The sequence below is a fragment of the Stylophora pistillata genome, chromosome 3, assembly GCF_964205215.1.
Source record: "Stylophora pistillata chromosome 3, jaStyPist1.2, whole genome shotgun sequence".
NCBI lineage: Eukaryota > Metazoa > Cnidaria > Anthozoa > Scleractinia > Pocilloporidae > Stylophora > Stylophora pistillata.
In genome coordinates, this window is record NC_142521.1 from 25,798,802 (window position 1) to 25,940,529 (window position 141,728).

Below are 141,728 nucleotides of genomic sequence, written 5' to 3' on the forward strand. Positions count from 1 at the left end.
TTTTGCGGATCGGTTTGATCTGTTTAAATCGTTGCGTTTGAAAGGTGTGAATTAGCAATAAGCTGAAGAGAGTGCTGTGAATTAGTCGCAGGCATGAAAAAGAGTGAACTGAATTGTTGCTGAATACTATCTGATTTGATACAATAGTCCGTGTAAACAAAAAAGGTAGTAGTAACAGTGACTCATCTGCTTGAATAAAGCCGTGATTTTTCTTAGGAAAAATGATATCAGAGAAATTATCTAAAGACCCTTTGATGTTACAAATTGCCTTATGCAAAAATCAGAATGTTAATCAGAATCACAACTTCCTTAGTAGTGGGTTATTGATGAAAGTGCTGCTTGGGCAGTTATACTGTGTAAGTATATAACTTTTTAATAAACTATTCGTTCCATTACTACTGAAATTGCGGCAACTCTTGGGTCATTTCCATGCACTGCCTTCTCGGATGTCTGTTTTATCTTTACGTCATGATGCGATCAGTTAATCCTACGGTTGGCTTTATCAGGAGATATTTTGGTATATCTTACAAGGATCTTGATTTCAGTCATCGTGTGGAACGGCTGGTTTGGTGGAGTTTAGTGAAGGTGGATTGTTCATAAATAATGCTCTCCAAAATCTGCGGTCTTACCAGATTCAATGATTTCGAAAGATTTCAAGGCTCGTTCCCAGACAGTCAAAGAGGGGCTTTGGTGTAATTACCCCACTGAAGTTCAGCAAATCTGAAATATAAGGTATAAATAAAACGTAAAAATTGCTGCCACGTGATTTTTGTGAAGAAACAGCGCTCAAAAAGTGCAATTCAAGTTCCATATTAGAACAGTTTTCAATTGAGCGTCGAATAAGTTAAAATCAAAGTAATCACATCGGCCAAGCGAACCTTTAGAAGAGCAGGAAAAGGCAGGTAAACAAGTCATGGTTGGTTTATTTTTCCGTTTCATGTGATAGGAGGGTAGTGCGAGTTTTCTAGACCAATCAAAACACAGTGTGAAGCAAAAGTAGTCCTGTATTACTTCTGAAACTCAATCGAAAGTTTTCTTGAAAGTTTCTTTTTTTTTTTTTGAGGGATTCTTGTCAGTTGAAATTTATCATAGCTCTCTGATAAAAAAAGTCAGAACTTTATCCGTCCGACAGCTGATTTCGATCTGGTTTTCTGAGTGATAGAAATATAGCGGCGAACAGAGTGGAGATTAGTTCAATGATAAAGACGACTTTAATTCGACAAAGAACGTCAATGATATCTCCTGAATGAGAATTCGCAGTGAAAACGTCCGTCTTTAGCAACACTGAGATGTCTCTTTGTGCCCACTGATTTCATCAGTCCTCGATATCTTAAAATCTAGTATTCATTAGCTTCCCATGAAAACGAGTGATAATACGAGCCGTCAAGTATTTTATCTCTTTAAAACTAGCTAGCAGTTTGATAGCTAAGAAGCCTTACAGACGACGCGATCTGTTTGATAAATCCTGATCCGTGCTAATCACAATCCATTAAGCTGCGCGCAAGGATAACAAAAGTTTTTGGTTTATGGCAAATTGAAGGTTATTTTGCGAGAAAAACTTCAAAATTTTTTTACACGGCAAAATTGCTAATTTTACATAGAAATTAATTTTCTCTACGAAATGGATTTTTTTTCCAGCAACTGGTGTGCTCAGAGCATAAAATATTAAAAGGGTCTTGGCTTCCAAGGAAGACAGGCATATTCTAATGAATGATGATAGATGATGAATTTTTCTCAACTTTTCTTGGCTCACACGCCGAGCACGGCACTTCTCGCAGCAGGACCTTTTCAATTAGAATCATGCAACTAATTTAAGCAAAAACGCTTAGCAAGCTTCAAAAATATGTCACAGAATAAGGGTGTAGAGACATTAGACAGAACACGAAACTTTTATCACCATTTCCATTTGACAGATTGCCTCGTACAGGAGCAGTTTTCATTCATCAGTTAAAGAGACAACTAACGTCAGATATATCACGCAGGGATTTCTTGTTTTGAATAGTTTTCCTTATGCTTAAAAAAGGTCGCGTGTGGCGTGTGTAGAACTTAAGCAGGTCGCTTTGGAACTCAGTCATCCGTTACTTGAAAACAACTCGCAAAAGTTTTCAAAATATCACTTAAAGGCTCCGAATCATACACTTCCTAATCGAAATATTGAAGGCAACCTTAGGGTCGCCCTTCATGCGAGCCAAGTTTGATTTTTCTTCACTTTCTAAGATTTCGTGAGGGTACAACAATTTTGCACCGCAAGTGTTAACAATGGTCTATTCTTCTCTCAACCAGCGTGTATGAATGAAACTCACTGTCAAGTTGAATTTTAAATTGTTGTTGGTTAATCTCGAAGAATGTCATAGAAAATTAGAAACTCCGACTAACAACCTCTTAGTGGGTTCCCGTTATTCAATTGAAAAATTCCGATCGCTGTGATCTCAACTTTGTAATCAAAATCGCAAATGTTTCTTCCTCGTTCCAGCTAACACTTGATGTTTGCCCGTAAGGATTATTCATAGATGTTTTTATTATCTTGTCGACAAAAACAAAAGCTAATTTTTATATTTCAAAACTTGATTTTCTAAAAGTCACACTATCCAACTTTTGGTCGTTCGATTGCATCTCATAGAAGTATTTTGAACTTGTAAAACTTTCCCAGTTTTTGGCGACATATTCGGTAAATTTAGTATTTTGATAAGGAAGGAGGAGATACGAAATCGTCCCACAAACCTTATTAGTTGAACCAGATTTCATCTGCATAAATATTTTAGCTGTTTCGCTCAAAGTAAAGATAAGTTTCTTGCTGTTATTTAATTTTCGCAAAGCTCATCGACATATTCAATTACTGTGTCTGTAGTTACTGTCCTTGATTTTGCTTTGAAATAAAAAAAAAAAAAGGTTATATTCGTGTGGGTTTGATAACAAATTTCACATTTCGGTAATAAAATTTGCAAATTTATCATTCTGTGTGGTGTAAACCTCCTCCCAAACACAGCTGTATCTGGGAAGTGTGTGTCAACACTGAATACGGATAGAAAGTGTGAAATCACGTCAACTACAAGCTTGCTTACCATAGATTCTGTCATCTTTCCCTTGCGTGAGGTTAGTAAGTGCTAGTTGGCGCATCTGCCCGTGTGGGCCAATGCGTGAAATTAGCAGGATAAGAAAGCTTGCGGCGAACGTGAATGTAGCATGTGTGGAAAGAACCGACTTCACCTGTTGTATTCCGTATAAACAGGACGAGGTAGTATCCTGTTATTTCATTGGCTAACTCTTGTCCCGCTCTTGATACCTGGGATTGTTTCGAGTCAGCGGCGTTCACATTGTGTAAGTATTGATTACAAACAGCAAGTGAAATATTGATGAGGCTTACAAAACAAACTTGTCGGGAAACTTTGCGTTGTCTTATTGCATTTCTTTTCAGTTCCAAACTTTTTTGAGGAGAAATCATGTCTATATACAGAACGAAGCATTTGATTAATTCTAGCATTTAGATTATTGAGCCTTAATGACAAGTGTGCATGTTAGGTATATCAGAAGATAAGATCTTAAGATAAAACTCATCTGATAAGGGTGTGATACTCTATAACATGTAACCAAACAGAGAATGAACACGGACTTTGGCACGAGTTAACGGCGAATTACGACGAAATCGTCGTCATTTGTAATTCAAAGAAGTTTCAGTTTCCACAGGAAATAATACTATGAATCTCCATCTCTCTTGTTGTTATGAGTGGAAGCAAATACATGTTGCAAAACACAGGTAGCATACGGCGGCAAAGGAGGATTAGGGCACGAACAATCAAAGTTAATTCACTTTACCACTTTCTATTCAGGAACAAGTATCTGTTATACAGATTGGTGAACACCTGCCGTTTTTGCCTCCAATTAAAGAAATCTTTGTGAAAAGCAGGAATGCAAAATTAGTCGTGCTATGTATTCGATGGTTTTCATTCAAAGGCGTTGACTTCGCAATACCGATAGCAAACGTATATCAAGCACAACGAATATATCGTCAAGTGTAAAATGCAACTTGTGTATGATTCTGTGGATACATGCTAGGCATTTACCAACATCAGAGTTGCAAATTTTGCAAGTCTTAGTTAGCGTGATGTTTTCCGTTTGTGGCTAATTCCAAATTATCTCTACGACATTGTGTTTACTAGAAGACATAAAAATGGAAGTGATGGTTAGAAAACTTTGTCTGAAGTACACTCGAAATAATCTGATAAAGCCCGAAGATAAGGAATTTTTTAGTCGAGTGTCTAAAATATCTCGGGGTTGGATACTTTTGATGTAGTGAAAAGCTCGTCTTGATTTATCTTCGAAAAAAAAAAAAAAACATTACCAGCAACCTACTCATCCAATTAGAACGGAGAGTGATATCACACTTGCGACTTGTTTGTCGGCATTTTTTTCCCGACATGGCGGTAAACATGTATTTATTTTGATTCATCATTGGCTCTACTGTTTGTTATAAGCTGCCCATGTTGATGCCTGCGTTTCTTAAAAGCGCGGTAAAGTTGCCAGATACAGTTCTTCAACCACGTGCGCTGAAATTTAATTTAATAACCTCCATTGACTGGAATTCTCCATAGTTTGGATCTTCAGCTCTCGAAAAGAATATTCCTATAATTCAACCTTCGATAACTTTAGCTAGATGAGAAGTCGGTCGAAATGAACACTGTGGTTCCTGAAAACATTGAATTTATTTTGAAGCAGCCGCGCATTTTTCGTTTGTGCTTCCTTGGATAACAGAACCGTGTCAAGTGCGTTAATTGACCCTCATGTTGCATTAAAACTCGGGTAGGGTACAGTACTTTGTTTCTCTTTTTTTACATAAAGCTTTCAATCCTTTTCTTGATTCAAAACTGTTACATTCTCAGCTGGACCTCTCTGTATTCTGATTGAATTTAACAAGAATGTATTTAGTATGAATGAAAATACAGTGACTACCTTTCTCCCTTATTTCCGATAATTTTCCCTCTTTCTCTGAATCGAACGTCGGATCACATATTTTTTAAAATTTTCCTTATTTATATTTATAGCGGAAATTCGCTCGTAAGAAGTCTGGAGCAAGACAGCTATTCATAGCCTCGACATCATGCACGTGTAGAATTTGGTGACCTCGTTGTCATGCAGAAAGATGGCCGCCGCGTGAAGGAATAGCGTTCTGAGTTGTTGCAGTAATCTTCTACTCACAGGATGCCGGCCATCGGAGTTATTTACCCTCCACCGGAGGTGAGAAGTATCTTTCCTTGTGTAGACAACGTTTTGTGGTCACTTGGTGGCGAGAATACGGTGAGGCATTTCCAACTTCGTCTTTCACTAATTAGACGTCACGTTGTAGGAAGACTGATCATATTGTCTCGTTGCTTTCATTTTGGAAAGATCAAACGAAATGAAAATTATGTCCTTTCAAAAAAAATCCTGTGACAGATGATAGTTTCAATGCTGCTATATAGTGTGGTGCAGAACTTCAAGTTGACGTGCATGACTACATGTAAATATATTTCAGAACGAAGCAAAGCTATTTCGTAACTGGTCGGTAATGAGAGCATTTTATTCAAAGTAGTTATATAAAATACACGTAAACCTTAACTTAAGGTTCAGATATCGTTGACAAGACTGCGAGCTTTGTTGCCAGGAACGGTGAGTAGCAACACATATGTAAAATAACAAGTATTGATCAGTATATCGACACTACGGTAACAGTAGACGTGAGAATTAAAATTATTATACTTGCATATGTGGATCATACACGTGTGTATACTGTAGTTGTAAATGTGTGACAGATAAGAGTGGAGTCTTGTTTGGTCCATAAGTATTTGATTAGCTAGATGACCATAAATAACTTTGTTATTACAAGTTTGACAAAAAAACTCCCTAAATAGAGCAACTTTTGATTTGGTGTCATATGACACTAAAGGAAAGAATCTCAAGGAGAGAAGAGAAGAGAAGAACTCCAAGTAAGAACCATACAGTCACCACACTGACCTGCTCTACTTCAAGGAAATGTGGTGATCAGCTGGCATTTGGTTTTAGTTTTGGACTAGATCAGTCGGGAGGGAGAACAAGTTTTCTTGAGTAGTCACAGAACAAAGTAAAGTAAAAAACAATGTAATACCAAATTATTTTTGACACTCAATGGAACAGCATTTGTCTCTGTGTGATTTAAATGCATCCCAACAAAGAGATATTTTACAGCACAGAGCTCTGTCTGTTCAGCAACAGTGTTCAGGGAAAAACATCATTCTAAAATGAAACTGGTATCCTTTGTGGTGATCAGAGATTGTAGATGGTAGAATTCCACGGTGGTCATGCAGAATTCTCTGTTTAACAGATCAATTCTGTGTTGGCATGTATCTGTTTAGTAGTAGATCATTGATGATTTTGAAATGTGGCCAGAACAAGAAAGTGGTTCTTACCACAGTTGCTTGTGGTGTCATCATTGATCCATTGCTGAACAGATACACGCACATGGAAACATGGAATCCATTTGTTTTATTTAAAAAAGTAAAATTTTGTCGATGGTGACATCATCTATGCAGTAGTTCAGCAACATATCATAGATAAGAACCAATTAAAATGCATGTATTCTTTAGCTTATTATATAGCTAAATTTTGATGCACTGAGTTATTTTGTTCTGCAATATGGAGAACATCCTCCAGTCACTTTTCACCATTCTAAAACCACTACATTTGATGATTTTACTGCTTTGAGAAAAGTGGATTGTGTAAGTAATTATTGTGTCACTGTTATCTATTTGTTGCAGGACCTGAATTTGAATCGCAAATCAGACAGAATGAAATAAACAATCCAAAGTTTAATTTCCTGAATCCTGGAGACCCCTACCATGCATACTTCCAACCAAAAGTTACAGAAATTAAAGAGCAGGATGACAAAGGTGAGAGATAGGAACATGATACATCAGGTCCACTTTTATAGTTTGAAAAGAAAAAGAGGATCCTAAGGATGAACAGTATGTGTTACAGGTATATTATGATATGCAGTAATGCAGAAGTAGCCATTTACAGTCTGAACTTTTCTTTGGAAGAGGGCTTGGATGATGTAGTAAGAAGAGCTGTAACATTCCATTGACATGACCCAGGTCTGATCCAGGTCTGATTTTTGGAGCAAGGGTCTCACATTGATTGAGTTTTTTTGGTCCCTGCATGTATCTTTGTTGCCAAGGGTTTTTCTGTGGATCCTTTAGTTTTTTCCTTCCAGAAGAGCCAACTCTGCCTACACTTATTTTTACCTGGAATTATTGGGACCATTTTTTTTCTACACATTGGTCCCACTGTCTTTACATTTTCTTTCTTTCTTTTTTTTTGTACAGTGTATCTATGTCTTGTGTTTATCTGTACTTCAAACTAGTTTATAAGGTTTTATCTTCTGATTGCTGCTGTAGTGTGTAGTTATCTTCTTCCCTCATTTCAAACCACACTAAGTGGAATTTCCTTTATTGGGTATTGGATATTCTATATCCATTTAATAACAAATATTTGTTTTTGCATTTTTAAACACGCAATCCGTGAAAAATAATTATTACCCCCCCAGTGATACAGTGTAGATCGATATAACAGTAATTATATTTTAACAACAGCAAAGCAAACTAGATTTGGACCTGTAATTGCTTTGGAACTTAATTTGTCATACATGTATATGTAGTTTGGTCTGCTATAATATAATTAATAAATTTTGTGATACTTTAATGCATTAAATTGATCATAAACTATTTATCAGAACTGGAGGTCATCCCAGCAGCTCCTGTTCCACAAAAGGTAGGAACATTTTTAAAGGATCTTTATGACCCTTATTGACTCTTTCACTTCTGAGATCTGAGAACAAATTCTCCAAATGAAAGCTACATAGTGTAGATCTGTTGTGGATTAATCTTGAGAATTCGTTGTTACAGCCTACTGTGTTAGTCACTTGTACAGTAAGTGGACAGTCTTGGAGTGAAACTCAATACTCAATTCTCCAAAGTTTCAATTACAAAGTTTTGAGGCTCAAGTTGGTGATTTGTAGAGCAAGTTGTGTCAACTAAATCTTTCCAGCCTCCAGATGACCAAAATGGTTGCAGCTTGGTAAAACTTGAGATGGTTATATCCATTGTCAATTTTGAAGCATGCTCAAGGAATGCATTACTGTTCACATTGACCTCATTTTAACTCTGTTTGTGTTTGGTTTCAGCCAAAACCATTGATGCAGATGCCAGTGGCAATTTCAGAGCCACCTGTACCCAAAGAACCTCCCCCTGATTTTGAATTTATGGCTGATCCACCTTCCATATCTGCATTAGATCTGTGAGTAATAAAATACCTTCATATATGCTTTTCTTTTATTTTCAGAATTCTCTGGGGTAAAATCAGTAACCTTGGATATATTTTACCTTAAATTGTTATTTACATGTATTAGTAAAGTTGAATTCAACTATAATCTGTTTATACTGAAAACCTGATGGCATGTTAAATATTTCTGTTCAGTTTGTATTGATGCAAGATACATATGCTTGTAGCCTAGCCTTCTGAAATGTTCTCCTTAAGGTACTGTTACAGTATTGGAAATTATTGAATTCTATGATAATATTAACCTGGGAATACTTTTTGATTCAACACCATATTCTATAAGCAAAAATAAGGAAAAACAGAGGAAGACAGTGTAGAGAATTGATATAGAATGATGTAGGTCTTTCATGGTAATTTCAAGTCATCATTTTTTATCCCTTTTAAACACACAGGAATATTGTAAAACTAACTGCACAGTTTGTGGCAAGGAATGGGCATCAGTCTCATGAACCGAGAGCAAGTATGTTTGCCATAATGGGCACCAATCTCATGAACCGACTTCTTGATTACTTCAATCAAAAGTTAACCTGCCTTTTTATACCCTCTTGCAAAGTTGGTAAAAACGCTTAAAAAATGTCATTTCTTTTCTCTTTCCTCTTTGCTGGTAATCTGGTTTGTGATTTTTTGCGAACTATTTATTTGTGGGCGTTGCGTATCTTACCAGTATTGTAATTTATTTCATATCATTGGCTCACTGGTCTTTTTACTTTTTGTTAATGTAGGACGACCACACCCCTTCTTATTTTACAATTAAGTTGCTGCTGTTATCTTTTTTTGACTGACGTTAAGCTTCTCGCAGAATCTCTAACTGGTGTATTTGGAATTTATGGTCCACTCCTACTGCGTAACTAAAAAGTAATTAGAAACAAACAAACGTGCAGAACGACTGTATTTCTGCAGTTAATATGATCTTTCACGCGATTTAACTTTACAAAGTAGGAGGAAGATGATAGGAATAGACTATATCTTAAGATCTTTTCTTTGTTTTATTAAAAGTTTTCACTATGCTGTTTTGTTTTCAGATTAAGGAGGTTAGCATCACAAACTTTCTCGGCATTTCACGAGAGCTTTCTGCTTCGATAGGGCGTTTTCAAAACAACAGAGTTTTTTTTTAGATCTACAACAATCTCGTCCAAGCCGTAAAAACGTTATTAACACCCATCACTTCGAAGAACGCTAATATCACGATTATCTTCTGTCAGGTACAGAAACCTCTCTTTTACACAACGGTTGAATCTTAAAAAGTCAACTCCAATTAAATGGCATTGGAGGTAGATTTTGAGCTTGGCAATGGAATAACACTCTCTAATGAATTAAGCCTTAACTAGGTCCCTATGTGACACTCTCCATAACGTTTCGGACTCTCTGTGTGTCCCACGCTCCTGATAAGGCGAGTCATTCATCAGAAAACGGAAACTAAGGGTTCTTTCCGACTGATGTTGTGACAATTTAGTCAAACTTACCTATATGATAATATTCTTTGGCCGAAATGTTAACTTTTACATGCCCTTCTCACATATATTTACCCTAAACACACCGTCAGTTTTTTTTTTTTTTTTTTTTTGTGGGGGGGGGGGGTGTTTTCCCCTTCAGTCATTTTAATTTCCTTTCTTTCAATGCAGGATATTCTCGTGGCTGACGAGCACGCGCCTCCCACATCCACTTCAGACTTCTGTAAGACTAAAAGGTCCTTTAATTTTGTGAGCCAACTGCGTGAAGATGATGTCACTGTACTAATTTTTCATTTCAATCAAGGCCAATTACTGATTTCATACATTTTTCTTACACAGGAAGAGCGAATAGATTTGATAACTGCAGTGTGCCATCTCTTTAGGGAAACTGCGTCACTCGCAGGCTCTAAGAACACATGTCATGAACCTCTCAAGTAAGTTAGTAAATAGGATGGAAGTGTGATGGAGAGCCATTGAAAGGTTGAGTAAACACTTAAGCACTTAAGGTAATTGTGGGGTCGAAATATTTTATTCGGATCTATGTAAGTGAAAAACTCTTCAAACAAGTCTTTGTCGTTTGTACCCCTCCTATTGCAAGTAATAGTGCACCATTTGCTGAACTCCATGCAAAATAATATGTATCAAACAGGGGCTGACTCAGCAGGAGTACCACATCGGACAGAATTACCAAGAAAACTCTTACGAACAGCATTGAGGTTCCGCTGAGTGAAGCTCCCATCACCTCTAATAACTGTTTTCTTTTTCATATATTTCCTTTTTCTTTTCATTAACTTAGAGTGGCTGGGGTTTCTGTGTTCTCTGGGTTATTTTCCCAACCTCCCTCCAGAAAAATGATGTTCACGACTGGAGGATTCAACCGATTCATGCAGCATCCGCAACGGCAAGACACAAAACACCAGTTAGATATCAGGTTAAACGTCAAATCACTTCGATGGCTACCAGCTTTTTCATCGAAAGAAGTTCTTCTCAACCTAACATCTGTCGTAAACACCACAAATAGTCCTAATATTTTAGACAAAGTACGTCTTGCACTACCAAGTAAACGTTACATTAGCGTATCTGAAGGCAAACTGGTGGCAAAAGATTTGGGCTGTAGAATCATTACTGAGAAGCAATAGAAAACGCTCGGTTTCGTTTATAAATCTTAAATTTATCATTTATTTGATTTTTCTGAATGCAAACTAAGGAACGAGAATAAACTATGCCGTGAAGGACAAGTGTGGAGCGAGAGAGAACACCAAGAATGAGAGTCTTGAGGGAGTAGCTTCGCTTTGACTTGTTTTGATAGAGTGAACCATTGCTTTAGTGTAAACTACTGATAATGCAATCAAGTTATAATGTTTACAATCAATCCCGCAGAAATCCAGTTGGGAAGTCAAGCTTTTTCAACCCCTTAAAAACAAAGCCAAATCTTAAGAATCTTCCCTAACTGAATTGTCTTAGTCTGAACTGTCTAAAACTGAACATTATTGAAAGAGCAAAGTCAATAATTAGAATTACATTCTGTTGTTGTTTAGGTTAAGGTCCCGTCCAGCCACAAAGAAAAAAAAATAATGAAAGCAAATGGCTGTAAACTGATTACAATTGATGGGGTGAACTTTATCATAATCTTGTTAATCAATAATAATGAAGCAATAGTAATGTCTCGTTCTTCAGTAAATAGGACGGTTCTAAGATCCTTGTCGCCGGTTTCGCGTTCGACTTGAGTAATGACGACGTTGTATTAAAAATCTGATCAGTACAATGAATACTTCAGGTGGTTTTAATGACTATTAGACTCTGTTTGACGGACTTTAGGATAAACGACTGGTGATTAAAAGTTGCATTTGAAAAACAAGCCTGTGAATCAGCTGGAGTACTTATGTGTACTCATGCATTTACACCGTTACTTTTTCTAGTTCCCCACTAAATCAGTGTGCATTCTAATAAATATCAGCTACACCCTCAACGGAAGTCCTTAAGTTCATCATGAGTTCTTCCGTTTAAGCTTTTTTCGGCACATATTATTAAACCAAATTCCCACCTTCCATGTGTGTTTTTTTTATCCAGCATCTCTGGTAATCCTTTTATAGAAACGCGCTTTCGTCAAAATCGTTACCCTGAAAAAATAGAAGCAGACGATTTCTCTGTTGCCGTCAAAAGCTTGAGGTCAGTGAAAAGGAAATACGTCATTATAGTATTGCTTTCTTTGTGTGGTAGTAAAGCGGAGATCAAGTGATCCTTAACCCTGAACTCACGCCCGAGTCAATCAAGCAAAGAGAAATCCAGGACAACTTGGAGCTGGTTCTAATGTGTATTTCAGTAGCAGCAGTGTTCGTGTCACTTGTACTCCTTACAATCATAAGGTAAAGTCTCTACAAGTGGGAGCGGTATGTTATGTCCCAATTAAACTGTGATATCTGACAAAAGAGATCGCAGATATACTTATATTCATTGATATTCATGTGATAATATTAGTACATGCACATCCGAGTTGTTGTTTTAAAGCGTAAAATCTTTCGTTCGCTTCAATTGTACCACACTAATTTACATTTTATATCTTAGGATAAAGAGTGAAAAGTTGTTTGTGCATAAAAATCTGCTGTCCATGGGCCTCGGTAACCTTGTAGGTGTTCTAGATGTGACATTCTTCAAAACTAGAGAGAAATATCTTGTAAGTTGCGGAGACACTATTTGCGCACATACAAGTTCCTATCAACCGGCTTGTTCTTACAGTTAATAAGAAAATTTTGGATGTCGCACCACTATTTTCCAACTGTTTGAAACATTTTCGGAAATCTGTGTCCGTTTTCAGCCGGCGGAAATGGTTGAACGAGTACCATGTCATCAAGGTACATCTGTGTGAGGCGAGCTTTTCAGGACCTCTGGACGTGGTTTATCTTCAACGCCTTCACTGCCAATAGCAAAATGCTGCATCTATCTCTGCGAAACCATGGTGCAAGTTCCCCATTAACTTTCACGAGCTTTTCAAGGACAGACCCTCCTGGAAAACTAATATATGACGAGTGTAGATAAAAACGTGTATGCTCCTTGAAAAGGGTCCATACCACAACCACTTCAGCATCTTAATTAGAAGGGCTGGAAAATTCCACGGCCACTTTATAAGAGCACTCAATTTTCATACAATCAGCTAACCCTGTGGTCTTAAGATTAACATAAGAAAATAAAAACATTTTTGCTGGAGAGGCTAAAGCTATCTTTTGTGACAGACCCTCTTGATCCGCCCTCACAATGCACCATCTCTGTTTTGACTTGGTGAATATATGTATGTCTTGCAGGAATCCCTCTGGTGATTGTGAGTTTGGTGGCAGCTATTGAACCGTTAAGCTATGATATGGGGAAAGTCACATTTACCGACATCACTTGTGGCTCCTTGGTTATACGAATGGGAATAAAGCGGGACAGGTTTGTCATCATTTCGCCAGCACTCAACACTGGACATCACAATTTGAAATGGTTAAAGTCATATTGTCTTGATACTTCTTAATTGAGACAGCTGGTTATTTTGTGTGCATCACCATTCCCTCCATAAAATTTACTGATCATCAATTACAGAAGAAAAATCTTTTGAAATTTGCGTTCTGATTGACGATAATTAATCGAACGACAATATTCAATATTGGTCATTTCAGACCATTTAGCATGACGTTGCTCCAGTGTCCAGTTGTCATGGAAGTTGTTTAGGGTACATGCGCAGGGTGTTTTTGTGTGACAGGGATCGTAGTTGCGATTTATCTTAGGCGACATTGAATTTTAGTCAGGTCTCGTCAGCCTGATAGAAACGGTTTTTGGACCAGTATGGGTTACGTCAGGCAGGAATAGTTAAAATAGAAGGAAGAATGAGTGCACCTCTCATGTCTCAAAAATGAGACAAATTGTATGTCTATTTGCTAACTCTCTCTCATCATAAAACACCTGATTAGATGCTGGCTCAACGGAAACCAGTGGATTTTCAAAGGGCCAGTTTTGGCCATTCTGCTGGTATTTTTTACGTTTTTTTGTGTGTCTATTCTCGGGAAATACCATTAATCCCTCAAATAACACCGCTTTTGCATTCGCTCCTTTCCCAGAGTGAGTATTTCTTTCCCTTCTCTTGTTGTTAGAGATCTGCGATCTATTCGCCGATGTCTTTGCAAGTTGAAAATCTTTTTTCACGTTTGCAACTTTTTTTTTTTTTCAGTTTGTGAGCATGTTATAGTAGAATTAGCTTTGCGCATTGATACACCTAGACGCAACGTCCCAGAATTTTTGTGGTAAGTAGTGAGAGAGTGGTTTTGACTTTTTCTTCGCAATTAATTGTCATTAACTACCAGATGTGTGGAATCAAATCTATATCCCTGACACTTGCTGTGAGCTTAAAAGCCTTGGGAAAATATTTTAGTCCCATGCCAACGATATCGTAGCCAATTTAACCCTTTACGAAAATTTCACACAAATGACTGGTAAATTAGTAATTTGTAGTAATTTGTTCTTACTACTTGATCAGTTAGTACAACATAATCTGAAAAATAGATTGGAAACAGGGATGTAATGCTTCGTTGTTGATCAATGTCCATCTTTTAAAGTCCGATTTTAGTCTTTCTGAAGTAACTTCTAAATGTCGTTAGAACATCTTAGGCATTCTCGGAAGTGTCACTTGAGCCTCTTTTTATTTTAGAGACTTTAATCAAATTAAGTGTTTTTTGTTTTGCCTCTTTTATGTTCCTAGTATTCTTTTTCCCTAGGCAAATGTTGTCATTTTTTGCAATTCTTCAGCGAGTTGTCTTTGGGAAGCTGGCCTCCAAATATACTAAAAGCAGCTTGGAAGCTTTAAACTGAGAAACATTTTTAGTTAACAGAAAATGATGATTTTTGCGCGTCGTACCTCATCTCTCTACAAAGCTTTGTGATATACGCCAGATAATAGCACAATAAAGATTCGCTTTAAATACGCTTACTGTTTCGTCGATATCGCTTTTAAAATGTTTTTTCGCTTTTTCCGTTTTCTTTATTTACTAACTAATGCATGTTGATCTACTTATCTCAGGAAAGGCCTAAAGAGTATTCTTGCTTTACTTCCTTTACTTGGTGTCACGTATTTGTTTGGATTCATACAGTTCAATGAAGCTTTGCGTTATCTCTTCATTGTGCTCAACTCAACTCAGGTTAGCTATGGAGATCCTGATTATGAATGGGTGTCTGTTTCTTAACTTATTAATCCTATCATGGAAAATTGTGATCGATTTATTAAGAATTAAATCATGTTTGATATTAAGTGGGGAAAATGTACAGAGAAAAATTGCTTTCTAATCGATATTCCTTTGAATCTTTCTTTAGGGAGTCGTGTTTTGTGTCTTTCACTGCATACTTAATGATCAGGTACATTGAGATTATTGACAAAAAACTGCTTGATAAAGGCTTGAATGCGCAAAACGCAGTGCTAGTCCATAGATCATTTGATTTAGTGTTAAATGATGCATAATGATGTTGTTTGGTATTTCCACATTTTTTTCCATAATACTCTTTGTTCGTCCCCCCCCCCACCCATCCCTAAACTGTACGTGACCACATTTTTTTTATTTTACCTCGGAGAAAGTTATCATTCAAAGCTTTAAAGGGAGTATGTCTGCTCCAGTAAAGTAGATGAATAGTGATAGTTAAGTATATCGCTAATGTTTCGATGCATTTCAAGAGGGGCCTAGGGACCTCTGTTGTAGAGGCTGACGTTTAATTAAGTGAAGACACCAGGCACCTTTTAGGAGAATACATTTATGTCATGAAACAGAAAACAGCAAGTGCAATTTTGCATTGTAAGAGGGAAGGAGGAAAAGGAGAGGAAAGAGGAGAAAGGGGAAAAGGGTCTTGCAGAAGGTAGCATGGTCGAGTGGTCAGCGTGTCGGACTTGCAATCCGCCGCTCCCGGGTTCAAGCCCCGCCCTGGCCACTACTTGGATTTGTTTCACGGTGGCCCCGAGTTACAAATCCTCGGCCATGCTTCTAATATAGCCAACTGGTTTGCCTTCGGCCAGTTGGGATTCTCAACAACGTTATTTTCAATTTGAATTATTTGTTTAAGTTGTTTCGTGGAAAACCTGTAAACTAGCTTCTAGCTAAGTGTTTCTCCACGTTAAACTGTTTATTATTGTTATTATTATGCAGTATACACGTTTGGATGCTAGTGAGCTAAGCAAGATAGGGCGAAATTTCGTAACCTATCTGCATGACAAGACTGACATATTATTATTATTATTATTATTATTATTATTATTATAATTATTATTATTGTTGCAGATGTACCATATATGATTGTTTAAGATCACAAATTGTTTAAAAAAATGAACCATAAGATTAATCGTCAGGTTACAGTTTCAAGTTCTCATTGCAAACAATAATTGAAATGCAATATAGCCCTATTCTTGCTGAAGTGAGGCCCAGGGGGTCTTGCAGCTGCAGCGCAACCTTTCTCTTCATGGAGCAGCTTCTTTTAGTTATAATTCATCATTCCTAACTCAGTCATAAAATGTCAAATTTAGAGACTCGTCAGATCCTTTCATGTTCTTAGTCACTGGTATCTTACTGTGTGAGGAGCTAATTGCATTTTACAACTGTTTTTCACAAGGTGCGAGAAGCCATTCGCAAGCTTTCTAAGAAACAGTCACTGGGTTCGAAAACGGAAACATCGATAGCTATGACTTCTGATGGCAGAATGAGAACGGGCAGGAAGTCGCAGGGCGACGAAAAGAAGGGCTGCGGTAACAAAATTTTGATTTTTGTAAAATTTGCCTAAATGCGTTGACAGAAGTAAAATAAGTCAATAGGCTTATTAACTTGGGCCTTTTGCTTTCTTTCAATGATCTGACTCTGTATTGTTCAGTTCAAAAAACGATTAAATGCCCGCCTACACCGACCGAATAAATACTCAAGAACAACATCTCTTAAAAGAAGAACATCTATTTTGTGAATTTCAGACAAGCTGATTGTACACACCCTTTACAGAGATCCTACATGACAATGACCATTTTTAATTCGTCAACAGAGGTCGTCCTAGATGAGCGGGTGGAAGAAGAGGCAATTTAACAAGTACAATGACTTATTGATCAACCTTGAGAGTGAAGGGTGTAAACTGCATAACAACTTGAATACTAACACCCATCCGTGCCGTCATGCTGCGGATAAAGCTGTGTTGCTTTGTTTATGATTTACCAGGAGGGTCTCAATGGGGTTAAGCGTTAGCCGTGAAACTGCAAAACAGTTTAGCTCTCAGGCGTAAAAACCGGCATATTTTAACCAATAGTCATAAATAAAGTTGATCGTAAAATGTTTTCCTATCTACGATGCGTCGTTTAGAAATTGTCCAAAACTTAGATCGTTACAAGTCTTGTCTTGTGGCCGACAGAAATGACTTAATATCAGCCGAAGAACAGCACGATCTCAAATCGTCCTGGTTGCCTGAGTCTTGTGGTAAAAGCAAGCGGATAACTGTGTTTTAAAACAACGAAAAATAGTCATTAAGTTTTCTTAATGATTTAAACTAATTTGTAACATCTCTGTTAACTGTTATAGGAAGAAATTAACCGTTAGTCGTAAAATGCATCACCCCACTGAGACCCTCCACTAAGGGCTAGAATAATCAAACAATGAAAGTGACAAGTAGTATCGCTTTGTAACTTTGCAATGCTTTCATAGGTATCTAGGAATGAAGATTAAATGAAGCTTTCTCGTTTTGCTAATGATTTTATTAACTTTAATGGTGGCTCAAGAAGTATCGACCTGTCATCTTTAGGAATTTAGGTCAAATTGATAATCTACCTTGAAGCCTGCGTAAATAAGACCAGCGATATGTAGTTTACTGGTGGCGAATCGGAATTCAGTTGAATCGTTATCATATTTAGCCATGTTCGGGGTTAGATAAAGGAAGCATGGAAAGTATGGGTTATTTAAACCGGTAGGAAATGCTTAACATATTCAGTGCATGTACTAACAATGCTACGCCGATTGTAAGAGATAAAAGCTCAACTATAATAGTCTTAAATTCCAGTTGTTAAAGTTGATGATCATTGGATTAGTAAAATCTGTCTTAAATGCTGAGCAACAACAGTGAACTGTTCTCTACATTTAAATATATATCTCTTTATAGCTTCACTTTGAAATCACACGTGTTCCTTGCAATCTCATTGGCTCTTATTGGTGGGATTTGTCGACGAATCTCACCATTTTTTTGCCATAAATCGCGTCTCTTTCCTAGCCAATACCATATCTTTACTTAAACGCATTAACCAATCAGATTGAAAGGTTTGTTTAAAGTAACCAATCAAATGGCAGGAAATGAAAGACAACTCTTGCAACTGTTTACCGACCAGCTCATTATTAGATCAATAAATTCTTTCTACCGACTTAATAATCCTGTATTTGAGTGATTAAATTTTGTGATTTCAAAATGAATGCGAAAAAGTGGTAATTTAACTTATGCAATTTTGGTGTGAAATCATACCTGTGATTTGAAATCAAAGTTAAGCTGTACTTTCGATTGATTTTGAAATGACGCGTACGATTTTAGATCAAATTGCACTCCAATCAGATCAGTTGCCTTTATACCTCCCGTTATTGCGGTGTGGCCTTGTCGTTGTTTCTACACGCCTCCATTTAAACCAGTTTCGAGCTGAACTGAGCCAGCCCGTCTGAATATCGCAAATACGTACATGCATGCATACATACAAACATACATGGATACATACATTTAATAGAGTTACATGTATTCGCGACTAGCCGATTCCCGCCAGGTTACATGAACTCTTTAAGTTCTAGAGAAGATCATATTTCCTTGAGTATCGTTAAGTGTACGATTTTCGTGTCTGTAAGAAAATCATTCTTAACGAGAATCTTTTGCGATTACATTCAATATATATATATGCATTAGCACACACGTGAGATGGCTTCTCCACCACTCTTTTCAGTGAAATTGGAATTTAGCAGCTTTGTGCTTCTGCTAGAAAGAAAACCGGAGGACCTGAGATTTCTTTTATCGCCCAAAATATCATTTATATCCAGAAACACAGATCCGTGTCATTGAGCAGTTCTCCATGACAAGCCAGTACGTCTAGTAAAATACCTAGCGTACGAAGATAGCCCTCGTGTCTCCAGAAGAAAGAGAAGCTACGTCGCTTTTATAGTTATCACAGTCTCTCCTGGTGGGACTTGAAGTAAATTTATGAGAATTTAAACGTCTCAGTGCATTTTTTTATTGATACGATACTTTTGGACATTCCAAAAACCGGTCCATTTCCCTTCTGGATGAATGTTATTCCAGCCTAGCTTGCTGCAATCCTTAGACAACGTAGAGTTGTCATCGAGAAGAACTGTGTACGAGCCACAAGTGAAGGCCCGGATTGATATTAAGTGTTCCTCGGTGAAAAACTTTACCACGGCCTCACCCAGGGGATTATCACTAGTCATGACGTGGAAAACCATTCCAAATTTCTTCTCGTGACAGTAAAAGCGCAGTTGTTTAAAGCTCATGTCATTTCGTAGCTGTAGTAAATTAGGTAAACTTAAAGTCTGACTATGGTCATTATAGTTTTGAAGACCCTTAAATTCGCCCCATGAACTTTCCAATCGAAGGTTTGATTCTGAGAATGAGATCATTTGAACAGCCGTCCACTCAGTAAAATAAAACAAATTATTTTAATGATTGGTTTTTGCAGTTTACAAATTGCAACAACTAAGAAATTGTTACGATGCCACAGTTCAGATTTTCTTGAAAACAATATGAAAATTAGCATTGAATATGACGATTTTGAACATCCAATTATCAAGTAATTGCTAATTGGATAATAGTAATTTCGCTGCGGATGCATATGTGCTTTGTGACAACACTTGACCACCAAAGGAATTTCAATTGTTTAATTTCTTCCATTTTTTGGAGCAAATCTGTTTTATTTGAAGATACAGTGCTTTTTGATGGAACAAAAGCTCTATTGGCTTATTAGGAAGTCGTTTACTTGGAGTTCTGCTACTCGAAATATGATCGCAGGCGTAGGACCAAAGTTGGCATTTGAACATGTGTCTTGAACTGGGCATAGTTCTTTTGCTATTGAACAGCACAGATTGAGTCAATGATCATTTGAGCTTACCTCCACTGGTTGTCATGTCACAATAAGCGATCGATGTGTTTCCTGTCATTTTGGGGTCAATAGAATATTCGCCATCACCTTTTGATGGATGGATGTGCCTGCACGAACGGTAAACAGCTCTATTTGCTATGGAAGGGAAAAATCAATTAAAAACAAGCAAAATGAAAGAAATCTCCTCAGCCGCTCATAAATTCATAGTTAGGTTATTCACAAAAAGATTGTTTGGTTACAACACTTTTAGCAATATTAAAGTTAAAACGTGAAGACGGCAATTTCTATGCCAATTGCCATGTTATATTAGATCTGTTTCGTAGAAATGACGAATTGTCTAGTAATATCGCATTTTTTAAATATCTTTAAAGGATCTCAACACTCTGATACAATGTCTGTTACTTCAAAATTCAGAGAAATAACTCTTTCTCTCATCAAACCCATGTAAGTTGAAGATGAATCTAGGATAAAAACCTAGCCTCAGTTGAAAACTTTGTCTTATTGTTCAAGTCACACTGTGAGCTCTATCAACAGTAGTTCAAACTCATACACTGTGGGTCATGGATGCAAGCCATGGGGCAGCTGGAATACTTTTCAGTATACAAAGATTTGTGAGTGTAGTTCAACGGCGCCATTCCTCTTTGAGAATTTTTTCGTTCACACAGCATACAGATGCTCTGATTATCTTCCGAAAGCAGTAGGTCCTAAATAGGATGATTTATTCAACCACTGCCATCCGTATCGCTTTAGGCGAGGAAGAAAGAGGGAACTTCGTGGACTTGGACTTGTGTATCGGCTATTTGGTAAAAGCAGGAAGAATGAGGAAAAAATCCATCAAAGGTCCAAAGGGATCGTGTGTCGCCCCTGTAAGGTTTTGGAGACACGTGCTTTCGAATACTTCTGAAATGAGGACATTTCAGGCTGTTTTTGTACAGTGTATGTTAGAAAATGTAGCAACCTAGGCTAAAGGCACAAGTACCTACACACTGAGCGGTAATGCATCATTAATTATGCGTCACGTTTTCGGAAGTGCTCGTTGTGAAGTCCGATTTCAGTAGAGAGTAAACAATGCGTCCTCAGGAGTTTAAAATTATGTTTTTTTTTTTTTAAAGATAGGTCGATCGCACGCACAGTATGATAATGTTGCGTTATCCTCAAATATCAGCTTAATACTGCTAAGCTGGAGTAAAATGACTTATTTCCATCATTTCAGGGTAAACAGGGGTTATATCTATTACACCTTTTGCTGTTTATTACGAGAAAATACGCATTCATATGGGTTAAAAGGCGAATAATTGTCTGAAAATATAATCATTAAAGACAAAAAACCGTCATTTGCGTGTAAACAAGATTCAATAACAATTTTTGCATTTTAATCAGCATTCAATAACAATTTTGGGCATTGTTATGTATTATTCGTCAAACAAAAGAGAAAAATACACTGTCATTTGCGGTAACCTTCAAGTCATTTACGCCATCTTGAAAGTCAATAGAGAAATTAAACAAACAATGTAGTGCATATAGCATTCATTTACATTTTTATCTCACTGTTTGCAATTCAATAGCATTCCTAGACAAAATTAGTATGTATAAGACAATCATTTATGCGCTTGTACAAACAATTGAGCGTTTTTTATTTTCAATATTCCCACACCGAATTTCAATTGAAAAATACCTATTCCGAAATCATTTTCCTTTGAATTTCAGTTTACCCTTCAATAATCTCTCTATTCAAACATTTTGGCCGATAGGTCTGCTTAAAGCGGTACCACTGCGCACTTTTAGCCGCAGTCACAGTGTCGATGTTTCTTTGCAGAGCTTCGAGCAGTTGCTGTGTTCGAAACTCCCCCACTGGGATTCTCCTGGCTCTGGGCTCATCTCCGTTATCCATGCGTCTTTGACTTTCCGGATACGAGATGTCAGCTTGACGCCGCTTTCAAACAGCTTATTGCCTGCTCCACGATGTTTAGGAAACGACTGTAGGGAGGAAGCATTTTAAGTTCCGCGTTTGGGGCGGGGATGACCGGGTTTTGGTGGGCCGGTGCCATGTCATACACAAAGGTCACCTCCTCATCGGGATCTAGATTTGTCCTCGCCTGTGCCAAGAAGTTATCGAAACACGCAGCATTTATTCCGCCAACAGCTGCTGAAGAAAACACAAGTCCATTGATAAGCGGAATTGCCATGGTCACGGTCAAGTTTCGTCCGCGCCGGCCGCACACTTGACGGTACGCCCTCTCTCCCTTTCGCGCTGTACCTTGGCTTCTGGCCGTCCAGATGTTGTAGCCGCATTCGTCGACAAACACACAGGTTTCTAAACCAAGTAGCGTAGTCGACTCCTTGTTCAGCACATCAAGTCTGTTTCTATCCGCAAGAAGGGGCCTCGCAAGTTTCGCTCAGAAGAGCATCCCGTCTAATGTTCTTGCCACGGTGCCGTCATGGATCTCGGATTTGAGTGGTAGTTTATCCGAGAAAGTGTAAGTAAACAGTTTTCGTTGATGATTTCCTCTAGGCAATCTCTCATCTTATCATCCACGCGCACCTTGTATCTACTTCCTCGTGATCTCTCCTGGATCCTGCCTTCTCTGATGTAGCGCGCCACAATGCCTCTTGCCTTTGATCGGTTCACTCCGAGCTAGTCCGCGACCACAAGATTACCTTCCTCCTCGTCCTCAAATCCTCTCATGATTCTCTCTCTGTGTTAGAGTAGTATTCGGTTTCTTCGAAGCGAATTAACCGGACGAACTCTACTGAATGTAAATTCAGGAAAAATCGGTGTTCATTTGAAACTCGCTTTATGCATATTGAATAGAAAAAACACTGAATTGTTTGTACAAGTGCATTAATAATTGTCTTATTCATGCTAATGCCGTCTAGTAATGCTATTGAATTGTAAACAGTGTGATAAAAATGTGAATGAATGGTTCATGCACTATATTGTTTGTGTATTGTCTCTATTGACTTTCAAGATGCTGTAAATGACTCGAATATTCGCGCAAAATGGAAGTATCTTTTTCTCTTTTGTTTGACGAATGACGCATAAGAATGCCCAAAATTGTTATTGAATGCTGATTAAATGCAAAAATCATTATTGATTCTTGTTTAACGCGTAAATGACGGTTTTTTATCTCTAATGATTGTATATTCACACGATTGTTCACCTTTTAACGCAAATGAATGCGTATTTCCTCGTAATGAACAGCAAAAGGTGTAGTTTAGAGTTTCAGGAAAAAGTTTGTTAGGACATGATTGAAACTACTATGCAAATCTAGTTTAACGGGCCTATGCCTAAATTGACCTGAATAATTGATAAAAACGCCATGGGTTGTCTCGGCACATAAAATCTCCCCAAAACTAATTTCACATTTTTTTTAGATTTCGCCTAGTCGTTAAACTATCTCGGAAATCAGTTGACGCAAACTTTGAATCACTTTTTGAAAGTAAAATATTACAAAATACAAAAAACTAGAAAACTTTTACTCAGTAACTTACAGAGACGGAAAGTTATTATTTGGTACCTTGTTTTTTATGTTACGTAACATGGAAAAATTATTCTGTCTACATGGTCAAGTCATTTAGTTTAAAGAATAAGAAAGTGTAGATCAATTCCATCATTGAGTATTAAACTGGAGACACTCAAAATTTTATTTCTAATCGTTACTTAGAATTTTGAAATTTACATAGATTCATAAGGTTGAAGATCGTAAAATGCCATAGCAGTAACAAAAAAGCCATTTTTATTTTCAACTTTCTCCCGAAAAAAAATTAAATAAAAGTCGATTCTTGCAAACAATGATTAATGAATGTTAAAGTAATCCTTCTTCTTAATATCCTGCTCTTGACGATGTTGCAGTCCTCATAGGAGTCTAAACGTCAAACCTGTGGAAGGGATTTGGCATGCAACATTGATAAATGAGACAAGAAATATAAGAGATAGAAACCAACGTTTCGGTGTATCTTGCGCCGCTATCAAGGTTACGCAATCAATGGTAAAATGCGGTTTGTGAAGAGGCTAAGTTGAAGCGAATTTGCATAAAAGAGTGCCAAGCTGATAACATGAATATTTATAACGAAGAGAATCCGACTGTAGGTATATTCAATGCTGGTTTAAGATCTTGAATACACTGCATTTCATTAACAAGGCAGTCAAAAATGTTCGTGCATTTCATGATTACATTGAAGCGTGCTAAGAAATTGTTCGGAACAGCAGTGTTATATTCTTTGGAATAATGCCTGTAAATAGATGACGCCTTTTGACGGTGTCCCTCAACGCGCGTGTGAAGGTGGCCCTTTGTGTACCCGACATAACCTGCATCGCACAGGTCACACTTGAATAGATAAGCAACGCGTTGCTGGGTTACGATGTTAGGCTTGGGCTCACGCAGGCTTAGATCTTGATTAAGCTAGCGGCTAATAAACATGGGTTGAATGGTCTTTTGCACCTTGCTGGTAAGATCTCTCAGCTGTCGGTTGATAGACACTGCAGCATCCTGATTTTTATAGAGGATTACTATCCGGATGGCGTCATCGGTATGCTGTTTAGGCTGGTCCACTGCGACTCTCGAGGTGATAAACCTGTTGATGACAACAAGAAAAACAATCACTTTCCCTTCTTTAACTACATGGATAATATATTTCAGTGCATACACATTTTTTTTTCCGGGGTGACTTAACAAAACACGAGTGGCATTTTGCTGTTTGTTAATGTTTTTTTCAACTCAAGAAGATTTTGTATTCAGACTAGCTACCTTTGAATCAGCGTACGAAGATAGCCCAAAACTCTCCTGGAGTGAGGGACACTTGTTTCTGTTAAATCACTTGGGTTAATTGCCGGCGAAATAAAAATTATTCTGCAATGGGAAACCGAACTCAATTTTTACCGCTTTTTTCCGCGTCAAATCCATGGTTTGGATAGCGTGCTTCATATTTCCGTCACATAGCCTAATTTTAACTAATTAAAACGCTTATCGATATGCTCACAATTATCTACATGGCTGACAAGTCAAGAGCTGAAATTTAGAAAGATGGTCGATCTTCGGTGGCGTTTGGCTTATTAGGGACTTTAAGAAACCACGACAGCGACGCCAAGGAAGACTTCGATTAAAAAATGAATTTCTACTCTTAGTTAGAATTTCAAAAATGGCTGCAGGAGCTTACTGTCTCATACAGCGCCACAGCTCAACTTCAGCATGACGTATAAAGTATCCCTTGAGTTCCAAATGGAAATTAAAATAATTTCGGTTTCGGTTCGCAGACGACGCAAATTTTGGCGATTTCACGTTGTTGTTTTGTATAGGACGGCTAAGAAATGTACAAAGTTTCAAAACGCACCGACTGAGCTATTGTTCTGCCAATTAGATCTCTTGTTTTTCCACGTCCTCGTTGCCGTCGCCGTCGTGGTTTCTTAAGGTCCCTATTAGGGAACTTAAGAAACGACGACGAAGGGACAACGACGACGCTTTACATCCGAGAAAGACTGGACCGAGGATTTGGTTTTCAGAGGGAAAATTTGAAGGTTAAGCGGACGGTCTTGCGGGAAGACGACGGCATCTTAAGTCATTATGAATTTTTTTTGGCTATGGCGTGCAAAGACTTACGTAATTTGTTTATAATATGCTACGACGATGGTTTCATTGATGACGGACGAAGAATTTGTTCTTCTTTACGACTTTTATTCTTCGAAAGACCTTGATTTTCCTTACGATGTTTACGCACCGTTTGACCTCGACGAGGCTGAATGTCAAAGAATCAAACAAATAATAAAAGAAATAGGTGCTAATTTAGTGCAAACGTTTCTCAGAAAAGTTTCTCGAAGTACACGGCTGTCAGTACCCTACGTTTTCTCGGATTCTTCTGCGAGGCACTAAGTAGCCACGTAAACACTACTCGCCAAATGCGCCCCTGTAAAATGAGCAAAAACTTCGAAATTCAATCTAAAACGATCTATTCGACATAAAAACGATCTATTCGACATATAAGACTCTTAGAGGCACACAGCTTCGAAAAATCAGTTGAAATCCCCTAAAAAGAGCTACAAGGACACAAGTTTTACTTACGTTTTCCCCAGAACCGCTTTCTTCTACAAATTTCGTCGTCGACGAACCGTGGACGACGAAATGACAAACAGAGACAAGCGTAGCACGTGCATTTGTTCAAATCCAACCTCCGGTCGTCGTCGTCGTCTTATTTCGTCATCGTATCTTAAGTTCCCTATAGGCGGATTCATGCTGACGTCATTGTTTACATTTTTGCTCATTTGCATACGGCTTTGCGTAAAGAAGGATGCATGTTAGGTACAAATTGACTTCAAGCAGCTAAAGAGCTAGAAAACCTTAGTACATAGTGAAATTTTTAGCTCTTTGGGTGTAATATTCAAGGAGAAATAGTCCATCAAAAACTGCAAAATTTCTGGGTGGCAAAAGCGCTAATGAGCTCATACATTCTATGTAAAATTTTGAGTTTTTAAACCCGTGTTGCACAAAAAGTATTCAATGCTTCAGGCTCGTATTCATTGACCGAATTAATCGTACTTTGACCTTTCGATATTCAGAGCCGATTTATTTTTAGCTCCATCAGAAACTGAATTGCTTATGCTGATGAGGCAAATATTGTAAACAAGGATTCCCCTATTAACAAGAGTTTTTCTGAAAATACGTTTTGAAACGCCGGTATTTAAGACTTCCACTCTATCCCAGTACTGACCGGTGCCTTCTTCTATTTACAACATATTCAGTAGATACGCACGACAGCTTTGAAAACAGCTTGACAAATTCGAAATTTTTGAATCGGATCATTAATAAAACTAGGTTTGCGAACGAAATCCAAGATCTGAAAGTTATCTGTGGATAATTGGCTTTTATTCTCAAAGCGGCGTTATAATGCAGTTTTCCACCATGTCTTTTCATGACGAAACTACCAAATCTACGTTACTTCATAGTCTGACGAATGAACTTGTTGATAAATGATAAATGCAAAATTTGTCGGGCCATACACACTGTTTACGTAACGGTGTCAAAATGAAATTAATAATTCGAGTAGCAGCCTTAATGGGCGGATGTCCTGCTTGCATAACGAGAACGTTTACAGCGGTGTAATTATTTAAATATGTACAAAACTTTGAGTTCATCCATCGTGGCAGCTTGAAGACAACGATGGCAAAGTTTCTGTTACTTTTCATTGCACTCCAGGTATGTTCCTCGCTAGTGCTTCACAGAAATGTCTTTAACAATGTAGAATTTTTACAGCAAATATGGATGATGGCCACAAGATAATCTTTTAAACTCTCTAACAGGTTAACCGAGATATTTTTAAGTCTCTCTTAATTCACTTTTAACAGGAATTCGTCTTTGTTGCTGAAAGCTTCGAAAATCGTAAGTACTTATATGTTTCCGTTTTCATTTGTGATTAGTTTTTGCGCGTGCGTTATCTTATTGAGCTCTACTGATACAATGGGATGGGAAACCTGTTAGAAGGGGTGCTACTTCGCCAATTTTAATCTGGGCTCGGACGTTGTCGTATCGGTGTAACACATTTGTGAAGCAACTTGTAAGATTAATCATGCTGTTATGAAACTCAAAACAAAGTTTTCCCTAAAACGTTGTATCATCGGTGGAAAAAATTCCGAAGAAAGGCGGATTATAATAATATGTGTTAATAGACGGCCAATGCTCCAACAGAAATGGTTTTCCCGTCTATTTTTTTCGATTCCTTGTTTGTGGATGATTGTGGTCTGTCTTGACAAGAGGAATGGTTTTCCCATCTGAATTTGTTGATTCCATGTTTACCAAACTCTTGCTTTAACGCCGATAACTACGAATTCGCGTTCAAGAACACTTTTTATTTTACAAAACAAGTCATCAGTAAAACAACTAATTGCCTTTCTGCTAGACTAGCATTTAACCATATTGCTAATTCTACCCACTATGACATCTCGTCTGATGAAAACTCGTTTCGACTACCTTGTTCACAAAACTGCAGGTTACCTGTCCATAATTATCTGTCAAGAATGCGGTATATTTTTGATCATCATTTGCCCTCGATGTCATAGGCACCTCAATAGTGACAGCCCAGACCACTCAACACGTTTTTAATTTGACAAGTTTTCCCGTTTTTGTGATAGTGCCCAAGAAGTTAACGCTTAAATTTGAGGGATAATCTCCGGAAACAGTGTCCGGTGTCAAAAAATCCAGCAGTCTCAAAGTAAAGTCAGGCTAATTCGTATTTCCTGCTATGTCTTATTTGAGGCCGATTCTCCAGGCTTTTACCACTTCATCTTTTTTAGCCCCAAATACAATGATGACTCACAAAAGTTCCCTGATATATATTTCTTGCAATCATGTTCTAAATATCTTGGATAAGCAACAAAGATAGGAGATCAGAAGTTGTTTTGCACGAGGCTCGTAAATTTCGATTAGTTTCTAATTTGATGCCGATTATGTTCCAATGTTTAGATGGCACATATGCATTTAAAATGCAAGTTTGAATTTAAAGTGTCCTTGAGTAGATTATTCCTTTTTATCCTAAGGCTACCCACCCAACGGAGTAGACGAAACAAATTATTGTTTGTGGCCCTCTCTTACTTTGTAGCTATTCAACAAAGATAGTTCTCGGTTAGTAAACAATTTTTCACGGTAGCGGTTTTTTTTCAGGATCGGAGCCGCAAAACACTGCAAGTACTTGCGTTTAAACATACCGAGAACAAAGAAAACAATTTTTCGCAAATCTAGTCAGCAATTCTCCGAAATCATCGCTTAGCCATGACAAAAGATCTTTACCTGATTTAGCTTGTTCGAACAAGATATCATTCTATTGTTTTTTGCGTCCGTCCCCTCGCTCCAAAAAAGAGATTGAGACAGAAAACTTCAGTCAACATCCAGCGTTGTAGTACGTTACTGACCTGCTGGTGTGTTTAATACTGTACCTTAACAGGAGGAGAAGTCAGCTTGAGTTCAACTTCGACTGAGAAAGCCGAAAATGTAGAAGTTCTGTGAAAATTGATTATTGTTTTAAGAAAAAACCAGAATTTCCGATACTAGAGAGTTTAATTAATTCAGAGTGGATTTTCTATTTTGATTCGAAGGTGCTTAAGAGTTATGTACTGACTGCAAATGAAATACTAATGTTCATCTTCAAACAAGCGTTGATGAAGAAAAAAAAAAGAGAAACTCTTCCAGGCATGTGTAATTTAAGGAAATACATGTAACTCCTGTGTCTTTGTTTGATGATTTTTTTCCTTTTTTTGCCACCAGTCTTGTTTGAGAGAAAACTGTGAGTGTTTGTCTTGAGAAATAAAGACTAGTGATGATGTCACTTAAGAACTGTTGGTACCATTCCTGCTTACTAGAGGTTTCCTGTCCAGTCAGAGATTTGATGCCTTGCCACCATTTCTTGGGGTTAGTTTCAGCCAGATAGTTTACTTTGGGGTTATAATAAGAGCGCTTCGCTGTTTTAATAGCGCCAGGGACTCTATTCCGTCACAGCCTATAGACTGGCGAATCTTTCCCGTATGTAATAAATGCTTCTTGTCAATTGTTAATCAAAGATTTCAATATTCATCCAAGGTTTATCATATACCTAGGTTTTTACTGTTTTCCATGGAAAAAAGTTTCAATAGCTGAACGAAGTTCCTGAGAGAATACCTCAAACTTAGAAACACATGAGGTAGCATTGTAAACTTGGGTCCAATCCCTAGTTGTAATCCAGGATACAAACTCTCTCCATTTGCTTGCGCGGTACTGCCTTCTGTGAACTTTTTGTACAGAATCATGTCAAGGTGGAAGTTTAACAGTTGAGCACACTAGGACGGTGTAGTGTTCCGATGAGCCAAGCTTTGGTATCCTCTGAGGATCGAAGGTGTGGGGTCTATCAGTGAAAAATCATTCAAGTATCCCAGAGTCTCTTGTGTTGAATTGAACTAGCTACTTCAGGTGATTAGGTCAAGAAATAGAGTCAGAGCGCAAGCCGGTTGAAGCCGGTTTTCCTCTTTATGTTTCGACAGATACGTATCCATTGTATTTTGCATATAATCCCAAAGAGTAACATTTTCCTCTTCACCATTAGCGGTTGAATGATAAACAACTGCCAGAATAAGTATGCAAATTCTTTGCGGGAGTGATTGCGATGTTAATTGTACCCAGATAGATTCCAATTTCTCTTGTTCCATTTCTACTGATCGCTTACTCGGAATTTCCTCCTTGCTGTATACGCAGCAGCCACCGGATTAGTATTTCTCAATGATAACAAGAATCTAGGTAGCGAGACAGCCGAATCCGGTATCAGCTGCGAAAGCCACGTCTCAGTTATGCAAATGACATATGTTTTGTTGCGAATGGCGACTTGATGCAATTTGTCTACCTTGTTCGATAAATTGCGAATGTTTGTAGCTAACATAGAAGGGACTCTGTAAGACTTTGCGTGCAGGACTCTCTTCATGTAGGACTGATCTCTGCCACGCGAGACTGTCGCAGAGAGGACTCGGTTGGTGATTCTCATTTTAATTTGTTCCTTCGAGGAGATGGTAACTCAATAAACTCAACAGGATATATCCACGCCGGTTAACATACAGATAAAGGCAAAAAGGTTGTCCCATTCGCAAACTGTAAACAACAGCTGTTATAGTCCAACCTCGTGGTTACCAACTTGTGACTCCGTTTCAATATATACACGAACACAGCTCGGGCGTTTCTTATAAATTACGATGACTGTGAAATACAGATGAATAAAGGGGGTAAGTTTCAAAAGAAAGTGTGGCGCGTGGGTAGGGGTAGCAAGGTAATTTGGTTTTATTAACTGGGTTGATACTGTGAATTGACCTCCGTAAAGGATTTCGAAGCTGACGTTTCGAGCGTTAGCCCTTCGTCAGCGGAGCGTTTGGCGAAGGCTAACGGCCGAAATGTCAGCTTTGAAACCCTTTACGGTGGCCAATTCACATTATCAACTCAGTTGATAAAACCAAATTATCAATCACAGACTGATTCTCCACGTTCCAGTGTTAGTAGAAGAATAAACGTGTCATAAGCATGTTCATGAAAACTCGAAGCTAACTCGAGCATCGAATTATCTTACTAGAGATTTTGGGCGAGGAGAAAATCGCACCATGTTTTGTAAGGCATATCATTTCCTGCAGTTCGAATTGAGTAGAAAGCTTGAAGACATAGGATGACGACCAAACAATGCTGTTCGCAGTGGAAATAAGTCCATGAAACCAGGGAGTTTGTTTGTAACACATTTTTGACGGGTTCTTACATGACAATATTGTCAAAATAAATTACCGCGACAAACTCACTTGTAAACATGAACCTCGCTGACTCAACCTCAATAGAGGTTTTGCACAGCAGCCATGTTGGATGGCAGGAACACCAGATTATTTTACCCATGGGAAAAAAAATTCTTTCTTATGCAAAATATTTTCATTGTTCTTGCCATCCAACATGGCTGCTGTGCAAAACCTCTATTTCATCTTAATCTTCGGAAAGGCCACGAATTCAAATCCTATGGTAAAACCATTCACGCATCTTCGACATAGGAGCGGATCTAAGAGTGAATGATGGAAGCTTGCTTGTAATTTCGCCGCTGGGTATTATCTAAAAACTTTCTAGGCAAAATGCTTCTTTTCCTTTTACCCACGACTGAAATAAACAACGAAACGAAAGTATCAAAAGAGATTTCCCAAGACATAAAACTGTAAAAACGAACGATAAAATCCGACGTTTAATTTCGGAGTAGTCGTGACTCCATTATCAAGGAAAATATGAACGATCATGCAAATTGCAACATATAAAGCATTTTAGGCGCGAAGAATTAACATAAGAGGGTGCGAAGATCATAAAAATATTATAGAAATAGTTTCGCACGAATGGAAACGAAAGAAAAAAAAATTTGGCGAATACAAACACTCTGAGTGTTGTTTGAGCGATGAACCGGCGCGAAGGTTTTTACTGAAAGGACGAATGCCAGATAATTTTTCTGCAACGTCATTTAATTTTTTGTCTGCATCAAAACTATGAGTTATAAACAGAAAATCGTATCAAATGAAAGAAAATTGAATTTTCTGGGGCATCAGCTTGGAAAAAACTCAGATAAGACTCAACTTACCTCTCCACCTTTTCACGTCCTTCCTCGGCTTTTTCGTAGTTCACTTTCTCCGTGTTGTTAATTTTTTTCAGTCCATTTCCTTAGGGTCTTTATCTTTTCTTCTCCCGGTACTCTCCGTTAGAATTTCGCCTTTTTACTCAATTTCTTTTTTTTTTTTCTTTGGCTTTCTTCTTCCCCGTGTTTCTGTCTACTTGGACGAGTCCTTTTTCACCCTCGTTCGCGTCGCTGACGACTCGCTCTGCGCTTTGGCTTCTTTCCTCTATTTCCCGTCTCGGTTGACTTAAACCCTGTTTCCAGAACTTTGATTTGGGATAAATTCCTCAGTTGACATAGCTTTTTCTACCGATATCGTTGCTTTGTAAGGTGATATAAAAACGCAAATTACCGGAAAATAATGCTTTAAATCGACTCAATCAGCATGATTTGGCTCTGAAAAAAAGCGCCCACGCGGGCTTCACGTCAGCCAGCCCACATGAAGCCCTTGTGTTATGCCAAACTTTTTTGCGCCTTGAGACCGCACCTGGCGACCGCACACGAGTATACGCACTTCATCAGGCTTCTTAGATGTACGCTAGTGCAAGCGCACCCGATTTCTCAGTCGCACAAATAACCTTACCCCTTTTTTTTACCTGGGGGTTCCCCTCTGAATAATTATGCCAAGATTAGTGCCCTCAATTGAACAGTTCGTATTTGCTATAAGTAGCACCTTGTACAAACGGTCGGTCGTACGGTCACGTGGAAACCAAAATTCTTCAGGCTTGATAGGTTACCATTGTATTTTTTTAGAAAATTACCCTCTTCTTCCTTATGAAATTTGAATAGAAAACCGCCTCCGGTTTACAAAGCACTTACTTGACATCCTTAGAAACCAAAAGGAAAAGTTGTCTTGAAGTTTCGATAATCATCGGCATATCCACTCGATGTCTCCCTTGATCTAAGAATGGCATTTTATACTGTGGACCATAACATATGGTTTTTCTTCTTGTTTGAGTAACAATAAGCTAACCTGTAAATTCGGTTGCAGTAAATCAGCCGAGAGGTTTCTTAACTTTGTTGTTCCACAGGGAACTATTTAAGGCCCCCTTCATTCTCGTTATATCATAAAAATGATTTACTCGTTTGTCTACATCACTCACAACTATCTAGAATCAGCTAAATTCGTTCGAAATGCTGCTAAATCAATTTACAATAAATTGTTTTATTGATAGTCTACTGTGTAGTTGTGAGGTTGACCACTGATGGAGGCAATAACTGGACAAGAATCTAACCATTATCTTGCAGATCCAATTTCGTTGAAAGCCTCGACCAGTCGTCTGTCTTTTTGAAAAAAAAAAATTAAATAAGAAGGGGAATTATCTAAAAATCAACTGACTTTAATATCTATCCATCTACACGCCTGAGGCATAGATGGGGGGAATTAAGAAAATTGTCTGAAACCACATCAACCATACCTAATGTAATGTTCGCTCTGAGGAGGGCACAAAACATAATCATACCTAACAACATAAAACGTATTATTGCTATTATAATCACTTCTCGTGACTTTTGGGAGACAGGAACTAAATCAAATAACAAAACAGCCCGAACAATTAGGTGAGCGTGCGAGCGGCTAAAAATACATTTTTGCCCGCAAATACCCAATAAATTGAAAGTAATGTAAATCAACTGAATTTTTGTGAAAATTCTCACCGTCATTTGATTGAGGGTCTCAATGGGGTTAAGCGTCAACCGTCAAATGGCCAAAATATTAACCATTAACCGTCATAAACGCAATATTTTTACCGTCAACTGTCAAAACAAGCAAGCAAAATGTTAGCTGTCAAATGTCTTAGATATCTTTAATTAAGAACTAAACGATTGCCTTAATTGGGGTCAAGTTCTGTTGTGTATAAATAAAAGTTTAATATATCACAAAAATACATTTATGTCTTTATTTTCTATCCGCGAGTAAAACTGGTTAGCGACAGAACTGACCTCCGGTGTAGAAACACTTCCGGTGTCGTAAAACGTAAGTCATTTATTTATAAAAGGTGTTAAAAATTAGCGGTCCTTCACAAACGCATCATTATGAAAAATTACAGCCAAATTCGGGCGGTTAATTCGTTTTATAAACGACATTCCAAAAAATTAACCGTCAATTGACCTAACATTTAGCCGTCAAGCGTCAGTAGGGCTCATTTTTAACCGTCAACATTACCCCCCTTCCACAGCCTTGTAACAGCTTGACAATTTTGAATGCTTTTTGCCTCGGGTCATGGATGGTTTTTCATTTTACGGATTACTGATCCATCCAGGTTTGCGAGAGAGATCCAATATCTGAGAAAAATTTGGTTGAGTAATTTGTATTTAACATTAAAGCAGCTTTGCAATAAATTTTGCAATGTATCTTCCCAACTGTCAAAAGTATTTTACTTGATCTCTGATCTGGCAGCTGAAATTTTGAATGATTGACATATGCAAAACGATATCAAACTGAAATTAGTCGCTGAAGTACCAGCCCTCACGGGACCACTTTTTGTCTGCATAATGAAAAAAGCCGACAGAAGTGTAATCGTTTAAATATGTACAAAACTTTGGGTTCATCTGAAGTGGCACCTTGAAGAAAACGATGACAAAGTTTTTGTTACTCTTCATCGCACTTAAGGTATGTTCTTCGCGGGCTCTTAAAAGGAAACGTCTCCAACAAAGTAGAGTTGTTAAAATTAAGGCAAACATGGATGATGGTCAGTGAATAATCTTTAAACATTCTAAGAGGTTAGTCGATGCATTATTAAGTCTCAATTCATTTTTAACAGGAATTCATCCTTGTTGCTTAAGTCTCGTAAATCGTAAGTGCTCATTTGTTTCGCTTTTAATTTGTGAAAATTTTTATGTGTGTGCATTATCATATTGAGCTTATAACCAAAAGCATTTCTAAGATATGAAACCTGTTTGGGGAAGAATTTCCTCGCCAATTTTAATCAATGCATGGACGTTGTCGTATCTATATAACACAATAATAAAAATAACTCGTAAGATTCATCATGCTGTTATTAATCGGAAAAGAGAGATCATTCTAAAACGTTCTATCACAGCTAAAAACAGGCCTAAAAAGTGAAAAACGAGTTTTGAAAAATTTCCTCCATTTCAGTTTTTGACTTTGCGTTCAGTTATCATCCCTTCGCAGAAAATATATTTCATTTAAGCGGAAAATAAAGAACAAAGATGGGTAGATTACGGAACCGTTTGACGAAGTCAGTAACGATCGTGAACTTAATTCTTAGAATAAGGGAAGTCTTTAATTGTCTTAATCACTTGTTTCGTAATATCAACGCAGACTCTATACGTTAAACAGGAACGCGGCAAAATTTTGTAATTCTGTCCACCAGAAACTACTTTTTTTTTCTTTGTACTACGTAATAAAAATGAGGCCGGAGGAAAGCGGATTTTTTAATTTGCGGTAAAAGATGACCAGTGCTCCGTCTGTTCACAAGAAATATGGTTTTCTTAAATGAATTTGTGGACACATATTAATCAAACTCTTCTCTTAGAGCTGATAAATTCACGTACAAGGACACTTTTAATTTTACTAAAAATAAGTCATCAGTAATTACCACTTGGGACATCTCATCTCATCTCATCTCATATATAAAGACTCATTTTTTTAGGGCTCGACAAGTTAGCAAGTTAGCAATTCGAATTTACCCCCCGCCCCCCTCCCCCACCATGCAATGATTACTTTAACTGCCATGGAATCATGTATCCCTGACATTAGTCAGTGGATGCAAACGGACAAGTTAAAACTGAGTGCAGATAAGACAGAATGTCTTTTGATTGGAACGCTAGAACAACTTCAGAAAGTCAGTAACATCAGCATCTTATCCGTTGGCGACTCCAAAATTGCTCCATCATTTGAAGTTCGAAACTTAGGAATCTGGTTTGATTCGAAGATGAGTATGCTTAGTCATATAAACAGAACTTGCTCATCCGCATTCTATCATCTTTACAACATACGTAGAATTAGGAAATATCTAAGTCGTTCAGTTACCGAAACATTGGTTCATGCTTTTATAACCAGTAGAATAGATTATTGTAACAGTCTACTATATGGCCTCCCGAATTCACATATCATGAAACTCCAACGGATACAGAATGCCGCAGCTCGGTTGGTCACTGGATCACCAAAATACTTCCATGTTACGCCATTACTTTTCCACCTTCATTGGCTCCCGATTAGTTACCGTATAAAGTTTAATATTCTCCTTTTGACATTTAGCTGTTTATATGGTCTAGCCCCCTAACTATTTGACTGATTTGATTAGCATCAAAAGCGATCCAGGTACTCTCTTAGGTCGAACGAGTCTTTTACTCGAATTATCCAGCACCAGGACCCGTCCAACCCTTGGTGATCTTGCCTTCCAATCAGCTGTACCTCATCTTTGGAATGCATTACCTTCGACAATTCGTAACATAAAGACATTGGACACTTTCAAGACTGCTATCAAAACTAATTTTTTTAATCTAGCTTTCAAATAGATTTTTATTTTTACTCATGTTTCTTATTCACTTAGCTAGGTTATTGTTCTCTTTGAGTGCAGAGACTCGAAGGTTCCAATAGGTTCTTATATCTTAGTTACTTTTGCCATAATTTTATCTTATTGTGAAGCGCGACTGAATATATTCATATAGAGGTCTGCGCTATATAAATGTAAATTATTATTATTATAATTAAAGTTCTTAAGCAATCATGCCTAGATCATCTTGGACAGGCCACAACGATAAGAGACTAGAGGTTGTTTCATAGATGTCGACCACAACTAGATCAGTTTCTAATTTGAGAACACCGATTATGTTTAAATCTTTTGATGCCATATTTAAAATTCAAGTTTGATTTTAAAGTGTCCTCCAGTAGGTTATTCCTTTTGCGCTGTACACGCGAGCGGAATAGAAGAAGGAAATCGTTGTTTGTGACCGGCTTTTTTACTTTGTAACTATTCAACAAACATAGTTTTAGTGGACGACTTATCCAGCAGTAGTGAAAAGTGTTTTTTTCCAGAACCGGAGCCGCAAAACATTGGAAAGCACGGTCTTTCGTAAATTTATTCAGCAATTTTCCGAAATCATGACTTGGCCATGATAGTAAAAGATCTTCACCTGATTTAGCTTGTTCGAGCAGAATACCATTCGAAGGTAGCTTGACTCCAACTTCGACTGAGAAAGCCGAATGTCGAAGTTCTATGAATAGTAAATACTGTTTAAGAAAAAAAGCTGAATGTGCGTTACTATGTGAAAACAGGATTTTGCCTTCACAAACAAACGGATGGACGGCGAAATTTTAATAAACTTCCTCTGGGAAAAGGTTTCCCTGAGGCCGGGATCTATTACGGCTGTTGACTATCCTTGAGACAATGACTAACAACAGTAAGGTTGGTTCCAACGTAGATTTATTCTGCAAACGCTACTGAACTGACGTGGTCCTAATTTGGCCTGACCTGGCTTGACCAGAACTGGCTACCTGGCTGAGTTTCTCCTAGTCAGAACTGGCTCGAACAAAGAAAGCTTTTCAAAACAGCTCTATTTAAGCCCAATATACAAAGGATTAGGTAATGCTGTGAATTATCTAAAGAATCACGCAATCTACCAAAACGATTGGCTAGGCAGGAATTAGCCCCTTTCGAAAAGCTCTGGTGGATAACAACTACACAACATGACAGGTGACGGTTACAGTTTAACACTAATTACAGTTATGATCTAATAACAACTTTTTACGGTTGACTGAATAGGAACTGGTAGCATTTGCGTTTTGCTGAGCTTAGCAAGATCTCACAGTTTCTACGTTGAATTTTATATATTTTTAGCGCTATTTCGGGTCAAAGGTGCTTCCATCGAAATAGGTTTTAAGTCATGTACTAACTGCAAAAGGTAATTAATGGTCATGTTCAGACAAATGTTGTTGGAGAAGGAAAGAGAAACTCATTCACACATGTGTGATTTGAGGAAATGAATGTAAGCCTTATGACTTGGTTTGATGATTTGTTACCAGTCTTGTTTAAGAGAAAACTACAAGAATTTGTCTTTACAAATAGACCATATTGCTGTTTAACTGAACAAATGTACAACCGCTCTACTTATACGGCTTAAATTGGACATCCGTATCAAGGGAAACCAGTTGAATAGTTTTCAGTCATAGCAAAATACCACTTTTCTTTTTCAGCTGGTTCCTTTATAATAAAGAGAGGCGAATTTCTTGAAATTAACACAACTGCTCCGTCCATTAACTGCAGTTCGGGTGCTAATTACAACTCAACACTTCAGGAAAGAAGCTCTCCGGCACATGGCAGCCATCTTGTTGCTCACATAGAGTTCAGTGGTAACATTGAGTTCTGGAGCGGGTCAACAGTTCAAGTGTTTGGGAAGTATGCTCTGAGTTTAAAGAGTCAGAGTGGAAACATCTCGATACACACTGATGTGAGCATGATTTGTGGGGAGAGAGTGTTTGATACAACATGTCTTGGTGGATTTATACAGAATTCTACTGGAGAGACGGTCAGAGGGTCAAAAATATACCTAGGTGAGACGCGCTTTGAATGCCTTATTGTTTTTGCTCTGAGAATAGACAAAGCCGGAAAAGTCTAGTTCTCTGTCGAAATTATTAAGTCGACCTTTGTTTGCATTTAAACCTTTTGATACAGATGCCCAAAGAACTTTATCTAATGACAAATCTAAATTTGAAAATCATCAATTTTGAAGGCTGTCAACAACTCGATTTGAGCACTAATGGGACAGTTTATGCGTCATCTACTCGCCAATTGGACTAATTGGACAACGCGCTTTGTTATATACCTAAACTTTCACTCAACAAAACGAGCACTGTTAAGGGACAAAACCTGTCGGGACAATTTGTTCGTAGGCACAAAACTGTTTCACTTCTCTAAATTTTTCTATCTGATTGAAAAAATTCCTCCCCTTTCTTTCCAATGTTTTTCCATCTATCTCACTTAACAATTCCAAGATGTGTTTTCCGAGGAAAAGTAATGTATGAAACAGCACGGAAAGGATGAAAAGAAGAGCACATTAAGTATAGTTTTCGAAAGTAGATATCTCTTATAATTTCAAACGTCACCTGAGAAACTTCACCACGGATATATTCATTAAATCACTCCGCACACTTTCAAATTCACTTTAGCTCAAGCATTTGCGCTAGATGCTCTTCCTCCGCCAAGCAGAGAAAATTTCAATTTGATCTCTATCTCTTAAACTGAGTAAAACATTAAGTAGTGGATCCAAAGTGGAAAAAGGACACACATCCAATCAAGGGACGAAACCAAAAAGCTTTTGTTATTCAAGCAACATTGACAACGTCATTATTTAAAAGTTGATAGATGACAAAGGGCGGTGTAAATTTCAAACTAAAAAACTCTGCATCTTTCTAAGCGAACTTTGAAAAATCTGTGGATATATCCACATAGTGCCTTCCATACATTTGTATCTCGGGTATTTTTCGGGTATGATTGGAACAATTACCACATACTAGGAAAAATTGCTGAATTCTGATTGGCTGAGACAAAGTACATCCTCTCTTAATCGCGTGGGCAACCTTGATAATCAATAATTGATAGTTCCTCTGCAACGAAAGACTTTTTACAACAGGAGATTTTTGCTGGAAAGGTTTTTGTGATAACGGCTGCTTGATCAAGTTGAAGGCAACGAATAATTCATCGGGAAACTTATACGTGGCAGCGGATATAAAAGCGCTTAAGAGCAAATGTGGCCAAAAATCGAACATTTTCAAAATATTGTGGCGGCAGCCAAAAAATCGATTCGGCTCATATTCTCAAGCTAGGTAGGCCTCATGGTGAAACAAAACACTGCATACTTCGTTTGGCTGAATATCGATTTATTTTGGAGAAAATCGATAACAACTGAATTTCGCCAAATTGCCGCTTTTGAAGCTCAAAATTTCAGACGAATCTCGGAGCGTTGCGCCACGAATTGACAACACTTGGACCGATAAAAAGTACCAAATCTTGAAGAGCAACATCAATACATGTGTTACGGCAATTTGAGCAATTCTTGATCATTTATTTACACAATCTAATTAAATTTATCCGACCCTCCTCTAACAAGATTAAAAATAGGTCAAAAGCAACCTGTTATTTAGCTATGTGGTAAATAAAATAATCGACTGAAAATCTAACTTTTGGAAGGCGAAGTGTGGTTCTTTTCGATCTCCAAAGGATTTTTTTGGGGTAATGATTCTGTGCGATTTAATCAAATTTTAAAGTTGGAGAAAATGAGCTGATTTGACGGTGCAGTCAGTTATTCGAAAATGTACACATTCACACGCAAACTCAATTGTTTCGCTTTTTACATCCAGTCTACAGCTTATTTAACATATCATCTTACCGTTCATATTGCTGTATCCCAAAAGGTTATTGCAGTCCTGAAATTGTTGCATCGCTCCCATAATAGCGATATATATATATATATATATATATATACTGCAGACAGTGCACACTGTTTCGACCTATGTGGGTCTCATCAGTGCAGTGCATACACTGGGCCAAGCTCTGGAATAAACCATTGCCTGGGCGCTACACTTGTGGGACCAAGTGCAGACACGTTGCCATGCGCGAGTGCTCAAATCACAACAAGGTGATGAGCTTCGCCCGAAGGCTAAGTGCATGGCAACCCCAGTGTAGAGTGCTCAATCGCAAGGTAGCCAAAAGGCAAAGCCAAGCGAGAGCTATCTAACTGCAGACAGTGCACACTGTTTCGACCTATGTGGGTCTCATCAGTTTTTTTTATGTTTAAGGCGGACGGCCAGGCTCCCGTGAGGGCGGTGCAATGCCTGCCGACCTAAATGTCTAATCCAAACCCGCCGCCAGAGTGCAAGGGCTTGAGGGTTGGGACCGCCATAAACGGAGGGCCCACCAGGACGCCAAACTCGCTGGGGGATCGAACCCCACCTCCCAGGTTAATCACACACTTTCAAAGATTAAACTCCCATGCTCAGATTAGTGATAATGGTTAGTCAAAGCACCAAAATACCACACTCACGCATACCCGCTGACACACTTACCTACCACAGTAGGGACAAAAGCAAACAAAAACATGGACAAAACATGAATAGAACAGAACCACTGTGCAGTACACCAATGAAGGAGACCCAGCACAAGTGGCTACATGACAGACACAACAGGACTGAAACGGAACAAAACCCCTGTGCAGTACACCAATGAAGGAGACCCAGCACAAAAGGCAACATGACGGACACAGGAACACACGGGGGAGAAGGGGGAGAACTAAAGATTGAAGACCAGAGAGTTGCCTGAGACAGAAGCAATAACGCCACGAGCGCACCACTGTCTGTGGAAGAAGCGACGACGTCTGCTAGATTTGCACCGCCTGAAGGCTAGAGGTAGGTAAAACTTCAAGCGGGCTTTAATGGACGCAATCACCGCAACGGCACCAGGACGAACATTACGGAACCGGTAATCGTTCCTACACAACCAAATACAGTACTTAGAAACATTAAGAAGGTAGACGAAACCCCAAGGGACAGAAATCAATTCACTCGTCTTAAACCCGAAAAGAACATGACGTAAAAGAATGACAGGACTCATAGGGGAGAAAACGAACAACAAAGACTGGACCCAGGAGAGAACACTCTGAGCAAGCGGACAATAGTAAAACAGATGCTCAAGTGACTCAACCTGGGGACCACAAAAACAGAACGGAGAAACCGACAAACCAAAAAGAGAGAGGCGCCGAGCGGTGTACAGAACGCCATGCGCAATCTTCCAGTTAAGGTCGGTGACACGACGATCCAGGTCGAACATAGACAGGGTACGCCACGTGGCAGGCCAATCAAGATTAGGGAATTGAAGTTCATACTTGTACACACAACGGGGCTGGACCATGTTCTCAGAAAGGAGATACAAATAGCATGACTTAGAAGACATGCTGACAACAGGGGAACAGACCAAAGGAGACGAAGAAGCATAAACAAGGCAATCTCTGGACGTGGCAAAAGACCCATCAAGTTTCCGCCACGCTAGGATCAGAGACTGGTAGAATGGTGGCAAGGCTCTAGAGTCAACAGAAAAAGGGCGGGAAAACGCAACGAGAGGAGAGACACCAAGGACAAACTGAAACCAAAACGACATCAGTGAGACCCAACTGGAGGGAGAGGAGGCAAACCTCCTCACCCATTGACCCAGAAGAGCCCACACCTTGAAGCGAACACTGACCACTGAAAAACCACCAAAAAGAGCTGGCTGCACTACTGCAGCGCGGGCGACGAGCTCCCGCTTGCCAGACCAAAAGAATGAAAACACAAGTCGAGTAAGCTCCGTCTCCACCCAAGCCGGCATGTGGATGAGTGACGCCACATACCAGACCCGGGAGAGGGCGAGAGCATTAATAACGAGAGCCTTGCCGCGAAAGGTCAGAACACGTGAACGCCAGGATTTGAGAACATGGTCCACCGCAGAAATGCGCGGGCGCCAATTATCCTCTTCCAGGTTACCAGGACCGATAAACACTCCAAGGACCTTGAGTTTCGAAGGTGTCCAATCGAAAGGGACGGGGGAGTCCGTACGGCCCCGCCAGCCGCCCAACCAAAGGCCCTTGGACTTTCCGAAATTGATCTTTGACCCGGACGCCCGCTCATACTGATGATAAACTTCCAGAGCAGCTTTGATCCCATCGTCGGATGTTAAAATTAACGACGTGTCGTCAGCATACTGAGATATGGGGGATAGTGGGGGACACCCCGGGAGGGAAAGGCCAACGATACGGGGGTTGGAGCGAATACTACAGGCAAGGACCTCCGAAACCAAAACGTACAACAGAGGAGACAGGGGACACCCCTGCCGGACACCTCGTGAGAGACCGAAAAACGGTGTCAGATGACCATTTACATTAATGGCACTTTGGACCTGCCTGTAGAACAAGTCTACCCAAGCAATGAATTGGGGGCCGAAACCCATGGTGACAAGGGTAGATCGCAGAAAGCCCCAATCCACCCGGTCGAAGGCCTTTTCTTGGTCGAGGGATAAGATTGCAACCGCGGTGCCCGTAGACTCCGCATAACTCACAACATCACGGAGAAAGGTGACATTCTCCCCTATGAACCGACCCGGCACTCCACACGTCTGGTCCCGGTGCACGACCAGGTGAATGACACGGAGGAGCCGGCCAGCAATGGTTCGTGATGCCAGTTTATAGTCGACATTCAACAGCGAAATGGGACGCCAATTCTTTGGATCAAGACGATCCCCCTTTTTAAAAGACAACGAGATCACACCTCTACGCTGAGAGAGAGACAAAGAACCGGAGGAAAAACAGTCGTTAAGAACAGCTACGAGATCAGCACCGACTACGTCCCAGAAACGAAGATAGAACTCCGCTGGAAGGCCATCCAGTCCAGGAGCCTTGTTCCGCTTCATGCCCTTGAGAGCCTCATAGACCTCGAGGGGGGTGAGGAGGCCCTCACAACTATCAGCCCGATCTCGCGGAAGGACAGAAGACAGATTACCCAAAAGAGAAGATTGGATCAAAGTGTCAGTAGGAGAAGCCGTATATAAGTCGGAATAGAAAGAGCCGAGAGTGGCACACAAAGCAACAGAAGAAGAAACAATAGAGCCACCGGGCTCTCTCAGCGCAGAGATGCGGCGGTCGGCAGACCGCTTCTTTTCCAGGCGGAAGAAATAGGCCGAGGAGGACTCACCCTCCTCAACCCACTTAACTCTTGATCGCACTTGAGCACCCTTCGCAACGTAGGTGTCCATAGCTGCTAGATCCGCCAGCGCAGATCGGTAAGGGCCCGCGCAGGAGGTCATGCCAGCATCCAGCTTGGCCCGAAGATGATCGATCAAGCGAACGAGGGCAGCCCTCGATGCAGTTGTTTGAGATGACTTTTTGCGACAGTACCTGATGGTAAGGCCTTTTATCCGTCCTTTCCCGCGGTCCCACCATTTGGCGAGAGAGGGGAAGCCAGGAAGGGTACGACGCCACGAAATCCACTCTTCCCTAACGAGCTGGCAATATTCCGGGTCATCTAACGTGGATATGTTCAGTTTCCAGTAGCCTGGCCCAGGTGGGACGACGTCGGGAACAGAGACAGACAGCACTACTGCACTGTGGTCCGAAAAGGGGCAGCAGTACATAGCGCAAGAGGACACCGATGGGAGCCAGGCAAAGGGCACCCCAAACAGATCAATGCGCGACGCCAAACTGCCATCCCACCTGGTCCAGGTGAAACCCGAGGAGGAGGGATGGAGGTAACGCCACACATCCATAACACAACATGCCTCGAAAAGCTGGGCCAGCGAAGAGGAACTGTCTCTGTATGAACTTGCAGGTTCAGAACCACGCCGGTCAAGGGCTCGGTCAAAGACGGCGTTGAAATCTCCAGTAAGCACAGTAGGGACAGATGGATCGACTTTTGAATGGAGGTCATCAAGGAATTTATTCCGCGCAGGGTTGCAGTTAGGGGCATAGACACAGACCACACGGAAGACTTTGCCAAAGAGAGAGAATTCACATTGCAGATAACGACCATCGGCAGACCAGGAGTTTAGAAGAGATAAAGAAGAACGATAGAGAATAACACAACCACACGAGTGAACAGAACCAGGAGCCAAAACAGACGAAAAGCCGGACGATGAAAACCACAAAGAACACTCAGCCAGAGTGACACAATGAGTTTCTTGCAGGCAGACAACATCAACCTTCGCGGGGAGGGAACGCAACCACTGCGGAAAGCCAAACCTTTTAGACTGGTCCCGCAGACCATTACAGTTTAAGGTAAGGATGGAAAGAGCCATCACTGCGCACAAAAGGGAAGCCATCATGCTTAGGTCTTCTTCTTACCGCCCGAGGACCTCTTGCCAGCCTTACCCAATGCTGCTGCAGATGGTTTTGCAAGCTTCTTACGCCGGGACAAAGCCGACGTAGCCGGAGGTTCTGGATCCGGGTCTTGGGGGGTTGACTCAGAACCAGCGTCCGATGCAGGCCTCTTACGAGTAGCCATGGCCGGAGCTGTATCCATTTCGGAAAGCTCGTCAGCCAGGGCCAAAGAGCTAACATTATTCTTACTGGTACCTTTACCACTAGTAGAGCCTTTTTTGGCATTCTTATCCTCTTTACTATTTACTTTAGCAGGGACCACACTTGCAGTTTCCCCTTTACTAGATAAATTATCAGTAGCGCTACCGTGATTAACGTTAACTACACTAATTGAATTAGGGGCACTGTCAGTACCACCATTTACTTCATTACTAGACACTAGTTCACTATCATTATTTTCAGTTGACCCAGAAGGGGTCCTACCCGAGGCGTCTGCCCCTCTAGTTTGCTCATCATTCGGAGCCTCACTATTTCCTTTACAAATACTGACATTACTCTCTGACCCAGTCCGAGGAGAAAGATCAGTATTAGCGCTGGCATTGGTTAGATACTCAGCGAACTCAGCCTCTTGTGGGGCACTATCAGCAAGTTGTCTAACAAAACTATTAGCTGCAACAGACAGCATTTGGACTGCCTGGGTAGCATAAGCCTCATCCTCAAAGAGAGGAGCACCCGACACCGAGGCCTGGGTACTAGCCGCTATCCCATCGGCCACAGGGTCACCACTGGCCGGGGGGACGACAGGAATCTGTGCCTGTACCAGTTGGCCGCTGGAGTCCAAAACAGGGGTGCCCAATTCCATGCCTGACACCTGGGAGGCCGCTTCACCCACCAAGGGTTCGGCTTCACTATCACCATCGACAGCGTCTTCGCACTCGATATCACCAGCCGCCTCAGCAGCATCGCCCTCATCAATGTCACCCCCATCATCGCCAGCCTCTTCCTCCCCACCAGCGCTACCAACCGGGGCCCCAGGGGCCACCGGGGGGGGGCCTGGGGAAGGATCCATGCAGATGTACACTCCCTAGCAAAATGCCCCGCCTTGTGGCAGCGGCGGCACTTACCCTTATCAGGGCACTGTTTTGCCGCGTGTCCAACTTGTCTACAAATATCGCATCGCAAAGGCTGGTCACGGTACCACACCTTGCAGCGAATACCCCCGATGGAAATGAAACGAGGGATTTCCTTTTTGACAACCATTTTGACAAGACGGCAGCCAGTAGAGACTGACGGCTTGCCAGGCCACATTTGATGGCGGACAGACTTGATCTCACCATAGCTTGAAAGCGCGTTCTTAACTGATTCCACTGGGCCCTCATAAGGAAACCAGTGGACGACGACCATACTAACTTGAGGGGGTGGTGGGGGGGGGAGAAATGACCTCACATTCGACCCCATTAAGAACCACCGACCCACATTCCTGATAGTGGAACATAGCTAACGCACCCTTTTCATCATCAAAAGTCACCCTGGCAATAAAACCGGGGCACTGCTGGATAGACACAACTTTAGCAACATGCCCAGTTTTCTCTTGGAAGTGGGCATCTATATAACTAATTATTTGTGTGGAACTTGTCCCATTAGGGAACAAATTACAACGTATGTCAATGGTTCTTTGGAAACCAACCATAATTAAGATTTTGTAGTGTCCAAGACTCAACAAGAAACGTGAGTTCGGCCCCACGCAACACAGCCCAAAACTGGATGGGCGACCGAAAAATTTTGTTTCGCCGAAAACACACCGGAAAAATCGGAAAACGCCGAACACCCGGAAACCACGGTCGAAAAAGGCCGAAGAAAGGACCGAAAAAACCCTCCGAAATCGGCACGAAGCCGGAAATCGGCAGGGTTGCCGAAGAAGTCCGAAAAACGCCGAAAGATAAAAAGGCGAAAGAGGACTAAAATCGACCAAAAGACAAATACTCACAAGAGTCCGTGCCCCAAGAGTGATCCTGCGCAGAATCCCAAAGCAGAGTAAATACTGTGGAGGTGAAGGAGTAAATCCTGGGTCTCATCAGTTTTTTTATGTTTAAGGTGGACGGCCGGGCCCCCGATGAAGGGCGTGTGCAATGCCCGCCGACCAACAGGACTAATCCCACCCATGGCTTGCGTGCAATGCCTTAGGGTTGGGGTCCACCAGAAACGAGGGTCACCAGACACCAAACTCGCTGGGGAATCGAACCCCACCTCAACAAAAATTAACACACTCACACCAAAAATTGAACACACACACTCGATAACTTAAATAACTTAAACTACTTTTTAGTTTTCCTTTTTAGGTTTTAAATTTTTAAACTAATATTAAACTATTTCTTCGGAGTGTACTTTAGCACATGTCTAGGAGGACCATTTTGCGGGTTGAGAACAAAGGCAATTGAACCAGGAGGAACTTGAAGGTGTGATGTTAACCGTAGGAGGTCTACTCTATCACCTGAAAGGCCAGGAGGTGTGGATAGCAATTCGAGAATCTCACTTCTGGACTTGGAAGAAATGACCGACGTAACGGAGGGTGGCGCGGTTATCTTATTAGCGACTGGTACGGAAATCGACTGGGTTGTATCCGTTGTAGCAGGCTTCTTTACAGTTCCTTTTGAAACCGGAGAAGTATGGGGAGCAGCGCGTTTACGGGAGACATTGTCTGATGGTACTTGGTCAACCGATGTGCAGGTTGGAAAACGGTCCTCGCTGGCCTCAAGGTTATAATCGCACTCTTCAGACTCAGCAACAACGTCATTAGGGACGGGAGCAATTGTCTCAGCTGTCACATCGTTTTCTTGAGCTACAGACGAGGGTATGTCCATCTCTACTGATGTGTCTACAGCAGGTTGAGCACCCACGGTCGCCTGACAGTTCCTAGCTAGATGTCCACCTTGACGGCATCGGAAGCATTTGCCCCTAAGGGGACACTCCGCCGACTTATGACCAACTTTATGACAAGTAGTACACTGGAGGGGTTGCCCCCTATACCAAATTTTACAGCGGACGCCACGGATAGAAATAAACGGTGAAATGACATTCCTAATAACCATTTGGACAATGCGTGACCCGGTGGACACTGAAGGCCTTCCGGGCCAAACCTGATTGCGAACAGATTTGACCGTACCATATGCGGACAAAGCTGTGCTGATGGCGTCGTTTGATCCCTCAAAGGGAAACCAAGAGACTAAAACAGTAGTAAGCTGGGGAGGAGGAGGAGGGGGTTTAACCACCCTACACTCTACATCGCCCAACTTGATGACACCTAGCTCCTCAAAAAATAACTTAGCAGCATCGCCGTTCTCAGCAAAAGTGACTCTCGCAACACGGCCAGGACATGCCTGCACCGCAGCCACCCGATGGTCAGACTCACGGTCAAAAAAACCCAGCAACAAACCAACCGCTTCCGAGAAAAGTACCTCCTCAGGGAGCCCCTGACAGTCAACGTCGATGGTCCTATTAAAGGACACGACCATGCTGAAACTCGGACCCAACCCAAAGACAAGTCAGAGGGATGGGTGACCGAAACAGAGAAAAAGCAAAAAGGAAAGCAAGTTCGGATCGACCGAGAAATCCAAAAAAAAGGGATGGGCGACCAAAACGGAACCAAAGAAAACAACCACTGCCAGGGAGGAAAAAGTCGCAAGTTTTCCCTCCCGGCAGGTACTCACTTATCCAACTCAGACCTCGAAAAACACCAGAACCAACTTCAAACTACAAGAGTATGAAGCAACACTTACCATGCGAGACCTGGGCCTCATCAGTTTTTTTTATGTTTAAGGTGGACGGCCGGGCCCCCGATGAAGGGCGTGTGCAATGCCCGCCGACCAACAGGACTAATCCCACCCATGGCTTGCGTGCAATGCCTTAGGGTTGGGGTCCACCAGAAACGAGGGTCACCAGACACCAAACTCGCTGGGGAATCGAACCCCACCTCAACAAAAATTAACACACTCACACCAAAAATTGAACACACACACTCGATAACTTAAATAACTTAAACTACTTTTTAGTTTTCCTTTTTAGGTTTTAAATTTTTAAACTAATATTAAACTATTTCTTCGGAGTGTACTTTAGCACATGTCTAGGAGGACCATTTTGCGGGTTGAGAACAAAGGCAATTGAACCAGGAGGAACTTGAAGGTGTGATGTTAACCGTAGGAGGTCTACTCTATCACCTGAAAGGCCAGGAGGTGTGGATAGCAATTCGAGAATTTCACTTCTGGACTTGGAAGAAATGACCGACGTAACGGAGGGTGGCGCGGTTATCTTATTAGCGACTGGTACGGAAATCGACTGGGTTGTATCCGTTGTAGCAGGCTTCTTTACTGTTCCTTTTGAAACCGGAGAAGTCTGGGGAGCAGCGCGTTTACGGGAGACATTGTCTGATTGTACTTGGTCAACCGATGTGCAGGTTGGAAAACGGTCCTTCCTGGCCTCAAGGTTATAATCGCACTCTTCAGACTCAGCAACAACGTCCTTAGGGACGGGAGCAATTGTCTCAGCTGTCACATCATTTTCTTGAGCTACAGACGAGGGTATGTCCATCTCTACTGATGTGTCTACAGCAGGTTGAGCACCCACGGTCGCCTGACAGTTCCTAGCTAGATATCCACCTTGACGGCATCGGAAGCATTTGCCCCTAAGGGGACACTCCGCCGACTTATGACCAACTTTATGACAAGTAGTACACTGGAGGGGTTGCCCCCTATACCAAATTTTACAGCGGACGTCACGGATAGAAATAAACGGTGAAATGACATTCCTAATAACCATTTGGACAATGCGTGACCCGGTGGACACTGAAGGCCTTCCGGGCCAAACCTGATTGCGAACAGATTTGACCGTACCATATGCGGACAAAGCTGTGCTGATGGCGTCGTTTGATCCCTCAAAGGGAAACCAAGAGACTACAACAGTAGTAAGCTGGGGAGGAGGAGGAGGGGGTTTAACCACCCTACACTCTACATCGCCCAACTTGATGACACCTAGCTCCTCAAAAAATAACTTAGCAGCATCGCCGTTCTCAGCAAAAGTGACTCTCGCAACACGGCCAGGACATGCCTGCACCGCAGCCACCCGATGGTCAGACTCACGGTCAAAAAAACCCAGCAACAAACCAACCGCTTCCGAGAAAAGTACCTCCTCAGGGAGCCCCTGACAGTCAACGTCGATGGTCCTATTAAAGGACACGACCATGCTGAAACTCGGACCCAACCCAAAGACAAGTCAGAGGGATGGGTGACCGAAACAGAGAAAAAGCAAAAAGGAAAGCAAGTTCGGATCGACCGAGAAATCCCAAAAAAGGGATGGGCGACCAAAACGGAACCAAAGAAAACAACCACTGCCAGGGAGGAAAAAGTCGCAAGTTTTCCCTCCCGGCAGGTACTCACTTATCCAACTCAGACCTCGAAAAACACCAGAACCAACTTCAAACTACAAGAGTATGAAGCAACACTGACCATGCGAGACCTGGGCCTCATCAGTGCAGTGCTCACACTGGGCCAAGCTCTGGAATAAACCATTGCCTGGGCGCTACACTTGTGGGACCAAGTGCAGACACGTTGCCATGCGCGAGTGCTCAAATCACAACTTGGCAGGATAGTCAACACCCATTGATAATGAGTTTACAAAGCGTATCAAGGGGTTTCTCCATTTCCATTTCGTTGAAAAAGAGGCTTTAATTACTTCACGTAAGAGATCTTTGGTTAAATATAGTCTTCAACCAAACCGCGAACCAAACGTTCGCGGAATTAATGTTGCTCGTTCAGAAACATGTTACTCGTGTGCGGAATAACGCTAATTAATTCAAAACGAGGTCCACTGAAATCGACAACTCCGCAAAAATATTGGACTGTGAAGTACGTGGCTACAGGAACTATGGTCGAGTGTTACATATAGGAAACAGGAGCAAACAACTATTTAACTCTGATCCTTATTGAGTTAAATTTTTATTTAGTGAATTATTGTTTCGTTTGATAAAGTTCATTTTAGGAGAAAAATAACGAAAGGTAAACCTAGTTCGGTGATTAAAACCACTGCGTGCTACAATATTACTGTATTTTACTGTTGATAAGATTTCAACTTCCCTGCACTCTTACTTAATTTTCTTCGGTTGACGGTATGTTGTTTTAAAAATGAGTTATAGTCAAACCTATTTAATGAAATTCAGAGGGGTGTTTTGGTCGTTAATCGCTGATACTACACTGAGTATCTATAAACACTTAGGGCTTTGTGTGAGAAGGAACCGGTCGAGATGAAAATTGCCTTGAATAGAGGTCAAGATTTAAAATGACTTATAAGTATTTTTTAAGACGCTGAAAGATCGAATCGTACTTGTTTTCTCTTCCTTACTATTTTAATCGCTATAGATTGTTTGATTAACCACAGAAATTACCTTGAAACTGGCATAAAACGAATTGCATGCAGAGAAAAGATGTGAACTCTGCAAAAGCAGTGCGTGTCGTTCTTCTTATAAGGATATCTACTGCTCGTTCAAAACTACAGTAAGAGTGCACTGTGACTTCGACAAACGATCCAGAAAACGGGAAACAGTAGTTATACCTCTTCTTACTTGTTTAAGGTGGATTGAGAGCCATTCCACTTGTCTCGACTTTCCGGGCCGACGACGACGTTGACCTAATTCTTAGCCAAACAACCATATTCTCTCCTCCTGTTAACATACATACCACGACAATTTGTCCCTCGCCTAGTGCAAAGCTTCGTTTGGGGTTGACGAGAGGCTCTAAGTTCGAGGCGCCGAGTTCCTTTTGATATATCAAACCACGCTCAATAATATATCGCCATATAAAGCATTGGTTGGCTTTGGACTTCGATAAGAAGTAGTCATTCACTTCTTAAATTTATCATCTTGGAAGGAAATATTAAGGAGATAGGCAAAACATGGGTTTGTTTACTTGTTTAATCTAGATGTCAGTCTTTTTCCAACGGGCGTGAACATTCTGGTCTGACCAGACAACAGGCTTATGTTAAATTTGTCATTACGCATCAGCTACGCTCTATGATATTTCGCCATATAATGCATTGATGGCTTTGGACCCGACAATATTTGAGGGGGATAGATCACTGCTTACTCGGCTAACTTCTTGGGAAAGAATTCTAAATAACTAACTAGTTGAGTGAATTTTTCAAAGCCACTGTTTCCAAAATGTAAGTACCGTATTTGACTGATGTAGGTATACCGACTCGCACTCGAGCCTGCTGTATCAGCTGGTGCAATGATTACTCGAAGCGTTTCTTGAGTTCAAGAGATACGCAGAAATGGTTTCATTTCCAGGCGTGAGTTTTTTTCTCTTTTTTTGGACCACTGCCGGGAAAAGATGAGTGTGAATAATGTGAACGTGTGCTACCTGGGTCGTGGTCTTACTACCAGCACGAGTAACTTAACAAGGCACAGTAGCCTTTGGGGAAGAAACAGTACGGTTATAAAGCTGTTGAACGTTGGCTAGTTCAAACATTTCAGCGAAATTCGTGGTTTTCCAGGTTTGACCCTTATAAAACTTCTTTTAAGTAAACAAATATTTAAACACTACACTTATCTCTGTTGAACATCTGCAGTGATACATGATGGGCTATTCCCTTTGCAGATCTTTCGCTCTTTTTTGTCCTAAAAAAGGCTTCATCCATCGAAGGACCATGAAACATTTAAGAATTGTTTCATGCTTAGCGTACGTCTATCGAGTTATGGATGCACGCGGGGAGTTTCGGGGAACCGGGAAATTTCGTGATAACCATTGGAAGGTCTAAGAATAGGCGTGGAATTAATCCCTAGCAGCCCTCGGATAATTATTTTGTTTGGCACATAGTTAAATCACGGGCTACTCTTGACCTATTTTTAATCTAGTTGGAAATAGGTCGGATAAATTCAATTAGATTGTCTAAATAAATGGTCAAGAATTACTCAAATTGCAATCAACATATGTTTTGATGTTATTTTTTAAGATTTCGTACTTTTTGTCAATCGAGGTTTTTTCATTTTGTAAAGCGACGCTCAGAGAAGCGTCTGAAGTTTTGAGCCTCAAAAGCCACATTTTGGCGGAAAACAGTTGTTATCGATTTTCTCGAAAATAAATCGATATTCAGCCAAACGAAGTATGCAGTGGTTTGTTTCACTCTTAGGCCAACGTAACTCGAGAACATGAGTCGAATCGATTTTTTTTGGCTGTTGCCACCATATTTTGAAAATGTTCGATTTTTGGGCGCATTTGCACTTAATTAACTCGACCGTTCGCTTATAGCCTGCAACGGGAGAGAGGAAGGGGAAGGAAACCTTCCCCTTCCTCTTCCCCATTGCCCATTTTTCCATATAACACCTACTCCCTCGGCAAATATTTCCTCGCCCCAATCCTCCACAGTTACCAAATCTAAGATGGCGGACTTATACGAAAATGTGCACTCTTTCGCCCAAAATACGCCGGCACTGTAGGCTAGTTCGCTTATAATCCTCGCCCTTTTCGTATTGATCTAGCAATAGCGCGTCTTGAAAGAGGTACTCTTAGAAAAATAGAGAGCTTTTTTTCGTTATAAAAGTATAAATCTCTTTATGGTAATGCCTTAAAACTCTGAATAACACAACTGGATTGAATATTTTCAATGAAAGCATGAATCTGGTGCGTGCTAAGACATTTTACACTTTCTCCCCTAGGTGCCATTCCCAGAAAGATTGGACGATTCATAAGGAGCTTACGTTAATGGACAAAACCTGTCGAGACAATTTGTTCGTAGGCACGAGACAGATTCATTTCTCCAAATTTTTATATCTGATGGAAAAAATTCCTCCTCTTCTTTGCCAACGTTTTCTCATCTTTCTCACTTAACAAATCCAAGATGTGTTTTCCGAGGAAAAGTAACGCATGGAGACTGAAAAGAAGAGCACGTTTGGTATAGTTTTCTAAAGGAGCTATCTTTGGCAATTTGAAAAAGCATCTAAGATACTGCACCACGGATATATTAATAAAATCACTCCGCACACTTTCAAATTGACGTCAGCTCAGGCATTTATAGTAGATGTTCTTCGTTTTCCGTTAAGCTGAGAGAATTCCAATTTGTTCTCTGTCTTAAAGTAAGTAAAACAACAAGTAGGGGATCCAAAGCAGAAAAAGGACACACATTCAATCAAGGGACGAAATCAAAAATCTTTTTTATTCATGCAGCATTGACAACGTCATTGTTTAACAGTTGATAGATGACTCAGGGCGGTGTAAATTTCAAGCTGAAAACTATGCAGCTTTATATGCGAACTTTGAATAATCTGTGGATGTATGCACACAATGCCTTCCATGCATTTGCATCTCGGGTATTTTTTGGATATGACTGGAAAAATTACCACATACTGAGCAAAATTGCACAATTCTGATTGGCTGAGACAAAGTGTGTCCTCTCTTAATCGCGTGAGCAATCTTGACAATCAATAATTGATAGTTCCTCTGCAACGAAAGGCATTGGGAAACTTTTTACAACAGGAGATTTTTTCTGATAAGGTTTTTTGTGATAATAACTGCTTGATTTGTTGAAGGCAACGAAGAATTCACTGAAAAACTTATTCGTAGCAGCGGATATAAAAGCGCGAAAGAAGTACCGACTACTGGAGCAACATCTTTTAACAACGGGCAAAAAGACGAACCATATATAAGCAATTCGAAAGTTATATTTTCCAAAACAAACAAAACTTCCCTTTTTTCGGCAATCAGAGGAAGGAAAATGGTGAAGAGTACAAATGAGAATGAAAAAAACCTCACGCGCTGAAAGATGTTTTCCCAACAGCTAGCTCTAATGTTGTAGAGTATTTTAAAGGATTGCTATTTCGAGTATTTTTAGGAGTTTACCTTTTGTTTTATGGAGTCTCGCCTTTTTATGCCTTCGTGTTATTTTGATGAATTTATAGTTTTGATCACTTATTCTTAGTGTGTGCTTGAACTTGACTCAGTTCGCGGATTTCCTTCTTGTCGTGCTAGACATTTTAATCGCTTGTTATGGTCGAGAATAATTAGTTTCATAGGTGGTCATGTTTGGTTTGGTAAAACTGACCTTGAGTTTTATCCACACTGAAGATCCTGTTTGTGCGCGTGATTCTCGTGCGCAGCTCAATCATTGGCGTTTAATTGGTTCTTTGTGCTCGCCAAGTGCTTCAGAGCGAGCCACCCGATTTCCCCTCTTGCAAAACAACGAATGCACTATGGAAACTCCCACGGTCAGCTAACCCAAACATGTCTGTGATTTTTGCATTAAATACGCGGGCACTCCTTGCTGAAAAAAGAAAAGAGAAATAGCTGCGGTAGTAGAAGGTAGTAGCAACAATAGAAGAGTAGAGAATAAAGAAGAAAATTACAGAGTCTTGGTAGCTCTTGTTAATTCGCCAAGCGAGTGGTAAAAACCCCCAACACTAAGAAATCAATGTTTGAATAAACGGTTGAAGGCACTCAGACCATTTTATCTTTTAATTCAATTCTTTGTCAATGTATTTATAGCTTTAAATTTATTTTTGTTAATAGTTGCACTCTTACATATTTTAGCTGTTCATTTATGTTATTTTTGTTATATTTTTAACATTGGTAGTTTTAAGGTTTGAACAATTCATTATTTACGAGAGCCACTGGTTTATCACCTGGTATATAGTTGTGTGTTTTTTTTCATGGGCGTATAAAGTTTATGATCATTACTATTATCATTACTATTTTCATCATTCACGTATGAACGGATATATTTCCCTTTATCTTTTTATGTGTCTACAAGTTTCCCTGGTTGCTTTTTCAAACTGGGAAATTTCGTGATAACCATAGGAGGGTCTAAGAATAGGCGTGACCTTTTGCCCACACTCCCACATTAGGAGTTATTTATGTTCACATTTTGCGAGTGATGATGATTTACTTCTTTTCAAATGAAGTTTTGATTGGTGGTTTACTAATTGTTAGGACTTGGACCTGGGGGATTAAAAATAACTAACACCATAGTCCCTCTGAAGGGAAAATGTACACCAGGCGCAAGTCATGGAGGAAACGGAGGAAGAAAAGAGGGAGAAAGCGAAGAATTCTTTAGTTTGCCTAAACCGTATGACAAAAACAACACAGCCTCTCTGTTAGGAGGAAGTGGAGGTGAGATAATTATTGTTTTCATTTGAAGGCAACTGTTCAAATAGAGCAAAATACTTAAATAATGACAGCACATCCATGTAGGCTATGAATTGCCGCAGATATCGCTATTTCTGGTATCTATCACGTAATAGTCGAGATATTTACTCTGCTTGTCACATAGATTTCCATGCGACAAGCTCGGAAACAGAAGCGAGTATTTCGATCATTAAACTTTATCAAACCAAAGAAATGTTTCAGTCCTGTTAAGAAGCGGAAAATGCTTGGCTGCCTGATACAATCCGGCCAAAAAGTGCATGCATTGTTGTTATCCAACGACTGACTAATTCCTTTTTTTTTTATTCAGGTTCATGCGTAGGAAATCCAGGCGAAGTTTCTGGTGGAGGAGCCATAGAACTTGTCGCTGTTAATGGAGAGATAATCATAGGTAATGAACTTGCTATGTAATATTCCAAATGTGTCGAATGCTGTAATTAGATAGTTGTTATGATAAGTTAGAGCGAGAATTGATAAGTCGAAGCTTACAAAAGTCTCATGTTCTGCCATTGGTAAAACTGTGCTTACACGGACTGCACAAGATGAGTTAAATTTGTTATCCGTTACTCAAGCGATGTGATTAACTTGACACTTTCGTGGTAAAGTTATTCTTTGTGTAAAGAGTTATCCGCCAAAATGCAGACAAAGTGCTCGGTTATTTCAAAAGAACTGGACTACCTAAAGTTTGATCAGGCCAACCATCTAGTCCACAACAGTACCATCCACAAACACATTCTTTGTTTGTCTTTTGAACTGTTCCGTCAGTTCCACAGACGAAAGTTAACCATAGGAGAATAGTTTGCTGCACCGAAGTTCGTCTTTCAAAATTTGAATAGTGCAATGCAGCCTTCATGGGAAAACTGCAATCCTTAAGAGAAAAGCGCGTTACATGAAGCCAAAATTATCACGGCTGTATACCACTCAGATACAAGCCCCATACTACACATATAATTCATGGCAGTATCGGGCTCAACAAATGTCACTCTCGAGATTTACGAAAATTCTACTTTGACGCTAATAAAGTTCAGGCTGCAGACTTAGATTTAGGAAACGATTCCTCTTCCTAGCTAGGGAAATTAATGGTTATTTGTTATTTGTTGTTTAAGTGGCGTTAATAGAAAATGTGACATTGATTCAATTCGAGGTGCCCCTATTATAGCTGAAGCCCAAAGTGACAACACAGGAGCGTGTTCTGGGGGCTCAGGAGGACTTATTCGCCTTAACGCATCTAAGGTCAGTAACCTGAATTGATATAATCAGGTGTGGTTACTGTCAAAGGACCTCTGATATATAAATCGATGATAGAGTTCAGTTTTGTATGAAATAATAATTATTAGATACCTAAGGTAAATGTGATTTCAGTAGCAATTCGAATTCTATCCATTTTAAATTTATTGTAATTAGTGTTGAAACTCAACAAAAACTCTGCTATGATTAATCAAAGGTAATTATACATCAAAACGGAAAACTAATTGTGGATGGAGGGAGTGGACAAGATCTTAACGGAGACAATAGTTACCAAAGTTTGGGTGGCGGAGCAGGAGGAGTCATTCAGATAATAGCACCTGAAGGAGAGATTGCTGCTGGGACTTTATCATTGAAACATGGTGTAAGCTTCCGTTGCGGTGACATACCAGCAGAGGATGGCTATTTTCTCTTGGAGGGTAACCAAAGAAACACTTGAGAACCTATTTTAAAATATCTGAGATAGTATCAAAGTTGGTAAAGTTAAGTTACACTTGTTGACTATGTAACAGTTAATTACTTAACCCGAAGTTGCCGGATAAAAAAGAACGTTTGTGTAAAAAATGCGCATTTTAAGACGGATTAAAGAAATACATTTCTGGAAGAACATTCCCTGTTTCAATACTCAAATAGGTATAACCCCCTTTTCCATGTTTCATACCTGTGCAAGTCTGTATAAAACAGATAGTGTAACATCATTAAATGACGTAGGTTATGATCCAAAGATGTCGCGCTTCTTCTTATCACGACTGCCGAAAATGGTACTCATATAAATCTGGTGTAGTCAAATAAAGTAACCACGAGGGATAAATCCAAAAGATTAAAAGTTTAACCACGAGACGGTAAACATCGAAAGGATCTGTAGATTGAACATTTGTGTACAAACTATTTGCTTTAACAGCTTGAAGAAGCAACATAATGGGTAGCTTCTCTTTTCTTACAGCAGATGAGACTGCGGGAGCATATAATAATACAAAACTTTACAAATGGCCACCAAGACCCAGCTACAACTGCACAATTGCTTCTTCAAATAAAACAACAGGTTTGTTTGTGTATAAGCAGCGTCTGTGTGCCAAGTAAGAAGTGTGCTCAACAAAACTTATTAATCTAAGAAAATTACCCAGGCATGAGCGTGTCTCCGCTTGCGAGCAAGTCTAAGGCCTTGAGTAAGGCTGCCTAGTGAGAGGCCTGCATGGGATCTGGCACAACCCAAACAATATTTATCTGTGGCTTTCATCACGCTTTGACATTTCAAATAATTTATCCATCGACACACGGCTTGATCTGCCAGTTGCATATTTTAAACTGAAGGGGCATTCACAAAATCGGGAATATTAACAAGATACATTGCAAATTTTTGCGGCGTAATATCTGAACGAAACTTCTCCACCTGAGGTTTGCTTACTGTTTGTTATACTTTTCTCAAATTCTAATTGGCTTATGATTCGACACTCAGTTTTAACTATCAAGTTGTCAAAATATTGAAACCTATCTACAGGTTGGAATCAGAAAAAAAATTGGCTTTACGACCTATGAGTTATTGACCAAACTTGGGGTAGAGACGTCCCGAGTTCTTCTTTTGCATTTTTATGGACCTCGGTCCATAAAAATGTGAAAAAAGAACGAGGCTAATATCCAGCCATCTTGACCTAACAAGCTTGTTTAATAAAGGATATAATACATTGCGAAAAGATCTCGCTTCATTGAGAATTAGGAATGACTTGTTTACTTCGAGAGTCGGGAAAGAAAGCCAACTGTGTTTGTAGCACAACAAACTCACGAGAGTCGTTTCTGTTTTCTTTGTTTTGACTATCTTCTGTCGCTGTTTGCGTTTCCATCGCTGACATTGTGCAAGAATTACGAACGTAGTTCTAATTCAATTCTTTTTATGCGCGGGATCGATGCGGGTAATCTCGAGCGGGTAGCCAATCAGAAGACAATATTCGCTTCATCTTGCCCACGGGCGCTGCGATCCTTATTATCAAGGCCAGATCGCTTTTGGGCCTCTCGCCCGCTCGCTTTTCTCAAAGCTTTTTTTTTTTATTCGGGCGAACGAACGCTCGAGCTGTAGTGCGAAAGTCTGCTCGTAGACTAGTCGATAGTTTTAAATCCTTGTTCTAACTTTCTTTTACGTAATGAAAAGGTCAGTCATCAGTTTATTTTAAGATTTGTTAAGAAAGGTTGGGATTTTCTTCTGTCTACTTACTTAGCTTAGTGGTTTTAATGTTTGCTCCACGATCACTTCATCATCTTCGATTTCGTCGCCTATGCCTTTGGCACTTATGGATGATGACTAACTTACTCAATAACCCCGTTGCATGAAACGTTTTTGCTTTGCCTTATGAGAAATCTGCCTCGAATACCAAACATTTAGCAATATCTTTCATTACAGATGCCTAAGCTAATGCCAGGACAACGTAACCAACAAACCAAACTGGCACGCATTTAAAAGTAATCATTTTAAACTCTGACGGGCTAAAAACTTTGCCTTCACCCCCCATTTTTCTTTTTTTTTTACTACAAATAAATACTTCCTTTCAAGATAATTTTGGGAGACGCAGTGGCCTAGCAATGGACTAGCATCTCATCCATGGGAGGAGTATTGACACTGTTAGTCGCTTCATGCTACAGGGAAACCGGGATAAGCTCCAGGCTGAGGATGATGGGGGGGGGGGGGGGGGGCGCATTAGGCTCGAGTACAGACTTAAGCCATAGGGGTAATTCCTCAGAAATAAACTTGTCCAACATTATTTTTTAAACATATCTTAAATTATTCGCACCAATCTCTGTTTCGAGACCTTCAGTAGGAAAAGATAGGCCACCCTACTTACTAAAATGGATGAGATTGGCAATCTTATTTCATTTATGCTTGTACTGGTACTTATCATTTGCGTTATTTCATCGGTTCACGATACGTCTTACGGTAGCTGGAGGTAGAGGTTTTTTAGAAAAAATAGCTCGAAAAAGCACTTGATGCTTGACTCAATAACCCCATTGTATGAAATGTTTTAGCTTTGCCTTAAGAAAAATCTGCATCGAATAGCAAACGTTTAGCAATATCTTTCATTACAGATGCCGCCTCCCGGTTAGCTCAATTGGTTGAGCGCCGGACTGTTGTGCGGGAGGTCGAGGGTTCAAGCCCCGGCCGGACCAACACTCAGGGTCTTAAAATAACTGAGGAGAATGTGCTACCTTTCTATAACATTGAGAAATGGATAAACATTCTAGTCTTCTCGGATAAGGACGAATAAACTGGAGGTCCCGTCTCCTGCATCTATCGATTAGTTAATTTGGTTAGGCAGGGGACGTTAAAGAACCCACTCACGAGATTACTGTGATGTGGTCTGGCCCGTTTACTGGGAATTGGGGGGGAGGGGGCATCTGTTAGATTCGCCTTTATTTGATTGTAAACTGCTTAGCAGTCTGGTAAAGTCCCCTGCACAGTGTTGTAAAGCGCCAAGAGTTCAGGATATGAGCGCTATATAAATAAAAGTTATTATCATTATATTATTTTATGCCTCAGCTAAGGCTAGCAGAATGTCACCAACAAACCAAACTGGTACGCATTTAAAAGTAATCATCTTAAACTCTGAGCAATCATTCTGCTGAGTCAGTTTGCTAGACATAACGTCTCGTAGTCACGTTCGACGCACTAAAAACTACTATAAAACGAATACAAGCATTGTAAAAACGTGTAAAATGGTATATAAAAAGTCACTTGTAACAAGTTTTTAGAGTATATGTCACTTGCGACATATACTCTATTTGTCTTGATTGTACAGCTGGAGGAGATTGTGCTTAACTTGACATCAGACATGACGATGGAAACTGCCCAGGATGTCCTTAGGGTTTCTTTACTTCTTGGCACTCTGTTGGGTGGAATGGAAGATCTCTCTACTTCTGCATTGGTGAGTTTCCCTATGCTTTGTATATCGTAAGTAATTTTACTTTCTAGCAATGTCTTTGTTAATTTAAGCTTTTAGCTCTTTTGTTTAGATGGTACAATGAATTATCAAAATTGAAATAGTAAGTTACTGTCAATGACGAAAACACGTCGTCAACCATACATTTCCCTTCTAAATAATAAAATAAGTTCATCTTAAAACTGACGTTTGCAATCCACATTGGCTAGTAAAACCTGTGAGATGACCTTTCGTCTCATTTGAAATTTGAGATAATTCGTTTTCAAAAATTTGTGTTAGAGAGTCTTAAAGCTCATTTGCTGAATTACTATACAATCTCAAGGGGGAGGGGGATGGGGATGGGGAGGGGGCATCTGTAAAATTTCTCCTTTATTAATTGTAAACTGCCTCCGGCAGTCTGGAAAAGTCCCCCGCACAGTGTTGTAAAGCGCATTAGAGCATTTACATGGAAATGCGCTATAGAAATCGATCTATATTATATTATTATTATTATAAAATGAAGATGGTAAACAGCCGAAAACGTCTAGTTTAAACATTTTTTTAATAATTTTTTCCTAATCTTTTAGCCTTGTATATAGAATATCTTTTATTAAGCGAACATTATGGAAAAGAAATAGTTAGATACTCTAGTCTTCTCGGATAGGGACGAATTAACGGAGGTCCCGTCTCCTACAGGGTTAGGGTAGGCTAGGAGACGTTAATTTCCCATGCACGAGATTACTGTCTGATGGATGTCCTCCCCTGGGGTGGTTGCTGGGTGGGAATTGGCCCTGAAAAGCCCCCATGGGGAGTGGTCAATCAACATCTGTATGTATGTATGTATGTTATCAAAAGCCACCTGATGATTTTTCCGTGTTTGATCTGGAGCAATGAGCTCAGAGCTAAGTGTGATATTCAAAATATTTATTTAGCCTGACTTGAAGAATTATATCCCACCATAAGTGCAAGTTAGAAGTCTTCGCCGGTAAAATCCAGGGTAAGGGCTTAAAAACTTTCCAGTGTATTTCTCGCATTTCTTTTTCAGTTAAGAACTACAAATATTTTGAATAACATTGTGGAGAATGTCAGTGATGATATCAGAAGATCTGAATCAAGGCTCAATTCAAGCTTCGCAGCTTTAGTAGAGAACATTCTCTTCAACCTTGGAAAAGCACTTAAAATTGGTTCAAAAAAGTCACATTTTTCAAACTACAACAAAACGGAATCGAACAAGGTTTGTTTGATATTAAGTTCCTTTAAAAAATGATATAAACACATGATTAAGTGTGTAAACAAATTTTAGATGCCTAGGTTTTTAGAGATTTCAAGACAGTAAGAGTGCCGACAGTTCTCTGTAATGAACAATACGACTCATCGACACTGCATGCTAGTCAAGTTTATCAGTCGCCTATTTCTGACAAACATAAATTTCAACGCTGTGAGGTTTTGATACCTCGTATGGTATTATGGTTAAGAATTAGTTACGATTTCTCTTACATCCTCAGAATTTAAACGCCACAAGGACCCTTCTCTCCCTGAAGGATCAGATTATTCGAGTACTACGCCTGTCATTAACAAATGCCACGCCGGGAAATTATACAATACAGTCAAAATATTTGAGCATAACAGTTGTGTCTCTTCGTGGAGGTGAAGTAAATAACTTCACAATTGCTGCAAATCGAAGCAGATTCATAATACCTGATCTAAACCCAAATGGAAAAATCATCTCGTTCCTGGAGGTAGGAGATAAGGTCACTTTTATACGTTGGATTTGTTACGTTAAGAAGGGACAAGGAATAAAACCCAGTAACTGACTTCATTTCCAAAGTCGTGCGAACCCGCAAATCCAAAGATTTGAAGAACTGAAACACAGAATTTGCTTATCTAATGCTAATTATATTGATTTATCATTATTTACCCGACTCTGGCAAGATAAGTTGTGCACTTAAGCGTTTAGGCGACAGTATGCAAGTTAATAGGCACAAAACAAAACCACGGCATAACCATATGCATTATCACTCCAATATCACCTTGCCCCTTAACTTTCAATCTACTTTTTTTCTTCGGGAGAGTGAGAAGACTTAGGAAGCTTGAAGCCTCATCCCACGGCAGTATTAATAGAGAAGGAGGCTTGGTGGAGCTCATTCATTTATCTTTTGCGCCTTTCCCTTGTAGATGTGGACTACTCCATTCAACCCTTTCACCTGGGACCAAACTAGTGAAAGGGTGACGTCACATGTTGCAGGGTTAGAAGTGAGAGACGATAAAGGAGACATTATAAACATGACTGATTCCTCACGTGAAATCACCGTCATATTACCCCTCGACGAGAAAGCTACTCACAATATATCAAAAGGGTCCACCTATCACCGTAAAATGATAATAAATCACAACATCACCGTTCAGCATGGGCAGTCCTTCGTTAATGTCTCCTTTTTGCCTCAAAGCAGCGACTTGGTCATCTCAAAAGTGAAATTGATTTCAGCCACAACTCAGAATTATTCAGAATGTGAAAACGTCAGGGACAAGTGGATCAAAAGAGGCCGAATACACTGCCACGGTAATGTTGCTGTATCGTTTATGGCGATCAATCCCGGAAGGTACCGCGTTAATGCTATTTTTATTGTCAAAGAGAGAAAGACGAGGAAAATGACTCAGTCGTCCAGACTGGAACGAGGCAAGGCTACCTGTATCACAATAAAAAAACCACGAGCAGTGAATGAAGTAAAATATATCCGTGTCCAAGTGAGTGAGTCAGCTTGCCTTTTTTGGGAAACAGAAACATCTGCTTGGGAAACTGCAGGATGTAGGGTGAGGAAATAAGAATTAGCCATAAATCGCTTTGAAAAATGATTGATAATAAATGCGTTTATCGCTCTATAGATTCTATTACTGTCGACCTACCTGCGATCACGTTGAAAAACTAAGCTAAATGTACCTTTATTTTCAATCTATAATGATATTTCCTACTCTTACTGCTCATTTCCCTTTATCGATGTTATTTGTAAGAAACCATATTTGATGATACTTTAATTTAGGAAAGGGTGTAGAAGGGTATTTTTTTTGTTTTCTTTTGTTTTTTTCACGTCAGTAAGTAATGTTTGGAAAAGTGAAGCTATGCAAGTAACAAAATTGCTTGAACAAGTTTTTGCAGCGATTGTAACTGTCATTGTGAACATGAAATGATGAAATCAAAGCAATGCTTACCCTCCGTCTTCTTTGTGGCGCCTCGAACCAAGTTTTATTTCATACGTAGCCACACTACCGGCTAGCGATTCGCGAGAGGTCTCATTACCAAACAACACAGCGTGGAGAAAGTTTACTTTGGTGTAATTCACTGTCTTTGTATTTGCATTTTTGATTCAGAAAGGAACACATCTATCGTAAAATTTGCCTTTACAACCACACTGACTATAGCTTTCATTCAAAGGTTGCGGAGGTCATCGGCAATTCAGGTTTGAAATGTGCCTGCAACCACTTGACGTCGTTTGGCGGAGCCTACCTGGTGCCTCCAAATCACGTCAGTTTTTTCAAAACCTTAAGAGCGCTTCGTTCACCAGATGACAGCGGAAAGTTCCTCGTCCTTGTGATCCTGTTTGCAACTTTTCTTCTCCACCTGGTTGCGATCGTTTTCGCAAGAAGGGAAGACCGAAAAGATAAAGCCAAGGTTAATTGAAATGACGATTTTGACAATTAAAGAACTTGGCAAGATGTTGCTTTATGCAGCTATTTTTACGATTATTCTCTTTAGGATTTATTGGAAAATTATCTAATATGTTTCTCTAAACACGATGTAGTGAGACATGAGTCGCCAAAACAAGTTTGAAGCATGTGCTACTTTTTATTTTTTAAGCAATTTCTCTTAAGAGACGTCACTAAAAATCAGACAAATTCACTAATCACCGGCAAAAGTAAATAAAATCGAATTGGCTCATATTCTAGTATTACGTAGTTCTATTGGTAACACAAACCAAGACATATGAAGTTTGTTGAAAAATTCTTTTGTTTTCGAGAGAATTGATAAAACTCAATTCACGGATAATTAGCTTCATTTGAAGGTCGAATTTAGCCCATTTTTGGAGGCCTCGTTCCTACTTGTAAAAGCAGTGAAAAACTTACTTATTCCACAGACTTTTGCCTCCCCAATGTTTCCACGAAAAGGCGGAATCACTATTTAAATTTCAAATAAAATACAGAGTTTTCTATCGATTTACTTAGATGTCTTGTGAAAAGTAGGGTAGCTTTTTACTTTTATATGCCGCTAAGTGAAATAAACGTTTTATATTTGAAATATGAGAAGTTGAAATGATAAACTTACAGTTTGTAGAGTTACTTTTCTGGGTTTGTTGTGCTGCCATGCATACGAGGGCTTTAAATTCATGGAAAGTTCGCTCTTCCTAAAAGTGGGCTAAATTCGACCTTCGAATGAAGCTAATCATGCGTGAATTGAGTTTCATCAATTTTTTCTTAAACAAAATAATTTTTCAACAGTCTACATATGTCTTGGTTTGTTTTACCTATAGGCTTACCTAATACTATAATAAAAGCCAATTCGATTCATTGACTGTTACCGGTTAATGTTTAATTTTTCTTGACAACGTGTCTGAGATAAGGATTGTTTTCCTACATGGTAACGGATGGCCCAGCACTAAGAAAAATCACCACACCCCAAATCCCGAGAGTCACTACGACAACTAGATTTACTTCGAACTTCTATTTTAAGGTGCAAGATTCAGAGCCCCCAGTGTTCTATCGAGCATCGGAGTCAGCTAATTGTCGTTACGAGTTGACCGTTAGGACTGGTGTCTGGTTAGGATCCGGTACAACCGCTAGCGTGTCCTTCATACTCTTTGGAGTCGAAGGCAGGAGCAGTACCCTTACCATCCAACAAGACTTCGATGCCGGGTTCCAGCCGAAGTTTGCAAGAGGAACTGAGCACAGGTTCGCTGCCAATTTAGACAAAGACCTTGGTGATATCTACAAACTTCACGTCAGCCATGATAACTCTGGTAATAATCCCTCTTGGTTTTTGGATTACATTAAGATTGTTCATACGGGGACCGACAAAAGTTGGAATTTCTCATTTGACACTTGGTTAAGCCTGGAGGATGAATCTCTATCAAATGAATGTATCCGGAGTCCTTCCAACGCTCAGGCCAGCATAACAGATAGAGACTTGCGTGAAATGTTCTCCGATGGGCATCTCTGGATGTCGATCATAACCAAGACCCCTGGGAGTTGCTTCTCTAGAGTTCAGAGGATCTCATCGTGCCTCTGTTTGCTCTTCTGTACAATGGCTGCCAATGCTATGTTCTATTCCTGGGGTAACCAGCCTTCTCAAACAATTAACCTGGGACCGCTTCGATTCTCAGCGCGACAAGCTATCACGAGCATTCAGAGTATCCTTCTCACCCTGCCGATTCACATAATCATAACATTGTTTAGGAAGGCTTCAGCAAATCCTCAGAATCGATTTTGGCGATGCTTGCTTTACTTGACGTGGGGCTTAGTTTGCCTAGTGATTGCCATATCGGTGGGTTTGACTGTTTCCTACAGTCTCATATGGGGAAGCGAAAAAGGCCAAGAGTGGATTTCGTCAGTTTCTGTCTCCTTTTTTCAAGATATCTTTATATTGCAGCCCCTTAAATGCTTTCTGCTCGCTGGGCTGGCGTCAATGTTTTCAAAGTGCAGAGTTAGAAAGGTATCTTGCAGTCAACAGTCCTCTGGGAAAACTGCAGATCATAATCGAAGCTCAGCATCCACAAAGTCAGGTGAATTGTCGGCATCGAGGAGAAAGAGTGTGGCAATGGCTAGACGTCGCTTGATGAAAAGACAGACTCTCTTTTACATTTTCTTTCTTGTAGTTGTTGGTGTCCTTACGTACGGAAACAGGGACTTTTCAAGATATTTGCTCTTCAAATCTTTGGCGGACCACACGGAAAGTTTTGAGGAAGTAAGGAAATGAGTTGATTGAAAATAACAACAATTCATGCATCCCTTAAGAAATTTATAACGAACAACTACCGGCAAACTATCTACTGCAATTAGATATAACGCTTGGCATCGTTTATCCTTGTTATTGGCTGTTAAGTAGGGAGATCAGTAAAGATTCTGTTGGCAGGGATGAAAGATACCTTAATCAGTTTAGAAGAAATTAATATGTTAAGCAATAATTTTACTATGACATAGTATTGGAATGCACTCCCTACTATGAAACGATAACCAACAAAGACTTCCGGTATCATTGCATGTACATGAACCTAAAGTAATTATTACGCATGAGAAAATGATATCTTCTGTTTTGAGTTTGAGAACTCGTCTGCATCATTCTTCTGTACTCATTTTTGTAGGTGAAAGATGAAACTTCATTCTGGAACTGGATAAATGAGTCGTTGATCACATATCTTTACTCAAAAAGTCAAGAAAGTAGTGCGCTGGCATCGACGGTGATTGGAATGGTGAGAATACGTCAGCTGAGAGTGAAAAAAGGTATACCTACTTGGACTTTTTGTCATTACCGAGTACATTGACAAATAGTAACGCTGAGTTCTAATTTTCTTCTTAGTTCCATGCCCAAACTGGTGGCAACACACCTGCTTGGAGTCCTACTCTCGAAAAAATGAATACAGAGAACCTTTTTATCCTAAGAAGGCCGGAACTTCGCCGCTCCAGTTTAATCAGTGTCCAATTCCATGGATGTACAAAACAGGAAAGGAACTTGGATCTTCTTCAAAATGGGGCCGCCATGCTTGGTATGGTGGCGGTGGGTATTTAGCAGAGCTGGGCTATGAAGAAGAAACTGCCCGTGCGATAACAAATCTACTGCAATCAGAAAGTTGGGTCGATCGTCAAACAAGAGCCATCGTCTTAGAGTTTTCGCTTTTAAATTCGAGGACCAACATTTTGGCTGTCTCGTCTTTCTTTGTCGAATTTCTCCCGACAGGCCAGGCAACGGTTAAAAGAAGCATCGATATTATCTCGTTATACAACACAGAATCCGTCCTACAGATTTTTCAAGGGATGTGCTTCGTGTTCTTTACAGCCATGGCTCTCTTCATGATCGGCGAAACAATAGCTCAGATAGTTAGAAGGAGGTGGCGATACTTTTGCTCTTTTTGGTGCTTGCTTGATCTTGGTCATTTCGCGACATCAATTCTACTCGTTGTATCAAGCTTCATGAAGTCTTATCTCATGACTATGAGTGTGCTTAGGCTGAATGAGAACATATTTGCACGTACAAACTTTGAAACACCTCTCCTATGCGCAGAAGTTGAAAACAGTCTCATCGCCATTCTCACTTTCCTGACAACGTTGAAGCTACTACAACTTACCTATTTTAATTTCTACACGCGGTTGTTCTCATGTGCTCTTCGGATCTGGATGCACGACCTTCCCTCGTTCTGTCTAGTCTTATCGATCATATTTCTTGCATTTTTACACATGGGAGTTTTAGTTTTCGGTCCATCCATTGGCAGGTACTCGAGCTTTTGGCGGGCCTTCGCTTTCCAGCTAGAGATAACTCTTGGCAAAGTCAAGGCTCGGCCCATTAAGGAACTGGCTGAAGGTGTCCCAATTTTCGGACACGTTTTTGTAGTTTCGCTTCTTTTTAGCATTACCATAGTTTTAATGAACTTTTTTGTTTCCACCTTAAACGAGGCCCTCGCTGAAGCTAAGACTGCGGAGATGGATAAGGAAGCTGAACAGTTGGTGACTGATGGGCAGCCTGTGAACATAACTGTTGGAAAGGCTGATGGAACTAACGTTTTATTAGAGAATAAAGATAACGAGAGGAAAGCAGAAATAATCAGAGAAGGAGAGACAACCGAAAGAGGGAGTCGCGCGATATTATTTGATAAAATTAGCAAGTGTCTCAAAAGGAAGGCTTTCTTTGATGAAATCAGTGAGCAGCTCAAGACCATCAATACCCTTCAGCTGCCCATACTGCGTTTAAAGGTAGATAAGGTTTGCAGACGTATCGAAAATGCCATTGCTGATGAAATCGATACTAGAGAGTCATCGACAGTCAATCAAAAGGGGAAAAAGAGGGTACATTTTGGAAACAGCGTTACAATACCGTTTACGCAGCACCGTCATCTCTTTCCACATCACGAAGAACCCTGAGGAAACAATTTTTAGATACTGCGAAATCGTTTTGTCTTAGCGATTTATTGCGTCATTTTTCGTTCATGTCGCCTGTTGCGTGAGCTTTTTCAAATGCGTTTACATGGTTGAGATGAAGCACTGCGAACATTTTATTTGGCACTATTCTGATAAGGACTAAATAAAAGTGTAATTGGCTTTGATATTCCATTAACCCGTAAGCTACTTTAGATAGACAATCTGCCTGTAAATACGCGGGAAATTATTGAATAGAGTAAGCTTGGATAACACAAACAGTGTGGGAAAATTTAAGCTTTGGGGATTCCCCTCTTCAATTTTTATAAATACTTAATAATTTGTCCTGAGTATTCTGAAGCAGACTCCACCTCTAAACTGAGAAACATCATTTAGCCGAGAAGTAAAGATTACCTGCTCTGATGAAAGTTTAGTGTTCGCTCCGACGAAGGGCTAACGCTCGAAACGTCAGCTTTTGTAATCATTACGGTGGCGAATTTACCATTTCAACTTTGTTGATATATCCAGATTATTTTGGTACTCCCACCGACGCAGCCCCAAACAGTTTCTTTCGAAACTATCAGCCTTTACTCTTTAGTGAGATGAGATCGAAGAAAGGAATTCCATGGCTTACTTTCCGTATTATATTTCTAGGGTGTTGTGAGTAAATCACATCACAGTAAGATCATGGCTCATGTATTAATGGGTCTGGGAATTTTGATAAGTTTCAAAACTGAGTAATCTGTGATAGATTTAGCAACAAACTATAGCTGAACTCAAGAAAACACGAAGAAAAACGATCCATGACAGAAATGGAAAACTAATGGATTATTTCCCAGAAAGCGTGGCGTAGGATGGGTGTAACTCATATTATTTAAAAGTTGCTGAATGGGTCATGATTTTTCCAAGTTAACATTAATTAGTAGCAAAGAACATTTACGATAGGTTAGTCCACCAAATTGAGACTGTAAATATGTTTCTGTGTTATCTTGGATCAGCGAAGAAAAGAATTCTGATTTTCAATCAGTATTTGGCAGTATTTGGTATTTCTTTGCGGAGATGGAGCGGAACTTTGCCTTATCATCACCAATTTGTAGAAAGGTTGACGAGAAGTCCTGATTAGTGATATATTTAAGTCCAATCTGCGGTTTTTATGGAAGTTATCTAACGTTTAAGCCCAGTAATTTGTTGTATGTCAATTTGGTAAGGTTTGGTAAGGTTTGGTAAGGTTTGGTAAGGTTTGGTAAGGTTTGGTAGTATTTTGAAACCCAAAACAAACAGTAAACCTTGACGATTGTAAATAGTTTTTTCTCCTTGGGAATGTCTTTCTCCTCGTTCTAATTTTTAAACTTGATTATCAAGGTAATCAAGCACGATTTGCTTTTTTCGTTGCTTGATTTTCAGAATAAAGTGCCGCTACAGTCGTTCTAAAGTTCTGAGGAAGAAATTCGTTGATTAATCATTTGACTGTAACTAACTATTTGACAGCAGTATACTGTTTGTAAATCAGGGCAATAAAGAGATAAATAAATCATATATAGAGTACAGCGAACCATTTAATAAACCTTTATACTAGGTTTGATTATATAGTAACAAGTCTATTAAGAGTAAAGACGCTGCGTCTTAGGGATTTATTTTGACCTTTTCTCAAAGTAGAATTCGCAATATTTATTTTAATTTTGCGAAAGAAAACTGTACCAAAAAAATTGAAAAAAAGGACTCTGAGCTTCTAACTTTCCACTCCAGAGTTGAATAAACTATGATAGAAGATTCTGAAATCTGCCTATTTAACGATACTTGATACTTGATCAACGAACACTTTGGTTCAATTAAAGCTTCAATAGAGACATCAGAAATTGTTGTGGATCTTAGTCGTCCATAAGGAACAGTAATAAAGAAGTTTGCCCTTGGTTAGATCACTGAGATTAATGTTATTGGAAACTACTTTCAAAAAGTATTGATCAAAGAGAAAACTGTGGTAGAGAAGGAAAGAAAACTTTATCGAGAAGGAGAGAACTAGATATTAGCAAAGTTAGGTTAGACAAAGAAATTATTTAGGAGAGAAATTAGTGGAGGATAGAGAGTAGAAAGCGGAGTTATCTAAAGAGACTAGTATAGAGCGAGTTAGAGTGGAAATTAGATTGGAAATATCGGCAATGCCTTTCAGCGTATTAGAAATAAGTTTGTGAGCAGGTTAATGTCAGTTAGTTATGGTCAGATAGTTACCTTGTTGTCATGTTTATTTTTAGACTAATTACATTGACTAACCATCGTAATAGGTGAGACAGGTAACGAATCATACTCATGGAGAAAAAGGGCGAGAGGGTTAACTTAGTTCGTTATGTTACGTTCAAAGGTATTGGCGGGTGTCTTTATCATAATAATATAACAAATTAGTAAGTCGAGTAGTTAAATAGTCAGTTGGTCAGTAGGTTAGTTGCTCAGCCAGGTAGTTGGCCCGTTAATTAGCTTGACAGTTAATTGGTTAGTTAGTTTTTTAGTCAGTTGGGTTATTACTCAGTCAGTTAGTAAATCAGTTAGTTGGTTATCCTGTTAGTTAGTTGGTAAGTTGATTAGTTGGTTGGATAATAAGTTAGTAAATTTGTAAGTTAATTAGTTAATACCTAAATTAGTTGGTTATTTTGTCAATTGGTAAACTGTTAATAAGAGAATAATTGATAAAGAAGGGACACGCACAGAACAAAACATATTTCCCAGGCACCATTCAAGCTATCAGTATGTTAGATAAAGTTATACTGCGGATCTTAGTGAGCCAGTGTGTTAGTTAGGTAAGAAAGTTAGCAAGCCGGTTAGATTTACCAAGGATAATATATAGGAAAACAGAGAAAGATCGATGCCGCTTCGTTGTATTATTAGTCGTTAGTACATTAGTATGTATTAGTATATATTAGTATGTTAGTTGTGCAGTTAGTCAATTAGTTAGTTTCTAAATTTAAGAGTGAGTCAGTAAGTATGTGAGTTAGTATGATTAGTCCAATTTAAAAACAATGGTTAGCTAATGATTGATATCATAATATTACATTTTGCGGATCGGTTTGATCTGTTTAAACAATTGCGTTTGAAACGTGTGAATTAGTAATAAGCTGAAGAGAGCGCTGTGAATTAGTCGCAGGCATGAAAAAGAGTGAACTGAATTGTTGCTGAATACTATCTGATTTGATACAATAGTCCGTGTAAACTAAAAAAGGTAGTAGTAACAGTGACTCATCTGCTTGAATAAAGCCCTGATTTTTCTGAGGAAAAATGATATCAGAGAAATTCTCTAAAGACCTGTTGATGTTACAAATTGCCTTATGCAAAAATCAGAATGTTAATCAGAATCACAACTTCCTTAGTAGTGGGTTATTGATGAAAGTGCTGCTTGGGCAGTTATACTGTGTAAGTATAAAACTTTTTAATAAACTATTCGTTCCATTACTACTGAAATTACGGCAACTCTTGGGTCATTTCCATGCACTGCCTTCTCGGATGTCTGTTTTATCTTTACGTCATGATGTGATCAGTTAATCCTAGGGTTGGCTTTATCAGGAGATATTTTGGTATATCTTACAAGGATCTTGATTTCAGTCATCGTGTGGAACGGCTGGTTTGGTGGAGTTTAGTGAAGGTGGATTGTTCATATTATTTAATGCTCTCCAAAATCTGCGGTCTTCCCAGATTCAATGATTTCGGAAGATTTCAAGGCTCGTTCCTAGACAGTCAAAGGGGGACTTTGGTGTAATTACCCCACTGAAGTTCAGCAAATCTGAAATATAAGGTATAAATAAGACGTAAAAATTGCTGCGTGATTTTTTTGAAGAAACAGCGCTCAAAAAGTGCAATTCAAGTTCCATATTAGATCAGTTTTCAATTGAGCGTCGAATAAGTTAAAATCAAAGTAATCACATCGGCCAAGCGAACCGTTAGAAGTGCAGGAAAAGGCAGGTAAACAAGTCATGGTTGGTTTATTTTTTCGTTTCATGTGATAGGAGGGTAGTGCGAATTTTCTAGACCAATCAAAACACAGTGTGAAGCAAAAGTAGTCCTGTATTACTTCTGAAACTCAATCGAAAGTTTTCTTGAAAGTTTCTTTTTTTTTTTTTTTGAGAGATTCTTGTCAGTTAAAATTCATCATAGCTCTCTGATAAAAAAAATTAGAACTTTTTCCGTCCGACAGCTGATTTCGATCTGGTTTTCTGAGTGATAGAAATATAGCGGCGAACAGAGTGGAGATTAGTTCAATGATAAAGACGACTTCGACAAAGAACGTTAATGATATCTCTTGAATGAGAATTCGCAGTGAAAACGTCCGTCTTTAGCAACACTGAGATGTCTCTTTGTGCCCACTGATTTCATCAGTCCTCGATATTTTAAGATCTAGTATTCATTAGCTTTCCATGAAAACGAGTGATAATACGAGCCGTCAAGTATTTTATCTCTTTAAAATTAGCTAGCAGTTTGAAAGCTAAGAAGCCTTACAGACGACGCGATCTGTTTGATAAATCCTGATCCGTGCTAATCACAATCCATTAAGCTGCCCGCAAGGATAACAAAAGTTTTTGGTTAATGGCAAATTGAAGGTTATTTTGCGAGAAAAACTTCAAAATTTTTTTTTACACCGCAAAATTGCTAATTTTACATAGAAATTAATTTTCTCTAGGAAATGGAATTTTTTTTCCAGCAACTGTAGTTCTTTCATTACTTAAGGCAGTGTGGTGTGCTCAGAGCATAAAATATTAAAAAAGGTCTTGGCCTCCAAGGAAGACAGGCATATTTCAATGAATGATGATAGATGATGAATTTTTCTCAACTTTTCTTGGCCCACACGCCGAGCACGGTACTTCTCGCAGCAGGACCTTTTCAATTAGAATCATGCCACTAATTTAAGCAAATACGCTTAGAAAGCTTCAAAAATATGTCACAGAATAAGGGTGTAGAGACATTAGACAGAACACGAAACTTTTATCACCATTTCTATTTGACAGATTGCCTCGTACAGGAGCAGTTTTCATTCATCAGTTAAAGAGACAACTAACGTCCGATATATCACGCAGGGATTTCTTGTTTTGAATAGTTTTCCTTACGCTTAAAAAAGGTGTGTGTAGAACTTAAGCAGGTCGCTTTGGAACTCAGTCATCCGTTACTTGAAAACAACTCGCAAAAGTTTTTAAAATATCACTTAAAGGCTCCGAATCATACACTTCTTAATCGAAATATTGAAGGCAACCTTGGGGTCGCCCTTCATGCGAGCCAAGTTTGATTTTTCTTCACTTTCTAAGATTTCGTGAGGGTACAACAATTTTGCACCGCAAGTGTTAACAATGGTCTATTCTTCTCTCAACCAGCGTGTATGAATGAAACTCACTGTCAAGTTGAATTTTAAATTGTTGTTGGTTAATCTCGAAGAATGTCATAGAAAATTAAAAACTCCGACTAACAACCTCTTAGTGGGTTCCCGTTATTCAATTGAAAAATTCCGATCGCTGTGATCTCAACTTTGTAATCAAAATCGCAAATGTTTCTTCCTCGTTCCAGCTAACACTTGCTGTTTGCCCGTAAGGATATTTCATAGATGTTTTCATTATCTTGTTGACAAAGACAAAAGCTAATTTTTATATTTCAAAACTTGATTTTCTAAAAGTCACACTATCCAACTTTTGGTCGTTCGATTGCATCTCACAGAAGTATTTTGAACTTGTAAAACTTTCCCAGTTTTTGGCGACATGTTTCGGTAAATTTAGTATTTTGATAAGGAAGGAGGAGATACGAAATCGTCCCACAAACCTTATTAGTTGAACCAGATTTCATCTGCATAAATATTTTAGCTGTTTCGCTCAAAGTAAAGATAAGTTTCTTGCTGTGATTTAATTTTCGCAAAGCTCATCGACATATTCAATTACTGTGTCTGTAGTTACTGTCCTTGATTTTGCTTTGAAATAAAAAAAAAAAAGGTTATATTCGTGTGGGTTTGATAACAAATTTCACATTTTGGTAATAAAATTTGCAAATTTATCATTCTGTGTGGTGTAAACCTCCTCCCTCCTATCTGCGAAGTGTGTGTCAACACTGAATACGGATAGAAAGTGTGAAATCACGTCAACTACAAGCTTACTTACCATAGATTTTGTCATCTTTCCCTTGCGTGAGGTTAGTAAGTGCTAGTTGGCGCATCTGCCCGTGTGGGCCAATGCGTGAGATTAGCAGGATAAGAAAGCTTGCAGCGACCGTGAATGTAGCATGTGTGGAAAGAACCGACTTCACCTGTTGTATTCCGTATAAACAGGACGAGGTAGTATCCTGTTTTTTCATTGGCTAACTCTTGTTACGCTCTTGATGCCTCCGATTGTTTCGAGTCAGCGGCGTTCACATTATGTAAGTGTTGATTACAAACAGCAAGTGAAATCAAACAACAAACATATGAAATACATATATATGAACTGCGGTTATGAAACGTATATGTGCACGATCCTCCGCAGTAAAGCACTATTTAAGCAATAGTGAAAATCAGACCTGAAAAAAATTCAGGCCTCTACGGGATTCGAACCACTGACCTCTGCGATACTAGTGCAGCGCTCTACCAATTGAGCTAACAAGCCAACTGGGAGCAGGCCATAATTTGATGACATACTTTACCTAATATCTGCATTATATTGAACATCGTGCTTAGTATTGAGGTTGGTCTCTCGATACGAACGGATGCCGACGATATTAAACATCACAAAATATACCGCTTGCATAAACTTTTCCTAATATCTGCATTATTAATATCTGCATTATATTAAACATCGTAGTAAGTGTTGAGGTTCGTCTCTTGCATCATACGCGTTGGTGTTCATCTTGTTCTTCCTTGCTACCGTAGTCCCGCAGTCGACATAGGCGGTAACCTTTTAGAATACCCAATTGGCTAATTTTCTTGTATTTCACATTTTTTAAGCTTCCAAGTATCTTTCCTTGTATCTTTCCTTCTAAGTATCTTTCCTTGTGTAGACAACGTTTTGTGGTCACTTGGTGGCGAGAATACGGTGAGGCATTTCCAACTTCGTCTTTCACTAATTAGACGTCACGTTGTAGGAAGACTGATCATATTGTCTCGTTGCTTTCATTTTGGAAAGATCAAACAAAATGAAAATTATGTCCTTTCAGAAAAAATCCTGTGACAGATGATAGTTTCAATGCTGCTATATAATGTGGTGCAGAACTTCAAGTTGACGTGCATGACTACATGTAAATATATTTCAGAACGAAGCAAAGCTATTTAGTAACTGGTCGGTAATGAGAGCATTTTATTCAAAGTAGTTATATAAAATACACGTAAACCTTAACTTAAGGTTCAGATATCGTTGACAAGACTGCGAGCTTTGTTGCCAGGAACGGTGAGTTGCAACACATATGTAAAATAACAAGTATTGATCAGTATATCGACACTACGGTAACAGTAGACGTGAGAATTCAAATTACTATATTTGCATGTGTGGATCATACACGTGTGTATACTGTAGTTGTAAATGTGTGACAGATAAGAGTGGAGTCTTGTTTGGTCCATAAGTATTTGATTAGCTAGATGACCATAAATAACTTTGTTATTACAAGTTTGACAAAAAAACTTCCTAAATAGAGCAACTTTTGATTTGGTGTCATATGACACTAAAGGAAAGAATCTCAAGGAGAGAAGAGAAGAACTCTAAGTAAGAACCATACAGTCACCACACTGACCTGCTCTACTTCAAGGAAATGTGGTGATCAGCTGGCATTTGGTTTTAGTTTTGGACTAGATCAGTTGGGAGGGAGAACAAGTTTTCTTGAGTAGTCACAGAACAAAGTAAAGTAAAAAACAATGTAATACCAAATTATTTTTGACACTCAATGGAACAGCATTTGTCTCTGTCTGATTTAAATGCATCCCAACAAAGAGATATTTTACAGCACAGAGCTGTCTGTTCAGTAACAGTGTTCAGGGGAAAAGATGATTCTAAAATGAAACTGGTATCCTTTGTGGTGATCAGGGATTGTAGATGGTAGAATTCTACGGTGGTCATGCAGAATTCTCTGTTTAACAGATCAATTCTGTGTTGGCATGTATCTGTTTAGTAGTAGATCATTGATGATTTTGAAATGTGGCCAGAACAAGAAAGTGGTTCTTACCGCAGTTGCTTGTGGTGTCATCACTGATCCATTGCTGAACAGATACATGCACATGGAAACATGGAATCCATTTGTTTTATTTAAAAAAGTAAAATTTTGTCAATGGTGACATCATCTATGCAGTAGTTCAGCAACGTATCATAGATAAGAACCAATTAAAATGCATGTATCCTTTAGCTTATTATATAGCTAAATTTTGATGCACTGAGTTATTTTGTTCTGCAATATGGAGAACATCCTCCAGTCACTTTTCACCATTCTAAAACCATTACATTTGATGATTTTACTGCTTTGAGAAAAGTGGATTGTGTAAGTAATTATTGTGTCACTGTTATCTATTTGTTGCAGGACCTGAATTTGAATTGCAAATCAGACAGAATGAAATAAACAATCCAAAGTTTAATTTCCTGAATCCTGGAGACCCCTACCATGCATACTTCCAACCAAAAGTTACAGAAATTAAAGAGCAGGATGACAAAGGTGAGAGATAGGAACATGATACATCAGGTCCACTTGTATAGTTTGAAAAGAAAAAGAGGATCATAAGAATGAACAGTATGTGTTACAGGTATATTATGATATGCAGTAATGCAGAAGTAGCCATTTACAGTCTGAACTTGTCTATGGAAGAGGGCTTGGATGACGTAGTAAGAAGAGCTGTAACATTCCATCGACATGACCCAGGTCTGATCCAGGTCTGATTTTTGGAGCAAGGGTCTCACATTGATTGAGTTTTTTTGGTCCCTGCATGTATCTTTGTTGCCAAGGGTTTTTCTGTGGATCCTTTAGTTTTTTCCTTCCAGAAGAGCCAACTCTGCCTACTCTTATTTTTACCTGGAATTATTGGGATAATTTTTTTTCTATACATTGGTCCCACTGTTTTTACATTTTCTTTCTTTCTTTTTTTTTTTGTACAGTGTATCTATGTCTTGTGTTTATCTGTACTTCAAACTAGTTTATAAGGTTTTATCTTTGGATTGTTGCTATAATGTGTAGTTATCTTCTTCCCTCATTTCAAACCACACTAAGTTGAATTTCCTTTATTGGGTATTAGATATTCTATGTATGCAGTTGATAAAAAATAATTGTTTTTGCATTTGTAAACACGCAATTGGTGAAAAATAATTATTACCCTCCCAATGATACAGTGTAGATCGATATACAGTAATTATATTTTAAAACAGCAAAGAAAACTAGATTTGGACCTGTAATTGCTTTGGAGCTTAATTTGTCATACATGTACATGTAGTTTGGTCTGCTATAATATAATTAATAAACTTTGTGATACTTTAATGCATTAAATTGATCATAAACTATTTATCAGAACCGGAGGTCATCCCAGCAGCTCCTGTTCCACAAAAGGTAGGAACATTTTTAAAGGATCTTTATGATCCGTATTGACTCTTTCACTTCTGAGATCTGAGAGAAAATTCTCCAAATGAAAGCTACAAAGTGTAGATCTGTTGTGGATTAATCTTGAGAATTCATTGTTACAGCCTACTGTGTTAGTCACTTGTACAGTAAGTGGACAGTCTTGGAGTGAAACTTAATACTCAATTCTCCAAAGTTTCAATTACAAAGTTTTGAGGCTCAAGTTGGTGATTTGTAGATAAAGTTGTGTCAACTAAATCTTTCCAGCCTCCAGATGACCAAAATGGTTGCAGCTTGGTAAAACTTTAGATGGTTATATCCATTGTCAATTTTTAAGCATACTCAAGGATAGATGAATGTGTTACTGTTCACATTTACATCATTTGAACTCTGTTTGTGTTTGGTTTCAGCCAAAACCATTGATGCAGATACCAGTGGCAATTTCAGAGCCACCTGTACCCAAAGAACCTCCCCCTGAGTTTGAATTTATGGCTGATCCACCTTCCATATCTGCATTAGATCTGTGAGTAATAAAATACCGTCATATGCTAACTCCTTTTCTTTTTTTTTCAGAATTCTCTGGGTGTAAAATCAGTAACCTTGGGTATATTTTACCATAAATTGTTATTTACATGTATTAGTAAAGTTGAATTCAACTATAATCTGTTTATACTGAAAACCTGATGGCATGTTAAATATTTCTGTTCAGTTTGTATTGATGCAAGATACATATGCTTGTAGCCTAGCCTTCTGAAATGTTCTCCTTAAGCCTTAAGCTCCTTAAGCCTTAACTTTGTACTTCTCATAATTTACATTGCATTACAGCTTTTCGAGATTGTACATGTAGTCGCCCATCGGGCGATCAAACTTAAACTTTTGGTCGCCCTAGTCAGTTTTAACTCGCCACTGGAGACCGTGCGACCGTCAATTTTTAGCCCTGTTAAGGTACTGTTACAGTATTGGAAATTATTGAATTCTATGATAATATCAAGCTGGGAATACTTTTTGATTCAACACCATATTCTAAAAGCAAAAATAAGGAAAAACACAGGAAGACAGTGTAGAGAATTGATATAGATGTAGGTCTTTCATGGTAATTTCAAGTCATCATTTTTTATCCCTTTTAAACACACAGGAATATTGTAAAACTAACTGCACAGTTTGTGGCAAGGAATGGGTGTCAGTTCCTAACCAATCTCATGAACCGAGAGCAAGTATGTTTGCCATAAGACACTTTACTATCATGAGACAATTCAGATGTATATGCACTACCTAAAATTATTATATTTTTCATTTAGTAGAGTGTAAGTGAATTATAGTTGATCAATCGAGACCAATCAGCAGATCCATAGGGAAAAGGCTGGTGTAAACCAGTGATCAGTATAACTACACTGTGAATGATAATAAGAGAATCACTTCTCTTACTAGAATGAAAAATAATGATACATCTAACAGTTGTACATGTAGATTGCTTTTTGAAACAGCCATTGTGACTTGCAATCACAATCATCATTTTTATTACAGAGAAACTATCAGTTTGACTTCTTACCGCCACAGCACAGTTTGTTCAACTACTTCACCAAGCTTGTGGTACAGTATACGAAGGTGAGACTTGTTTAGTGCTGTTTTGTTTCAAACTATTTTCACACAAACACACTCATGTACTGCAGTAGGTGTTGTAACCAGGTTCAATAAATCTTTCATCTCATCAGGTCTTAAGTCCCCCAAGTGATATCAAAGAGAAGTTGCAAAAGGATGCCTACAAACCCAAAGAGGTATCACAAAAGTCTTCTACACTTAAATAGAGTTAATATCAATTTTTTAACAATGATTTGTTGCTAAGTGAATTGTAATCCTCTTTCGTTTGGGAAAACTAGTAGTCAGTATATTAATCTTCCACCCAGAAATATGTAGTTCAAATGTCTGAAAGTTAACTTTCTTCCATATTGTACTTTTTTTGGGGGGGAGGGGGGTGGGTATATTTTTATGATACACTACATTTCTATGTACCACATAAAAACCGGAAAGGAGACAGGCTCCCCTCATATATAATCAGTTATATTCACTAGCATATTCACTAGTATCGCAGAGGTCAGTTGTTCGAATCCCGTACAGGCCTGATTTTTTTTCAGGTCTGATTTTCGCTATTGCATAAATAGCGCTCTCTACCGCAAGGATCGTGCATCATACGTTTTGCAAGATTGATCACAATTCTGATGCACCTTGAAAGTTGCAGGTCAGTGCAACTCACTCATATTATGTGACTCTGTGAAAGATATATTCATGTACATGTGCATGTGCATGTCGTTTGAAGGACAGACAGCCAAGAGGGTGTGGTTCTCTTTGAGCATTTGGTTTCTGTTCTTGATCCAACTGTGGTAATGAAGTTCTTTTTTCAAATAATTTTACATTTTTGTTGCATTTTTATGCGAAGTACTTGTAATTTGTTCTTGTGGTAGTTATTAAAGCCTCTCTTGTTTATGAAATCTTTTCTTACTCTTGGTGAACTGCAGGCCGGGCTAATTACTATGTGTGTGTTCCTTAAAATTTCTCCACGGGCTTAAAGTTGATATGCAGTGCTCAATTGTATGGGAATGAACTATTCCTAAACTGATTATTTTCCTTCAAATTTAGTTGCATTTGCATCAGTGGACTGGCATGACTTTGTTGTGGTGGAAACAGTGGACTTCAAAGACAACGAAACAGGTTGGTTACGCACTTTACAATTCTACCAGGGTTGAACCCTTTAACTCCCAGAGGTGTCTAACATCCACCACTTCTCCCTTTGGTATCCATACATTATTAAAAACTGGATCATTGGATAATGCAATTCAAGACTTTTTATTGGTTTAGCCATTATGGTATATGAGCCAATATACTCACTTTACAATTCTATGAGGGTTGCACCCTTTAACTCTCAGAAGTGTCAAACATAGAACTTCTCCCTTTGGTATTCATACATTATCCAGTAAACAGGTTGGGAGCATTACTCAAACTCATCTGTTCGAATTTTTTATCTTGATCTACATGTACAGGTGTACTACCAAATTGTCTTACTAATTTACAGGGAAACATGTGGTAGCTAGAAGGGAGATTTAACATTCAGATTTTGAGAGTTATAGTGTTCATGGTTTGATGTAAGAAACACAGGAAGTGAGTGATGTTTTTGAAGAAATGCTGTTTTTAGGTTGTCAGTAGAGACAGCTACAATTTGCAGTTGTCCTAGTTTCACAGCTGCTAATTTAAAGGAGAAAGCTGTCAAAAACCTTCACAGAAAAGCACCATTTACACCTGCAATTAAGCATTACTCTGTGAAAACATTTGTTTCTATTTATTAAGATCCTTGTGTTGTGTTATTTTAGCCAACCTGCCTCCACCAGTAAGTCGAGAACAGCTTGGAGCCAGGATATTGGCGCAGGAGCGCTATGAACAAGTTCAAGTGTGTAGGTTGTGATAAATTGAAATTTGTTAGTTGTATTAATGTTTCATGTTCTTTTCGAGGCCGAAACTGAAAAGTTTATCATTACTGTTTGTAGGATGATGGTCCTACACCAGATGACATGGAAGTCAACATGGATGTGGAGATGGAACTCGTTGAACCAGAGCCGCCATTTTTACAAGTTCCTCCACCTCCCCCTCCTATGAAGGAGCCAACTGGGGTAAGACAATCCTATCTTAAGTTACTACCTACAGTGCTTGTACCTTTTCATCAACCTACATAGTACCTACACCCTCGTCGGCATCCGCTTATGAGAAAGTTCAAATTTCAAATTTTGGACAGGGATTGAAACAAGACTTTGTGAAGGAGAATGGGAGAAGAGTTGTTTACATACGAGGTTGTCCGCAAAAGCGTTTAGTGTGTTTGTTTTAGTGTTTATAACTCTTTTGCAAAGACCGTGACGGCCATGTTGTTTTAATCTTCTTGAAAAGCACAGACATCAATGAGGTACCTCTTCCACCGATCCCCTTGGAGCCCGGCCCCAAACCGCCCCTACCTCCCACGGCCCCTGGATCGAACATCCAAATCCGGAGAAATTATGATCCTAAGGCTCCTAAAGCGCCTGCACCCCTGGCACAGACGGACAAGTTCCTGATCTCACCAATCACAGGCGAGCGGGTCCTTGCAGAGAACATGGCTGAGCGCATGAAGATTAGTCTGTTGGATCCACGCTGGAGGGAGCAGAGAGACAGGGTGATGCAGGAGAAGAAAGAGCAGGAACAAGTGGTTGCCGAAGGTAAAAGAATTGCTATTGGTCATTCAATCTGCTCGGTGTGAATACGCTATGAGGTTAAAACAAGAAAAATAGAAGGGGAGGGGGGAGGGTCGTTTTACTAAAGCTATTTTTGGAAAAGACTATTGACTGGAAGTCTGTTTTCTGAGACGCCTGTGTGAAGGCACTGTGAGGCCATCTCAGATTAATTGTTGTGCTTGAAAACAATATGATTACGAAGAGCATAGAGTCGAAAACGAGTTTGGAAAGTAGGTATTTTTTTTTTCTCGAGCGAGATCTCGCGGAGCAGACGTCTCGGTGAAATTCCAAAGCCCAAAACAATCTCAGTAGAATCGACGTTCGTTTGATCTTTGGCGTCTGGAAGTTTATCAAGCTTGTTCCGTCCAAGTTGTTAGCTAGTCTTTTTTTTTTGTTTGTTTCCTTTTTCAACCTCTCCGTCTTCTCTCTTTCTCTGTGTGTTTTATTGACCATGACAAAGCCTAGACAAAGTCTTGGCTAAATTCTGGCTATTTTGAATTTCTTTGGATGCCTAAAGCATACTTCCATTTGTCTGTCAGGTATGTCAATTGGAAGCAGTCTGAAGCAGCTGGCCGAGCGCCGTACCGTCATCTTTGGAGCTGGTGACGAAGAAACTGTCATCGGTAAGAAGATCGGGGAAGAAGACATCCGAAAACCAGAGAAGGTCACATGGGATGGTCACACTGCTTCCATGGCGGCCACGTCACGCTTGGCTCAACAAGGCGTGACAATTGAACAACAGATCGAGGCCATACACAAATCGAAGGGACTCACGTGAGTATGAACTTAACTCTATGCTCCATGTTGCGCAAGATTTCCGTCAGCGGACATATAAGTTATTTCAAGAAGCAACAGTTTGCGAGTGCGAATCAAACCTCGTTTCTGTGTTATCTGCCGAAGCCAAAGGCTTCGGCAGATACCTCAGACCTCGGTTTTGATAATTCATGAAATCTTGCTCAACCTCATCCAATGATTACTTATAATAATCTATCGAATATTTTTGCTCGCGTGCGATTGGTCTTTGCGAGACTGAATATTCCTCAGTTAAATCTGGTGAAAAGGTGAGGATATACGTCAAGTGATATTCCCAATTTTCATACCTTACCTCTAACACGATAAAAGCGTTCGTTAGCAAACTTTTAATTCAGGAAGAGACAGCGTTTAGCCATCGTTACAGGAGATTGGACATGTTTGTTTGTTTATGAAAGTCGTACCAGATAACACTGAAAAATAAACATCCCACTCAGCAAAATGTGGGGTTTTGGTAGACATTTTTCCCGCGCATCGAAAAATATTTGAAAGGATGTTAAACACAGTAGCCTCCAGTTGGCGCGAACATATGCTCATATCTTTCTCCTTGGACATTATCTGTTCCTCTAAACTCACGGTTTTCTTCTAACTTCGCTCTCAGAAAACTATCCTCATCTCGTAAAAGATAATGTCCGCGGACAAATAATAATAATAATAATAATAATAATAATAATAATAGTAACTTTTATTTAATATCCGAGCTAGTGTTAATTTGGTCGGCCAAGAGGACCGTCAAGGAAAAAAACCCTAAGGAACATTTTCAAGTCTGGGTCACAGCTTTAACTAAACGGTTCAGCCATGGTCACATGGATCCGTGCTGATATCGTGTTCTTCGAAGCGACAGTGGCCATACATGTAAGTACTTATTCCTAGTTCTTATATTGCCCTTCAGGCCCTCAGAAGAACGAGAACGAATCGGACCAAAGGTAAACCTCCAAAGATAAACCTCCCGATGCCCCGCTACTACCTATCACAGCTATCCCGCCCCCTCCCTCCCTGGGTACGATGATCGCATCACGAGCGCCACCTCCGCCCCCTATGTCCGCGATGATGAATCTACCGCCACCTCCACCCATGCTTCCCCCTGGTGCACCCCCACAGTTTATGGGTAAGCACCATCGATTACTGAAGTAAATTTTAATGAGCAGAGCATCCAAAAAAAGTACCAAGTCGTCTGTCCAGGGGCGATTTTCCAGAAATGAGATGTTTAGGAATTGCAATCTACGTTTTTCTGGTTTGTTGTTCATGACGCGTGAAAATCTTCGGTTTCTACAACTATTTTTGATCCTTTTTTAAATATTTTTAGCGACTGAGCTTTATTTGATCGTCTGGTGAAAGAAAGCCATTACTCGATTCCATTACGCATTTATTAAAACCACCAGTCAGTAATTGACACATTTTCAGTGATACCTCTTTGTGATAGCGTGCTCGCGGACTCGCATTAGCGCTGCTACACTGGAATATCGCACTCGCGAAACCCATGGAAGGTTTAAACCTCCTGCTATCAAGCAAGACGGGCCAACCTGACTCTTCCAGACTTCACGAGATGTTCTCACAGGAGCGCTAATGAAAGCTTGCTCACTTTTCTTTTCTTTTCCCTACCTTTGTGAGACTGCTATATGGACGCACCTCTAGGTGTCTGTCTTGTACAGTGTGCATTGATTTCTTCTTTTTTCCAGCCTTTGTTTTCCATCTACTCTTAAAGACCTTCCAACAACGTCTTACTTTCATTTTTTATCTTTAGGTATACCGCCCCCGCCACCCCCGGGCGGTCTCCCGCGCATGCCGCCCCCGCCGTTTGTTAATCCCAGTCTGCCTGTTGCACCTCCCCCGCTCAATAAGCGAGATACGGAGATGACGGAGCTGGTAAGAAGTCCAGAACTGAGCCGGCTGAAGCGAATCTTGTTCCTGAGGATCAATTCCTTTCCTCCAACCCTAACCCGGTCACCTTTGGTGTCCAGATCCCTAACATGCCCGATAAGTCCGAGTGGAAATTGGACGGCAGCACAGTTCGTCTTACTTTGCCGTTAAGTGTGGGTCTGGTACCCAGAGAAGTGCATGTCCGCGCGAGAAAGCTGGCAAATTAACTCAGAATAATTCGAAAACTTAGCTTTCATCAAAACGACTATTTCGGGAAGCAGACCCTGTAAATTTAAACCTCAGCTCTCCCAGTGCTAGCTTCATCTTTTTTTTCCTGACCGCTCTAATTTCTTACACCTTGCTATTTTTCTTAACAATTTTTCAGTGCTATTTTGTTTTGTTTATTTCTCGCTAGATTTCTGTCATCAAGGCTAAACTGCACGAGATTACTGGTATGCCAGCTGGAAAGCAGAAACTACAGCTTGGGGTGAGAGTTTTTTTAATCTCCCTGTATAGCTAGATACAGTGGGAAAACAGTTATTAGTTGAATGATCTTCCTTTATACACGAGCAAGTTTTTTCTTGATTGCATAGATGGAAAATCAAGTTTCTCTTGGGTAAGTTGGCTCGTCCAATACCAGGTTTTCGACGAGGAGACCTTTCAAGAATAAGAAGTGATAAAAAGGAAATTTGCTAGAGTAGATAACTCAATAAGGTAACCGTTACCAAGGATATGACAGGGTTTTTAGTGAAATTCTGCTGCATCAGGTTTTCCTAGAGTGTTTTTTTAGTAGATTACTTAGCTAATGTGCACGGTGCTCTCGTGGGTCACAGCCTTTAAGTAGATTCAAGCAAAAGTCAAGAAAAATTTCCATCTTGTTTTTTTGTGCGAACTGTTGACCTCTCTTAAAATCTTCATGGATAAATTACAGTAGAATTATTAAACTCCACGTTCTGACCATATACGCCATGCACGCCCTTACATCTGACAACTGTAACGTGAAAGTCACGAAGTCTCGTGCGACCTCCCAAATAGTTTTAGTAGGCGATAGATTAGCAGGTTTATCTCTTTAAACTGATCCGGTGATGAAGCTTATTCACCGCGTTGACAATCCGCCTACGACTAGACATACATTTATTAACGTCTGCTCAAGTACAAATATTGACTTAAGAGAAAAGAGCAAACACTTGCGTAACAGTTCATGGCCGGGACTAAAAGCGAATTGGTTTAAGATGGCTGCTTTCACTTCCCTTAAACTGTTTTACTCGTTCAATTTCTCATTCAATACCTTTTCTGAAATTCGTGTCAGAAACAAGTCGCCGAAGAGTTAATCGTTTACTTTGGCTGAGAATGCGGCCGGAAAGGTCCGCTGTTTCCGCTTGTTTTCTTTTCTTTCTTTTTCTGAGGTCAAGTGCTTACTGAGGCTTTTTTTTTTTTTGTTTCATTCTTTGTACATTCGTTTTTGTGAAGCACGGGAGAAATTTAAACACGATTTTTTTGTGTTGCATACATCTGACAGGTCATATCAGCGTTATAATTTAGCAATTTTGACGGGAAAGAGAATTGTTTGTTAGTCTATCTTTCAATTTTCCTAGTGGCAGAGTAGAATAGAACTAAGGATGAAAGCAGATCAGACAGTTTAAAGCAGCGAGGTTTTTGTCAACCTTTCAATAAGTTCCTTATATTTTCGACCACATCTATCCAAAGTTTTGGCACAGGACGAACTTCAATGTGCCAATTCGTCTCTCATTTTCTGTAAATCCTCAAATATGTCTTCTTGCCTCTTTTAGGGAATTTTCATCAAAGATTCCAACTCGTTGGCATATTACAATGTCACTCCAGCCAGTGTAGTGCAGCTACAACTCAAAGAACGTGGTGGACGAAAGAAATAAAAGACTTCACCGTCTCAGAGGCCGAAAAGTTGCCTGATTCGTTCTGTTGTTTTTGTCTTACTACAACTGTTTATACAAGTGTAGCGCCGTCTCCGTAAGTCAACTCCTCCAGTGAGCGCCCCATGTAGAACCACAAATATCCAGTAAGCTTCCTCCCTACTCTTTATTAAACCTCTCTCCACTTTCTGTACCCTAAAGAGAAACTCCAAGTAGTACTGGGTAGTTATGTTGTTTCCCATTTAGACTAGGTTTACACTAGAGGAAATTGTTCCGGATTCATAATGAATTCGAAACGTTTTAGTAGTGGATTGATGTTGTCGTTTACACGAAAGTGGACGAATCCGAAATAAAAACTCCCCGGTTTGGTCGTGTCTCCGGAGATTTTGAATCCGGAATTTAAAGAGGGAACTTTGAATCCGATAACTTTTGAATCCGGAAAGTTTTGTCGTGTAACCGCATAATGTGTGTGGAAGATCGTGATGAGATCCTAAGGAAAGGAAGAGCTGTGGCAACCTTAGTTAGTGCTGTAAAAAGACGTAAAAATAATGTTTTTAGGAGGCTTGCCGGAGAGCTGATTTAATATTTTATTGAGTTTTTCTTAACGCTGTAACTCTGTTTTTAGGTTACTGTGCCTCGAAAAATATGATGTCTCTTAAGTTACCAAGATCAGCTTATTCTGCAAAGGAAATACGACGGTGTTCTGTAATGGATCCATGTGGAGTATCAGTGATTTTCATTATTTCTGCGGTAACCAAGTCTAATCACTTCAATCTTAGGTGTATTTCTTCCGCACCCCGATCATTTCAAATATCCTTTGGATGGCACTTTTTTCTCTCCCGTGTTTCATTCTTTGATTATAACTTCCCCATTTCGTTACCAGAAAAAGAGCAAAGGGGATTTCCCTTCTATCAGCCTATCTTTTATTGGTAAAAGAAAAGAATAGCAAAGACTGCGATTGCACTGAAAAATTGACCAATTTAATAATTTCTTTGCGGTACAAAAAATATATTGCAGTTTATATGCCTTTCTAAAAGTATGAAAGAAGTTCTATGAAATATGTCGGGTAATGCTATTGTAGAAAATGTTATATTTTCTATTAAACGTCTCAAAGAGAGCTATATGAAATGTTTCTGACCTGTACACATACACGGCTTAATCCTTAAGACTTTTCGGTAGCGTTTTACGAAAGTGATATTTTGCAAACAAAGGCTACACTTAACTTTTCTATCACCTTTACACCTAAGAGAAAACACGTTTCAAACCTGTTTTAATTAAACATTGTTTAAATTTCTTTTTCGTAGGAGTTTCTGGAACTGATGTTTGTCGTTTTCTGTTACTGATTTTCATTCAGTTTAACCTGGTTTCACTGAACATGTTTTGTGGCTTTAAATGGGACACTGGACAGTTTTTCGGAGGGTCCATGAAAGATTGCTATTTCGGAGCTAACCTTTTCTTGCAGAATTTGTGAAAGGTGGCTGTTTCATTCAAAGAAGAAAATTAGGTCGTTCCTGATATTGCACATGTAACTGTCTTTTCAGGAACGCTTCAGTTTGAGTGTGTTTATGGCACATATACAACCATGTGGAGACTCTTATACGAGACATGTAAATGTGAAAATAAAGGTCTTCTTGATTACTTCAATCAAAAGGTAACCTGCCTTTTTATACCCTCTTGCAAAGTTGGTAAAAACGCTTAAAAAATTTCATTTCTTTTCTCTTTCCTCTTTGCTGGTAATCTGGTTTGTGATTTTTTGCGAGCTATTTATTTGTGGGCGTTGCGTATCTTACCAGTATTGTAATTTATTTCCTATCATTGGCTCACTGGTCTTTTTACTTTTTGTCAATATAGGACGACCACACCCCTTCTTATTTTACAATCAAGTTGCTGCTGTTATCTTTTTTTGACTGACAGTTAAGCTTCTCGCAGAATCTCTAACTGGTGTATTTGGAATTTATGGTCCACTCGTACTGCGTAACTAACAAGTAATTAGAAACAAACAAACGAGCAGAACGACTGTATTTCTGCAGTTAATATGATCTTTCACGCGATTTAACTTTACAAAGTAGGAAGAAGATGGTAGGAATAGACTATATCTTAAGATCTTTTCTTTGTTTTATTAAAAGTTGTCACTATGCTGTTTGGTTTTCAGATTAAGGAGGTTAGCATCACAAACTTTCTCGGCATTTCACGAGAGCTTTCTGCTCCAATAGGGCGTTTTCAAAACAACAGTTTCTTTTAGATCTACAACAATCTCGTCCAAGCCGTAAAAACGTTATTAACACCCATCACTTCCAAGAACGCTAATATCACGATTATCTTCTGTCAGGTACAGAAACCTCTCTTTTACACAACGGTTGAATCTTAAAAAGTCAACTCCAATTAAATGGCATTGGAGGTAGATTTTGAGCTTGGCAATGGAATAACACTCTCTAATGAATTAAGCCTTAACTAGGTCCCCATGTGACACTCTCCATAACGTTTCGGACTCTCTGTGTGTCCCACGCTCCTGATAAGGCGAGTCATTCATCAGAAAACGGAAAATAAGGGTTCTTTCCAATTGATGTTGTGACAATTTAGTCAAACTTACCTATATGATAATATTCATTGGCCGAAATGTTAGCTTTTACATGCCCTTCTCACATATATTTACCCTAAACACACCGTCAGTTTTTGTTTTTTTTTTTTGTTGGGTGTGTTCCCCTTCAGTCATTTTAATTTCCTTTCTTTCAATGCAGGATATTCTCGTGGCTGATGAGCACGCGCCTCCCACATCCACCTCAGACTTCTTTGAGACTAAAAGCTCCTTTAATTTGGTGAGCCAACTGCGTGAAGATGATATCACTGTACTAATTTTTCATTTCAATCAAGGCCAATTACTGAATTCATACATTTTTCTTACACAGGAAGAGCGAATAGATTTGATAACTGCAGTGTGCCATCTCTTTAGGGAAGCTGCGTCACTCGCAGGCTCTAACAACACATGTCATGAACCTCTCAAGTAAGTTGGTAAATAGGATGGAAGTGTGATGGAGAGCCATTAAAAGGTTGAGTAAACACTTAAGCACTTAAGGTAGTTGTGGGGTCGAAATATTTTATTCGGATCTATGTAAGTGAAAAACTCTTCAAACAAGTCTTTGTCGTTTGTACCCCTCCTATTGCAAGTAATAGTGCACCATTTGCTGAGCTCCATGCAAAATAATATGTATCAAACAGGGGCTGACTCTGCAGGAGTACCACATCGGACAGAAGTACCAAGAAATAATGATCCCAACAAAGGCCAAAGGAAAACGAGAACTGATTCTACAAAAATCAAATACCGATATCTATCGCTTTAGAAGTGGTATCAGGACTGGAATAAAGCTCTCCTTCTAATTTTTAAGATTTAGAATGGCTGATACATGTCTCGGGAAGAGGATATACTTTCTTAATCTCGCGCTGTGCCAGAAGAAAACTTGTGAACAGCATTGAGGTTCCGCTGAGTGAAGCTCCCATCACCTCTAATAACTGTTTTCTTTTTCATTTATTTCCTTTTTCTTTTCATTATCTTAGAGTGGCTGGGGTTTCTGTGGTCTCTGGGTTATTTTCCCAACCTCCCTCCAGAAAAATGATGTGCACGACCGGAGGATTCAACCGATTCATGCAGCATCCGCAACGGCAAGACACAAAACACCAGTTAGATATCAGTTTAAACGTCAAATCACTTCGATGGCTACCAGCTTTTTCATCGAAAGAAGTTCTTCTCAACCTAACATCTGTCGTAAACACCACAAATAGTTCTAATATTTTAGACAAGGTACGTCTTGCACTACCAAGTAAATGTTACATTAGCGTATCCGAAGGCAAACTGGTGGCAAAAGATTTGGGTTATAGAATCATTACTGAGAAGCAATAGAAAACGCTCGGTTTCGTTTATAAATCTTAAATTTATCATTTATTTGATTTTTCTGAATGCAAACTAAGGAACGAGAATAAACTATGCCGTGAAGGACAAGTGTGGAGCGAGAGAGAACACCAAGAATGAGAGTCTTGAGGGAGTAGCTTCGCTTTGACTTGTTTTGAAAGAGTGAACCATTGCTTTAATGTAAACTACTGATAATGCAATCAAGTTATAATGTTTACAATCAATCCCGCAGAAATCGAGTTGGGAAGTCAAGTTTTTTCAACCCCTTAAAAAACAAAGCCAAATCTTAAGAATCTTCCCTAACTGAATTGTCTTAATCCAAACTGTCTAAAACTGAACATTATTGAAAGAGCAAAGTCAATAATTGGAATAACGTTCTGTTGTTGTTTAGGTTAAGGTCCCGTCCAGCCACAAAGAAAAAAAAATAATGGAAGTAAATGACTGTAAACTGATTACAATTGATGGGGTGAACTTTATCATAATCTTGTTAATCAATAATAATGTAGCAATAGTAATGTCTCGTTCTTCAATAAATTGGACGGTTCTAAGATCCTTGTCGCCGGTTTCGCGTTCGGCTTGAGTAATGACGATGTTGTATTGAAAATCTGATCAGTACAATGAATACTTCAGGTGGTTTTAATGACTATTAGACTCTGTTTGACGGACTTTAGGATAAACGACTGGTGATTAAAAGTTGCATTTGAGAAACTGAACAAGCCTGTGAATCAGCTGGAGTACTTATGTGTACTCATGCATTTACACCGTTACTTTTTCCAGTTCCCCACTAAACCAGTGTGCATTCTAATAAATATCAGCTACACCCTCAACGGAAGTCCTTAAGTTCATCATGAGTTCTGCTGTTTAAGCTTTTGTCGGCACATATTATTAAACCAAATTCCCACCTTTCATGTGTGTTTTTTTATCTAGCATCACTGGTAATCCTTTTATAGAAACGAGGTTTCGTCAAAATCGTTACCCTGAAAAAATAGAAGCAGACGATTTCTCTGTGGCCGTTAAAAGCTTGAGGTCAGTGAAAAGGAAATACGTCATTATAGTATTGCTTTCTTTGTGTGGTAGTAAAGCGGAGATCAAGTGATCCTCAACCCTGAGCTCACGCCCGAGTCAATCAAGGAAAGAGAAATCCAGGACAACTTGGAGTTGGTTCTCATGTGTATTTCAGTAGCAGCAGTGTTCGTGTCACTAGTACTCCTTACAATCATTAGGTAAAGTCTCTACAAGTGGGAGCGGTATCATTGTTATGGCCCAATTAAACTGTGATATCTGACAAAAGAGATCGCACATATACTTATATTCATTGATATTCATGCGGTAATATTGGTACATGCACATACGAGTTGTTGTTTTAAAGCGTAAAATCTTTCGTTCGCTTCAATTTTACCACACTAATTTACATTTTATATCTTAGGATAAAGAGTGAAAAGTTGTTTGTGCATAAAAATCTTCTGCTGTCCATGGGCCTCGGTAACCTTGTAGGTGTTCTAGATGTGACATTCTTCAAAACTAGAGAGAAATATCCTGTAAGTTGCGGAGACACTATTTGCGCACATACATGTTCCTATCAACCGGCTTGTTCTTACAGTTAATAAGAAAATTTTGGATGTCGCACCACTATTTCCCAACTGTTTGAAACATTTTCGGAAATCTGAGTCCGTTTTCAGCCGGTGGAAATGGTTAAACGAGTACCATTGTCATCAAGGTACATCTGTGTGAGGCAAGCTTTTTGGAGTACTGCACTGTCATGATGCAACTAGTATCGAGACCGACTTCGAATCCGTGCTATTGACTGCATATGCCGAACAACTTTTGGCAAAAGTGAAGTAATGTCACCTGTAGCTGTGATTGTAGCTTTGTAAGGACCCCCTGCGAATTGAAGAAATTAGTGAACATCCTCTTTCTTGAATGAAAACTTATTTTCAGGACCTCTGGACGTGGTTTATCTTCAACGCCTTCACTGCCAACAGCAAAATGCTGCATCTATCTCTGCGAAACCATGGTGCAAGTTCCCCATTAACTTTCACGAGCTTTTCAAGGACAGACCCTCCTGGAAAACTAATATATGACGAGTGTAGATAAAAACGTGTATGAGATGCAATGAATATATGAAGTTCATATATTTTGAACTGCGGTATTAGCTACGTATGATGTGCGATCCTCGCAGTAGATAGCGCTATTTGTGCAATAGCGAAAATCAGACCATAAAAAAAGAAAAAAAAATCAGGTCTGTACGGGACTCGAACCACTGACCTCTGCGATACTAGTGCAGCGTACAAACCTGATTTTTTTTTTTCAGGTCTGATTTTCGCTATTGCATAAATAGCGCTATCTACTGCGAGGATCGCACATCATACTTAGCTAATACCGCAGTTCAAAATATATGAACTTCATATATTCATTGCATCTCATTTATCACTTTCACGGGTTTATTACGAATCAACTTAACGGCCTGCTCCCAGTTGGCTTGTTAGCTCAATTGGTAGAGCGCTGCACTAGTATCGCAGAGGTCAGTGGTTCGAGTCCCGTACAGACCTGATTTTTTTTTTCAGGTGTGATTTTCGCTATTGCATAAATAGTGCTATCTACTGCGAGGATCGCACATCATACGTAGCTAATACCGCTGTTCAAAATACATGAACTTCATATATTCATTACATCTCATTTATCACTTTCACGGGTTTATTACGAATCAACTTAACGGCCTGCACCCAGTTGGCTTGTTACCTCAATTGGTAGAGCGCTGCACTAGTATCGCAGAGGTCAGTGGTTCGAGTCCCATACAGAACTGATTTTTTTTTTTTTTTCAGGTCTGATTTTCGCTATTGCATAAATAGCGTTATCTACTGCGAGGATCGCACATCATACGTGAAAACGTGTATGCTCCTTGAAAGGGTCCATACCACAACCACTTCAGCATCTTAATTAGAAGGGCTGGAAAATTCCACGGCCACTTTATAAGAGCACTCAATTTTCATACAATCAGCTAACCCTGTGGTCTTAAGATTAACATAAGAAAATAGAAACATTTTTGCTTGGAGAGGCTAAAGCTATCTTTTGTGACAGACCCTCTTGATCCGCTCTCACAATGCACCATCTCTGTTTTGACTTGGTGAATATATGTATGTCTTGCAGGAATCCCTCTGGTGATTGTGAGTTTGGTGGCAGCCATTGAACCGTTAAGCTATGATATGGGGAAAGTCACATTTACCGACATCACTTGTGGCTCCTTGGTTATACGAATGGGAATAAAGCGGGACAGATTTGTCATTATTTCGCCAGCACTCAACACAGGACATCACAATTTGCAATGTTTAAAGTCACATTGTCTTGATACTTCTTAATTGAGACAGCTGGTTATTTTGTGTGCATCACCATTCCCTCGATAAAATTTACTGATCATCAATTACAGAAAAAAAATCTTTTGAAATTTGCGTTCTGATTGACGATAATTAATCGAACGACAATATTCAACATTGGTAATTTCAGACCATTTAGCATGACGTTGCTCCAGTGTCCAGTTGTCATGGAAGTTGTTTAGGGCACATGCGCAGGGTGTTTTTGTGTGACAGGGATCGTAGTTGCGATTTATCTTAGGCGACATTGAATTTTAGTCAGGTCTCGTCAGCCTGAAAGAAACGGTTTTTGGACCAGTATGGGCTACGTCAGGCAGGAATAGTTAAAATAGAAGGAAGAATGAGTGCACCTTTTATGTCTCAAAAATGAGACAAATTGTATGTTTATTTGCTAACTCTCTCTCATCATAAAACACCTGATAAGATGCTGGCTCAACGGAAACCAGTGGATTTTCAAAGGACCAGTTTTGGCCATTCTTCTGGTATTTTTTACGTTTTTTTGTGTGTTTATTCTCGGGAAATACCATTAATCCCTCAAATAACACCGCTTTTGCATTCGCTCCTTTCCCAGAGTGAGTATTCCTTCCCCTTCTCTTGTTGTTAGAGATCTGCGATCTATTCGCCGATGTATTTGCAAGTTGAAAATCTTTTTTCACATTTGCAACTTTTTTTTTCAGTTTGTGAGCATGTTATAGTAGAATTAGCTTTACGCATTGATACACCCAGACGCAACGTCCCAGAGTTTTTGTAATAAGTAGTGAGAGAGTGGTTTTGACTTTTTCTTCGTAATTAATTGTCATTAACTACCAGATGTATGGAATCAAATCTATATCCCTGACACTTGCTGTGAGCTTAAAAGCCTTGGGAAAATATTTTAGTCCCATGCCAACGATATCGTAGCCAATTTAACCCTTTACGAAAATGTCACACAAATGACTTATTTGTTAATAACACAAATAAACACAAATAACACAAATTCGTGTTATTTCTTCTTACTACTTGATCAGTTAGTACAACATGATCGGAAAATAGATTGGAAACAGGGATATAATGCTTCGTTGTTGAGCAATGTCCATCTTTTCAAGTCCGATTTTAGTCTTTCTGAAGTAACTTCTAAATGTCGTTAGAACATCTTAGGCATTCTCGGAAGTGTCACTTGAGCCTCTTTTTATTTTTAGAGACTTTAATCAAATTAAGTGTTTTTTGCTTTGCCTCTTTTATGTTCCAAGTATTCTTTTTCCTTAGGCAAATGTTGTCATTTTTGCAATTCTTCAGCGAGTTGTCTTTGGGAAGCTGGCCTCCAAATATAGTAAAAGCAGCTTGGAAGCTTTAAAGTGAGAGACATTTTTTGTTAACAGAAAATGATGATTTTTGCGCGTCGTACCTCATCTCTCTACAAAGCTTTGTGATATACGCCAGATAATAGCACAATAAAGATTCGCTTTAAATACGCGTACTGTTTCGTCGATATCGCTTTAAAAATGTTATTTCGCTTTTTCCGTTTTCTTTATTTACTAACTAATGCATGTTGATCTACTTATCTCAGGAAAGGCCTAAAGAGTATTCTTGCTTTACTTCCTTTACTTGGTGTCACGTATTTGTTTGGATTCATACAGTTCGATGAAGCTTTGCGTTATCTCTTCATTGTGCTCAACTCAGCTCAGGTAAGCTATGGAGATCCTGAATATGAATGGGTGTCTGTTTCTTAACTTATTAATCCTATCATGGAAAATTGTGATCGATTTATTAAGAATTAAATCATGTTTGATATTATTCCCTATAGGCGGATTCATGCTGACGTCATTGTTTACATTTTTGCTCATTTGCATAGGGCTTTGCGTAAAGAAGGATGTTAGGTACAAATTGACTTCAGGCAGCTAAAGAGCTAGAAAACCTTAGTACATGGTGAAATTGTTAGCTCTTTGGGTGTAATATTCAAGGAGAAATAGTCCATCAAAGACTTCAAAATTTCTGGGTGGCAAAAGCGCTAATGAGCTCATACATTCTATGTAAAATTTTGAGTTTTTAAACCCGTTTTGCACAAAAAGCATTCAATACCTCAGGCTCGTATTCATTGGCCGAGTTAATCGGACTTTGACCTCTCGATATTCAGAATCGATTTATTTTTAGCTCCATCAGAAACTGAATTGCATATGCTAATGAGGCAAATATTGTAAACAAGGATTCTCCTATTAACAAGAGGTTCTCTGAAAATACGTTTTGAAACGCCGGTATTTAAGACTTCCACTCTATCCCAGTACTGACCGGTGCCTTCTTCTATTTACAACATATTCAGTAGATACGCACGACAGCTTTGAAAACAGCTTGACAAATTTGAAATTTTTGAATCGGATCATTAATAAAACTAGGTTTGCGAACGAAATCCAAGATCTGAAAGTTATCTGTGGATAATTGGCTTTTAATCTCAAAGCGGCGTTATAATACAGTTTTCCACCATGTCTTTTCATGACGAAACTACCAAAACTACGTTTACTTCATAGTCTGACGAATGAACTTGTTGATAAATGATAAATGCAAAATTTGTCGGGCCATACACACTGCTTACGTAACGGTCTCAAAATGAAATTAATAACTCGAGTAGCAGCCTTAAAGGGCGGATGTCCTGCTTGCATAACGAGAACGTTTACAGCGGTGTAATTATTTAAATATGTACAAAACTTTGAGTTCATCCATCGTGGCAGCTTGAAGACAACGATGGCAAAGTTTCTGTTACTTTTCATTGCACTCCAGGTATGTTCCTCGCTAGTGCTTCACAGAAATGTCTTTAACAATGTAAAATTTTTACAGCAAATATGGATGATGGCCACAAGATAATCTTTTAAACTCTCTAACAGGTTAACCGAGACATTTTTAAGTCTCTCTTAATTCACTTTTAACAGGAATTCGTCTTTGTTGCTGAAAGCTTCGAAAATCGTAAGTACTTATATGTTTCCGTTTTCATTTGTGATTAGTTTTTGCGCGTGCGTTATCTTATTGAGCTCTACTGATACAATGGGATGGGAAACCTGTTAGAAGGGGTGCTACTTCGCCAATTTTAATCTGGGCACGGACGTTGTCGTATCGGTGTAACACATTAGTGAAGCAACTTGTAAGATTAATCATGCTGTTATGAAACTCAAAACAAAGTTTTCCCTGAAACGTTGTATCATCGGTGCTAAAAAAAGGGCCTAAAAAATAGAGTCTTGAGAAATTTCCCCTAGTTCCGTGTTATGACTTTTCGCTGTTATCCCTTTGACGAAAATGTACTTCAACTAAGCGAAAGATAGAGAAGAACAAAAAGCAGATTACGGAATCGTTTGAATGACCAAGTCAGTGATGATCGTAAACTATATTCTCCTTTGGATGAGCGGAAGTCTTTAAGAGACTTTATCGCAGACTCTAAATGTTCAACTGCAATGTGGCAAAATTTTGTAATCCTATCCACCAGAAACCGATTTTTCTTCATATGACGTTGTAAAGTAAAAAAATTCCGAAGAAAGGCGGATTATAATAATATGTGTTAATAGACGGCCAATGCTCCAACAGAAATGGTTTTCCCGTCTGTTTTTTTTCGATTCCTTGTTTGTGGATAGTTGTGGTCTGTCCGTTGACAAGAGGAATGGTTTTCCCATCTGAATTTGTTGATTCCATGTTTACCAAACTCTTACTTTAAAGCCGATAACTTTGCGTTCAAGAACACTTTTTAGTTTACAAAACAAGTCATCAGTAAAACAACTAATTGCCTTTCTGCTAGACTGGCATTTAACCATATTGCTAATTCTACCCACTATGACATCTCGTCTGATGAAAACTCGTTTCGATTAACTTGTTCACAAAACTGCAGGTTACCTGTCCATAATTATCTGTCAACAATGCGGTATATTTTTGATCACATGACGAACTTTGAACCACTTAATCCTTTTATGCAAATGAGCTAATGCGAGCTTCAACCTCGCACAAAGCTCATTTGCATAGTAACTGGATACTTCTGACTCAGACAGACGACCTGCGCACTCCAGGCAGCCTTCCTGTAGGGTGTCATAATCCTGACATCGATGTGACAGATAATCGCTTTTGCAGTGTTTTCTTTGCCGGTTATACTTGTCATCAAGTTTCAATAAGACGGCTCTCGTGTTTCTGGAGAAAAGTGAAGTTTTCGTAAATTGTGAGATCGGATGGAAGAGCACGTGTTCAACTATTTCACTCTTCGTTCATGGGAATTCATTCATAAAATGTGGGCGGACCTTGGAGCATCCAATAAGCTGGAAATAACAAATAAACGGGAAGTAAAATCGCGAAAAAATACTCCCGAGGAGAAACGAAAACAAAATAGCGAGTGGAGAAAGCGAAAGCGACAGCAGAAGAAGGCGCGTAACCTGGATCTGCTCGCAAATACTGAAGTTCTGCCGGACATCAATGATGGACCAAATGTGGCCGAGACGAACTTGATAGATAAGACATCGCTTTCTCCAAATCTGGTTACAGAACAGGTAGGAAACGAAAGCGGACTTATCATGCTTGAGGCTAATTCGAAAAAGCAAATGTTGAGTAATGCGAAGCGACCACGATTAACAAACCTCTTGGATGTAAATTGTTCAAGATCAGCAGCAATGCTTCGGATGGCGCTTGAGGACGACGCAAAACGCAAGCCGACTCAACATTCAAGGCCGTTATTAGCACAGACAACGTTACAACGTATTGTTAGTCAGAAAAATATCCATTTGAAGAGTATGTCTGATAAAGAATTCAACTGCAGCTTTAAAGAATTGATTCCGGAACATTTGGAATACCTAACCCAACTTTCTATTGGCTGTGGAAGTTTTGGCCAATGCTTCAAAGCAAGTTACCGCGGGATCGCCGTTATTGTGAAGCAAATGACACACAATAACAACGCCGAAGAACAGTACAGGGCAAAGAAAAACCTTCTTCATGAAGCAGGGGTTATAACTGCGTTGGGGGATCATGCTAATCTCCCAATGTTGTTTGGAATAGTTACAAAGAGCGTGCCCTTATGCCTTGTTCTACAGTTCCATGGCGTCAACCAAGAAAGCACTAGTCTTCATCAGGCAGCAAGCAAAAACCTACTTAAACCAACAGATTGTACTTCACTGTTTATAGAGATAGCTTCCACCTTGAGCTATGTTCATTTAAAAGGCTACCTGCACAATGACGTTAAGGCTAACAATGTGGTATTGGAAAGAAAGTCCGACTCTGCGAAATATGACCCGATTCTTATTGATTTCGGTAAAAGCACCAAGCTAGGGTTGCCATCCTCAAAACGAAGTTCGTCCTACTGTTCAAGAAAGACCAATTTAGCACCAGAAGTTCAAAAAGAAAAACGTTACAGCATTGCTAGTGACATTTACTCATTAGGGAGAATGCTGAAGGCTGCGTCGTGTTTAATAGGTTTTTATGACAAGGTGCGGGTGCTTGTGAAAAAAGCCACTGACGAAAACCCCGGTGATAGGCCTACTGTTGAAGAATTTTTGCAACAAATCTCTACAATTATAGCATAGGCATTTCGCTAGTTCTTTTTCCCATCTCGTTGCCATGTTCCCACCAATAACGTAGCTCCATTTTCTGCCTTTAAAAGCACACACAACCCAAAATTCCTCTATTCGCTCCGACGAAGGGCTAACGCTCGAAACGTCAGCTTTTGTAATCGTTACGGTGGCCAATTTACCATTTCAACTTTGTTGATATATCTAAACTTTTTCCCATGCCATGCGTTCTTGTAAATCGACCCCAACAATTCATTAAAAAGAAACACATAGAATATTTCATTTTTTTTTTCTTGCTTTCTTTTTGGAATCTCAACTCAAATGGCATTAAACAAAAATGCTGGATTGTATTGCACTTTTGGGTGTGCCACCTTAAAGTACAGCCTACTGAATAACATCATCGAAAGAGTGTAAAATTACAAAAACGCTGGGTTATACCGCACTTTTGGGTGTGCCACCTTAAAAGTACAGCCTACTGATTAAGATCATCGAAAGAGTGTAAAAATGCTGGGTTATACTGCACTTCTGGGTGTGCCACCTTAAAGTACAGCCTACTGACTAAGATTATCGAAAGAGTGTAAAAATACAAAAATGCTGGGTTATACCGCACTTTTGGGTGTGCCAACTTAAAGTGCAGTCTACTGAATAAGATTATCGAGAGAATAAAAATTCAAAAACGCTGGGTTATACCGCACTTTTGGGTGTGTCACCTGAAAGTACAGCCTTCTCAATAAGATCATTGAAAGAACTCTCACAAGAAAGAAACTTTAAGTTCATGGATCTCCTAAGAAAGGTAACTAGTGCATAGTGTGAAATTGAAAAGGAAGCAAGTACTTACAAATGGTGCCCTTTTTGATACCGCTCTCTTACAAAACATCTGGGCGCTGCACAATATGTTTCTTTATATCCTTTGACTTTTGGTGATAAGCCGCATCCACAATTCAACTAAATTAAGCCACGTTTTGAAATGCTTAAAAGCTGTTTGAAGGAGTTATTCGCACACTGATATGCTTGATCAATCTATAACATATTTAGCTAATTAATACACGTGGTTTAACTTTGGAAAGCAAGTTTTCATAGCCAATCAGAAAGCAACTGAAAAAGGTGTTGATGGAGCTTGCATCTGTAGCTTCGTTACAATATGACTTCGAAAAGCTACCAGGTTTCGTGCCATAAATGCGAAAAACCTTTTAACACAAGCTTCGCTCTGAAACAGCACTTGGTTAAGGCGCATTCAATTAAAACTTTACCGAAGAGAATAAGCTTTGTGAGTGAAGGAATCGAAGCGCCACTTCCAAAACCACAAAGAATAAGCAAGAGGGCCGGAACGTATCGCGCTTATAAGACATGGAGAGAAAGTGTGCTGAAAGGAATAAAAAATGCTCACCACCCAAGAGCTCGAGGTAATTTTGAATATCAAAAGTCTATATGTGATCTGTTTCACATCTATTTGTAAGCGTCGCACGTAGTCTTGCTGTATTTTGAGGAGCTTGAGGTTGCCATCGACGTTACTTTGTTCTTTAACATACAGCAAAATGGCATAAACAGGAAATGAATTTCGTTCCAGCTGAGTTCTTCAAACAGTTTCTGGCCGATCTGGGCAAGCCAACAGTATACTCTGTCAAAGACACCAGTCACTGGAGAGCTCCAATATTCCATACAAGTACGAGACGGATTTCTTCCAAGATTTTTGAAATGAAAGCAATTCGATCTGCGTTACCGGAAATACAGATAGCACAGGCCTGGTGCGGTAACAGAACCATAAGCGAAGATGATGAAAATGAGTTAGAAGACATCAAAACGGCCGAGGACGCCATTCATGCAGCTGTTAAACGTGCCAAAACGACCAGAAGGCGTGTATCGTGTAGAAACCAGTTAAACGTCATAGTGCCTTACTCCAAGACAATATTTGAATCATTAGTTGTAATCTATGCTGCTGCATGTCAGAGAATTTCCATGACAAGTTATGAACAGCGCTTGGCCCTAAAGATATAAAATCCATTGCTGCCAGAATCACCCCTACTCCGCAACTGCCAATTCCAACTGACGAATTCAAGGACACTTGTGATGGCATTCCAAATCGAGTGACGTTCTGTGTTGTAGTCCAGAAATTCGTTTTGAGTGCTTCATTCGAGGGGCAAAGTTCCTGCAAAAGATGGAGGCCTGCCTTCACCAGAGAAAGTGTATTTGAGGGTATTTGGAATTTCATCCCATCATCGAAAATAATGCTCTTGCTCAATAAATCGACGTAAATCATACCCAAGTGATTGCGTGTCGGAAAATGGACTGGAGCCAATATTTGGGACATTTCTGTTGGGTTGGTTTGTTGTACTAGCCGCACTAACTTTCTTGATTTGAAGCTTTTTACGTCTGACGTCATCCAAGTGAAAAATTCTGAAGGTAAGTACACAGTTGTGTTATTTCCATTACTCCTTGCTTCTTCTAGACACTTTCCAATGCATATGTCAATAACAAAGTTATCAAGATATCTCTCTTCTACAAGTTCAGCAAAGTTCAGCGAGTCGACTGACTTCCTCTGAAATTTTAATATTGCCTGATGTGATTCAGTATGCCACAATGCCTTCATAATTGCTTCCTTTTCTCGGTCTGTGCAGCCCTCAGTTTTGGACATCCACCGCTGTTCTGAGTTAAGTTTACGCTTCGTTGTTGCAACTGAACAAAACTTTCTCAGAACTCCAACACCGTTGAGGTCAAAGTTTCCAAAACCAAACATTTTTACTCCTGTTGGGGACCTCTTCTGCTTTCCTCTCTCTTTCTCCATAAGTGACATGGCATCGTTCAGCAAACTTTCACTTGGACGTTGCAGAAGGGTGAGTGGATCAGTGACCACAAAGTGACCGAACAGAACCTCTATTTCACCACGGAGTGAGGACACCTTAGGAAGCCTGTCCTCCAAGCTACCAAATTCCCATCTGGTCATTGGTAGTGAGAAAATTGCGGACAAAGGAGTTGCGCTGAAAGCAGCAGATGATGTAGTTCCTCCTGAATCTGATGTTTGAGCAACGGTATGAGCAGAAACGTCACCCAGAAGATCAGTCTCTGTTGAACACTGGAGCTGTATTGTATCATCTGGTGACACAGTAACTCGACCAGTCGCTGTGGAACACGAAGGCTGTTTTTTGCTGCGTTCGGGGTGGTCTTGGTCAGCATCCGAGTTGGGTAATTCTACATCATAATTTACTTTGGTTTGCGGTGACTGTATACCGCCAGAATCTGACCAATCCATAGGAACATCTTCTGTGTGTGGTACCTGAGTGGCACTGTTAGCATTGGACACATCTGCTAACTCAGCTTCAGAAAATTGGGATTCTAGTTGTTTTGGACAAGTAGAATCGAATGCAGGACTACCGTGCTCTTTGTCAACTTCCTCCCAAAAGCCGTTTTGATAGCGATGAATCTTGGACATGGACCCTCCTGACACTACAGTGCCCTTCGAGTTGTCATGGTCATACTTAAGGAAGTCATCGCCGAATACCTTAGTAAACAAGTCATCAATTACGAAAACCCACTTCTTTGTTTCTCTGCACCACAGAATCTTGTCCTTTGCAGACCAGCCACACCCTCGGTAGTGAAAGTGCTTCTTTCCTGTACAACAAATTCGTGAAATTGAAAATAACGATTTTAAGAAGAAAAGAAATGCCCCTGGCTTAAAGTCTATTTAGAATTTTAACACGCTGAACGTGGTATGTTCCTTCTACAAGATTAACTTTGCTGTTCATATTTTATTTCATGGGGATGCTTGAGCATAATATAAAGCGGAGTTTTTTTCATTCATTAGAAGTTTTCATGTTGTCCTTTGGCTGGTAATAAGAAGTTTATAACAGAATTGCTTAAAAGAAATAGCTGCTAAAAATCGTGTTAAAGCTTAACAATGGTTTCAGTGGAGAATTAAAAAAAGCACTTACGGAGTAGAATAGTGGCGGTAGGGCCCAAATGAGGCTATGAAGCCTACCTGAAATCAAGCACTTTTTTGCTTCGCGGAAGGAATATCTTTGGCCAAGTAAGTGGGTTGAATACCAATGCAATAATGTTTTTTCCACTAAAAAGAGTACACAAAACATAAAATATAACGAGTTTTGGTCGGCGTCTCAAAAGCACATTTATTACCAGAGTGAATTGTGAAATCAGGAAAGGAGATGAAAGTATAATAATTTGCAGCGTTTCTTAAAAACTAGCCATGCAGGTGGTAACAAAAACTAGCCTTCTTTAAATGATTATTGCATCAATGGTGGGTAAAATAAAATTTGAATTCAGAAATAGTGGAGAAAGCCTTAAGAAAGCGGACGCTTTATTCAAAATGAAATATTTTTCTCTCGCAGACATTAGAAATGTCTCACTTGAAATTCCCAGAAATGTAAATTTTTGGAATCCCATGCAGTTTTGTTGTTCTCTTGTATGATACCACCTTAAACTAAGAAAAACGGAAATGGGAAAAATGTACTATATTTTTGTGTATTTTTTGAGGGCTGATTACATGAGCATGGCTAGAAGTTTAATGACATTGGTTCCTTTAAGTGGATCTATAAGCAGCCCCTACTAGGCGAATTGTCTCAGATAATTATGGATTTCTGATGAGTGGTTTCTGTACCTTTTTTTGTAATTAATTGACCTACATGATTGTCCTGCGCCAGATGCATCATGGTTAGTTACTCTGGAAAACAACTGACGGTGCAACTTATGGCTTGACTCAAAGCCTTGACCAGAGTAGTGATACAAAGAATGGAACTGACGCAGAAGCATGGCACTGTGGTCAATGGTTAAGCGCCCATAGTCCCCAGTGCCCAAGTGAATCCCAAAGAGCTTCTTTAAGAGGAAGCCCCATTGTTTGCACTGGAAATAAGCAATAAAACAAAACAAAACAAACCAATTTTCAGTAATAATATCATTTTACAGCTTTAAATTGGGTTCAGTTTTGAAGATATAAATTAATACCTGACACTACAAATGTACCCCAACCAATATTATACCTACAAAGGACCTAGTCAGTGTACCTTCACATGGCAGGTGTTCTTAAATAGTACATGTTTACATGTTTCAATCCACATTCAGAAAGCACCAAACTCAGTCACAGATTATAATAATACTCTCTCACATGTTCAGAAACAAATAAGCTGAAATTGTTTACTCCTATAACAGCTGAACTAAATTTATACTGGCATTTGCAACTGGTTGCCTGTTTTCTTACTTTTATATCATGAATGTCAATTTTCTCAGCATCATCTTTGGTGAACACTTTCTCACGCAAAGTTAAAGCAATGTCTCGCCAATCAGTGGAAACCTGAAATGATACCAAAATTTGTCTTATAATATACATTAATAGACTGACCATAAAACTGAGAAACTGACATTTTTACAGGAGCTCTAATTATCCTGTATGCTATGAAAATGAATATTTTTGAAAGAACTGACTACATTACCTTAACATAAAATTCAACATGCAATTCTGCTGCATAGTATGCAAAACCAGTTGATGATGATTTCTGAACGTTCCCTTTTTTCCTTTTATTTCTCTTTGGTTCAGCATCACCATTGATACCCTTAGTGTTTAGCTCTGCAAACTTCTTTGCTGCCTCCTGCTGCTTGTCTTGCCAATATTGGTATTCATCATCCAAAAAGGCTTTCAATTCTGTCAAACAATTTAGTGTCAGTTTTGCACATAATGTGGTACCCTACAAATCCTTCAACGGACACTCAAAATTTAGATTTACACATACCTTGATGTCGTGTTCTTAGCGTAGTGTTCAACCGAGACATCAAGAGTATACAAATCGATGGTTTATTTTCCCTCAGTGTCGAATGGTGAAACCACATGTAAATAAAATACAGAAAACGATGAAATGAAAACAGAAAACAGAAAACAGAAAATACGACAAGGCAAAAACGATAAAATAACGGAACGATGAAAACTTACATGGATGTGGCTGCGATGAATGATGAACTGAGAAACTGAGGTGATAAATTAAGGTGAGACCTACCGAAACTAAAACGCAACACACGAGCTGTGAACCGAACAGGCCTGGGAGATAAAACTGAGCGAGTGGGTCCCAGGGCCCACTGACAAAAAAGGCAGCGAAACCCGTAACACTTGACATTGATTTAAGGGAACTTTTTCTTCTCGGTTTCCATAATCCCTTTCAAACTCTTTGCTATCCAGTATACTTTGCATGTACTGACAATTTAACAAATAAAAATCTGATTTATATTTGATATGGTCAAGTCCAAATGCAATTCTCCTTTGTCCTTGGCACAAAGGAAAACTTTACTCAGTGGGCATCAGCATTCTATTCTTAATGTGCACCTATCAAAAAGCATAAAGCAAAACAGCAATAGCCTTCCACAATAATGTTGATCAAACTCCTTTGGTTTTGCTTGTGTTCAACATTTCTCCTTGTGATGAAATTTTGTGGGCCGAGGCCAGGAACGTGTTCGATAATTGAGTCAGTTTGCTAGACATAACGTCTCGTAGTCACGTTCGACGCACTAAAAACTACTATAAAACGAATACAAGAATTGTAAAAACGTGTAAAATGGTATATAAAAAGTCACTTGTAACAATGTAGCGGAATTCCAAATCGATTTCGATCAATTACGATCCTCATCAGTAGTACTCCGCCATGTTTAAAATACTCATAAATAATTGTTCATATAAGTGACTCTGAAATGTCCACACTTCTTCCAGGCTTCATGTAAGCGGTCATGATGTATCAATCACAGCTCGTGGGATTTGAAAAAAGTTCCATTCGTTCTTGGAGTTCATAAGCGAGTCTTCGTTCACATTATTTATCCTCACTCCTTCAGTTATTTGTCTCAGCATCGCGTCATTGTGATAAACCCCCGTCACATCCATTCGGAACTGCTTTACCTCTCTATTGTGTTTCTCTTTACAGTGTTTCCACAATGCAGATCGTTCTTCCTTATTGTTAAGTGATTTCGTATGCTCTTTCCCTCTGGTATACGCGCTCCTGGCTGTTTCCCCTACGTATACGCTGTTACACTGGATACACTTAATCTCATACGTCACACTTTCTCTATCACACGGTCCTTTTCCACCTGTGCTACACACTGGGCAGTCTTCTCGTCCACACTGTCGCGGTTTAAATGGGTCGGACTTTTGGAGTAGTCGTTTAATGGCGATTCCGGCTTTCTCCACCACTTTAATATTGAAACCTTGCTGCTTTATTTCTGTCTGGTATTCCTTCCGTAACCGTGAGTTGGGCGTAGCTGGTACAAAAATTACTGATTCATTCCCGCCGCGTTTGTACCAGTTGGATTTCCTTTCGCTCTTTTCCTTTTCTCGTTCCACCTTCCTCCACTCCTTGGGTCGATGTAACGGTCTTTCTCCTTTTCGCTCAGCTCTTTGTCTCGCTCTAAAAGCTTTGAGGGCCGAATCTACAACCTCATATCTGAATTTCTTGCTGTACCCCGAGTATTGCATTCTCAGGACCATCTCGTTAACATTCTCTACTACTCGTTCCCATGGTAACAATCTGCTACAGTTAAGTAAGACCCGAAGGACTTCTTGGGTCAGGACTGTTCTCTTTGTACTCCAGCTTACGGCAGACCTAGCATGTATGACTGTCTTAGAAGCCATGCTCTTGGAATAAAACTCATACATGATCACTGAGGCTGAGGCTTTCTCGTCCTGCCTGTCTGTCTCTTCCCCTTTTGTTTCCATCCACACCTTCAAGTCAAGGATAGGTAGCTTTCCGTCCTGGTGTTTAGAGGGGTAATCTATTTCGAGTTGTATTGACGGGTGTATGTCGTTTCCTATCTGTTTTATCAATGTCATAGTCCTCTCATCGTCACTGATTCCTTGATCCTCAGCTACGGATCTCTCATCCATGTGAGTTTTTCCATCCTTGTACCTCATCCCAACTGGTGTTGCTTGCACAGCCATGTTGATGTCATCCACGTACCGTTTGTTCATTTTCATAACGATGGCCAATTCATTCAGCCTTGTTGCAAATTTTTCATCCCACCAAATCATGAAAATCTGGGCCAGTACCCCGGTTAATTTAAGGCCAATTGGACCACCTCTTATTTGCTTTCTGATCTCGTTATCAAATGTGAAAACATGATTTTTCATAATCACTGTCAATACGACTCTTAATGCCTCTTTCAACATAATACGTTTCGCACGTTCATCTGGCTGTGTGACTGGTGGGTTCCACGATTTAAATCTTTTCTCTTTCTGCTCCTCACTCCCACTTGCAGTGATCGTGGGTGGTCTCCCTCTATTCGAACGAATAGAGGGAGACCACCCACGATCACTGCAAGTGGGAGTGAGGAGCAGAAAGAGAAAAGATTTAAATCGTGGAACCCACCAGTCACACAGCCAGATGAACGTGCGAAACGTATTATGTTGAAAGAGGCATTAAGAGTCGTATTGACAGTGATTATGAAAAATCATGTTTTCACATTTGATAACGAGATCAGAAAGCAAATAAGAGGTGGTCCAATTGGCCTTAAATTAACCGGGGTACTGGCCCAGATTTTCATGATTTGGTGGGATGAAAAATTTGCAACAAGGCTGAATGAATTGGCCATCGTTATGAAAATGAACAAACGGTACGTGGATGACATCAACATGGCTGTGCAAGCAACACCAGTTGGGATGAGGTACAAGGATGGAAAAACTCACATGGATGAGAGATCCGTAGCTGAGGATCAAGGAATCAGTGACGATGAGAGGACTATGACATTGATAAAACAGATAGGAAACGACATACACCCGTCAATACAACTCGAAATAGATTACCCCTCTAAACACCAGGACGGAAAGCTACCTATCCTTGACTTGAAGGTGTGGATGGAAACAAAAGGGGAAGAGACAGACAGGCAGGACGAGAAAGCCTCAGCCTCAGTGATCATGTATGAGTTTTATTCCAAGAGCATGGCTTCTAAGACAGTCATACATGCTAGGTCTGCCGTAAGCTGGAGTACAAAGAGAACAGTCCTGACCCAAGAAGTCCTTCGGGTCTTACTTAACTGTAGCAGATTGTTACCATGGGAACGAGTAGTAGAGAATGTTAACGAGATGGTCCTGAGAATGCAATACTCGGGGTACAGCAAGAAATTCAGATATGAGGTTGTAGATTCGGCCCTCAAAGCTTTTAGAGCGAGACAAAGAGCTGAGCGAAAAGGAGAAAGACCGTTACATCGACCCAAGGAGTGGAGGAAGGTGGAACGAGAAAAGGAAAAGAGCGAAAGGAAATCCAACTGGTACAAACGCGGCGGGAATGAATCAGTAATTTTTGTACCAGCTACGCCCAACTCACGGTTACGGAAGGAATACCAGACAGAAATAAAGCAGCAAGGTTTCAATATTAAAGTGGTGGAGAAAGCCGGAATCGCCATTAAACGACTACTCCAAAAGTCCGACCCATTTAAACCGCGACAGTGTGGACGAGAAGACTGCCCAGTGTGTAGCACAGGTGGAAAAGGACCGTGTGATAGAGAAAGTGTGACGTATGAGATTAAGTGTATCCAGTGTAACAGCGTATACGTAGGGGAAACAGCCAGGAGCGCGTATACCAGAGGGAAAGAGCATACGAAATCACTTAACAATAAGGAAGAACGATCTGCATTGTGGAAACACTGTAAAGAGAAACACAATAGAGAGGTAAAGCAGTTCCGAATGGATGTGACGGGGGTTTATCACAATGACGCGATGCTGAGACAAATAACTGAAGGAGTGAGGATAAATAATGTGAACGAAGACTCGCTTATGAACTCCAAGAACGAATGGAACTTTCTTCAAATCCCACGAGCTGTGATTGATACATCATGACCGCTTACATGAAGCCTGGAAGAAGTGTGGACATTTCAGAGTCACTTATATGAACAATTATTTATGAGTATTTTAAACATGGCGGAGTACTACTGATGAGGATCGTAATTGATCGAAATCGATTTGGAATTCCGCTACATTGTTACAAGTGACTTTTTATATACCATTTTACACGTTTTTACAATTCTTGTATTCGTTTTATAGTAGTTTTTAGTGCGTCGAACGTGACTACGAGACGTTATGTCTAGCAAACTGACTCAACATTTCTCCTTGTTTTAAATTAAAGGCCAACCTGAGTGAATACCACCCTATCACAGCTCACACTTTCACACATTCTTTTCATGTTGAACAGTGAGAGCAAATTTATGGCTATCTCTTCACAGCATAAGTATATTATAATTACATTTTTCAGAAAGGCCTTTGTGTGAAGACAACAGCTTAATAGTAACGTCAAAATAAGGAAGCCACTTTGAGAAAACAATACATACTTTATCTAAACATAAGTATAATATTGCATAGCAAATACTAAGCTGAAAATACAGCTTAAAACCTTTGTAACTAAGTTTGCCTTTGACTTCAAACAGTCAACACAGGTTTCATCTGACTTACTTCCTTTCTTTGCTGGAAGAAGACCAGATATTCCATGACTTCTTCCTGTCCACCACCTTCGCTGTCTTGGTAATACCCTGATACTTTATCAAGGGGAAGTGCAGTATTGACAATATTGTCTATGTTCTTTAGGATCTGTCTTTCTGTTTCTACTGAAATTAACATAAGTGCAGGGTTTTGAGAGAATATTTATAATTTAATCAGTTCCATTAATTAACATATATTTTTTTTAACAAACCAGTGTGCTAGATGTTATTTCAACACCAAATGCATCTTCTTTAATAGGGAAAATTTTCATTGTGGGACTAAGACCTGAACAATCATTATAAATAACCCTTAAAAATGGACTGGAGGTGAATTAGTTCATTTCGAAGAAAGATAGTTGAAATTTTAAAAGTAGCCAGGAAAAAAGTGGTAAAAAAAGTATGACATTTCAAGGAAAGAAAAGGAGCTGGAAGGGGTAGCAATTTACTGACAAACAAAGGAACTGTAATCGTACCTCATCTCACCTCTAATAAAGCTGTGAAAGTAGCATAATACTAAAATATCTGTACATCAATCCCACTCCAAAACTCACCAGAAAATGATGCCACTTTGATGTTTGCTCTCTCAATTCCAGTTTCAATTCCGGAGGCAACCAACTCTATAGGCAGATAAACCAAGGGAGCCAAGGAGTTGTTCTGTGTTGCGCATCTCGCAATGTAATGAACACAGGTTGATGTGGCTTAGATCTTCTTCCAAGAGAAACACCAAATCATCCCTTAGGCCCTTTGGCCTTGGAACAATTAATGAAAACAAAGAACACAATAAACACCATGCAAACAGTATAGATCTTTTTTGCAATTTATAATGCAACAGAAAATACATGGTCAAAATAATTCTCCATGTCCCTAACATTAATTTAACATCACCTAAAACTACACCAAATACCTTCTCAGTATTAAGTAAACACAACTTAAATGCACTCACTAAAGTGCGAAAATCACCTTCACTATTGTTAATATTAAAAAAAATTGTGTTTACTTTGAGCACAGTCACCTCAGAACACAAAGTACAGTAAAATGCAGTTTAAAAAAACTTTTTACTTATTACCAAGACTCACAGAAATAGATTTCCTTCACATATAATGTCATAACTAAATTTTCATTGCACCCTTTAGCTTAGTTACCTTCCTATGTTAGCCTTTGACTTCAAACAGTCAACACAGGTTTCATCTGCATCAGCCCCATGGTGGATGCATGCCTCTAATAAACACAATTCAGTAATTCATAACTCTTTCCTTTTACTCGGTTTAGCACTAGATTATTTATGCAGGCTTTGAACGTTCAACCTACCCTTATAGCATCACAGACAAAACAGAATTCCACCGACAACCCTCTTCCACCAAGTACAAACTCTTCATTGTTGATTTTAACAAGCAAGAGTAACAGCGCCTTGTAGTCAATAGTGACTAAAGATATAAAAAAAATTTTAGAATGTAATTTGAAAACTCAATATCATTTTAATAAGGTATCTAGTATGCTTAAAAAGGACTCATCTACTTGACCTTAACCCTCAGCTTACCTGTAAATCTGATATTGCATTTCTTCCCATCCACTTTCATCCCTTTTTCCTTTATTGTGGCCTTCTGTACATTCAGATCATTTAGGAGAGACCTCAGATTCTGTCTGGAACAGAAAAAACATGTGAAAGACATGGAAACTGCATGTAACTACTTAGCCTAGATTAAACAATATTATTCCTATTCTTAGTGGCCTTAGGACAAAACTTCTGTGCATGGAATACAAGATTCTAGAGTGCAGGTAGAAATCATTTTTTTTTTTTATCAATATCAGGGATAGGCAAGCATCAATTTATCCCCACATTTAGCCTTGTATTCACACTGGGAAGTCTCTTGTCCCACAGCAGGTACATGTCAGGGAAAATGAATATTGTTTATTACTTTGTACAAACAGACCATACCCTTGAATACCCTCCTACCATACAGGAGACAATTTTTCAGCCACTATGAAAGGAGCTGTAAATTCAAAAGTAGACAACTATGTGGGGTTAGAGATTTAAGAGTCAATCATCGTATTATGATATATCATGAAATATTAGGATGCCACACTCTCGCTACATAAACTCACCTCTGTTCCTTGCAATTGGCAATTGCAATAGGAAACACTGATAGGGCACTTTCTGAGCTTTTACCCTTAAAGCCAATAGGTACAATTCCCACAGCAACCTGGTTCCTTCCTGGAAAAAGAAAATTAAAAATAAAAAAAACCAAACAATGGCACACTCTTAATACATTCATACTATACAAAACATCTAATAAGATGCAGTGGTATACTCTGATCCACATAATTCTCTAGTATCTGCAGCATCTTATAGATAATTTGCTTCCATAAAATAAAGGAACTAACAGCTGCTGCATTATAGACTGTAAGAATGAGACATTCAGCTCTCCACCCAGAGGACAACAATCAATCTTTATGTTGAACTCCATGTCTTCTTCAGGTCAGAACCATACAGTCGTTGTTCTCTGATTGCCCAGGTAAGGACCATGGAGAGATCGACAGCATAAGCATCAAAATTTGTGTCAAGGTGCCTCACATTATAGATTTCCTTAGTCACCTTGAAAACCAATGCTTTGATGGCCTTGATTTGGTTTTTAGAAACCAGAAGAGGTGTATCACTGTTTCACTAAAATTAAAAATAGTAACAAAAATGATCAGTACAGCAGAATTAGTCCTTCTCTTTGCTTTAAGTCGTAATCTAATTTTGCTGTTTTCCTCAAATTTATGTCTTCATTTTTGAGGGAAAAGAGGTTTACCAAAACAAAGCAATATCGCAATATTTTAAAAGAAGTCAGTAAGTCCAACAGTAAACTGGAGACCTCAGCAAGGACCTATGTCTGAGTGTCCCAAAAAAAATGGAAGTTATTGATAGCTGGCCAATTGCAAGAATACACGAAATTGCCAGATTTTACTGGACAGTTCTCACTTCTTAGCCAATCAAGAAAGAATTATAAGTATCTGAATTGAACCTGACTACTAAATATTTAAAAACTGTTTATTGAAAGCCTGCAACTTCTTTTGCCAGATATCACAAAGTTTAGCAAATGCCAAACAAAACATTTTCGAAAATTACTTAGAAAACTCTAATAAACAACAAAAGCTCACTTACTCTACTTTTTCCCAAATGTGTGACATTAATTAAGGAGGATCTCCCATGCAGCATCTGGGGTTCTTGTGAGAAGCTTCAAATATAGGAGTGTCCAGTCTGGAACTCTAATGCCACTGATCAGCTCTTCATGTACTTCTTCTGTTAGTAGTACTCTGAGAGTATTCTGGGTTCCTTTAACCTTGATTACATCACGAACCAGCTCTGAAATGGTGTTTTTCACTGCCTGGCACGCACTTTCTAACCCATGGGTGAGTGTATGACCAAAAACTGAAGAAATTGATTCATTCATGTTTTCACAGAGTGCACTCACCAATGATAACATGGTCCTACATCTTTCCTGGATGAGTTTTTTCTTCTTTATAGGCCCCAAGGGACTAACAGTAAGTTCTTCAATGCTACTTGGGGATCTACTACATTCTGTACTTGAGCCAGAGGTATTTGAGCTAGGGGAAGATCCTGCCGAAAAGCATGTTCCATTACAGTTTCCACTACTTGGGGAAGTGCTGGGGCTCGTAAACGATGTGGGTGATGATGGTGCAGAGCTTGTAGATTTCCATTTTTCCAGTTCGAGCTCAAGACTTACAATTTTTGCATTTAAATTTTGTATGGTCTGCTCTTCATTGCTTTTAGCGCCAATTTGAGAGTCAACACAAACCGTATTCACGTAGTCCTTTATCCTGGCAAAAAATTCAGATGAAACGAGCCTTTCACTAATTTCTCGCTGCCGCAAAAGACCGACAAAAAGTCCAAATGAACTGACAACGTACACTTTGCCTGGTTGTCTTTGAAGAGTCTCCCCTTTCTCTGGGACCCACTCATTGAACGGCCTCTTCCCGCCATTGCTGCTCATGACACTCAATTCCCGCTTTGATACGGAGGATAGTTCTCCTGGAAAACGGCTGAAAAAGATATTCTGAGCAAAGAACCGAGGGATAATTCCACATGATTCCTTTGTGACCGCATACCAGTTCTTCTGATGATCGAGGCAGGGCGCAAACACTTGAATAACTGGCCACGAGTGAATGACCAGCCGAGGAGCGGGAGATTTTCCCTCCATCGCGTTTCGGCGCCAAAGCAGTACTAAGTTCAATTGAATTTCAAATTTGCCTCTCATTTCTGATATCAACTATTCCTGGGTAATTATAAATCTAATTTTCTCGTTTTGTACATTTGTACTTGTGTTGTGGTCATTAGAACGGCACCTTGCGTCATAGGCATGGTTATAACATAACCAAAGTAAAGCGCGCGCTCTGATTGGTCAATTTAGCGTCCCCCATTTGCCCATGGGTGTACGCTGCTGACGTAAGCAAATGCAAAGACTACTTTTCCGCGCGCGCTTGTTTTTTCTGGTCACGTAAGATTTGTTAAATAAAAGGGAACTCTTTAGCTACAATGTATCAATGTTATGTCATAAAACAAATGGTAAACACCACAGCGTACACTATTGAGTTATGGATGCACTTTGGAGGTTTGCTAAGCACTCAAGAAGCTAGAGTCGCTCTCGGCTATCGCCTCGAGCGACTCTTACGCTTCTTTCGTGCTTAGCAACCTCCCGCGTGCATCCATAACTCAATAGTGTACGCTGTGGTGTTTACCATTTGTTAATTGTGTGACAAGCGTGACTACCCAATAATCGTTGTTTCGCGTTTCGACTAAGGCTCGGTGCAGACGCCGAACCTGAAGTTGAAGTTGAAGGTCATTTATTTGTTTAAGCAGGTTGATTAATGGGCAGCTGTAATAGCTGATGTGGACCTGCTGTCCTAACCCACCCATCCCACCCCAAGGGAGGACATCCATCACACAGTAATCTCGTGTGTGGGAAATTAACGTCTCCTGCCCCAACCCTGCAGGAGACGGGACCTCCATTTATTCGTCCCTATCCGAGAAGACTAGAATATCTAACCATTTCTTGATGTTATAGAAAGGTAGCAAATTCTTCTCAATTATTTTAAAACCTTGAGTGTTGGTCCGGCCGGGGCTCGAACCCTCGACCTCCCGCACTACAGTCCAGCGCTCTATCCATTGAGCTAATTGAGTACATGAAAAGATCGGCGTCTGAATAAATTTGGAACGCCTTTGGAACGGTTTTGATTCAGACGCCGTTCTTTTCATGTGCTGATCCTAACACAAACATTATTTTAGTGTATTTGCAAGCACTTTGAATGGTTTTACTGGAAAGTCCAAACAGAACGGTGTCTGAATCAACAAGAGTACTTCTGTTAATTTAGGTCGGTCCAAATTCGAATTGAGTACGGCTCATGAATAGTTCGGCGTCTGAACCGGGCCTACATGGTCCTCTCCTGATCGTTTACGACATGGACAATTTGCTGTGTGCACGGCCTGTTACGTGCCACAGAACGTGAACTTTATGTAGATTGCAATGATAGCGTTCTACCGCAGCAAAGGAGAGAGGTCGATGCCTCTAAATGGCTGCTGAAAAATTTAAGTGTTGTGGTATAATCCTCGATACTGCTTCACTGGCTCACGCGCGCAAACTTCACGGACAACGCTCCAAAATATAAAATACTTCTCGTTACTTGTTTTTTTTTTTTGTTTTTTTTTTTTGAAGCACCGAGACGGATGGCGGCAAGCTCAATTTTTACTCTCTTTCAGCATTTGGTTCGCATCGATTTAAAAACATCTCGCTACTTACGGGTGATATCATCATCCCTCAGCCTAATAAAGAAACTTTCAAGGGTGCATGGTGAGGTGTTCAAAGGGTAGATTTCCAGTAAGAGCGATGTTCCAGCTGAAGTTAAACTTTGTTTAATACTGACGAGAAAAACACCGCTGGGAATATTTTTTTAATAATTTATTTATTTATTTATTTATTTATTTATTTTTTCATTATTTTACTTCGTTTGAGTTTTTTCTGGGGTGGGAAAACACAATGCTCGCTTCCAAAGTCCGCAGATCTGGTAAAGTATCCCATTTCAAGATCTGCCGTGGTTTCCTGGAACGTGCTAATTGATATTTTGTATGTTAAAAGTGTTATAGTCTAGCGGTTATCGACCAAAATTGTTCAATTTGATGATAAAAGTATGAAACGTGACCACATTACTAATGACAACAAGACTAACATTTTGTGATATGGGGCCATTTCAAATAAACTTCTGGAGACGAGAACTACGCATGTCAGAAATTAACCAACATAGAAACGAGGCTGAGAATAAAAATCCTATTTAAACGATAATGTTTGGAGCAATATAACACAAAAGCTTGCAAACATGAACCACTAAGTCATTTAATAGACTGTATTATTTATTTAAAGCTGTCACGTGACTATCTTCCTTTATATCTATCGAAGTATTTGGGTACCCTGTGGTGAAACGTTGAATATACATGCTTGCAGTGTTTTCTGAATAACGATATTGGTAAAACTAGTTTATCTCAGAATATTAAACGGTTATATCTTTCCTTCATTTGATATTCTCTCATGTTACTTTAGGACGCTGTTCATCTCATCCTAAATAAGCGTTTTGTTCACTGATTTGGGAACTGAACTATTGAACTAAACTTTCTCTTTGGTGCAACTGACAAACATTCATCTATATTACCCAAATTAAGCAAACGGTTAGTGTTCTATTAAAGTTTGGTCGACATGCACCAAGTTCTAACTGCAGCAATGTAAATAGTTAGCATTTACCGCCACAGTTGCACAAGCCAGTGCAGCCAAATTGGCCCTCATGCACTTGCACCTTCCTCTGCATGATGCTTTACATCCACATCGGATGAGTTCGTAACAAGTGTCCTTTGCTTGTGGGAGGGCTGTCCAGTACGGTAACCATAGGTTGTTTTGTTGCTGCCATCTCCAGTCTGATGGACTTGGAAGTATTGGCTGACGAAGGAAGGTTTGGCCCCACACATACCCCCCTTGGAACACCGCTCTTTTGACATGCTGCTCAAGTGAGGCTCTGGTAGGGGGGATGCTGTCCAGATTTCTCGACTTTTTTGAAAATAGCTCCTGTCGCACCTCATTAACTTTCACAAGGCTGCTCGTACGGTCATACAAAAGGACAACGAACCTCTCAAGCACAGCCATCCAATCGTCGGTGATCTCTTCCGGTGATGCTTGAAGGACTCTGAGGACTGGAGTTAGTTCAGGAAAGACCCCCCACACGTCCCACGCCGTCCTTGTTCCACGCCCATTAAAGAACGACACAGTATCACATCCAGTTAGGGCATGAAACATTGGTAGGGTCGAGGCTTTATCACGGCCCAAGGACGTTGCTACGACATGCGCAGGAATATTTCGTACATTCTCTCCAGATCCATGGGTAACGCAGACCTCATCTGCTTGAAGAATGCTAGCAACTGAAATAGCAAGCACAGCCACATCTGTATCGTTGCTTCTAATCCTAATTCGTCGATGTCCGCGCGAGGTTGCATCCAGGGCGTGGACCATTAAGCGGGTATCTGCCTCTTCATGGGTGCAGGGTGCAAGGAAACCAAGATCCATTCTCTTGATAGTAGATAGGACACTCTCGCCATAGGAAGTGTAGATCTCCTTACCCGCGGGAACCTCCAGTAAAACCACCTTAAATACAATTGATACAAATATTTGTGAATAAGATATATTTATCGATATGTTTAAACTGCTAAAAAGCCCCACTTGTGCTCAAGAAATCTTACCAAGTACGTACCTTGTTTGCAAGAAGTTTGAACAGTTCGTCCTTGTTGTCGTCAACTCTCAGAAAGCCTTTCCAGTCAGCGGGAATTATCGTTGATGCCATTACTTTGCGCCGTTGTCCAGAACCTCTCTTTTCTCGCAATGATCTCTTCAGTGAATCATCCTGATAGACATCCCATACTAGGTCAACTCTTTCCGCTGTTTCAAGGTGTTTCAGGATGTAAGGGGCGAACACAGTACTGAAGTACTCATCAAATGTGCGCACTGTTTTTGGCTGTAACATCTGTACGATAACAGCTCCATCAATAATGACTGCATCAACAACTGGTTGAGGTGCGATATGACTGGTTGAGGTGCTGGGCAAACACTTCAGCAAGTCTGCCTTCTGTCCTCCCCTGACCTGGCCAAGCTGTGAAAGTGATGGCGGCCATGGTTGGTTCTCGTATTTGAAGAAATCTTCCAAGTTTCCATCCCGGATTTGACAAGCTATGTACAGCCTCGAAAACAGAGAACAATCCTCCTTCAAAACTTCCACTTTCGCCTTGTCTTTCGAAACGATCTTCTTGTTCGGAGTGCTCATTGTAGGGAGATTAATCTTCTTAAGCGGGTATGTAACTGGCTTGCTTCTGTCAATGAATCGCTCTTTAATAAACAAATTGAATTGTTCCCCTCCAATCTTGCATTGCGGACAGTTCTGACTACAGCATCATCCATGATATCCTTAGTATGGATCGCCATCAGGTTTTCACCTTCTTCCAAAAACGGGTTTCCAAGTTCTTCATATGAAGATACAGTATTCAGAACGTCTTTGGAGAATGCATTCTGGACAGCCGGCTTCTGCTCTTGATGGGTCACATTTTTCTCTGTCGAAGAGTTTCCGCCTTCAAATTCTTGAACCATCCTGGATATTTCAGGATCTGCCACCATCCATTTTCTTAGAGCCGCTGGATTCTCGGTAAGGCCAACTGCGCCTCCTTCTCCTTTAACGACGGCATTAACCTGCTCGTGACAATGATCTAGCGCTATGGACGAGAACAGTTTGGTGGTCTTGTGCACTACAAAAGAGCCATCGATGAAATATTTGTACACACTTGGATGAGTGGATTGAAGAACACACATGTCTCTTTAGTGCACAGAAAGCCACTTGGCGTAGTTAGAATGGTCCATCACAAACATCCATGGCAGTATCTGTCGTAAGGCGTCGATGTACAAAGAAAAGTTACCATCTCGGAGAGCTCTCACCAGCCGAAGACAGATCAACTCTAGATTGAGCACTTTTGACCAGTAATGAAACTGCGGGGACTTTTTCGACATTGCATCTTTCCATTCTTCTTTCGAAAACAGGTTTTCTTGCTCATTTTCTCTCGATTTGGCTTGATATATACTGTAGGCTTTACTCATCAGAATATGTAGACTTGCAGCCGTCACCTGGTTTGCGCGTCGTGTACGGGTTACATGGCTTGCCGACAGAAATGACTCTGCTACCCCTTGCGTTGCTACTCCTGCGTTACACATGACCTCTGCCCACCCGCTGCCACTCAGCCACTTACCAACCATTTTGAGGGATGCCATCTCTATGTGGAGTCCCCCAAGCATAATGACGAATTGTGCTTCACAGAACTCGGGAAGTGTCCACTGAATTTGCTTTGCTAAGGCAAACAGTGGCTGATCTAATGCGATGGCTGGAGTCTGTGAGGGGTTGACGTGCTGCACAGCAGCCTTGATCACACACATACTGTGTGCTATCATGGCCAAGGAATGCGCATTCTCTGCAAAAATCGGCAGCAGAGAGATCATTGCAGGCTTGTAGCTACAAGGTAACGATTGCGAAGCTCTATATGCCGCCCACGATACAAAATCTTTGGGTTGAAGTTTCTCCTTTGCAACAAGTTCCTGAGTATCGCTGAGCCAGTCATTCTCATCATAGCCACGTTCATCAGAAAGGGAAACACGGGATGTTATTAACTGCTGTGGTACCTCGGGAGCATTTAAATCATCGGTGGGTAGTGCCATAGGTGTAACTTCACTGTAACTTGACGGAAGACGAGAAATGGTCTTTGAGGTTGAAGGTTTAGAAGGATCAAAGACGTCGGTGTCTCTTGGTGTTCCTAATTCGTCATAGCAAGGATGCTGTACAAGAGAAATTGTTGTACCCTGAAACGAGCTCTGGGAGCTGGTGGAACTCGGGTTGTGATCGATGTTATCAACCGCAGCAGTAGTGAATAGTTCCCCTCTAAGTTTAGAAGGACACACAACTCCTTCACGCTCATACCTCTCAATGACGCTATTTGTTATTTCGGTAGACACAGAGACGAACCTGTCGTATGAAATACACATACCTAGGTTATAAAAGGTATCGATGAGAGACCTGTCTCTGGTGGCTCCATGAATTTTCAGAGCTGTATAAATGGGCAGCGGGCAATAAGATGGGGAATTATCTAAAAATCAACTGACTTTGATATCTAGCCACCTAATCGACTGAGGCATATATAGATAGGGGAATTAAGAAAATTGTCTGAAACCACATCAACCATACCTAATGTAATGTTCGCTCTGAGGAGGGCACAAAACATAATCATACCTAACAACATAAAACGGTATTATTGCTATTATAATCACTTTTCGTTACTTTTGGGAGATAGGAACTGAATCAAATAACAAAACAGCCTGAACAATCAGGTTAGCGTGCAAGCGGCTAAGAATACATTTTTGATAAAGATACCCAATAAATTGAAAGTAATGTAAATAAACAGAATTTTTGTGAAAATTCTCACCATCATTTGATTGAGGGTCTCAATGGGGTTAAGCGTCAACCGTCAAATGGCCAAAATATTAACCATTAACCGTCATAAACGCAATATTTTTACCGTCAACTGTCAAAACAAGCAAGCAAAATGTTAGCTGTCAAATGTCTTAGATATCTTTAATTAAGAACTAAACGATTGCCTTAATTGGGGTCAAGTTCTGTTGTGTATAAATAAAAGTTTTGATCTAACACAAAAATACATTTATGTCCTTAATTTCCATTCGAGAGTAAAACTGGTTAGCGACAGAACTGACCTCCGGTGTAGAAACACTTCCGGTGTCGTAAAACGTAAGTCATTTATTTATAAAAGGTGTTAAAAATTAACGGTCCTTCACAAACGCGTCATTATGAAAAATTACAGCCAAATTGGCGCGTTTAATTCGTCTTATAAACGACATTCCAAAAAATTAACCGTCAATTGACCTAAAATTTAGCCGTCAACCGTCAGTAGGGCTCATTTTAACCGTCAACCGTCAACATTACCCTCCCCCCCCCTTCCATTGAGACCCTCTTGATTGACTAACAGATTAGGGCCGTCAGCCACCATTTTCTGCTGTCGGTGGCGGCTGGCATTGCTGCTGGAATGCTTCCCAACAAAACGTTCTCCGAAAAAACTTTTAAACCGCGGTTGATTTAAAACTTTTCACTGAAAAAGTTGTTTTTTAAATGTTCTTTAAATTCAAACAATAGGTTCCACAGCCTTATAACAGCTTGACAATTTTGAATGCTTTTTGCCTCGGGTCATGGATGGTTTTTTTATTTTACGCATTACTGATCCATCCAGGTTTGCGAGAGAGATCCAATATCTAAGAAAAATTTGGTTGAGTAATTTGTATTTAACATTAAAGCAGCTTTGCAATAAATTTTCCAATGTATCTTCCCAACTGTCAACAGTATTTTACTTGATCTCTGATCTACCGGCTGAGATTTTGAATGATTGACATATGCAAAACGATATCAAACTGAAATTAGTCGCTGAAGTAGCAGCTCACACGGGACCACTTTTTGTCTGCATAATGAAAAAAGCCTACAGAAGTGTAATCGTTTAAATATGTACAAAACTTTGGGTTCATCTGAAGTGGCACCTCGAAGAAAACGATGACAAAGTTTTTGTTACTCTTCATCGCACTTAAGGTATGTTCTTCGCGAGCTCTTTAAGGAAACATCTCCAACAAAGTAGAGTTGTTAACGCAAACATGGATGATGGTCAGTGAATGATCTTTGAACATTCTAAGAGGTTAGTCGACACATTACTAAGTCTCAATTCATTTTTAACAGGAATTCATCCTTGTTGCTGAAAGTCTCGTAAATCGTAAATACTCATTTGTTTCGCTTTTAATTTGTGAAAATTTTTATGCGTGTGCATTATCATATTGAGCTTGTAACCAAAAGCATTTCTAAGATATGAAACCTGTTTGAGGAATAATTTCCTCGCCAATTTTAATCAATGCATGGACGTTGTCGTATCTATATAATACAATAATAAAAAGAACTCGTAAGATTCATCATGCTGTTATTAATCGGAAAAGAGAGATCATTCTAAAACGTTCTATCAGAGCTAAAAACAGGCCTAAAAAGTGAAAAACGAGTTTTGAAAAATTTCCTCCAGTTCCGTTTTTTGACTTTTCGTTCAGTTATCATCCCTTCGCGGAAAATAGATTTCATTTAAGCGGAAAATAGAGAACGAAGAAGGGTAGATTACAGAACCGTTTGACGAAGTCAGTAACGATCGTGAACTTAATTCTTCGAATAAGGGAAGTCTTTAATTCTCTTAATCACTTGTTTCGTGATATCAACCCAGACTCTATAGGTTAAACAGGAACGCGGTTAAATTTTGTAATCCTGTCCACCAGAAACTGTTTTTTTTTTTGTACTACGTGATAAAAAAGAGGCCGGAGGAGAGCGGATTTTTTAATTTGCGGTAAAAGATGACCAGTGCTCTGTCTGTTCACAAGAGATATGGTTTTCTCATCTGAATTTGTGGACACATATTAATCAAACTCTTCCCTTGGAGCTGATAAATTCACGTACAAGGACACTTTTTATTTTACTAAAAAGAAGTCATCAGTAATTACCACTTGCGACATCTCATCTCATCTCATCTCATAAAGACTCATTTTTTAGGGCTCGACAAGTTAGCAAGTTAGCATCTCTGGCATAATTTGTGGTGTTATCTCCAGAAATAGAGTCAAAGTTCCGGCTTTCTCAAAGTAAAATCGGGCTAATTCGAATTTACCCCCCGCCCCCCTCCCCCACCATGCAATGATTACTTTAACTCTGCCATGGAATCATGTCTCGCTGACATTAGTCAGTGGATGCAAACGGACAAGTTAAAACTGAGTGCGGATAAGACAGAATGTCTTCTGATTGGAACGCGACAACAACTTCAGAAAGTCAGTAACATCAGCATTTTATCGGTTGGCGACTCCAAAATTGCTCCATCATTTGAAGTTCGAAACTTAGGAACCTGGTTTGATTCGAAGATGAGTATGCTTAGTCATATTAACAGAACTTGCTCATCCGCATTCTATCATCTTCACAACATACGTAGAATTAGGAAATATCTAAGTCGTTCAGTTACCGAAACATTGGTTCATGCTTTTATAACCAGTAGAATAGATTATTGTAACAGTCTACTATATGGCCTCCCGAATTCACATATCATGAAACTCCAAAGGATACAGAATGCCGCAGCTCGGTTGGTCACTGGATCACCAAAATACTGCCATGTTACGCCATTACTTTTCCACCTTCATTGGCTCCCGATTAGTTACCGTATAAAGTTTAAGGTTCTCCTTTTGACATTTAACTGTTTATATGGTCTAGCCCCTAACTATTTGACTGATTTAATTAGCATCAAAAAGCGATTCAGATACTCTCTTAGATCAAACGAGTCTTTATTACTCGAATTATCAAGCACCAAGACCCTTCCAACCCTCGGTAATCGTGCCTTCCAATCAGCTGCACCTCATCTTTGGAATGCATTACCTTCGACAATTCGTAACATAAAGACATTGGACACTTTCAAGACTGCTATCAAAACTCATTTTTTTAATCTAGCTTTCAAATAGATTTCTATTTTTACTCATGTTTCGTATTCACTTAGCTAGGCTATTGTTCTCTTTGAGTGCAGAGACTCATAGGTTCCAATAGGTTCTTATATCTTAGTTACTTTTGCCATAATTTTACCTTACGATATTGTGAAGTGCGACTGATATATTCATATAGAGGTCTGCGCTATATAAATGTAAATTATTATTATTATTATTATGAAAGTTCTCCAGCAATCACGCCTAGAATATCTTGGACAGGCCACAACGAGAAGAGACTAGAGGTTGTTTCATAGATGTCGACCACAAATAGATCAGTTTCTAATTTGAGAACACCGATTATGTTTAAATCTTTTGATGCCATATTTAAAATTCAAGTTTGATTTCACAAATAAACGGATGGACGGGGAAATTTCAATAAACTTCTTCTGGGAAAAGGTTTCCTTGGGGCCGGGATCTATTACGGCTGTTGACTATCCTTGAGACAATGACTAACAACAGTAAGGTTGGTTCCAACGTAGATTTATTCTGCAAACGCTACTGAACTGGCGTGGTCCTAATTTGGCTTGACCAGAACTGGCTACCTGGCTGAGTTTCTCCTGGCCAGAAATGGCTCGAACAAAGAAAGCTTTTTAAAACAGCTCTATTTAAGCCTAATGTACAAAGGATTAGGTAATGCTTTGAATTATCTAAAGAATCACGCAATCTACTACAACGATTGGCTAGGCAGGAATTAGTCACTTTCGAAAAGCTCTGGTGGATAGCAGCTACACAAAAAGACATGACAGGTGACGGTTACAGTTTAACACTAATTACAGTTATGATCTGATAACAACTGTTTACGGTTGACTGAATGGGAACTGGTAGCATTTGCGTTTTGCCGAGCTTAGCAAGATCTCACAGTTTCTACGTTGAATTTTGTATATTTTTAGCGCTATTTCGGGTAAAAGGTGCTTCCAAATAGGTTTTAAGTCATGTACTAACTGCAAAAGGTAATTAATGGTCATGTTCAGACAAATGTTGTTAGAGAAAGGAAAGAGAAACTCTTCCACGCATGTGTGATTTGAGGAAATGAATGTAAGTCTTATGACTTGGTTCGATGATTTCTTACCAGTCTTGTATAAGAGAAAACTGCAAGAATTTGAGAAAGAGATCACATTGCTATTTAACTGAACAAGTGTACAACCGCTCTACTTATAGCTTAAATTGGACATCCGTATCAAGGGAAACCCAAGTGAATAGTTTTTCGTCATAGCAAAATACCACTTTTCTTTTTCAGCTGGTTCCTTTATAATAAAGAGAGGCGAATTTCTTGAAATTAACACAACTGCTCCGTCCATTAACTGCAGTTCGGGTGCTAATTACAACTCAACACTTCAGGAAAGAAGCTCTCCACATGGCAGCCATCTTGTTGCTCACATAGAGTTCAGTGGTAACATTGAGTTCTGGAGCCGGTCAACAGTTCAAGTGTTCGGGAAGTATGCTCTGAGTTTAAAGAGTCAGAATGGTAACATCTCGATGCACACTGGTGTGAACATAACTTGTGGAGAGAAAATGTTTGATACAACATGTCTTGGTGGATTTACACAGAATTCTACAGAAGTGGAAGTCGGATATCGAAAAACAAAATTATATCAAGGTGAGAAACATTTTGAATGCCTTTTTGTTTTTCTCTGAGAGTAGGCAATTATTATATAAAGGGAAGAAGAGTTTGAATTACCTCCGTACTTATCCCTACAGGAGAGACGTTCAGAGAGTCACCCAGGTAGGACGCGCTTTGAATGCCTTAAGTTTTTGCTCTGAGAATAGACAAAGCCGGAAAAGTCTAATTCTCCGTCGAAATTATTAGTCGACCTTTGCATTTAAACCTTTTGATACAGATGCCCAAAGAACTTTATCTAATGACAAATCTAAACTGATTTGAAAATCATCAATTTTGAAGGCTGTCAACAACTCGATTTGAGCACTAATGGGACAGTTTATGCGTCATCTACTCGCCAATTGGACTAATTGGACAACGCGCTTTGTTATATGCCTAAACTTTCACTCAACAAAACGAGCACTGTTAAGGAACAAAACCTGTCGGGACAATTTGTTCGTTGACACAAAACTGTTTCACTTCTCCAAATGTTTCTATCTGATTGAAAAAATTCATCCTCTTTCTTTGCAATGTTTTTCCATCTTTCTCACTTAACAATTCCAAGATGTGTTTTCCGAGGAAAAGTAATGCCCGAAAAAGCACGGAAAGGATGAAAAGAAGAGCACATTAAGTATAGTTTTCGAAAGTAGATATCTCTAGTAGTTTCAAGCGTCACCTGAGAAACTTCACCTCGGATATATTCATTAAATCACTCCGCACACTTTCAAATTCACTTTAGCTCAAGCATTTGCGCTAGATGCTCTTCCTCCGCCAAGCACGCAGAGAAAATTTCAATTTGATCTCCATCTCATAAACTGAGTAAAACAACCAGTAGTGGATCCAAAGTGGAAAAAGGACACACATTTAATCAAGGGACGAAACCAAAAAGCTTTTGTTATTCAAGCAACATTGACAACGTCAGCATGTAAAGATGAAACAATTTTTAGTGTAATAGAAAAATCCGAGCCCCAGATGGGACTTGAACCCACGACCCTCCGTGATCTAGTCTAGTGATCTAGTTGACAACGTCATTATTTAAAAGTTGATAGATGACTCAGGGCGGTATAAATTTCAAACTAAAAAACTCTGCATCTTAATAAGCGAACTTTGATTAATCTGTGGAAATATGTACACAGTGCCTTCCATACATTTGTATCTCGGGTATTTTTCGGCTATGATTGGAACAATTACCACATACTAGGAAAAATTGCAGAATTATGATTGGATGAGACAAAGTGCATCCTCTCTTAATCGCGCGGGCAACCTTGATAATCAATACTGATAGTTCCTTTGCAACGAAAGGCACTAGGCGACTTTTTACAACAGGAGATTTTTGCTGGAAAGGTTTTAGTGATAACGGCTGCTTGATCAAGTTGAAGGCAACGAATAATTCATCGGGAAACTTATACGTGGCAGCGGATATAAAAGCGCTTAAGAGCAAATGTGGCCAAAAATCGAACATTTTCAAAATATTGTGGCAACAGCCAAAAAAATCGATTCGGCTCATATTCTCAAGTTAGGTAGGCCTCGTGGTGAAACAAAACATTGCATACTTTGTTTGGCTGAATATCGATTTATTTTGGAGAAAATCGATAACAACTGAATTTCGCCAAATTGCCGCTTTTGAAGCTCAAAATTTCAGACGAATCTCGGAGCGTCGCGCCACGAATTGACAACACTTGGACCGATAGAAAGTACCAAATCTCGAAAAGCAACATCAATACATGTGTTACGGAAATTTGAGCAATTCTTGATCATTAATTTACACAATCTAATGAAATTTATCCGACCCTCTTCTAGCAAGATTAAAAATAGGTCAAAAGCAACCTGTTATTTAACTATGTGGTAAATAAAATAATCGACTGAAAATCTGGCTTTTGGAAGGCGAAGTGTGGTTCTTTTCGATCTCCAAAGGATTTTTTGGGGTAATGATTCTGTGCGATTTAACCAAATTTTAAAGTTGGAGAAAATGAGCTGATTTGACGGTGCCGTCAGCTATTCGAAAATGTACTCATTTACACGCAAACTCAATCGTTTCGCTTTTTACATCCAGTCTACAGCTTATTTAACATATCATCTTACCTTTCATATTGCTGTTTCACAAAAGGTTATTACAGTCCTGAAATTGTTGCATCGCTCCCATAACAGCGATATAACTTGGCAGGATAGTCAACACCTATTGATAACGAGTTTACAAAGCGTATCACTGGGACTGGGTTTCTCCATTTCCTTTTCGTTGAAAAGGAGGCTGTAATTACTTCACGTAAAAGATCTTTGTTTAAATATAGTCTTCAACCAAACCGCGAACCAAACGTTCGCGGAATTAATGTTGCTCGTTCAAAAACATGTTACTCGTGTGCGGAACAACGCTAATTAATTCAAAATGAGGTCCACTGAAATCGACAACTCCGCAAAAATATTGGACTGTGAAGCACGTGGCTACAGGAACTGTGGTCGAGTGTTACATATAGGAAACAGGAGCAAAAAATTATTTAACTCCGATCCTTATTGAGTTAAATTTTTATTTAGTGAGTTATTGTCAATCAATCCTTTATTTAAACACGTGACACCTAGGAGTACAGAAGTTCTCGTTAAAACGTGTACGTGTATCTACAATTAGAAAGAAAACATAATTTCTGTAAGAATACAAATAATAAATAGATCTATTAAATAACTAAAAACAGTATCGAAGATCATAGACAAGAGCTATCAACAAAAATTTACAATATTAACAATACGTACGATGCATGATCCTCGCGGTAGAGAGCGCTATTTATGCAATAGCGAAAATCAGACCTGAAAAAAAAGAAAAAGATCAGGCCTGTACGGGATTCGAACCACTGACCTCTGCGATACTAGTGCAGCGCTCTACCAATTGAGCGAACAAGCCAACTGGGAACAGGTCGTTAAGTTGATTCGTAATAAACCCGTGATGATAAATCAGATACAATGTATATATGAAGTTCAAATCCTCTGATGAGTGGGCGACCACGAAACAGACTTGTAGGGATGAACTTGTAGTTTACTTGTCTTTTTCCTCCCACAATATATGAAGTTCATATATTTTTTTAACAATATTAACAATAACAATATTTACAATCACTACCGCTAAGCCATGTGGGCTTTAAGAGAACGCTTGAATGAAACAATATCTTGAGATTCTCTGAGTTTAGGGGGTAGCGCATTCCAAAGTTTACTAGCTAAAAATGAAAATGACCGATGTAAAAACTCGAGATTAAAAGGAGGTAAATCTAGCCTTGTACTGAGCACACGTAAACTATACGGTACATTTCTAAAATTAAAAAAATCACTTATATAAGGTGCCCCCTTATCATACAAGCACTTATATTACATAACTAACGATTGGAATTGTCTACGATTCTCCAAGGACTTAATGTCGGCCAACTTGAGGAGGAAGTCGTATGACACAGACTTCGTGAAGCCTAATATAGTTCTTAATATAAAGTAATTAGTTTTCTCTATTTTAGTAGTCTCCGCGTTACCTATTCCCAGTAAAAGGGGGCTACAGTACTCAAGATGAGGGAGAACATAGGCCTTGTATAAACGAACTAACACGTCCTTAGAAATAGACTTGCGTATTCTCCGCAAAGCGGAAGCCTTTGCGCATCCCTTGTTCAGCTGTTGCTTTATGTGCGCTTTAAATGTTAATTTGCTATCAAGGACCACCCCTAGGATTTTGAGTGTATCCTTTGTATGGACATTAGAATCATTAAGATGGAAATCATACTGGTATGAAGACGGGCCAATAGCGATAGCTTGCGTTTAGGCGGCATTAATCTGTAAAAAATTCATTGAGAACCATCTCGATAGAACGCTCAGATCAGAGTTAATTATATACTGCAAGACTGTTGGTGAGACATCAGAGGCGTAATGAGTAGTGTCGTCAGCGTATAGCCTCAAGGACGTATTAGTAATACAATAATTAAGATCATTAATATACAAATTAAATAAGAGTGGACCCAACAGGGACCCCTGTGGTACACCAGTTTTAACGGTTCTCCACGAAGAATATACACCATCAAGTTTGACCCTCTGTCTCCGTCCAATGAGGTAAGCGGTCATAATTTCCAGCGCATCATGAGTAAAACCATATGCCTTTAATTTAGCTAGGAGAAGCGGGTGACAAACAGAGTCAAAAGCTCTACTTAAGTCGATAGCCACCGCTGCAACAGCTTCTCTTCTCTCAAGACAGGTTCTCCAATCTTCAGTCAATTTCAATAAGGCCGTGCAACACGAGTGACCCTTGGGAAAGCCAGACAGATTCGGTGAGAGCCGCTAATAAAAGGCTTCATAGATTTTATCGAACAACACCTTCTCATATAACTTCGATAAGGAAGTCAGAACAGAAACTGGACGATAGCAGGTCTTATCCCTCATACTTTCCTTCTTGAAAACAGGAACAACGTCACTGCTTTTCCAAACTATTGGCCATTGACGATTGGTAATAAAATAATTGATTAAACGGGTAACCGGCTCGGCAATAACAGGTGAGGATAAACGAAGTAGCCTCTGAGATATTTCATCGCAACCAATAGCCTTGTGAGGGTCAAGAGTATCCAAAATTTTCCTTATGTAGCCAACATCAACTGGACGAGGTCAAAAACATCATCACAAGTTTTCTCAGCAATTACTTTAACACTAGGATGATCAACAAACTCAACCATTTCCTTACTGTCACCATCGTTTGATAAAGTTCATTTTAGGACAAAAAGAACGAAAGGTAAACCTAGTTCGGTGATTAAAACCACTGCCTGCTACAATATTACTGTATTTTACTGTTGATAAGATTTCAACTTCCCTGCACTCTTACTTAATTTTCTTCGGTTGACGGTATGTTGTTTTAAAAATGAGTTATAGTCAAACCTATTTAATGAAATTCAGAGGGGTGTTTTGATCGTTAATCGCTGATACCACATTGAGTATCTATAAACACTTGGGGCTTTGTGTAATAATAATAATAATAATAATAATAATAATAATAATAATAATGATAATAAACAATCTTTAAGGAGGAAGCGCCCGTCACGTAAATACGTGGTTTTCAGGGAGGTCCTCCGTAAAAATAAAAAGTATTAAAAGCTCAAATAAGAAATACAATTGTCACAGATCTAAAACGGCGTATATCTAAAGTTTTATCCATCATTTAAAACATTTATCCATTAAGAATCTTGTAAGGTTTTCCTTAAAAATTATGCATGGCACTGGCCTTCTTAAAAATACTGGGAGGGACATCCAGTCATTTATAAAACGGAAGTAGGACACCCTCTTTCCGCATTCCGTTTTAGGTTTAAGCAGTCTAGGTAAGTAGCCATTTCTAGTGTTGTAGCCATGCGAACTTCTCAATGTCGATTTAAAACTTTCAAAATGTTGCGGAATGTCTCCTTTGATTGCATTTTCTACGGTGGTACAACGATGAAATAGACGTCTTCCAGCCAGAGGGAGCCAATTCAGACACTTCAGAGCTTCTGAAGAAGACATCTTGCCTAATTTAATTTTCTTCGCAAATTTGTTCTGAAAACTTTGCAATTTTTCCATTTCTGATTTTAGACCGGGTTGATCTCCCCACACTGTGTCGGCATAGTATAGGTGTGGCAGCACTAGCCCATTGTAGAAGGCTATGCGAGTTCTATTGTCTAACATATGAAATATGGGATTAAACAAAGAAAGACGATGACCTAATTTCATTAGCAAATTGCTGATATGTGGCTTCCAGCTCCATTTTGCATCTGTTGTCACTCCCAGATATTTGAATGACTGCACGCGATCGATTTGTGTACCATTTGGTCGCAACTCAAAGTCCACAAATAAGGATAGCATCCTTTTACTGCCTGCCAGCATAAATTTGGTCTTCTTGACATTTATAGTCAACCTGTTAGCAGTGTACCAGTTACTGATTTCAGTTAATTCACGTTCCAGAGCAATTTGAAGTTCTTGACGTGTTGATGCGTCACAAAATAGAACAGCATCATCTGCATACAAAATCATCCGGGTCTCTTTCACAGCATTTGGCAGGCTATTAATGTACACATTAAATAGCAAGGGACCCAAAATGCTGCCTTGTGGCACGCCAAGTGTGATGGTATGTAGCTCTGATAATTCTCCGTTTAAAAAAAAAACACTTTGTTGTCTATGAGCAAGATATGATCAGAACCATCTTAAAGATCTTTTAGACAGTCCTAAATGCTCGAGCTTGCGTAGTAGCACTTTGTGGTTCAGAGAGTCAAACGCCTTGGAAATATCGACAAACAGTAGACCAGTTACTTTACCTTTGTCTATAGATTGAAGAACCCAGTTGTTCAATTGTGAGATAGCTTGTTTAGTGCTATGCCCACGCCTAAAGCCATACTGGTGTTGATACAGAAAATCTAGCTGATGTAGATGGGCATTCAACTGGGAATGCACCACTCTTTCTACGACTTTACTCAATACTGGCAATACAGAGATAGACCGATAGTTCTCAACTTGCAGTTTCTCATCAGACTTGTATAGAGGAGTAACACGTGCAACTTTCCACAGATCAGGGACAATACCATCGCCAATTGATCCATTCACAAGATAGGTGATTGACGGAGCAAGCTTCGCCTCAGCATCTTTTAGCAGCCTTGATGGAATTCTGTCAAGTCCAACTGCCTTATTAACTTTCAAAGAATGCAAAATGCTTTGAACAGTGGTCTGTTCAACCCGTTGAAAGTCCAAGATGGATTTGATATCACTCTGCTTGTTTGCTTCTTTCACTGTTTCATATTTCTTCCATGCGTCCTTACTCACAGAGCGCAATCGACCAGCAACTTTGCTGCCAATGGCAGCGAAAAACTTGTTGAATTTTGTTGCTACGCTTTTTGGCTCCGATACTAAACGTTTCCCGTCATGTACTTGAAAAGGAGAGCCCCACTGGTTATTGGAACCAATCACGGAGTTAAGCGAGCGCCACATGTCCTTAGGATTCTCAGCTGACTCAATAAGATTTTTGTAGTGCAATGCCTCCGCTGATTTTATCTTTCTGTTCGTAAAGTTTTTCAATCTACGATACTCATTCCCCTGTTCCTGACTGCCATATCTCTTCGCAACTCTTAATGCATAGTCTCTTTCAGCCATCAGTTCTTTAAGATCATTAGTGATCCAAGGTTTAGACGCATGTTTTGTTCTAATTCTCTTTAAAGGAGCATGCTGGTTTCCAACATCAACAAACAGATTATTCCAGGCGACTACATCATCATTAATATCGTCAAAAGACTCTATAACACTCCAGGGAACGCTAGCAATGTCTTTCCGAAAATGGTTTTATTGTAGTGTTTAAAAGATCTTACGTCGCGGATTTCCACGTGAGCTTTGCAAACTCCGGCTTTCTTTACTACGAAAGTAACAGAATGATCACTTGCTCCGAATTCCTGGACTCCATGCGAGACAATACGGTGAGTGTTATTAACAAACACAAGATCAATTGCCGTCCTTGTGAATTCCGTCATGCGTGTGGGCTCTTTGACGAGTTGACTCAGACCACGGAGACGAGTGGTTTGCATTAATTTTCTGGTATATTTGCATGGTTTCAGGGCAATAACATCCGCGTTGAAATCTCCCATAATGATCAAATCCTTTACCATTTCGTCGTCCAATTTAGCAAGAAACTTTTGTTCCAGGCCAAAGATAAATTTCTCTTGATTCATACTCGGTGGTTTATACATCACTGCAAATATCGTGTTCTTAGCTTTTTCTGGACATATTTCTACGCATACCATTTCTAAACAGTCAGATTCCAAGTCACTTCTCCGCTTGCTTGGCCATTTGCTCCTTAAAAAAACGGCGCAACCACCACCATTTCGATTTCTATCTTTTCTGTAGCAAGTATAACCCGAAGGACATATCTTACTTTCGAGCAATGTACAATCCAGACGCGATTCTGTAACCGCAAACACATCCAATGCTGCTTTATCCATTAGTACTTCGGCGTCGGCACAGTGTCCCGGCAAAGTTGCAATATTTACATGAGAAAATTTCATTCCTCTCTTCTTAAGATTTGCATGAAGATCTTTATTTATCCTTCCACTGGGCTTTCCTTCTTTTACTCCTGTGTTAATTGTTTCATGTGACTTGCGGACCGGTGTATCAAAGCCAGGTGATAAACAAGTTATGCATTCCCAAGCCAGAGAAGGTTAGCAAAGTTCATCATATTCCGTTCTCTTCATACTGATACACTTAGCATGAAACCACTTGTCGCATTGTATCGTCATCTGATTCTTTCGGCATCTTTGTGTGAGAAGGAACCGGTCGAGATGACAATTGCCTTGAGTAGAGGTCAGGATTTAAAATGACTTATAAGTATTTTTTGAGACGCTGAAAGATTGAATCGTAATTGTTTTCTCTTCCTTACTATTTTAATCGCTATAGATTGTTTGATTAATTACAGAAATCACCTTGAAACTGGCATAAAACGAACTGCATGCAGAGAAAAGATGTGAACTTTGTAAAAGCAGTGCGTGTCGTTCTTCTTACAAGAATATTTGCTGCTCGTTCAAAACTACAATAAGAGTGTACTGTGACCTCGACAAACGATCCAGAAAACGGGAAACAGTAGTTATACCTCCTCTTGCTTGTTTAAGGTGGATTGAGAGCCATTCCACTTGTCTCGATTTTCCGGGCCAAAAGATGACGTTGACCTAATTCTTAGCCAAACAACCATATTCTCTCCTCCTGTTAACATACATACAATGACAATTTGTCCCACGCCTACTGCAAAGCTTGGTTTGGGGTAGACGAGAGGCTCTAGGTTCAAGGCGCCGAGTTCCTTTTGATATATGAAACCATGCTCAGTAATATATCGCCATATAAAGCATTGATTGGCTTTGGAGTTCAATAAGAAGTAATCATTCACTTCTTAAATTTATCATCTTGGAAGGAAATATTAAGGAGATAGGAAAAACATGGGTCTGTTTACTTGTTAAATCTAGATGTCAGTCTTTTTCCAACGGGCGTCAACATTCTGGTCTGACCAGACAACAGGCTTATGTTAAATTTGTCATTACGCATCAGCTAGGCTCTATGACATTTCGCCATATAATGCATTGATGGCTTTGGACCCGACCATATTTGATGGGGATAGATCACTGCTTACTTGGCTACTTTCTTGGTAAAGAATTCTAAATAACTAACTAGTTGAGTGAATTTTTCAAAGCCACTGTTTCCAAAATGCAAGTACCGTATTTGACTGATGTAGGTATACCGACTCGCACTCGAGCCTGCTGTATCAGCTGGTGCAATGATTACTCGAAGCGTTTCTTGAGTTCAAGAGATACGCAGAAATGGTTTCATTTCCAGGCGTGAGTTTTTTTTTTTTTTGGACCACTGTCGGGAAAAGATGAGTGTGAATAATGTGAACGTGTGCTACCTGGGTCGTAGTCTTACTACCGGCACGAGTAACTTAATAAGGCACAGTAGCCTCTGGGGAAGAAACAGTACGAATATAAAGCTGTTGAACGTTGACTAGTACAAGCACTTCAGCGAAAATCGTGGTTTTCCAGGTTTAACCCTTATAAAACTTCTTTTAAGTAAACAAATATTTAAAGACTACACTTATCTCTGTTGCACATCTGCAGTGATGCATGATGGGCTATTCCCTTTGCAAATCTTTCCCTTTTTTTGTCCTAAAATAGGCTTCATCCATCCAAGTACCATAAAGCATTTAAGAATTGTTTCATGCATAGCACGCGTCTATCGAGTTATGGATGCACGCGGGGAGTTTCGTGAACCGGGAAATTTCGTGACAACCACAGGAAGGTCTAAGAGTAGGCGTTGAATTAATCCCTAGCAGCCCTCGGACAATTATTTTGTATGGCACATAGTTAAATCACGGGCTACTCTTAACCTATTTTTAATCTAGTCGGAAGTAGGTCGGATAAATACAATTAGATTGTGTAAATAAATGGTCAAGAATTGCTCAAATTGCAATCAACATATGTTTTGATGTTATTTTTCAAGATTTGGTACTTTTTATCAATCCAGGTTTTTTCATATTGTAACGCAACGCTTCGAGAAGCGTCTGAAGTTTTGAGCCTCAAAAGCCACATTTTGGCGGAATTCAGTTGTTATCGATTTTCTCGAAAATAAATCTATATTCAGCCAATCGAAGTATGCAGTGGTTTGTTTCACTATTAGGCCAACGTAACTCGAGAATATGAGTAGAATCGATTTTTTTGGCTGTTGCCACCATATTTTGAAAATGTTCCATTTTTGGGCACAGTTGCACTTAATTAACTCGACCGTTCGCTTATAGCCTGCAGTGCCGGCGTATTTTGGGCGCACGAGTGCACATTTTCGTATTAGGCCGCCATCTTAGATTTGGTAACTGTGGAGGACTGGGGCGAGGAAATATTTGCCGAGGGAGTAGGCGTTAAGTGGAAAAATGGGCAACGGGAGAGAGGGAGGGGAAGGTTTTCCTTCCCCTCCCTCTTCCCTGAATTCACGGGCAGCGGATAGAAAAGCGCGAAAGAAGTATCGACTACTGGACCAACATCTTTTAACAGCGGGCAAAAAGACGAACCATATATAAGGAATTCGAAAGTTATGTTTTACACAATCAAAGAAAAGTTTCCTTTTTTCGGCAATCAGAAGAAGGAAAATGGCGAAGAGTACAAAGGAGAATGAAAAAAACCTCGCGCGCTGAAAGATGTGTTCCCAACAGCTAGCTCTCATGTCGTAGAGTATTTTAAAGGATTGCTATTTCGAGTATTTCTAGGAGTTTACCTCTTGTTTTATTGAGTCTCGCCTTTTTACGCCTTCGTGTTATTTTGATAAATTTATAGTTTTGATCACTTATTCTTTTAAGTGTCTGCTTAAACTTGGCTCAGTTCGCGGATTTCCTTCTTGTCGTGCTAGACATTTTAATCGCTTGTTATGGTCGAGAATAATTAGTTTCATAGGTGGACATGTTTGGGTTGGTAAAACTGACCTTGAGTTTTACCCAAACTGAAGATCCTGTTTGTGCGCGTGATTCTCGTGCGCAGCTCAATCATTGGCGTTTAATTGGTTCTTTGGTGCTCGCCAAGTGCTTCGGAGTGAGCCACCCGATTTCCCCCCTTGTAAAACAACGAATGCACTATGGAAACACCCACGGTTAGCTAACCCAAACATGTCTGTGATTTTTGCATTAAATACGCGGGCACTCCTTGCTAAAAAAATGAAAAGAGAAATAGCTGCGGTAGTAGAAGGTAGTAGCAACAATTGAAGAGTAGAGAATAAAGAAGAGAATTATAGAGTCTTGGTAGCTCTTGTTAATTCGCCATGCGAGTGGTAAAACCCCCCCAACACTAAGAAGTCAATGTTTGAATAAACGGTTGTAGGCACTCAGACCATTTTATCTTTTAATTCAATTCTTTGTCAATATATTTATAGCTTTAAATTTATTTTTGTTAATAGTTGCACTCTTACATATTTTAGCTGTTTGTTTATGATATTTTTTTTTATATTTTTAAAATTGGTAGTTTTAAGGTTTGAACAATTCATTATTTACGAGGGCCACTGGTTTATCACCTGGTATATAGTTGTGTGTTTTTTTCATGGGTGTATAAAGTTTATAATAATTGCTATTGTCATAACTATTTTCATCATTCACGTATGAACGGATATATTTCCCTTTACCTTTTTATGTGTCTACAAGTTTTCCTGGTTGCTTTTTCAAACTGGGAAATCTCGTGATAACCATAGGAGGGTCTAAGAATAGGCGTGATCTTTTGCCTATTCTCCCACATTAGGAGTTATTTATGTTCACATTTTGCGAGTGATGATGATTTACTTCTTTTCAAATGAAGTTTTAATTGGTAGTTTACTAATTGCTAGGACTTGGACCTGGGGGACTTAAAATAACTAACACGAAAGTCCCACTGCATAGGAAATGTATACCAGGCGCAAGTCATGGAGGAAACGGAGGAAGAACAGGGAGTAGCAACTACTACTTTAGTTTGCCTAAACCGTATGACAAAAACAACACAGCCTCTCTGTTAGGAGGAAGTGGAGGTGAGATAATTATTGTTTTCATTTGAAGGCAATTGTTCAAATAGAGAAAAATACTTAAATAACGACAGCACGTCCATGTAGCCTATAAATTGCCGCAGATATCACTATTTCTTGTATCTATTACATAATAGTCGAGATATTGACTCGGCTTGTCACATAGATTTCCATGCGACAAGCTCGGAAACAGAAGCGAGTATCTCGATCACTGAACTGAATCAAACCAAAGAAAAGTTTCAGTACTGTTAAGAAGCCGAAGATGCTTGCCTGATACATCCCGGCCAAAAAGCGCTGCATTGTTTTTATCTGACGGTGGATTAATTTCTTCTTTTTTTTTATTCAGGTTCATGCGTGGAAAATCCAGGAAGCGTTTCTGGTGGAGGAGCTATGGAACTTGTGGCTGAGAATGGAGCGATAATCATAGGTAAAGGTCGAGCAAAGTCCTTTGATCGATCCATGGCCGATCGTGTTAACTTAATTCAATTTTTACAAAAATTGTTACGTTCTGACAATAGTAAGACCATGTCCAAAAGTGTCATCAAGATAAGTTGAATTTGTTATCCGCGACTCAATCGATGTGATTAACTTGACACCTACGTGGTAAAGTTATTCTTTTTGTAAAGAATTTATCCACTGATACCCAGACAAAGTGCTCGGTTATTTGGAAAGAACTAGACGACGTAATTTTCTTTATTAAGTAGCTGACTCGACATCGACAGCAAAATCTCGTAAAATTTTGATCAGGCCAACCATCCAATCCACAACAGCACCATCCGTAAATACATTATTCGTTTGCCCTTTAAACTGTCCCGTCAAAGTTAAATGTTGGAGAAAAGTTTACTTTACCGAAGTTTCGTCTTCGTGAATTTAATCAGTGCAATGAGATGGACACTCATCATATTCCTTTTTCATTATTATTTCATTATTTCATAAACAGTGCAGCCCTCATGGGAAAAGTGTAATCGTTGGAAGAAAAGCGTTTTACACGAAGCCCAAATGATCACGGCTGCATAGTACTCAGTGCACTTAAAATTCATGGTAGCATCGTGCTCAACAAATGTCAAACTCGATATTTACAAAAATCTTATTTTGACGTTAAAAATGTTCAGGCTGTAGACTTTCTTTCTATATGTATGTTGAAGTTCAAGAGTTAGGAAACGATTCATCTTCCTAGTAACGGAAACTAATACATGCTATGCATAATGATAATGATAATTTGCTTAAGAAGCCTAGTAACAAGTTTGCACGAAAGCGAGGTCCGTCGGGCCACTGTGTTTTTCTTCTTTCGGAGGCTTTTACCTTGGTTAACACAAAATGAGCTCGGTTTCAAACAATCTAAAGCTTTCAGAAGCAGATATACCTGGTTCATCACTAAGTGGGAGAGCTCCAGCTAATTTAAAAGCGCAAGAACTAAAATTCTGGCTAAAATGCAGAGGAGTTTGGGTCCTTTGGAAAGTTAAAGAATGAAACTTTGTCTCCTCTTCCATTCCGATAACCCTCGAAGGTACACTGAGGAACACAACAGTTCAAAGGCATCGATCGGAAGCCACGATTCCTCTTCCTTGATACGGAAATTAATGGTTATTCATTGTTTAAGCGGTGTTAACCGAAAGTGACATTGATTCAATTCTAGGTGCCCCTATTATAGCTGAAGCCCAAAATGACATCACAGGAGAGTGTTCTGGGGGCTCAGGAGGACTTATTCGCCTTAAGGCATCTAAGGTCAGTAACCTGAATTAATATAATCAGGTGTGGTTACTTTCAAAGGACCTCAGATGTATAAATTGATGATAGAGTTCAGTTTTGTATGAAATATTAATTATTAGATACCTAAGGTAAATGTGATTTCAATAGCAATTCGAATTCTACCCATTTTAAATTTATTGTAATTAGTGTTGAAACTCAACAAAAACTCTGCTATGATTAATCAAAGGTAATTATACATCAAAACGGAAAACTAATTGTGGATGGAGGGAGCGGACAAAATCTTCACTACTTTTTTGGTGGCGGAGCAGGAGGAGTCATTCAGATAATAGCACCTGAAGGAGAGATTGCTGCTGGGGCTTTATCGTTGAAACATGGTGAAAGCTACCGTTGCGGTGAAACACCAGCGGAGGATGGCTATTTTCTCTTGGAAGGTAACCAAAGAAACACGTAAAGAACCTATTTTAAAATATCTGAGATAGTATCGAAGTTGGTAAAGTTAAGCTACACTTGTTGACTATGTAACAGTTAATTTCTTAACCCGAAGTTGCCGGATAAAAAAGAACGTTTGTGTAAAAAATGCGCATTTTAAGACGGATTAAAGAAATACATTTCTGAAAGAATATTCCCTGTTTCAATACTCAAATAGGTATAACCCCCTTTTCCATGTTTCATACCTGTGCAAGTCTGTATAAAACAGATGGTGTAACATCATTAAATGACGTAGGTCATGATCCAAAGATGTCGCGCTTCCTCTTATCACGAATGCCGAAAATGGTACTCGATACAAATCCGATGTAGTCAAATAAAGTAACCACAAGGGATAAATCCAAAAGATTAAAAGTTTAACCACAAGACGGTAAACATCGAAAGGATCTGTAGATTGAACATTTGTGCACAAACTATCTGCTTTAACAGCTTGAAAAAGCAACATAATGTGTAGTTTCTCTTTTCTTACAGCAAATGAGACTGCGGGAGCATATAATAATACAAAACTTTACAAATGGCCACCAAGACCCAACTACAACCCCATCATTGCTTCTTCAAATAAAACAACAGGTTTGTTTGTGTATAAGCAGCGTCTGTGTGCCAAGTAAGAAGTGTGCTCAACAAAACTTATTAATCTTAGAAAATTACCCAGGCATGAACGTGTCTCCGCTTGTGATCAAGTCTAAGGCATTGAGTAAGGCTGCCCAGTGAAAGGCCTGCATGGGATCTGGCATGGCCAATCAGAAGACAGGATTCGCTTCATCTTGCCAACGGGCGCTGAGGTCCTTATTATCAAGGGCAGATCGCTTTTAGGCCTCTCGCCCGCTCGCTTTTCTCAAAGCTTTTTTTTTTATTCGGGCGAACGAACGCTCGAGCTGTAGTGCTAATAACGAAAGTCTGCTCGTAGGCTAGTCGAGAGTTTTAAATCCTTGTTCTAACTTTCTTTTACGTAATGAAAAGGTCAGTCATCAGTTTATTTTAAGATTTGTTAAGAAAGGTTGGGATTTTCTTCTATCTACTTACTTAGCTCAGCGGTTTTAATGTTTGTTCCACGATCACTTCATCATCTTCGATTTCCTCGCCTATGCCTTTGGCACTTATGGATGATGACTAACTTACTCAATAACCCCATTGCATGAAATGTTTTTGCTTTGCCTTATGAGAAATCTGCCTCGAATACCAAACGTTTAGCAATATCTTTCATTACAGATGCCTCAGCTAATTCCAGCACAACGTCACCAACAAACCAAACTGGTACGCATTTAAAAGTAATCATTTTAAACTCTGGCGGGCTAAAAACCCTGCCTTCACCCCCCATTTTTCTTTTTTTTACTACAAATAAATACTTCCTTTCAAGATAATTTTGGGAGACGCAGTGGCCTAGCGATGGACTAGCATCTCATCCATGGGAGGA

At 39.5% G+C, this 141,728-nt stretch overlaps 10 protein-coding genes, 2 long non-coding RNA genes and 5 pseudogenes across 23 annotated transcripts in view; 9 read left to right on the forward strand and 8 right to left on the reverse strand.

The window, feature by feature from the left end:
* LOC148735276 (uncharacterized) overlaps window positions 1-3,291 on the reverse strand; it is a 4,740-nt gene extending 1,449 nt beyond the window's left edge. The window contains exons 1-2 of the long non-coding RNA XR_015999206.1: window positions 3,063-3,291; window positions 1-720 (exon numbers count right to left, since the gene is read on the reverse strand). The exon at window positions 1-720 is cut by the window's left edge and continues 1,449 nt beyond it. This is a non-coding gene — a long non-coding RNA (uncharacterized LOC148735276). The remainder of the gene's footprint in view (window positions 721-3,062) is intronic.
* A 1,194-nt stretch (window positions 3,292-4,485) lies between these two features.
* LOC148735277 (splicing factor 3A subunit 1-like) lies at window positions 4,486-11,655 on the forward strand. 2 transcript variants are annotated; one of them, XR_015998361.1, is made up of 8 exons: window positions 4,486-4,797; window positions 5,040-5,239; window positions 5,605-5,643; window positions 6,768-6,899; window positions 7,742-7,779; window positions 8,192-8,304; window positions 8,739-10,033; window positions 10,137-11,655. XR_015998361.1 is itself a non-coding variant. In XM_088751898.1 (7 exons), exons 2-7 carry the CDS (start codon window positions 5,197-5,199, stop codon window positions 8,914-8,916), a joined length of 543 nt encoding a protein of 180 aa, XP_088608024.1. In that variant the 5' UTR covers window positions 4,486-4,797; window positions 5,040-5,196; the 3' UTR covers window positions 8,917-11,655. The 2 variants fall into 2 exon arrangements, 1 of the variants encoding a protein (XP_088608024.1); XM_088751898.1 differs by having other exon boundaries at window positions 8,739-11,655.
* LOC148735278 (adhesion G protein-coupled receptor E5-like) lies at window positions 9,963-17,828 on the forward strand. Of its 3 annotated transcripts, none has more exons than XR_015998362.1 (7): window positions 9,963-10,231; window positions 10,594-10,837; window positions 12,018-12,163; window positions 12,363-12,471; window positions 13,097-13,223; window positions 13,999-14,071; window positions 14,845-14,962. XR_015998362.1 is itself a non-coding variant. In XM_088751899.1 (7 exons), exons 3-7 carry the CDS (start codon window positions 13,153-13,155, stop codon window positions 16,871-16,873), a joined length of 405 nt encoding a protein of 134 aa, XP_088608025.1. In that variant the 5' UTR covers window positions 11,809-12,163; window positions 12,363-12,471; window positions 13,097-13,152; the 3' UTR covers window positions 16,874-17,828. The 3 variants fall into 3 exon arrangements, 2 of the variants coding, with proteins under 2 accessions (XP_088608025.1, XP_088608026.1); XM_088751899.1 differs by lacking the exons at window positions 9,963-10,231; window positions 10,594-10,837; window positions 13,999-14,071 and adding exons at window positions 15,135-15,176; window positions 16,416-16,548; window positions 16,833-17,828 and having other exon boundaries at window positions 11,809-12,163; XM_088751900.1 differs by lacking the exons at window positions 9,963-10,231; window positions 10,594-10,837; window positions 12,363-12,471; window positions 13,999-14,071 and adding exons at window positions 15,135-15,176; window positions 16,416-16,548; window positions 16,833-17,828 and having other exon boundaries at window positions 11,809-12,163.
* Window positions 17,829-18,343: 515 nt separating this feature from the next.
* LOC148735279 (uncharacterized) lies at window positions 18,344-19,470 on the reverse strand (annotated as a pseudogene).
* A 1,798-nt stretch (window positions 19,471-21,268) lies between these two features.
* Window positions 21,269-22,603, reverse strand: LOC148735280 (uncharacterized; annotated as a pseudogene).
* Window positions 22,604-23,981: 1,378 nt separating this feature from the next.
* LOC148735281 (uncharacterized) lies at window positions 23,982-26,143 on the reverse strand (annotated as a pseudogene).
* LOC148735282 (uncharacterized) lies at window positions 24,364-106,407 on the reverse strand. 3 transcript variants are annotated; one of them, XR_015998358.1, is made up of 7 exons: window positions 106,117-106,407; window positions 105,820-106,028; window positions 105,588-105,680; window positions 105,016-105,232; window positions 104,355-104,441; window positions 101,769-103,987; window positions 24,364-24,492 (listed from the first exon to the last, which is right to left on the reverse strand). XR_015998358.1 is itself a non-coding variant. In XM_088751888.1 (7 exons), the coding sequence occupies exons 1-7, from the start codon at window positions 106,211-106,213 to the stop codon at window positions 102,508-102,510; spliced, it is 2,070 nt and encodes a 689-aa protein (XP_088608014.1). In that variant the 5' UTR covers window positions 106,214-106,406; the 3' UTR covers window positions 102,365-102,507. The 3 variants fall into 3 exon arrangements, 2 of the variants coding, with proteins under 2 accessions (XP_088608013.1, XP_088608014.1); XM_088751888.1 differs by lacking the exon at window positions 24,364-24,492 and having other exon boundaries at window positions 102,365-102,527; window positions 102,641-103,987; window positions 106,117-106,406; XM_088751887.1 differs by lacking the exon at window positions 24,364-24,492 and having other exon boundaries at window positions 100,659-103,987.
* On the forward strand, window positions 45,937-57,924 carry LOC148735283 (uncharacterized). The gene is made up of 5 exons (XM_088752917.1): window positions 45,937-46,123; window positions 55,812-55,991; window positions 56,335-56,415; window positions 57,169-57,257; window positions 57,469-57,924. The coding sequence occupies exons 1-5, from the start codon at window positions 45,937-45,939 to the stop codon at window positions 57,706-57,708; spliced, it is 777 nt and encodes a 258-aa protein (XP_088609043.1). The 3' UTR covers window positions 57,709-57,924.
* Window positions 60,105-62,507, forward strand: LOC148735284 (uncharacterized). Its single transcript, XM_088752918.1, has 4 exons — window positions 60,105-60,146; window positions 61,052-61,177; window positions 62,217-62,405; window positions 62,475-62,507. Exons 1-4 carry the CDS (start codon window positions 60,105-60,107, stop codon window positions 62,505-62,507), a joined length of 390 nt encoding a protein of 129 aa, XP_088609044.1.
* LOC148735285 (polycystin-1-like protein 2) lies at window positions 63,455-70,744 on the forward strand. The gene is made up of 8 exons (XM_088752919.1): window positions 63,455-63,771; window positions 64,538-64,838; window positions 65,895-66,704; window positions 66,810-66,942; window positions 67,036-67,124; window positions 67,522-67,660; window positions 67,737-70,494; window positions 70,535-70,744. Exons 1-7 carry the CDS (start codon window positions 63,455-63,457, stop codon window positions 69,290-69,292), a joined length of 3,345 nt encoding a protein of 1,114 aa, XP_088609045.1. The 3' UTR covers window positions 69,293-70,494; window positions 70,535-70,744.
* LOC148735286 (uncharacterized) lies at window positions 70,823-75,580 on the reverse strand. Its single transcript, XR_015999143.1, has 2 exons — window positions 75,403-75,580; window positions 70,823-73,052 (listed from the first exon to the last, which is right to left on the reverse strand). It is a non-coding gene; the product is annotated as an uncharacterized LOC148735286 (long non-coding RNA).
* Window positions 76,501-85,961, forward strand: LOC148735287 (splicing factor 3A subunit 1-like; annotated as a pseudogene). Its single transcript, XR_015998605.1, has 15 exons — window positions 76,501-76,510; window positions 76,615-76,659; window positions 77,777-77,908; window positions 78,753-78,790; window positions 79,210-79,322; window positions 79,935-80,013; window positions 80,324-80,404; window positions 80,512-80,599; window positions 81,434-81,505; window positions 82,162-82,238; window positions 82,336-82,456; window positions 82,723-83,034; window positions 83,589-83,823; window positions 84,752-84,967; window positions 85,604-85,961. The product of XR_015998605.1 is annotated as a splicing factor 3A subunit 1-like (transcript).
* Window positions 87,607-96,545, forward strand: LOC148735288 (uncharacterized). Of its 5 annotated transcripts, XM_088751894.1 has the most exons (10): window positions 87,607-87,754; window positions 88,234-89,259; window positions 89,851-89,937; window positions 90,347-90,424; window positions 90,515-90,609; window positions 91,161-91,404; window positions 91,904-93,050; window positions 94,660-95,362; window positions 96,126-96,214; window positions 96,427-96,545. In XM_088751894.1, the coding sequence occupies exons 2-7, from the start codon at window positions 89,191-89,193 to the stop codon at window positions 92,090-92,092; spliced, it is 762 nt and encodes a 253-aa protein (XP_088608020.1). In that variant the 5' UTR covers window positions 87,607-87,754; window positions 88,234-89,190; the 3' UTR covers window positions 92,093-93,050; window positions 94,660-95,362; window positions 96,126-96,214; window positions 96,427-96,545. The 5 variants fall into 5 exon arrangements, with proteins under 5 accessions (XP_088608020.1, XP_088608017.1, XP_088608018.1 ...); XM_088751891.1 differs by having other exon boundaries at window positions 87,610-89,259; window positions 96,156-96,214; XM_088751895.1 differs by having other exon boundaries at window positions 87,611-89,259; window positions 92,590-93,050.
* On the forward strand, window positions 99,113-100,497 carry LOC148735289 (sperm motility kinase X-like). Its single transcript, XM_088752920.1, has one exon. The coding sequence runs from the start codon at window positions 99,113-99,115 to the stop codon at window positions 100,394-100,396; it is 1,284 nt and encodes a 427-aa protein (XP_088609046.1). The 3' UTR covers window positions 100,397-100,497.
* Window positions 106,163-114,844, reverse strand: LOC148735290 (uncharacterized; annotated as a pseudogene). The gene is made up of 8 exons (XR_015998359.1): window positions 114,740-114,844; window positions 112,931-113,039; window positions 112,365-112,468; window positions 112,136-112,251; window positions 111,970-112,043; window positions 111,379-111,576; window positions 110,802-110,953; window positions 106,163-106,382 (listed from the first exon to the last, which is right to left on the reverse strand). The product of XR_015998359.1 is annotated as an uncharacterized LOC148735290 (transcript).
* Window positions 113,075-115,086, reverse strand: LOC148735291 (uncharacterized). Its single transcript, XM_088751889.1, has 2 exons — window positions 113,973-115,086; window positions 113,075-113,489 (listed from the first exon to the last, which is right to left on the reverse strand). Exon 1 carries the CDS (start codon window positions 115,084-115,086, stop codon window positions 113,998-114,000), a length of 1,089 nt encoding a protein of 362 aa, XP_088608015.1. The 3' UTR covers window positions 113,075-113,489; window positions 113,973-113,997.
* Window positions 115,087-134,316: 19,230 nt separating this feature from the next.
* LOC148735292 (uncharacterized) overlaps window positions 134,317-141,728 on the forward strand; it is an 8,472-nt gene continuing 1,060 nt past the window's right edge. The window contains exons 1-7 of the mRNA XM_088752921.1: window positions 134,317-134,410; window positions 137,948-138,124; window positions 138,465-138,545; window positions 139,755-139,843; window positions 140,055-140,259; window positions 140,786-140,884; window positions 141,524-141,568. Of these exons, the coding sequence (XP_088609047.1) occupies window positions 134,317-134,410; window positions 137,948-138,124; window positions 138,465-138,545; window positions 139,755-139,843; window positions 140,055-140,259; window positions 140,786-140,884; window positions 141,524-141,568 (790 nt within the window). The remainder of the gene's footprint in view (window positions 134,411-137,947; window positions 138,125-138,464; window positions 138,546-139,754; window positions 139,844-140,054; window positions 140,260-140,785; window positions 140,885-141,523; window positions 141,569-141,728) is intronic.

Coding starts and splice junctions, on each gene's coding strand:
- LOC148735278 (XM_088751899.1), top strand. CDS start 13,153: ATGGGGAAAGTCACATTTACCGACATCACTTGTGGCTCCTTGGTTATA. Junction 14,963..15,134: donor TTGTGCTCAACTCAACTCAG/GTTAGCTATGGA, acceptor ATCTTTCTTTAG/GGAGTCGTGTTTTGTGTCTT. Junction 15,177..16,415: donor ACTGCATACTTAATGATCAG/GTACATTGAGAT, acceptor GTTTTTCACAAG/GTGCGAGAAGCCATTCGCAA.
- LOC148735288 (XM_088751894.1), top strand. CDS start 89,191: ATGTGGAGACTCTTATACGAGACATGTAAATGTGAAAATAAAGGTCTT. Junction 89,260..89,850: donor TTGATTACTTCAATCAAAAG/GTAACCTGCCTT, acceptor AGTTTCTTTTAG/ATCTACAACAATCTCGTCCA. Junction 90,610..91,160: donor ACATGTCATGAACCTCTCAA/GTAAGTTGGTAA, acceptor TCATTATCTTAG/AGTGGCTGGGGTTTCTGTGG.
- LOC148735289 (XM_088752920.1), top strand. CDS start 99,113: ATGTGGGCGGACCTTGGAGCATCCAATAAGCTGGAAATAACAAATAAA.
- LOC148735285 (XM_088752919.1), top strand. CDS start 63,455: ATGACTGATTCCTCACGTGAAATCACCGTCATATTACCCCTCGACGAG. Junction 64,839..65,894: donor ACCGAAAAGATAAAGCCAAG/GTTAATTGAAAT, acceptor TTCTATTTTAAG/GTGCAAGATTCAGAGCCCCC. Junction 66,943..67,035: donor CTCAGCATCCACAAAGTCAG/GTGAATTGTCGG, acceptor TCTTTCTTGTAG/TTGTTGGTGTCCTTACGTAC.
- LOC148735283 (XM_088752917.1), top strand. CDS start 45,937: ATGCCCCGCCTTGTGGCAGCGGCGGCACTTACCCTTATCAGGGCACTG. Junction 46,124..55,811: donor TTTTGACAAGACGGCAGCCA/GTAGAGACTGAC, acceptor ACTAATTGTTAG/GACTTGGACCTGGGGGATTA. Junction 56,416..57,168: donor TAATGGAGAGATAATCATAG/GTAATGAACTTG, acceptor ATTCAATTCGAG/GTGCCCCTATTATAGCTGAA.
- LOC148735282 (XM_088751887.1), bottom strand. CDS start 106,213: ATGTGGTTTCACCATTCGACACTGAGGGAAAATAAACCATCGATTTGT. Junction 106,029..106,116: donor GCTAAGAACACGACATCAAG/GTATGTGTAAAT, acceptor ATTGTTTGACAG/AATTGAAAGCCTTTTTGGAT. Junction 104,442..105,015: donor ATCTGGCGCAGGACAATCAT/GTAGGTCAATTA, acceptor TACTCTTTTTAG/TGGAAAAAACATTATTGCAT.
- LOC148735291 (XM_088751889.1), bottom strand. CDS start 115,086: ATGAGAGGCAAATTTGAAATTCAATTGAACTTAGTACTGCTTTGGCGC.
- LOC148735277 (XM_088751898.1), top strand. CDS start 5,197: ATGCCGGCCATCGGAGTTATTTACCCTCCACCGGAGGTGAGAA. Junction 5,644..6,767: donor GAGCTTTGTTGCCAGGAACG/GTGAGTAGCAAC, acceptor TATTTGTTGCAG/GACCTGAATTTGAATCGCAA. Junction 8,305..8,738: donor TCCATATCTGCATTAGATCT/GTGAGTAATAAA, acceptor TTAAACACACAG/GAATATTGTAAAACTAACTG.
- LOC148735284 (XM_088752918.1), top strand. CDS start 60,105: ATGGATGAGATTGGCAATCTTATTTCATTTATGCTTGTACTG. Junction 61,178..62,216: donor ATCTCTCTACTTCTGCATTG/GTGAGTTTCCCT, acceptor TTTCTTTTTCAG/TTAAGAACTACAAATATTTT. Junction 62,406..62,474: donor ACAAAACGGAATCGAACAAG/GTTTGTTTGATA, acceptor AACAAATTTTAG/ATGCCTAGGTTTTTAGAGAT.